This window comes from Drosophila hydei, unplaced genomic scaffold (genome assembly GCF_003285905.1).
Source record: "Drosophila hydei strain 15085-1641.00,03,60 unplaced genomic scaffold, DhydRS2 tig00000413-arrow-arrow-pilon, whole genome shotgun sequence".
NCBI lineage: Eukaryota > Metazoa > Arthropoda > Insecta > Diptera > Drosophilidae > Drosophila > Drosophila hydei.
This window is the reverse complement of record NW_022045725.1, coordinates 305,931-424,257: the sequence shown is the minus strand read 5'-3', so window position 1 is coordinate 424,257 and position 118,327 is coordinate 305,931. Positions and strand designations below refer to the sequence as shown.

General features: G+C 40.3%; 12 protein-coding genes across 18 annotated transcripts in view; 7 read left to right on the top strand and 5 right to left on the bottom strand.

Annotated features, from left to right (window-relative positions):
- The first annotated feature begins 16,886 nt into the window (after nt 1-16,886).
- On the top strand, nt 16,887-27,789 carry LOC111597223 (uncharacterized protein DDB_G0283357). Of its 2 annotated transcripts, XM_023311809.2 has the most exons (5): nt 16,887-17,184; nt 17,766-19,456; nt 21,018-21,217; nt 24,756-26,981; nt 27,554-27,789. In XM_023311809.2, exons 2-5 carry the CDS (start codon nt 17,891-17,893, stop codon nt 27,705-27,707), a joined length of 4,146 nt encoding a protein of 1,381 aa, XP_023167577.2. In that variant the 5' UTR covers nt 16,887-17,184; nt 17,766-17,890; the 3' UTR covers nt 27,708-27,789. The 2 variants fall into 2 exon arrangements, with proteins under 2 accessions (XP_023167577.2, XP_023167578.2); XM_023311810.2 differs by lacking the exons at nt 24,756-26,981; nt 27,554-27,789 and adding an exon at nt 23,388-23,693 and having other exon boundaries at nt 16,888-17,184.
- A 212-nt stretch (nt 27,790-28,001) lies between these two features.
- LOC111597225 (ras-interacting protein RIP3-like) lies at nt 28,002-29,496 on the top strand. Its single transcript, XM_023311811.2, has one exon. It carries the CDS (start codon nt 28,074-28,076, stop codon nt 28,965-28,967), a length of 894 nt encoding a protein of 297 aa, XP_023167579.2. The 5' UTR covers nt 28,002-28,073; the 3' UTR covers nt 28,968-29,496.
- Nucleotides 29,497-30,840: 1,344 nt separating this feature from the next.
- Nucleotides 30,841-32,406, top strand: LOC111597287 (AT-rich binding protein). Its single transcript, XM_023311903.2, has 2 exons — nt 30,841-31,123; nt 31,262-32,406. The coding sequence occupies exons 1-2, from the start codon at nt 30,944-30,946 to the stop codon at nt 32,297-32,299; spliced, it is 1,218 nt and encodes a 405-aa protein (XP_023167671.2). The 5' UTR covers nt 30,841-30,943; the 3' UTR covers nt 32,300-32,406.
- A 15,348-nt stretch (nt 32,407-47,754) lies between these two features.
- LOC111597276 (sentrin-specific protease 8-like) lies at nt 47,755-48,899 on the bottom strand. The gene has a single exon (XM_023311892.2). The coding sequence runs from the start codon at nt 48,800-48,802 to the stop codon at nt 48,137-48,139; it is 666 nt and encodes a 221-aa protein (XP_023167660.1). The 5' UTR covers nt 48,803-48,899; the 3' UTR covers nt 47,755-48,136.
- Nucleotides 48,900-64,686: 15,787 nt separating this feature from the next.
- LOC111597351 (beta-1,3-galactosyltransferase brn) lies at nt 64,687-66,610 on the bottom strand. Its single transcript, XM_023311997.2, has 2 exons — nt 66,240-66,610; nt 64,687-66,178 (listed from the first exon to the last, which is right to left on the bottom strand). Exons 1-2 carry the CDS (start codon nt 66,517-66,519, stop codon nt 65,271-65,273), a joined length of 1,188 nt encoding a protein of 395 aa, XP_023167765.2. The 5' UTR covers nt 66,520-66,610; the 3' UTR covers nt 64,687-65,270.
- Nucleotides 66,611-67,134: 524 nt separating this feature from the next.
- On the top strand, nt 67,135-69,199 carry LOC111597350. Its single transcript, XM_023311996.2, has 2 exons — nt 67,135-67,422; nt 67,499-69,199. The coding sequence occupies exons 1-2, from the start codon at nt 67,346-67,348 to the stop codon at nt 69,159-69,161; spliced, it is 1,740 nt and encodes a 579-aa protein (XP_023167764.2). The 5' UTR covers nt 67,135-67,345; the 3' UTR covers nt 69,162-69,199.
- A 728-nt stretch (nt 69,200-69,927) lies between these two features.
- LOC111597315 (mitochondrial cardiolipin hydrolase-like) lies at nt 69,928-70,895 on the bottom strand. The gene is made up of 2 exons (XM_023311944.2): nt 70,802-70,895; nt 69,928-70,747 (listed from the first exon to the last, which is right to left on the bottom strand). Coding segments are annotated over exons 1-2 (726 nt in total). The 5' UTR covers nt 70,803-70,895; the 3' UTR covers nt 69,928-70,022.
- A 726-nt stretch (nt 70,896-71,621) lies between these two features.
- Nucleotides 71,622-83,978, top strand: LOC111597357 (histone-lysine N-methyltransferase EHMT2). Of its 5 annotated transcripts, XM_023312010.2 has the most exons (12): nt 71,622-71,837; nt 72,836-74,160; nt 76,191-78,242; nt 78,306-78,541; nt 78,608-78,969; nt 79,037-79,278; nt 79,343-79,533; nt 79,744-79,905; nt 79,964-80,501; nt 80,573-80,946; nt 81,006-81,226; nt 83,904-83,978. In XM_023312010.2, exons 2-11 carry the CDS (start codon nt 72,973-72,975, stop codon nt 81,208-81,210), a joined length of 5,550 nt encoding a protein of 1,849 aa, XP_023167778.2. In that variant the 5' UTR covers nt 71,622-71,837; nt 72,836-72,972; the 3' UTR covers nt 81,211-81,226; nt 83,904-83,978. The 5 variants fall into 5 exon arrangements, with proteins under 5 accessions (XP_023167778.2, XP_023167777.2, XP_023167775.2 ...); XM_023312009.2 differs by lacking the exon at nt 83,904-83,978 and having other exon boundaries at nt 72,839-74,160; nt 81,006-81,473; XM_023312007.2 differs by lacking the exon at nt 83,904-83,978 and having other exon boundaries at nt 81,006-81,473.
- A 39-nt stretch (nt 83,979-84,017) lies between these two features.
- LOC111597359 (cytochrome c oxidase assembly factor 6 homolog) lies at nt 84,018-84,365 on the top strand. The gene has a single exon (XM_023312013.2). The coding sequence runs from the start codon at nt 84,038-84,040 to the stop codon at nt 84,314-84,316; it is 279 nt and encodes a 92-aa protein (XP_023167781.1). The 5' UTR covers nt 84,018-84,037; the 3' UTR covers nt 84,317-84,365.
- A 204-nt stretch (nt 84,366-84,569) lies between these two features.
- On the top strand, nt 84,570-87,840 carry LOC111597358 (molybdenum cofactor synthesis protein cinnamon). Its single transcript, XM_023312012.2, has 9 exons — nt 84,570-84,677; nt 84,819-84,925; nt 84,987-85,777; nt 85,835-86,013; nt 86,072-86,341; nt 86,404-86,562; nt 86,628-86,790; nt 87,477-87,578; nt 87,643-87,840. Exons 2-9 carry the CDS (start codon nt 84,895-84,897, stop codon nt 87,784-87,786), a joined length of 1,839 nt encoding a protein of 612 aa, XP_023167780.2. The 5' UTR covers nt 84,570-84,677; nt 84,819-84,894; the 3' UTR covers nt 87,787-87,840.
- Nucleotides 87,841-88,062: 222 nt separating this feature from the next.
- Nucleotides 88,063-106,877, bottom strand: LOC111597273 (uncharacterized oxidoreductase SSP0419). 2 transcript variants are annotated; one of them, XM_023311887.2, is made up of 4 exons: nt 106,749-106,877; nt 106,261-106,370; nt 88,633-89,405; nt 88,063-88,563 (listed from the first exon to the last, which is right to left on the bottom strand). In XM_023311887.2, the coding sequence occupies exons 3-4, from the start codon at nt 89,393-89,395 to the stop codon at nt 88,352-88,354; spliced, it is 975 nt and encodes a 324-aa protein (XP_023167655.1). In that variant the 5' UTR covers nt 89,396-89,405; nt 106,261-106,370; nt 106,749-106,877; the 3' UTR covers nt 88,063-88,351. The 2 variants fall into 2 exon arrangements, with proteins under 2 accessions (XP_023167655.1, XP_023167656.1); XM_023311888.2 differs by having other exon boundaries at nt 106,763-106,877.
- Nucleotides 106,878-117,645: 10,768 nt separating this feature from the next.
- LOC111597244 (mediator of RNA polymerase II transcription subunit 15) overlaps nt 117,646-118,327 on the bottom strand; it is an 8,762-nt gene continuing 8,080 nt past the window's right edge. The window contains 1 exon segment of the mRNA XM_030224217.1: nt 117,646-118,327. This exon segment is cut by the window's right edge and continues 491 nt beyond it. Within this exon segment, the coding sequence (XP_030080077.1) occupies nt 117,841-118,327 (487 nt within the window). The 3' untranslated portion in view covers nt 117,646-117,840.

The following is a 118,327-nucleotide window of genomic DNA, read 5'->3' as shown; positions in this document are numbered from 1 at the left end:
TATGTTTACCCAGATGTATATTTTACAAACGTTGAAGCAGAAGCGATTAGTTAGGGGGATCTCCATTTGAAATGGGTTTCTTCCCGGAAAGTCACTGTTATAGAATATATGTATGTATATTATAAATATACGATTACAATAAATAGAGGGGAATTTACGTCTTAATGCGTGTTTATAATACACAATTTTCCATAAGAAACAAAATATTTATAAATCGGAGAACCACGAATATGTATATGTACATCACTATACATATATTATAGCCAGTACATATTTTAGCCAGTTCAGCATACACATTCGAATGTACTTCGATATACGATGTATTCAAATTCATGAACCCTGCCCACAGCAGGTTCTCTGTGCATACCTGCATATTTGCTTGATCCATGATCAAGTTTTAAAACTCTGGCAACATAATGCGACATGCTGGACGGAAAACAAAAACAACTCCCATTGATTGCCTTCACAGACAACTTGTCACTGAGCTGGCAAAACAGATTCGTCTCCTTCAATCTTGCGTCTTCGCCCCTTGTTCAATCACGAACTTTGGCAGCCTTCCATTTGTTAGGGTGATCAAATGAACGAAATGTTTCCCGTTAAGCTGAATCCTGGAATCCTTTAATTGTCAATCGGTATCGGTCTGTTTGCACTGTTGTCGTCAGACGTTAAAGATCATCTTTTCAGCTTTATTTTTGAAGTTTAAGTTATTCAGTTCGGCTTCTCTTAGCCGAAGCTCATCAAAATATAATTGGAAAATTAACAGACGACTATAATATAAATATATTATATGAATGGTTCACGCATGAACTAGTGCTTCGCCGATCTATACTTTCTTTGGTCTTTCTCTACGTCATTATTCTGAGATACGATAAAAAATGCCAATAAAATAGAAAAATTTTCTTCATATAATGTTTGAGAATCCCCCAACATTAAGTTTCAGAAAAGAATCAAGCCAATTGATGGAGCCCGACTCGAATTTTTGCAAGACTCACGCACGGCAATTGATTTTTATGTATGTATGTAATTAGATATAGATACATGCATACTTACATATGTAGATACACAAGCATGCATGCATTTGTATGTGTGATTGCTTGTATTCAAGCTTTTTTTGAACGAGTGAACGGATATCACAAAAAAAACCCGTATTCCACTAACACGCTCAAATGCGTATGTGTGTTTGCAAGTACACAAAGGCAAACATTCACACACAAAACAGATACGAAAATTTAATGCAGTTTTCTTGATTTTCTATAAGGAATTCTCCGTTGTTGCTTTCGCAGTTAGCTTCGACGTTGACGTCGACGTCAGCGTCGACCGACAGATAAACAGTGACGGCGACCTTCGCTGCATAGCGTACTTTTGGTGTTTCTCTTCTTCTGCTGTTGCTGCTTTTGTTGTTGCATTTGTTGTTGTTGGTGCCGCTACTTTTCGTTGTTGCTGTTATTGTGTCCCTCAATTTGGTGGCCGCTACGCTGCCCTAGCACAAAATGTATTGGCCATATAAATACATACATACAAGTATATATGTATATATGCATGCATCTGTGTGTTTGTGAGAGTGTGTGTGTGCACGGGTACCTTTTTGTATGTATCTGTTATGTGGCTGTAACAGCTCCCCTCGAGTAACCATGCTCCCGCACTTTAGCGTTCACTAATGCTCTCTTTCTCTTTCTCTCTCTTTTATGAGCTCTCTCTATCTACATATATTTTAGTATATGCAAGCATACATATACATGTATATGCACATATATATTTGTGCTTGTGTGCGTGTAACCAGCTGCGACTTTAAGTTTTTGTTGTTGCTGCTGCGAATTCGCTCCCAGCTGTAAGTGTGTGTGCGTGTGCAAGAGAGTGTGAGAGTTTTGTATGTTTGAGAGATACTTTGACCTTTTTTCCCATCAAGAAGATTTGAAGCTGTTGTTGTTTCTGCTGCTCTGCTGCTGGCGCTGCCATCGCAGCCGCTGAGAGATCATTGCAGATTATACAGGGCATGTAAATTAGTACATAAACGTTTATCTAAGCGCATACTATCTATGTATGTACACATAAATGTATGTGCATATGTATGTATCCGTGTATTTATATTTGTGTGTAAGTAATTTATGAATTTTCGTTCCCTTTTGATTTTTATATTCGTTGAACAGCTCAGCTGCGTCGCTACCCATTTATGACTTCATTTGCCGCTTTGTCTTTTCATTTTCCCAAATTTATTTTTATTTATATGCATATATATATGAATATACGTATGTTTAAATGTATGTGTGTATAAATGTTTTTGCTCTATGTATTCATAAGATAGATTTCTTGCGGATTGCAGCTGCAAAGGTGTGTATGTGGGTGGATGGCTGCGCGGCTGCTTTGGTGTGAAGCACTTGCCAACAAGTGTCGAGGCATACACATTTTTTCAGTGTTCATGGAGTCCGGCCCGCATCCCTTGCCCCTTATCCCTTACCGATGGGCTACAGTTCCGGTTCAACGGACTGTTTGCATATTCTTTTTCCTTCTTTTTTTTTTTTTTTTTTTTTTTTTTTTTTTTTTTTGGCATTTAACCAAAAAAAGTGGCAACGCTTTGACTTGCGCTCGCCTTTCGCTATGTTTATCTTTTCTTATTCTTCTCTTTCTTTTGCGGATTTTCATTGTTGCATTTTTGCCGCTGTTTTTCCTTTCGCACTGCAAAATAAATCATTCATAAATGTTTTTAGATATGTGTACATATGCATGTGTGTCTATAACAGTATCTAGTATGTGCACGTGTGCGTAAAGTTGTCATATATATATATATATATATATATATATATATATAAGTTAACTTATAACACTTAGTTAGCTTATAACACTTAATATAAGGTATTATTCAACACTTATTATCGGGTGCTAGACAAGTTAAGGAACAGCCCTGGCAAGAGCAACTCTACTTACGCCGGTGAGGCTATGATTTGTAAAAATATAGATCAGTCTCGTGTTTTAACTCGTACTGATAGGACATGCTAAAAATTGGTGTCATATAAGTAAAACTAAAAATAGTGAATATAATAAGAAAAACCAATAAAATTAACTGTTTCGATTATTCAAAAAAGAACAATTAAAAGCAGGGTTAAAAAGCGTTCTTCCAGTAAACCGCTTAAATAAATATTCACTCCGTCATTTGCTCGTTAAATGGCTTATTTCATTATCTGAGCCCGAGGCCAGCAATAAGAGGCACAGTCGCCTCTCAACCTAACTTTCAGTCACCACAGGACTGGAAAACATATAATTGGCGCCCAACGTGGGGCCGGACAGAACACTTATCGCATTAGTGCCAGAAAGAAGCTATACGCACAGGTCTCTCCGAGCAGCAACAGCAGCCAGTGCCAGCTGTTGATCCCTTCCAAGCACCGCCATATCCCACACAGCCATCGGCAGCGGCGGCAGCAGCAGCATTCGAGCAGCCTGCACCACCAGCCGTTCAAGAGGAACGCAAGAGCGGTGGTCTCTTCTCACTCACTAGTCTAGTGCCCACTGGCGTGTTACAGAATATTTCGGGTCTAGTGCAATCGGCCACAGGCAGAACCAACGAACCTGCGCCACCCCCACCAGCCAGCTACAATCCAGCTGATTCTGGTGGCTACTTTGACATAAGCACATCCGGCGCTGCCGTACCGCAGCCGCCTGCAAACTTTTTTACGCCTGCAGCTCCGCCTGCTGCTGCTGATTATTTTTCGCCCACTGTAGCACCACCCACTGTAGGTGGTTACATCAATCCTTCCGTAGTTGCTGCAGCTCCGTCTGTTGGTAACTTCTTTACGCCAGCACCAGCTGTTTCTGGGCAATCAACCGGTGTTCAGCCAACGCCAGCCGCGGTACCACCGACATTTACTCAGCCTGGGGCAACTGCTCCGCCAGCGACATACGCTCAGATTCCGACAGTCACCCAAGTAGCCACTGTCCCTCAGCCACTGACAGCTGCTCAAGCACCTGGTTTAATCGAGAGTACTCCAACGTTTGCACCGCCATCAGTGGCTGCAGCAACTCCCCCACCAGCGGCAGTAGCAGCACCACCACCAGCGGCAGGACCTGCACACTCCTCGTACCGCCTGCAGAAGGGTACCAGACTCTACAAGAGTCCACTGACAGCTCAGGAAACTGCAGTGCCCGCAACAGGCTTTGGCCAGCAAACAGCTTTAACAGCCACGCCCTTTGCACCCTTCGCAGCACCTGCTGCTATTTTTAATCCTTTTGGAGCACAGCCTACAGAAGTTGCCCTATTTACAGCGCCAGCTCCGTCAGCTGCACCAGCGCCAAGCCAGGAAGTTCCTCTGTTGCGGCTGCACCACCCCCAACTGGGCCAGCAACATCGCTGTTTACACCACAGGCATCGACGGGCCTCTTTCAGACTCACGAAGCAACTACATCGCTTTTTGCACCAGCACTATCCGATACACTTCAGGAGGTTCCTCTCTTTTCCAGTCCGACTAACGCAACACAAGGACTTACACCAGATACAAGCAACAACCTTTTTAAGTCACCGACTCAGAGGGAAGAGCTAAAGAGCTCTTCAAATCAAAATCAGGAGGTTACACTATTTGCACCACCGTCAACTGCACCTGTTTCGGAAGTTCCATTATTCCCAACATCACAGAGTTTGCCCATATTTTCACAAGGACCAGCAACAGCTCTATTCGCACCACAGTTGGATGCTAAGCCAGAACCACAGCAGGCAAATCTACAAGCGGAATCGTTGAGGAAATCCCCTTGTTCACGGCACCACCACCAACAGTAGAAGCAACAACTAACGAGTTCTTCGCGGCGGCAGAGCCAAGCGACTCTTCATCCATACTAGAACCAAGTCAAGAAATCCCCAAAACACCGCCAACTGCATTAATTCAAGAAGTTTCACAGCCACAGGTTGCTCCAACCGCTGTCCATCTCTGTCGGCACCTTCCACAGCTGCCGGCTCATCCTCATCCTCATCGGCAGCGGCGTCACGTCAACTGCAGCGGCCGGCATTGTCGGCAGTTGCCGCACGGCAACAGCAGCTACTGCTGAACGGCTCGCTGAAGAGCAAGACGAAGACATTTCCTGCGTATCGAGCATCGGTGCGCAGCGAGAGCGACGACAAGGAGTACAGGGCGCCTAGCAAAAAGTCGGCCGGTGTCGCAGTCGCTGGCAGCCAAGATCAGCGGCAAGAACTGTAACAATCTGCTGCACAACGCCGGCAATAAGCTAAGCGTGAGCAGCAACTCCTTCGGCCTATACGCAGCATCTGGCATCATCGCCCAAGAGCCCTGTCTCCAGCAACGGCCATCTGAACAAATACTGCCTGACGGACTTGACGCGCCGCAAGGCCGAATTCAATCGCCAGCTGAGCGCGCCGACAGACTACACACATCACTCGTCCAGTAACGGCTCATAGCATCGCTGGAGTGGTGGGACACAGTCATCACGGCCATCACGGGCACGTGCACGGCCAGTCATCGACGGCGCCAGCCACACTCAAGTCGCTGCAGCTGCACAACTTTGGTGTGCATCATCCGATGCCAAGGCTCACGTCCACGTCGGGCACCAACAGCTTCAACAGACGCCACATACGTAGGCGCAAGAGCAAGCTTAGTAAGCGCCTGCTGAACGGCGATAGCGAAGAATCAGTACGCTGCTCATACTGCTCCGTATTGAATGTGAATGAGAACGACTTGCGGATTTCATTCGAGAACACCTGCACCGACTCGCTGGTCACCGCTGCTAATATGCGACCAAGGAACCGAAATGGTGCACTTTGATGATGTGTCGTTGTACGGCACTCCGAAAGAGGAGCCATATGCTGTGCTTTAATCTGCATTGGCCTCACTCTTTGGTGGATCATCGACGCAAAGAAGTCCGCGAAGCACTTGCGAGGAGTCGTCGCTGGAATTGGGTCGGTCGAGGACGACCTTACACTTGAGGGGGGGGTAGTTAACTTATAACACTTAGTTAGCTTATAACACTTAATATAAGGTATTATTCAACACTTATTATCGGGTGCTAGACAAGTTAAGGAACAGCCCTGGCAAGAGCAACTCTACTTACGCCGGTGAGGCTATGATTTGTAAAAATATAGATCAGTCTCGTGTTTTAACTCGTACTGATAGGACATGCTAAAAATTGGTGTCATATAAGTAAAACTAAAAATAGTGAATATAATAAGAAAAACCAATAAAATTAACTGTTTCGATTATTCAAAAAAGAACAATTAAAAGCAGGGTTAAAAAGCGTTCTTCCAGTAAACCGCTTAAATAAATATTCACTCCGTCATTTGCTCGTTAAATGGCTTATTTCATTATCTGAGCCCGAGGCCAGCAATAAGAGGCACAGTCGCCTCTCAACCTAACTTTCAGTCACCACAGGACTGGAAAACATATAATTTATATATATATATATATATATGTATGTAGAGGTCCACTCTTCATAGCTGCTGATTTATATTTGTATGTATGTATAACTTTGTATGCGCCTGAAGAAGAAGCACAATTCAGTATCTTCATACAACTGTGTGTGTATAGATATGTATGTGTATGTATATAGAAAGATTATATGTATGTATACAAACAAGGTAACTCTCTCTCTACAGACAAATGTACATACATACATACGTATGTATGTGTGGCTGTGTGAAACGCGGCATAAAGAAAAGCGCAAAACGCAGAGTAAGTAGAAAATTCATATGAAAAACCAATTTTCTTTTTATGGCTCGATTTCTATATGCTCAAAGTTTAATACAGCTGTGGGAAAACAAATGGGAAATATACAATACATATATGAACGAATATATGTATGTATATACATATAAATATATATTATAAGCCAATCGAGCTTGCATCAGGCATCAATGACTGGAAGAGCAAGAAAGAGAGAGAGAGAGCGATATATAAGTAAAAGAAGATAAAAGTATATGTTGATATATAGAGAGAAAGTGCGTGAGAAAGAAATAAATAAATAGATACATTTATACATAGATAAAGAAAAGAAATAAAGAAAGAGAGAGACAATGATAGATTGCCAGTTAGAATTGTCAGTTAGATTGTCAGAAAGAAAAAAGATACATGGATATATAAAGTAGAATTGCAGTAAATTGATTACAAAAGAGTGAAAGAGTAAAATAGAAATATATAAATTAATTGACCAAAAGAAAAAGGAAGAGAAAGTAATATAAGGATAAAGAAAGAGAAAAAGCGCGATGGATGGAAAAAAAAGGATAGAATGAGATGTTGGGTAGATTAAAAAAGAGAAAAATGGGAGAAGCCGAAAAATTATTAAAGAGAGAAAGATAATTTGTTACATTGACCAAAACTGGATATATAAACAAATATATAGAGAAACGGAAAAAAGCTTAGGTGACAGAGATAAAGAGAGTGAGTCACCCACAGAGAGAGAGAGAGAGAGAGAGAGAGAGAGAGAGAGAGAGAGAGAGAAAGAGAGAGAGAGTAGCTTGGCAACTACAACTTTCACAGAACACTACAAATTGGAATCGTAATTCGTATCATATTATGAAGGATAATGATTTTAAGCATGTACTGTAAGTAAATAATTATTAAGTATTTTTCAAGTATTGTTTTTTAATATTTGTAGACGTATATATAAATATATATAAATGTATACATAGAAAGAAATACACATATATTTTATGTGTGTCTAGTCTATATGTGGAAAAGGGCTACCTTATGGTAGACCTCAGTTGTTTCGCAATTCAGGTAGCGTAGGAAAACACAGGATCTGTGCGACTCAGGTAAAATGGGACACGTTTAGGAGCTTTATAAGGGTGGCTCAACATAAATCTTCACTAAACAGGTAACGACACTCTGACAGGCAAATAAATAGCAAAATATCTCAAGAGATGAAGTTTAGATTAACGTAATGCTCGCATGCACTCACACCTACCTTAAACTGAATTATAGTTGTAATGTGTTTTCGAAATTCAGATGTACAGTTACATTTTTACCATGTAACAAATATCTCTTATTACATCCATGATATCACTCGCAAAAACTCTTTAAAAAAATTCTTTTGAATTTGATCATTTTAACCTATATTGAACTTAGCGAGATCTAATGTTATTAAATCTGTATCTACATAAATTGTTCAAATAAATATATTAATATATATATATTTCTAAATACTTATATATATTGAGGAACGTATACGATGGAATTTTTACGAAAATAGATCCGAGAATAATAAAAAATAAATAAAAAACAAATTATTAGTCCTCACACTTCCTTCGCTTGTCTTCGTCTCCTTCGCTCTCGCCCACTCCATTCCTACACCTAGTTCCCCTTAGAAAAGGAGAACAAACTGATCCTTCTCTGTATTTCTTTCCCCTTCCTAGCCTTCTCTTTCTCCCTTTGTTCGTTTTCTCTTGCTTTCCTCCTCATCTGCTCTCACGCTCTCCTACTGTTATAGCAATACATAAATCATATCCACCCACACACCTGATCAACCCCGAAGCACTCTACAAAAATAATAGTTTTCACTTTCTGTCTGAACCACCACCATATCATTCAGAAGCCCCACCCCCAAATACTCCTCCTGTCCTGAGGATTTCAAGACTGCTTTAGGTATTTCCTATGTAACCGAAACTTTCAGATAATTTTAAATTATATAAAATTTATTATCACGACTTTATATATATATATATATATATATATATATTTATTTATTTATATTTATATATATGCATTCATCGGATATGCATGGGATAAAAGATCCCAATTTAGATAGCCGAGTGACAATCGAGGTATCTGACTTCATATCAGATACACGTATATATATGTGTGTGTGATTATTTATGTAAATTCATAATTGATTAATCACGACAGACAATAACAACAACTGTCGCATCAGAAATGTGAGTAAATACATCACATATCGTACATAATGAAGAAGAAGAAGGAGAAACATGCAGTTATTTGTTGCATATCAAACATGAAATAGCCTTAAAATAACTAAACACACTAATCTAATACAGACCAATAATATAATTGAAATATCCTTATAATTGTAAACAGTTCCTGGCAGAAACGTAAGCAGACCTGTTATCCTGCTGTTCGATTAATGGTGCTCAAACAGGATGGCAGCCCTATGCAGTCGTCTGATCGCCATCTTCTTTAATTTCAGCAACAACAACACAAGCAAAGCATAAAATATGGCGGCCCACAGGCTAAGCGCGTGTTTTGCTAACAAAACTGTACTTTCCGTATGTTTGTATTGCTTCTTCTTTGCCATCTAACTCTTGCCTTTCATAAGAATGGCCACCCTTTAGCATACCCCTCCCTCTTCTCTCCTCTTCCAACGACAACACAAGCATTTACTCGCTCGCTCGCTCACTTCGTCTTCGCTCTCTTTTTATCCAGAATACTGCTAATTTAAAAACATGAATTGGCAGAAAGCAGAGGAGCCAAAAAGAAACAAAAAAAAAATACCCAAATATGTGAAAACGAACAAAGTTTGCTGTGCTGGGTGCGCCAGCGCCGGCATCGCTGCCAGCGTCAGCTTTTGTGGAATTTTCTGCTGTTGCTAATCTCGGTGCTGCCGGGCAGACACCACTCACACACACTAGCGCACACACACACGCCCACTCGACAGCTCTCACTTTGCTCGCTAGATGGCAGCAATAGTCAGCGATCAAATTTCTGGCCCTGAGCATAGGCCGTACCCAAAAAGTCGCCCACCCCTTTTGGTCAATGACCAGGTACCACAAGTGTCCGGCACTGGCCCACTGTGCGTACATATATGCGTGTTTGATAAGAGCACACACATTTACAATAAACTTATAACTGTGCTTTTGACTCGCAACATGCGGAAACGTCGGCGACGCCGTTGCCGTTGTTTGGCGTTTGCAGCATGGGAAATATTTGCTGCTGGCGCCAGCGATGGCTGCGCAGCACTTGAAAAATTTTCGCCGTCGACGCTTTATGGCATCGTCATGTTGTAAATCTAACCGAACGTCAGAAAGCCACAGCGTCGGTTCTTCAATTCGTTGCTGCAACAGGACGAGAGCGAGAGAGAGAGAATAATTGCCAATGACGACGACGACGACGCCGACGTTAACGCCAAAGCCAACGCCAACGCCATCGCAAACGCCAACACCAACATCAGCCCCGCCATCGTGAACGTCATCGTCAGCATTGCAGACAGCTCGACTGCGGCCAGTGCGGCAATAAAGTTTGCCGGCCAGACAGACATATGCATGCGCTGTTGCTCAAGGTCGCCGCCAGTTGGTTACTTTTCGGTGAATTCAGCAGCAAAGTGCAGCGAAACGTAAGCACTAAAGCGAACATAACGGAGCCTTGAAATACACACAAACATTGAGAATGAACTTACATACATTAATTAGGTGATATTTCATGTTTTGACATTGCGCTTTAAATTGGAGTAGAATTTATATAAAAGCGCCTAAGCTGAAGTACAACTGTATGTTTTTTTTTTGCTTATAGCTGAGCCTGTTCCTATTGACCGCATTACCAATATGGGCGACCAATTTGTGTGTAGAGCAATGCGTATGGTACATACATACATATGTATAATAATGATAACAATAATAATAAACACAAAACATTGATGACGTTGACACCAGCGACGATTTATGACGTTCACTGCAATTGCGCTACGCGCCAACGAGAGCTAGTAAGAAGGAACACAGCAGCGGGAAGAAAACAAAAACTATAACGGGTTGTCAATGCTACTGTTGTTGCTTAAGCAAAAAAAATATAAATAAAAATTAACACAAAATGTAGTCTAAGAAAATGAAATCACAAGCAAATAAGAACACAAAACGCAAACAAAAAGCGCGCAATGAAGCAAAACGAATATAATGAAAGGAAAGCAAGAGCAAAAGAAGAGAAAGAAATTTAACAAAAACGAGTTAAATTTACACCAGCCTCAAACTCACACACAATCGAGGGCAGAGCGGAAAAGTGCGACAGAGAAAGAATTAGAGAGCGAGCGAAAGAGATGAGCAGAACGAAGGCTCATGCAATCGCTCACACGACCCCTCTGCCAGCAATTGCCCGCAGTTGCCAACCACCCACAAGGCCCCGCGCCAGCGCCGCCGTCTTCGTCGCAGTTTCGAATAAAGATATCAATCACCAAAAAGAAAATGAAAAAACCTTGTCCGGCAGAGACCAACGTGGGGCGTGGTGTGTGGGCGGTTTTAGAAGCAGCGATTGCGATAACGCCGCTCACACATATACACCAACACACACACGCATGTTTTTCGATGTGTTGCTCTCTCCCCTCTTTCGCTAGCATTAGCAAGCGAACACAATGGCCGGCCTTGCGCAACGCGCTCGCTTACTCACTCGGCTGTACGCTTCTGGCTGCCGTCTCGCCTCGCCTGCTCTTTAATCTCTAGAGTCACCAGAGCCCAAAGAGTCGCAGGCCCCGTTTCGTTTGCGGCAGGCACAACAAGTTTTTTCAGCAGAGGCAGCGGTTGGTGGCGATGACTAAATACACACACATATCCATAAGCATATACATACACATACACACATTGATGTGCATATGCACATATGCACACGAAAATACCTGCCCACATTCACACATAGTATATAAAACATCTTACTGATATACCCTAATCCCAAATAAAGCAGCAATTACAACAAAATAGTAAGAAATTCATTTAAAAAATGTATATACATATATACATATGTATGTATATAAGTATGTACGTAGATACGTCATGTAACAGTAATACCACAACTTTACACAAGTCGCTTATCTTTTACGCTCTCTATATTGCTCTCCCTGTCTTTCAACAAGCATGTTTGCTCCCCCTTCCGCTCATCCCCTGCTTTTCGCACGCTACGTCTATATTTCTGTCGTTTTTGTTGTTGTTGTAGTAGTTGTTTTTGCCTTCTTTTTTCTTTTTCGTTAATTCATTATTGAGGCCAATTGAATTTTTGTGTTGCTGTGTGTGTGCGCCTGTATATACATTTATATATGTATGTATGTATATATACACGTAAATATGTATGTGTATGAAAATATGTATGTGTGCCTAGCTAGCAGCGTGCTTGAATGAATGACGAACTGACGGGCCGACGGTCACGACGACCGCTCGCCTCGCTTGCTTTTGCTTGGCTGCCGGCTGACGAGGGCCTGGCAAGAGACTATGCAGCACGTTTAAATATGCGCATCGATGGCAGCCGACGGCAAACGAGTGAGCAACGAACGAGAAACAGAAACAACAGAAAGAGAAAAAAAACATACAGACAGCCACACACCAAATACATACTCGCCCATACATACATAGACACATACACGCATAGCCCAAAATGACGGAGTGTTGCGTGGCAGCAGCAGCGACGCCGGCAGCGACGTCGCTATGCACGTATATACATATATATGCATTTGTGTGTGTGTGTGTGTTTGTGTGTATGTAAGCCAATCTGTGTACAAGTGTGTGCACAAGTAAATTGAATGAAGAAGAAGCAGCAACAGCAGCCGCCGTTCGTGTGGCTACGAAGTTTGATGACGACAACACTTCGCCTATTGCAAAGTCTAACTGTATGCATATACATATGTATACACTCTCACATATACATATACAAAACGACGTTTGTCGCCTGCTTCGACTTCGGCCCCACCCACCAACACATCCACATTCACACACACACGCACACACAAAGGCCGCTAAACGTTTTGCGCGTTGTTCGGGTTTTTTTCTTTATGATTCTTTTTTTCGCGTCTTTTCATCGTCGTCGATTATTGTTGTTGCTTTGGGTCAGAAGTTCGTTGCGCCGGCTTCTTTGACACTCGGCATGCGCTACGTCTAAAACAAAAGAATGAGTGAAAGAGATAGAGAGAGACAGCAACAGTTGCGCTCACCTGTGCGAATCAGAACTATTGTCGTCTGGCAGTAAATTATCTTAATGTTTCGGACAAACATACATGATGCTCATTGGTTTGTTTTAAGTCACGCAAATATTTTATAACAAACATGCCCTACATAAATCTCAGCAGCGCAACAAACGTTGCGATAGCAACAGATACTGCTGCTGCTGCCGGCGGCAAAGTCGTCGTCACAAAATGAAAAGGGCGCAGATAAGATGCAGCTAACGTAGGCATTGACAATATCAATTGTATATCGTTCTGGCATCAGGTGGCAACGCAGTCAGCTGTCGTCAAAGGATGCAGGAATTGGCATTATTGTATGTTGTTTTCTCTTATCATTGCATTCTACCATTTGTTGTTATTGTGCGCGGCCATTAGAAAGCTTCAAAATGGCACAAATCATTGTCATTCCGAAATGCGCAAACAGCACAACGTGGCCAGCTACAACAACAACAACATCTGCAGCCCACGTGCGACCAAATAAGCAATAGCAAATGGTAACTTATTATTTTATATGAGTGCGTGTAGTGAGAACGAGCAGAACAGAAAGAGAGAGAGTGAGATAAAAAAGCTGCGAGAGCGAGCGAATGAAAGTGCATGACGAGCTAGAAACTATATATGTATGTATATACTTATATGCATATGTGTGTGTAAATGTCTATATGTATGTGTGTAGGCGTATAGAAAATGTATTAAGCACGTCTTCCACTGCCCCTTTTCTACTTCTTCTGTTTTAGTTGTTTTATTTGCATAAACTTTAACAAGAAGAAGAACGGCAAAAATGATAAGCAAAGATGTGAATTGTGATAATGAAGCGGAAAGCCAACTTGTTCGAAAAGTTGTAATGCAATTGAGGATTATCAAGGGGAGTGGGACACATAGAGGGATAGGGCGAGGATTTGCTGTTGTTTAGGTATGGTAGCTAGCAAGCTAAACGTTCTCTGATTGTGGGCGAGCGGATATCCGGCCCAATGGCGTCCAACCAGGGCCAAAATGATTGGGGACCACTGTAGCCAATAATTTGGAGCAGCGAACAAACAGATACACACACAAGCATGCATGTATGTGCGTGTGTGTGAAACTACAGTGAAAGCTATAGTGAATGAACTACAGTTCTTTTAACTTGCTAAACAAGATCTTTGCTTCGATTAGAATTTGTTTATATTGAAATGTTAAACTAGTCGTAAATATAACACGTCCATAGGTTTACACAATCGACTAGTTTTTTAGTCAGCCAGCGAATCATCAGTTGTGCCATCAGTCAATTCATTCAGCCAATCTCTACTCAGTCGATTTAGTAGTCAGTCAGTCAGTCAGTTTAGGAATCATTCAGTTAGCCAATCACTCAATCAATCACTTAATATGTCAGTTGATTATGCAGACAGTCAATCTAGCCATCAGTCAGTTGACCAATCAATCAATCAATCAATCAGTTTTCCAGTAAATCAATCAGTCACTAAACGGAGGCAGTCAATCAATCACTCAGTCTGTCAGCCAATTATGCAGTTAATCAGTCTGTCAATAACGCATGATTGCTTGTTCCTGTAGATATCGTATCATAGGACACAGCATACACAAATACGCAGATACACAAATCTGAACAGGACGCGTGGTGTTCCTCCGCGATATTCACCCACTGTCCCACATGCTACGGATTGAAACAAACTCTCGTATACCCACCCCACAACTCCAACTCCAGTCCATGTTAATATCATATCGAGCTATTTGCAATGCACAAAATAGCAACAACTTTGGTTAGCTACCCAATCGCTCACATCGCTTAGCCCATCTCCCATTCCCTTCCCATTTCCATTGCCCAGCCATTCGTTTCAACTGTTTCGTATCAATGGGAAAAGGCGAGCGCAGTCTCTCACTCACACACACAGGCACATGCTTAGCTGTGTTTACATAGCAAAGCGTGCACGAAACGGGGCCTCGCTTTGCTGCCGTTGTTCGGGTTGCCCGACTGAGAAAAAGACAAAAAAAAAAAACGACGCTTATCGATGCCTGTGCGTGCTTATGTATGTGTGCATGCACATGCATACATATATTGCTCTTTATTTGTGTGTATGTACGTCTGGAGTATATATATATATATATATATATATATATATATATATATATATATATATATATATATATATATATATATATATATATGTATATATATATATATATATATATATATATTTTTTTTTTTTTTTTTTTTTTATACATAAATACTATAATTTACGTAAGGGAAAACACCACAAGTAGCCCATTTGGTATTCACAAAATACGGTAAAGGCCCAACACAGCTGACTAATTAGCAAAACGCTGAGAAATCACACACATTTATACATACGCACATGAATCTAATTTTAGACGCAGCTGCGAAACTAAAGCTTTGCTTAAATACATACATAGATACATAGAAGAACAAGCTTTTAGGCTGAGAGAGTGGCTAAGAGCGCATTAGCTGATTTGTTGCCAGGGCTCAGGTAAGTGCGCGGCGGAATTTTTGTTACAAAAATAGTTGCTGTTGTTGTTGGTTTTGGAAAATGCATTCAAAGTGCGACCTTTTAGTGCTGCGCAGCTGACGCCACCGTCGCAGTTTTGTTTTTACCGTACAATGGCCCAGCTAACGCTGCAGCAGCAACAACAAACAGAGAGACACACATATACACGTACGCATTTACGAAGCGCTCTCGTGTCCGCTGTCCGCTATGTCGTCGGCAGCTGCTGTCTTGTCTGCTGCTGCTGGCGCTGCTGCTGCCGAACGAAGCGGGGCCTTTCTTGAGCACACAGAGCTCACGAATAACGAAAACTTCTTGCAGAGCATGAGATGGCCAGCGAGCGTAAAAGAGAGGGATAGATGAGTAGAGCGTGAGCTAATGAGACAAAGAGCGGGAGTGGGAAAGGAACGTGCACAAGCCAGGGCCTGCGAGCAAGCGACTGCATGCTATACATAAGTCGTATGACCAGGCAGAGGTCGAGCCGGGTGGTGGTGGTGGTGGTGGTGTTGCTGTTGCTGCTACTAGCGATGGTAGCGGGGCGGGGTTAGCATGGCGCTGCCAAAAATAGAGACGCCCCCGCACACTATGAGCTGTGCTGCCCCAAAACATACATACACACTTACACCCACACACATATATATAACAAACACTGACGCTCGGTGGCTGTGGCATATTTGACCCACGCTGCAGCCAAGGCACACAACGTAGAGAGTTAAAGCTAGAGCCAAAGCCAGCGTCTGACGCAGCCGTCGACGTCGCCGCCGTCAGCCTAGCTCTATGTGTTTGAATCGTACATGACTTAAGCTTTGCTTGCACCTTGGTCATAGTATGCGTGAATAGGGACTTCATTCGTAAGCGTACAAAATTCAATAATAATAATTATTATTTATTAGTTTATTGTTATTTATTAGTTGATTATGTTTTATTAATTTATAACGGCTTTTTTGTCTTCAACGAAAAGGCTTAAATTTAGTTCTGAGAAAAATCCTCTCTTCAAATGAAATAAAACCATTTATGATATTTGTAAATAAAAAGATAGAAAATATTGCTTGTACCAATGAAATTTTCTAATATATTTATACATATATTATTAATATTTTCCGTGAATTTGGTTAATTGAATTAAAATTGTATATGTTTGGAGCTAATTGTACCACTGTAATTGTAGTAGATGAAGCTAGCTAGCAGTGCCGCTTAGCTAGTCGATAGAAGAAATGCAAGAGGGGGTTGCAAGGTGTGTGGTGGTGAGTAAGGCAGCAGCAATTCGGCAAAATGTTCGTTGCATGTTCGTGCTGCTGCAGCGCCGGCAGTAGCGACAGCTCTATGTATTTTGTATTTCTTTTTGCGCTATTGTACACGTATATGAGTGAGTGTATGTATGTATTCGAATGTATACACACACAAAGCTGCTGCGCTGTTAGCGTCGCCGTCGACGTCGCTGCTATATATACACATACACAGTCAAACGCACACACACAGACACGCGCGCGCACTTACACACACGCACACATTTTTCAGTTGACTTCGTTGAAATAATTTTCGTAACAACGATCACACTCGTTTGTGTATTGCGAAGACGGGAGGACGTCTCGTCGCAGTCCGCAGAGCAGAAAGCAGCGTTTTTTTAGCGTCGTTTGTCGCCGTCGTCGTTATAGGCGTCGCGTCGGCGGTGTATAATCAACAAACAAAACATAAAAATATATATACATATATTTAAAAAGAATATTATATTCATATACATTGTATATAAGTGTAATAAGCGAAACAAATTATTACAAAAAGAGAAGTGATTATGCCGTTGTGTACATTTTTTTCAAGTTCTAATATCAACAATATCCCAAATTGTAAGTGAACAAAAAAATAGTGCAATATATCAATATAAATGTGTGAATGCAACTTAGTTTATATACAAATGTTTGACAGTTGCTTGTAAAAAGAAATTTGCAAAACAGAAAGCAAAAAGAAAAGAAAAAACAGGCAGTAGCAGTTGCTGCCGCCCGCTACACAGCAACACATACTATAAACAACAAAAAGTGCGCGCGAAAGAAACAGCACGATGTACAAACAACAACAACAACAGAAAAAGCAGCAAAAAAGTGGAAAAGCAAAAACAAAATAACATCAACAACATAGCAGCAAGCTGCACGTTTTGTTGTTGTGACTGTATTTGTGAGAAAGAGAGAAAAAGAGAGAGAGTGTATTCATATGCATGTGTGTGTGTGTGTGTGTGTGTGTGGCCAACGGCCGCGCCAGTGTTGCCATATCTGTGTCAGCTGAGCGCTGGCGCATGCCGGGCAAAGACAGCCAAAGAGCAAGAGTGAGAGACTGTGTCAATTTGCTGTCAGTTCGATTTGTTGTTTTTCTTTTTTTTTTTAGTTTTATTTGTGCTTATAAAAAATGTTATTATTTTTTCGCCTAATTGCAGCATTGGAAACATGAATTAAAGCTGCAAATATAAAAGTAAAAAAAAATACAAGAAAAAGAAAGTAAATAAAATATATAAACAGAGAGCGACAGAGAAGAAGAGAGAGAGCAGCAGCAGTAGCAGCCATGTCCAGCAGCGATGATGTGCAGATCACCAGCGTGATCGATGCTAATGGCCAGACGCTGCCTCTGCACGGCAACAGCTTGGGCGGTGCGCTCGGTCCCCCCGTTAAGCAGGAGGACGATGCCGAAATACGCGAATTGGCGGCCAAAATGAAGGAGCAGCAGAAACAACAAGCAGCCCAACAGGCCAGCCGTCAAGCAGCCATGCAGCATGCTAATGGTGGCGGAGTTGGCGGTGGTGGCGCAGCGGCAATGCAACCGCCATTAACCAATGGCAATGGCCAAACAAATATAATGAGCTACCTGTCTCGGCATCAGAAGCTACCTAACGGTACAATGCAAGTGGTGCCCGCATTGGCAGCCAATGGTCGTGCTAATGGTGCCATCATTGATAACAGCAACGATAAGAAATCATCGTCATCGTCATCGGGCGGCGGTCCGTGCGATGAGGAATCGATAAAAGGGCATTTTGGATGGGCGCAATTCGGAAAAGTATCGATACCCTATATATACAGACAATCGGAGAAGTATTGCTCGGTGCGCATGATTGAATTAAAGCTGCTTGGCAAGTATCTCAATTGCCTGCATCCGGACATCTATTCCAGTTGCACATGCGTGCGCAGCTATTATATAACCGATGCCGAAGCACGGCTCTTCATCGAGATTAATCACAAGCATTGCGATGGTGAATTTGGCCGTGACATTTTCACCCAAAAAGATTTGGTCGTCCGTCTCAGTGATGCCTCCAAATTCTATCAATTCCTGGACATATGCTATCGCAAACTGGTGGCTGGCAGCAAAACTCCGTCAGAGAAATGCGGTTTCATACGCATCAACAAGGAATCGGTGGTGCCGTACACCGTCCGCAACAGTCAGCAGGTGGTGCCACTTTTCTACTTCGAAGGTGAAACGGAGAATTTGAAGACCAAAGCGGAACTGCTCAATGGCTGGGATTTGGCATATTTGAAATTTTGCTGCAAAGTCCAGGGCATACGCAATGAGCTATTCTCTAGTGAAAACGTTGCCGTTATTTCACTAACCGACATCAAAAGCTACTTTCCCAATGGCACCGAGTTCGAGGACTATTGGCCCAGCAAGGTGGTCGATTCCAATTTGTTGATCGGCAATCGGGCCAATGTTAATAATTCGGTCAATTGGACCCGTCAGCCATCGGCACCGCCACCAAAAATCTCTGCCAGTGTCAACAGTAGCAGTGCTGTCAATGTACAAAAGTCGCAGCAGCAGCAACAACAGCAGCAGCAACAACAACAGCAGCAACAGCATTCGACAGCCGCCGCCGCCGCAGCGCAGCAGCAGCATTTGATGAAGCAACGCGCTGCTGTCGCCGCCGCCGCCGCTGCCAACGGCGTGGCCAATGGTAGCAACTTCCCATCGGCTGCTGCTGCAGCGGCTGCAGCGGCAGCATTCAATACGCACGCCGCGGCAGCAGCCATGCTGCAAACGCAGGGAAATACTCGCATGCTGACTCAAGCCACGGTCCAAGCTCTAGCCAGCGGTGGCTGGATGAATAGCCAAAACAATGTGCCGCAGCTACATGTCCAAATGTTGGTGAGTAATTTTGAATAGGGATGTCAAAAGATATTGACGCTGTATGCGTGTATGTAGTTGGGGAGCATATTTTATTTTCTTTACGATTTTTTTTGTACATAATTAATTAAATTATATAGAAATTCACAACTGTATCCTTATCACATCCAACGTGTACCATATACCATTGGGGTACACAGAGTATTTTTTTGGTACAATTGTACCACATGTGCGCAGCAAAAACACATCACATCACACTCTGGCATCACTGGCCTATGAGTGTGCTTGTGTACGTGCAGGCAAAAACAGTTCATTAATAAATGATTTAAAGATTAGCGCTTGTTGTTATTATGACAACATTTGTTTTTCTTTTATGCATTTGTTTTGCAGACAAACATATTTACATATATGAATATGTTAGCTTATATATATATATATATATATATATATATATATATCACATAACTATTTGTCAAATGTGTAGTTCATTTATTTGACCGTTAGTATTGACTGCTAAAATATGTCATTCCACTCTGAATATTGCAGAGTATGCAAAAAGTGCGTTTTGCAATGAATAGTAAGACTGCTAGAAAAATCAAAGAAATTAGAGTTCATAGATAAATCATAGATAAAAGTAAATAAAAACTGTTTTTACACTAGCTAAAAAAATAATGAGATAAATATTTATGTATTCCAATATTTCATGATTTATGTGTACATCTAAAATGGGGCATAACAATTTTTCTTCAACGGCAGACAACATATGTTCTAGTTATTCCTTTTTCTCTACCTATGATCAGAAGGAAATTAAAAAACATCAAGTTCAAACGAATCAGTCATGCTAGTGAACTGTTGATCGTTTGAACTGTGTTACCAGTTCACTGAGTTCAGCTGTTTTGCTTGTAGCGCAACCGTTTGGATTGTGATATTTATCAATGAAAGGATTGTGTTTACTCGTGCCAGGCTCTCTAGCTCGATAATTTGAAGGAAAGAACAAAAAAATGAGTCAGCAGCTCTGCCTTGTGTCCTCATGATAGCGTTTGTATGTGTGCATGTGCAAAGGAACAGACAATTAAATAATCAAAGCCTGTCGATCATAAGCATAACTGTAGTATAAAAACAAAAGAACAGCATATTTAGCCACGTCTCTGCAATCAACACATGCACAGATAATGTAAATAATGTAATATGAATGTGTGCATGTATGTGTAGGTATATTTAGCAGTTTTTTTTCTCACAGTTTGGCAATACAGCAGCGGCCCAGCCGCAGCAGCTTAGAAACTGGGTCATTCAGACGTACATACACACATGCATATATATGGGCTTGCATATACTCACACATGCACATTCATACATAGATTTACGTTATGCTCTCGCTGTAGTTAAAGTTGTTTGCCCGAGCAAATATATGCACACGTGTGTGTGTATGTGTGTGGTTGTGTTTTTGTTCTGTGCTTGGCAACCTGTTGAGGTTTATTTTATCTCGTACTCATTCGCTCACATGAGCTTATTACAATAATTTTTTTTTCACCATTCTTATTTCTTTTTTTTTTCTCTCCTGTGTTCTATTTGCAACCTGTAGGCGCAACAATCGCATGCGAATGCAAATCGCGGCGGCTATCGAGAACATATAAACAACATGATACTGGGTGGCAGCAGCCGTCAGCCGTATTCTTATAACAATCCTGCGATTTCGATGTCCTCCGTGAACAGTCACAGTGGCGGCGGTAATGCGCCGCCACCTCTGGTTCGTTCTGCTGCCGGACAGAATGCCAATCACATGTAAGTATTGACATGCAATCGATGAATCGATTGTTATCATTTTGTTGCTATCGATTTGTAACTGCGCCGTTTAAAACTTAAAAAGTTAATTAATTAATAAAATAATAAAAGCCATTTGCAATTACAGTTACAATTAGTTTTTGCTATTTACTTTGATTTTGCTTTTCTTTATATATGAGTGTATATATATATATATATATATATATATATATATATATATATATATATATATATATATATATATATATATATATATATATATATATATATATATATATATATATATATACCCAATATCATATTTATTGATTATCAAAAAAAAAAAAACCAAAACAAATATTTTTTTGCGCAGAAATTGTGTTTTTCAAATTTTGTTGTAATTCGTTTATTATGTGTACATGCATACATTACTTTTTCACTCTAAGTTAAGTTGAACATTTTTCTACCATTAGGGTGCCACACGATATAAGAACAAAAAAAAAAACCAAGATAAAAGCCGCAGAATGTGGTAATTCTTATTTGTTTTTTTTTTTCTAATTTAATTTTGTTCTCTTCTTCTATGCACCAATTGTTTTTTCATCTTAGTTGTAAAATAAAAAAAAACCTAAAACTTGAAGAGAAAACAGATTACCGAAATCGGCGTTTGTGCACGCATTTTATTTAATTTTAATACAAATTTCGACTGTGTTTACCATTTTTGATAAATAAAAAAAGTCTATATCATGTTATGAAATTATGAAAAATAAGCATTAAACGCATATATAACTTATTTGCTACAATTCCGTTTGCCCTTTTACCAACCTCACGTTAAAAAAAAAAAAATAAAAAAAAAAATAAAATAAAAAACAAAAAGTCACGCTACATTATTTTTCGTAATTTATTTCCAACACGCAAAACAAAAACAAAACAAAAATTAATTGTAATTATTGTATACAAAAAAAATCTTTTCCATGTTTTTCTTATTGTTGTTGTAGTAAAAAGAAAGAGAAAAGAAAAAAGTAAAAATATATATAAACGCTTTCTCATTGCATTCGATATTTTGTCACCGAGGAATAAGTATATATATATATAATATGTATATTATATAATATGTATATTTCACTAAGGGCGTCACTGCATATTATGTTTTTCAAAATATATATCCGAAACTGAAACAAATTAAAAACATATTTTGTCTACTTTCTCACAAGCTCTTTTGCATTACTAACACAGCTATAAAAAAATGAATTTGTTCAATATGGCATGCATTAGGGTGTCCATCTGTTTAAATACAGTTTTTTTTTTGCTACACAGTTATATAAAATGTAATAAGGGTAAACGTAATTAACACAGGACACGAAGCAGCCACGCACACACACTCACACCGACACATACACGCACACATACACACACACATATATATATATTTATATATACACATATTCATTTTGTAGTTTTTATATGTAGTTTCTTCACTTTTTTGTAGTTTGCATGCCTTGAACTTTAACGCTTTTTACGACAATTTTCTTAATTTTGATGCTTGCTCTAAAAAAAAAATTAATGGTGTCTACTTAGATATTTTCACTTTCTTTAACTTTAATGAGTTTAATGTGTTCGATGAAACGCTAATAGAAGAACTACAACATATTTTGAAAAACATGAATCCGCATTTAAAGCAATAAACAATATTTTTTGTTCTATAAAGAAACAATGTTTATTTTGATTATATATACACTATATATATATATGTTTGTTTATTATGAAATATTGTTATTGCTAATCTCTTATCGATATACAAATCATTTCATATATATATATATATATTTATATCTATATACATATATATCTATATGTATATTTTTATATGCAACTATACGTATATACATGCATACATTTGATCTTATGGCTGTGTGTACTGACTACCCCTAACTAATTTTGTCGCACTCGAATATGATATCGAAAAGAACAAAAATCGTAACTCGAACGTGAATCGAATTTACCACCAAACATAAAATTAAAATTAAAATAAAAATAAAATTAAAATAACTAAAAGCGACAACAACAACAACAAAAACAAAATCAAAATCAAAACCGACAGAAAATCGAATCACAACAAAAGAAAAAGCAACAACAAAAAACAAATACCGAAAACAAATGAAAATGGAATTTTAACAAAAAATTCTGGTGACAGGTATCCCACTACCCCCTATGGCAGAGAAACCAACAACAATCCACAAAGAACTCAACTACAACCTCAAACCCGGCCACAAGATATCAATCGAATTAACAAGAGCCGCAATCTAAACCAACTGCACAGAGTCAGATATCTAAACTATCCCCATACACAATGAAGAGCAGTAAGAGAAAGGGAGACAGAGAGCGAGAGAGCGAGGTAGAGAGACAGGGAGAGTGACAAAGACAGGGAACTGAGATATCAAGATAACATTATATATAATGCGTGTACAAGTTGATATAAATTTGGCAGACAAAATTCTCGCAGGCAAAATGTATTTATATATTCATATATTTTTTAAAATTATACATATATATACATATATATATATATATATATATATATATATATATATATATATATATATATGTATATATATCTATATATATATATATATATATATATATATATATATATATATATATATATATATATATATATATATATATATATATATATATATATATATATATATATATATAACATAGAGACTTGAAGCCATCAAAGGCCACATTAATGTACTTTAAGAAACTTTGATATGCCAAAAATCAATGAAGAAAAAATAAGATAAAAAAAAGCTGTGAAGCTGCAACTTGCAAGTTGCAAATAAATTAAAGAAATTTCACTGCACACACACACACACACATACAATCATTGAACATGTTAATTTCGATGTGTACAGAATACACATACACATACACATACACATACACATACACATACACATACACACGCACACATATATACACACACATATATACACACACACATATATACACACACACATATATACACACACATACACATATACACACACACACATACACATGCATACATACACGTTTAACGTTCAGGGATACTTAGTAAAAAATAAATAAATTAAAACCAAATACAAAAGCATACTGTTCATATAAGTGTTATATTTATAGTGTTTTGATCGAATTCGTTGAAACAAGTTGAATCTTAATTAAGTAGGGCAACGCTTGGCTGATAATATTGGCTGCAACAGCAAGAAGATGAGCACGCAACGTTGCAAATAATCGATAAAGACTTAGCGATAAATGCATTTGTTTTTTTTTTTTAAATAAAACAAAAAACAGCTGTGAGTGTGTGCGTGTGTTTGTTAACATTAAAGTATTGTTAGGCGCGTATCAACAAAATTTGAAAAATGCTTGAAAAACAATCAAAATGAGAAGAAAAGAAAGAAAAACAAATACAATTATATATATATAGAAAAATTAAAAAAAAAAAAACTAAATAAATAAAAAACTGGAAATTTTGCAGCCAAGCTAAATGCGACTCATGTATTGTATATAATGTTTCTAGGTCAAATGTCGAGCAATCACTGGTGCAACAACAACAACAACAACAGACACAACAACAGCAACAACGACAACAACAACAACAACACCATAGCACATTTAACCATGCACAACAACAACAACAACAACAACACTCCCCAAACACGCACAGTTCACGTGGCCATCATGGCCATGTCCTTGCCAACAATAATAACAATAACAATAATAATAATAATACGCACAACAACTCCTCCAACAACAACAACAACAACAATAACAACAGCAGCTCCTCAAATGCCGGCAACAGTGCCTCAGCAGCTGCTGCTGCCGCTGCCGCTGCCGCCGTCGCTGCTAACATGCACGTCCTGCTAGGCAGTCCCTTCAATTATAATATGCCGTCAACTCGTGCCGACTATACAAACCTGGCGCTTTGGAACCAACTGACGCCCACACAGCGCTTGATTCTGACGCAGCAAATGAAGGGTGCCAACGCCGGCTCCAGCGGTGGCGGTGGCGGTGGCAGCGGCGGCAGCAGCGGCGGCAACGCGTCACCGAAATTAACGCATGGTTCCACATTAGGTGGCAACTTTCCGGCGTTGCCATCGTTGCCACTGGACACCGATCTGATCACAATGCTCGACTACAATAATCCGAACAAGCAGGCGAACAGCAAGAGCAACAGCAGCAGTGGCAACAGCGGCAGCAGAGCAGGTGGTGCATCGAGTGGCACCTTTACTAAGCCCACTGTGCCGCCATTAATATCGGACGAGCATCATCAACAACAGCAGCTACAGCAGCAGCAGCAGCAGCAGCAGCAGCAGCAGCAGCCAGCACCACCAACTGGCAGAAAGCAGCGTGCAGGTGGTGCTGGTGGTGTCACTACAATACCCTTGAACTCCACTCAAGCATTGGAGGATTTCGAGAAGAAGTTTAATATGACGGACGAGATGCGAGCCGTAATACACAAGGTGATAGCCAATCCAGATCTCTCCACCTCCATACAGACCAATGCGAACAACAACAACAACAACAATAGCAATAATAATAACAATAATAATAATAATTCACATCCGCTCAACGCGTACATTTCGCCACCCATGTCCCCGGCGATTGGTGGTGCAAATGTGACCACCTTATCGCTGGCATCGAATCCAAACGTGACCATCACACCGCAGTTGCCGGGGCATTTTCTGCACTCGCCGTCCAGCTCGTGCTCCAGTTCGAGTGCGTCCACGACGGCTGCCTCGCCGCTGGGCAACAACAACCACAACAACAACAACAACAACAACAACGGCAGCAATGGTGGCGGCGGCGGCAATAGTTGTGTAAATGGTGGTGCGGGTGGGGCACGGCAAAAGAGTGTGATATGCTCAACAAAATCAAATGCATTGCCGTTGGCCATATTGTCGCTGGCGGGGAGTGGCGGTAACGTCGGTAGTGGGGGTGGCAGTGGGAGTGCCAGTGGTGGGGGTGGTGCGCGTCACAAACAACAACAGCAACAACAATCGATTAGCGGTTACGGTCGTCAGTCACACAGTCATCAGCCATTTAGTATCAGTGGTGTTGCTGGTGGTGGCAATTGCCATTTGGATATTGGCATTGCCAGCACCACAATCACGCCCAGCACAACGCCCACTGATGTTATCGATTTGTCTTCATCCCGAAGGTCGCTAGCTGCCTCAACATTCCATCAGCAACAACAGCAGGCAGCCGCAGCCGTGCAGCAGCAGCAACAGCAACAGCAGCAACAACAGCAGCAGCAACAGCAACAGGCTGTCGCGGCACAGCACCAGCGCATGTCCGCCGCATTGGCTCACCATGCCCAGCATCTGCAGCAGAATGGCGGACATAGTGGCAGTGGCAGCGTGGGCGGCGGTGGCGGCGGTTCATCTTCCTCGAATGGCGGCAGTTCGTCTGGCGGCAATAACAGCGCCAACAGCGCTTCGATGCATCTGCAAAGGCATGCGGCACTGGCGGCCGCTGCATGCTCCAGTGCGTCCGGCGATGGGGCACATCGGTTGTCTGTCATACCGGAGATATCCACCAGCAACATGAACCCAACGCCGTACAAGGTGCGCAAGGTGTGCGTCGACAAGCATCTGGTGCCCTGCATCAACATGAAGGCCTACAATGAATCCGAGCAGCTGATGACCCTCACCGAATTCCAGAAGAACTTCTTTCCCACTGTCGCACTGGATCATTGCAAGCGGCTAATCGAGGCGCTCGGCGTTGAGCTATACAAGGCGAATCGGTAAGTGGCCCATACACATATAGATATATATTATAGTGGCGAGTAAAGCAAGGCTTTGAAGTATATCTATTAGCGAATAAAGTTGTTGAGAAAGTGAATAGAGATGAATGAACGAATGAGCAACGAGACGAACTAGCGATGAAGTTGACTAATATAGACAAGTTTATCAGGTATTACAGGTAACGAGTTCGAAGTAGCGAGTAGACGAAGTAATCAGTTGAGGCAAGTGGCAACTGAAAATAAGCGATAAATGTTAGGCTAAAACTAACGAGTAGAAGCAGCGAGTAAATAAAATGACTAACTAGTGCAACGAGATAGTTTAGTTGGTGCCACGGTATATACATAAGTATGTATACCTTACGATAGTAGCGATTAGATACGAATAGCTGCTGGAGAGTGAAGTAAGCTAGGGTATATAAGTATACCAGGATATATATGAATGTGTCTGAAAGTAGCGAGTGAACGAACAAAAAGGCTAACGAGAATGATAGCGACTGCAACACGATTACTAATTGCAAAACTAACACTCTCTTCCCTGCCCCCCTCTCTTTCTGTGTGTGTCTTCCACACAGGCGACAGGTGCAAATACTGATGGAGTACGATCGTTCCTACAATGAGAATATGCCGCTGGTACAGGTGCGCGACATCATTAAGTACATGACGCAGTTGACATTCATGACACGCCAATCGGAGCAGCCGCCGTCGAAGCGCACACGCACAAGCTAGGAATTAAGCTGGGGAGCACAACATTTGCCAACATCAACACCAACACCGACAGCAACAACAACAACAGCAGCAACATCATCATCATCAGCAGCAGCAGCAGCAGCAGCAGCCACAGCCACAGACAACAATAACATAATGACAACAAAAACAACAGCTACAGACAAACAACATAAGACAACACCCGCATCTCATCACATGGCTCATTTGGCACCGCCACCAGCACCACAACAACAACAACAGCAACATCAACATCAACATCAATTTCAACTTCAACATCAACATCAGCTTCAGCATCAGCATCAACAACAAAAACAACAACAGCAACACTATCAACCAACAGCAACACACAGCAGCAACACATACGAAATGTTGTACTCCCACAACCAACAACCGCACCGCCCGCACCCGCCGCCAATTGAGCTGCGCGCAACACAAGCAACAGCAGCAGCAGCAGCAGCAGCAGCTGCTGCAGCAACAACACGCCAGCAACAGGAGCAACAGCGCCAGCTAAAGAAGCGACAACACGCTAGAAGCGGTAATAGCACCACCGGCAACAGCACCACTGCCAGCAGCAGTAGCAGCTGCAGCAGCAGCAAAAGCAATCGTACCGCTGCTCAACAAATGGCCGAGGCGGAGCATGCTTATTTGTCCACGCTCTATGGCAAGGCAGCAGCTAACATGCTAAGTCCGCCGCTGAGCGGTGCTCCTATTGCTGCACAGCAGGAGGCGCGCCGTAGCAGCGCCTTTGACTGGAGTTTGGGTACTCATCAGCAGGATGCAGCAGCAACCCGTCACCAGCAACAGTTGCAGCAGCAACAACAACAACAGCAGTTGCAGCAGCAGCAGTTGCAACAGCAGCAGCAACAACAACAGCGAGCACGTCGCGGTGCACCACTAGAGGCGGCCAACACGCGTGTGGCGGCTGTGGCAGCAGCCGCCGCGGAGCGTCAGCAACGGCAGGCGATCATGCATCGCCGGCATAGCATTTGCGCCGCTGGCATTGCCAGCCTGTCGCCTGCTTCGTCCACGCACTCGTCGTCGACGGCGGCGTCACCGACAGCAGCTGCTGCCGCATTGGCAGCAGCCTCCTATTACGGCGCCTTCTCGGCGCCCTACCATCATATGAATGCAGCGGCAGCGGCAGCAGCAGCGGCAGCGCATCATCATGCGCACGGACAGCCATCGCCAACGATTTATCCGCCAACGCCGCCGCCGTCGGCGCCCTGGGTGCATCCCTGGTATGCGGGCGACGCCTTCTGAAAGGACACGCGCGAACGCACGCACTCACGCACGCATGCACGCAAATGATACAATGTAAATTTATAGTCTATACCTAAGTTTATTTATTAATTTGTTTCAATATAACAATAATATTTTTTTTATTTTTTTTCCTAGCTTGTAAGTAGGTTAACTAATTTTCTTGGCATAATATGTCGCAAAAAGTAAAAGTAAATTGTTTATCGATAGTTACACGAAGCGAAGTAAATATATCTAAATATATATATATATATAAATATTGATGACAGCGCCAACACTAAACCCAAACCAAACTATTGTTAATTTTGCTATTTCGTTTGTGTTGAAAAAAAAAAAACAAAAATTTCAAACTGAGAACTCAAAGAACTGATTACATTAAAACCGCCACTTAAACAAAACAAACGAATACAAAATAACTTAAGCATTCTTCAAGGTCAACACACACACACACACACACACACACACACATTGAAAAATTCGCTTCGGTCTTAAATGCGCGCGCTGCCCGCTCGTAATAGCAAAAGAAAAAAAAAAAAACAAAAAACTATATATAATAATAATAAAAAACAATTTACTGAAAAAAACATTTACCGACTGCATAGTTTATAAATTAAATTCATTTTTCATGTGTTTACGCATAAACAAATTATATAAAGTCATTAATATGTAATTCTAAGCAAGAAATTCAATTTCTTGCAAAAACTACTCGTAAACAAAGATAAAAAAAAACAAACAAAACAAAAAGAATATGAAAAATATAATTCAAATTGTACTATAAAGAAATTCATATGCAGTTTGTGTCGAGTTCTCATCGTCACAAACAATGTTAAAATATGTTCCATATAAGCAACAAACAACTACTTATGTACTTTGTAAATTAACAATATCCAAGTCTTAAAATTTATTATAAACCAAACACAAACACACACAGACACAGACACAGACACAGACACAAAGAAACATAAAAAGTATATATGTTAAAAACATACAAAAAATAATATTGCTTATGTTATATATATACATGCTTATATATATATATATATATATTTATATAAGTATATATATAAATATATGTGTATATATATATATATATATATATATATATATATATATATATATATATATATATATATATATATATAATATATATAATATATGTATATGTGTAAGTTATATAAATAATATCCGTTTTATGGATTATTTGGCAAAGAACAAGCTAAACATATTTATTTGTATTAAACATTTTTTATTCTCTTCTATATATATGTATATATATGTATATGTATATATATGTATATGTATATATATATATATATATATATATATATATATATTTATATATATTAGACTATACTAGACATATATTTTTTTGTGCTGTTATTAAATTAGATTTGGGGGGAATATGAATTTTAAGAGATTTCAACTTTCGTTTCAGTTTTATACTACACACACATGCACACACGTATATATATACATATATACATACATACATACATACATACATACATACATACATACATTTATATATTTTTATTGTTAGTTGAAGCCGTCAAAGTATTTATAAAACACTATATATATATTATTTTTTTCTTGTTTATTATTTTTATTTCAAGACCAGCAAAAAATAAAATTTACTAAATGAACTTGCAGAAAAATTAAGCAAAATAAATTTAAAAAAATGAGAAAAGCTAAAAATTATATGAACCATGTTTATTAAATTGAATTGTTTGGCGGGTTTCCTAAATTAGGCTTGGGTGGCAATGCTGTAAAGTACATGTGTTGCAAAACGTGCAATTTAATATCGATATATATATATATATTTATATATATATATGCATATATCGATATATTGCCTCTAAATGCATAGCTTGTTAAATGCAACCCTGTACAGCGGCCAGCCAACAAAACATTCATATAAATAATAATAATAATAAAGCGCAACGCACGGCCCCGAGGCGTCGCCATACAACGTCAACGCAATGGGTTTTCCGCGCATTCTCAGCAAGAACAATAAAATTTATACAAAACTCGGTGAGTTTTGCCTGTCGGGCGATAGCTTCTGGATCGTCTGCCACACATGCCAGGAGGAGCTGCAAACACAGGACGCCTTCTGGAAGCACATCCAAGATGAGCACAATTTTCTGCACGGCCTCGCCAAGGTAAGCGCCAGAGCAAGAAACGAACTGTGATCATAATGCTGACATGCTTCTGCATTGCCTTCTCTTATTTGTTTGCTTTCTTTTGTTATTTTGGCGCCCAAAATGTTTGTTTTCATATGTTTGTGTTTGTGTAAACAGGAGCACGGACGCAGTTCCAGCTATTGTTTGACGGATGTGGAGACGGCTGGAACAAGTGGCACAACAACGTTGCCAACTAGCATGCCCATGCCGCTGGCCTTGTATCACTGCCCCAAGTATAGCGAGGATGAGCAGGAGCAGGAGCAACAGCAGCAGCAGCAGCAGCAACAACAGCAGCAACAGCACCAACAGCACCAACAGCTGCAGCTTCAACAGCAGCAACAACAACAACAACAGCGGGACGCGGCCAAGGATCTGGCTGATCTGCATGCTGTGGCAGTTGCGGCTGCTGGCGAGCACAGCGCACGCAGTAGTAGCAGCAGTGTCGGAGGAGGGAATGGTGGCGGTGGGGGCAGCATCGATATCAAAGTGGAGCCCAGTAGTTTGACTTTGACGTCAGAAATGCAGGTGGCAGCCGTAGCCGCAGCAGCAACAGCAGGGAGCAACGCAAACACCACAATTTATCATTTGTCGCAAGTGGTGCCGGTGCCGGTGGCACCACCGCCGCCGCCGCCATCAACGTCCTGCTTTGTGAATGCGGGCACAGCGACACCAACAACGAGCACAACAATAACAACAACAGCAACGCCACCGCCGCCACCACCGTTATCGCATGCCGCACTGGCCGGCCCAGTGGTTGGCAGTACGAATGTTAATGTTAATGTGAACGCGAATGCTAACGCTGCTGCGGCTGCTGCGGCCGCCGCTGTGGTGCTGCAGCAATCATGCATGCCACTGCTAGCCGGCGGCCAGGAGCTGATGCCGAAGGACTCGAATAGCACAACGGCCAGTGCGAGCAGCGCCGTCTCTTCGGACGATGGAGAACGTTGGTATATCTGCGATTACGACACCTGTGGACTGAAATTCAAGTACAAGTCGCGCATGGAGCTGCATCGGGTGGTGCACAGCAAGGAGCGGCGTTTCAACTGTGATATGTGCAGCGCCTCCTTCAAGCAGTCGTGCAATCTGTCCACGCATCGGAAGAAGAAGCACATGATAAGGGGCATAAAGAGCGAGCTCCTACCTCAACGCTTCTAATGTGCAGAGCTTTACTCTTCCTCCCCGCTGCCCAAGGACCAAGTGCAAAAACGCGCCCTCCCCCAACCACCCGACACATCCCATTCAAACCGAAATCCCATCCATCTAGGCCATATTCTAATATATACTTTTTTTTCCTTATGTTTCGTTCATAAGTTTTGCAATTTTTTTTTGTTTTAGTTTGTTCAGTTTTGAAACGTTATAAATATTCGAAATAAGTTGTATACCTAATGTATACATATATATATATATATATAAATATATATCTATATATCTTAAGTTTTAGTCCCTGGTCCCGCCCTCCCACTTCCTCTCCCACTTAGCGTTAAGCATATGTTTAAGTGAGGTTATGTTAATCTCTATGGGCATAGGAAATTGGTGTACTTAAGCCGATTTTTAGACTGTGCATTAACATATATGTATGTATGTATGTATGTATGTATGTTTTATATGTGTATGTTTACATACCTTATGTTCTTATAGCTGTAAATGCAAATTTTTATGTAGTCGTTAAGCAAAGGACTTTACCGTTAACAATTAAGCGTGTATTTGTAAACAGCCAAAACACAAAAGTGAAATGATAATGAGGATGAATCAAAATGATGAATAATAACAGTTAAACAAACCGTTAGTCAGTTGTTAGCAATTACATAACGTTACAGTTTTTTTATCGAAAATATGTCAAACAATGCGATCAATCCAAGCAAAAAAAACACAACAAAATACATACCTTCTGATTGTTCAGCTAACGGTGCTTGCTCTCTTTTAAATTGGTGCTGCTAAATATCCCATTTTCAGTTTTATAAAACTTATCCATTTTTATTAATTTCCCCTTAAAAGTGCTCTAAAAATACTGGCTGGTTTGTGTCTGAGCTGTTAATTTTCATTTTTATAGAACGGTATTTTTAAGTATTTCCTCTTTTAAGTCCACTCTTATACTGGCGCTGCAAAATGTTTTAGTTTATTTCCCTTGAAAAGTCCTCTTTCTTTTCACTATCATAAAATACAGGCTGGCTTGGGTCTGAGCTGTATGGTTTCAGTCTATGCTGAATGTGCGGCGTGTTTTTAGTACTTGACTTTCAGCTATTTACCAATTCGCCGGATTCGTGTCCTAGCTGCTATAAAATGTAGCACATACATAAACCACAAAATGGCCGCTGCTAGCAAGGTCACGTTTTTATTTTAAATATGAACATTTTCTTCGTAAGTTTTTAATGTATTCCGGTGTCTTTAGTGCTAACTTATTTTCCTAACACAAATTCGTTGAACTAGAAATAGTTATAGTTTAATTGTTCAAAAATCAAATCAAGCCTTAAAGAGATCCTTAAACAGTATGTCTCTTATTGACGTCTAAGTGATCGACAGTAAATGTTATTTTGTAGTATCATTCAATATAAACTTACATATGTGTATGTTACTCATGTGTGTGTTGCATTAAATGTTGCAGCGCAGAAGCTGAATGCTTCAAGACGTGCGTACTGAAGACTCTTCAATTTCAATGAACGAAAGAGCGTGCTGAAGTATAGATATGTGTATGTATGTATTGGTATTGGCATTGCTGGTGCTGTGCGTGTGAATAGCTGAGCGCAAATGTGTTGAAAGCATAGTGAAGAGGAAGAGCGTTACTCCTACACACACACACGCATGAAAAGGAAGGCGTAAATGAAGCGGAAATTGAAATGTGTGCAGCAAACGAATGTACGCACTAGATTTTAGAAAGGTTTTTTGTGTTGATGTCTGCGCTGCGTTATATTGTACATATGTATGCACACACACACTCATCGATATGTGTGCCTCTGTCTCTTTTAAGCAGATACAATCAGGTGTTCATGATACACACGCCCACACACTCATACGGGTGAAACTTGAGTTGCTTGCCCAAAAAAGTATGCTACATTAGTTGCTCATCGCAGTCCAATTAAACGAGTTAGTTGAGTCGTTCAGCTTTTTGTTCAGTTCAAGAATCGTTCGCTTCGTTCATTTGAGTCGCATTATCGGCTCTTCTGCTCATGCAAGTTGTAGTTTGGTTATTTTGTCTTACTATTGATTCATAGTGGCTCCTATGAGACCCTTGTTTGTTGACAAGAAACTGCACAACAATTGCATTTAAAAACAAGCAAAATTCATATGAATAGTAACAACAATAAATTTAACAGAGATATTCTTAAAATATTTATTTTGTTTTCATTTCACTAAATCAACAAACTAAAATTAAAAATTGTTTAATTATATCTGCAATGCTCGCTTTTTATACCATGGTGAAGCGGGCAGTTGGAGAGTTGGTGCCAAAGAGAGCATTAACAGTTAAGCTGTTGCTACTTAAACACATTATCTGCGTCTCTCTCCCTCTTCCTTCGCCTTCTGTCTCACACTTTGCACTTGCACTTGCTCAGTCAAAACTATTATTCAACAAGTGCGAGTGGGAGACGAAGATAATTTGCAATTAGGCTCTTGCTGTATCGAAGTGCTAAAAATTCAAGCCACTGTGAAAAGGCTTATCCACAGTTCCAATTAAAAGCGTAACAATGTGTAGCGTAACAATGTGTGTGTGGGTGCATGCGCTGGATTAAGTTGAAGCCCCTACCAAATCAAATTGAATTTTTGCTTGTTGCAGTTGCGCCGCGTACTTTCCATTTTACTCTCCATAATCAGTGTCAATCAACCAGTTGCATGCGCATGCGGGTATATTCGACTATGAGTACTTAAAATTATATTTTGATCTTGACATAGGGTCATGTAGGGTCAATTCTTGCCACGAACTGGTTCCATTCGATTAAGTAATTTATAGTCTAGCTGCAAATTTGCGACTTTGACGCCTATCGATAAATTTGGTTTTAAATGGTAACTTAAGCGACTTACCCCGCAGTTCCTACAGAGTATCTATGCTCTGACATTGGCTTAAAGTCACATGTGATTTTATCTGTCAACTTTTACATTGTTTTCAGTTGCTATTTAGCGCAGTTGCTATGCAATTTCAGTTGCAGCTGCAGCTGCTGTTGCCGTTGCCGTTGCCGTTGCCGGTGCCGTGGCTCTTTCTCGGCTAACAGCGCGCTGAGTGATGAAACTCGTAACTGTTTGTGATAACTTTGGCGTCTAATTAGAGCGCTCATTTTCCAGGAATGGGCAATATTCTGGAAACAAAGATGTTGACATGGCTCCTCTAGCGTTTGCCATGGTTGCTAGGTGCATGTCCTTGAATTCCAATGTATATAATGAATGAGAGCTGAACAACAACAACAATAACAACGACAGCAGCAAACAACTTTTCATGCAAAACGAGAAAAGCGTGCAATTTATGTGCAGCGCTGAGCTGGGAATTCGAAGCTAACCTAACTTAATTTGAACCTAACCTCAATGTGCATTATTTATCACCAGCTGCAGTGGCACACAGCACAGCACGGACGTGTGTCCAGTATATATGCATGCAACAGTTGCAACAATGCAGCTCGTCCATAAACCAGCAAATGCACAATTAATTACGTTGTCGAAACTCGAGCTGAGCTGCATGGATACGCCTGCATGAGTAATACCCCTGGGTCGTCAAGCAGTACTACTGACGCACCGCTTCACATTCAATTAGCTCCAACTCTGGTCAACAAGCTGGCAAACTGACAAACTGACGAACGGGTGAACTGAGTAATGTGTTCGCATATCCAATTGGAAAAATTGAACACTCTTTGCAGTTAATTGAATCATTCGGCCCGACGTCGGCTGAAGTCCGCCATTTTGTAAATCTGAAACACCAAAAGACCGTTAGCAGCCGTAAAATCTATTTCGAATTGCAATTTGGCGCTGACAATCAGTTTTGGGAAATTTACTCCGCCTACTCTCGCACTGCGCTCTCTCGCCTTCCAGTGTTGGAAATGTAGTGTAGGCAATGCTAACACACGGCATATGCATTCGCTGGCTCAACAAGCTGCTAAGCCTAAAGAAGTCATTCACCACCTGATATATAGGTATAGATTATAATGGTTATATATATGCTTGTTTAGGGCAACGACACGATGTAGCTCCCAACCAATGAGCTGTGCATATGCTTACGTGTGCGTGTGTATATGTTTGATATATATGGTATCTGTTAGTCGGTCACTTCCAACTAAAGAACTTTTACTTGTTCAAAAATGATATTAAAAACTTATATTAATTAAACTTATTTTTAAAATTTAATTTTTATTTTTAAATTTATTAGTTCTATATGCTTTGCATGCTGAAAGGCAGCGCATTGTGTAGTCGGTGCAGACCATTGGCTCAACTTCCAAAGCATTTCCAGTGGTTGCTCTTCAGCTTGGGGAAATTTGCTCTTATTTTGCCACTGTTTAGTTCGAGCAGTCGAATATGTTGCCCTCTTGCTCACACACACAGACGCAGACACAGACACAGTGAGAGTGTTGGATAGACTTGGTTCTTAGGCACGCTTAAAAACAGTTACATGTGGGATAACGTAAAGGATAATGCAAAGGATTTAAGCTACTTGCCGTCAATGTCAGTCGCTGAGACGCGTGGTCTCTCTCTCTCGTTATGTATGTGTGTGTGCGAGGTTAAGTAGCATGCAGGTAAATGTGGCCGCGATGTTGCGATTGAGCCTTGGGCGTGGGGCATCTCTGGATTATGTGACTTAGCCAAATGCCGTCTCAAGGGCATAGCAACGAAACACATAGCCTACTTATGAGCGCGCTCTGCTCACGCAGTAGACCATGGACGTGGAGGGAGGGGTGCTGGTATTTGGCAGCTATGATTGGTTATGGCAGGCCGTTCAATTGAGCCCCATTGAAACGTTGGACATAACAATGGATGCGAAGCTGAAGCAACACGATTTCTCGACAATGGACTCGAGCATGACTCATCCAGAACGAACAATATAGCTTAACCTGTGCAGAGGTGGGGGCTGCCGTGGGTGTATTTCATGTGAAACAAAAGTTTTTTTGATGTGTTCGTTTTGTTTTTAAAGAAATTGGGCAAAGTTTTATGGAATTTGTTTTCGGATGCAGCTTGCTTATTTCATTTTCTGTTTTCAAATTTTCCGCGAGGAAGATGAAGAAAGTGTTTTATGGCTTTACATTTATGTTTTTGGAGCATTAGAAACGCGGCTCGCCGACGGAAAACAATAATATTTGGACTTAGCTCAGGTCGCAGGCTCGAAAACTTAAGCCGTAGACGTAAAGCGGAAGAAATATGTTATATAAAATATATATTTTTATGCATATTTCCGGGAATGTTGCTTCAGCATTGAATCTGCCTTTTTATGGGCTTCTTGCCCGCGTTGTTAACTTTTGAAATTGTTTTTGGCAATGCATTAAAAAAGTTTCACAGCATCCATATGCCAGATGTGTGTGTGGTGAGGCACAGCCAACTTAATGAACTAATTAGTTGGCTAAGATCGCAGTTTTATAGCGTTTAGACTTCGTGTCCAGTCGCGTGCGGCAGGCGGCAGGTGCTGAGGCGCAGCCAACTTAATGCTGTAATCAAATGCTTAACAAACTTTGTCTTGGGTCAATTAGAAATTGTCTGCACTTAGAAGTGCTCAAGCGCAGCCAACTAAATGCCACCAATTAAATATCTAGTTTCCTTCCCTTTCTACTCAAACTGAATACCAAGAATGTATTCTGTTTTTTTTTTGCACTTAGAAAATACAAGAAATTGAGTGAATGTTGAGAAAATTGAGAGATTTGAGAAAGTAATTGAGATAAGTACGAATGGGACAATGGGTTGACCAAATATGACAGACTGTTATACATTAGGTGACCAAATATGACAAGCTGTTATATAATAGGGTGACCAAACATGTCAAACTCTTATACAATAGGATTACTAAATATGACAGACTGTTATATAATGGGTTGACCAACTATGACAGACTGTTATACATTAGGTGACCGAATAAGACAAGCTGTTATACTATAGGATTACTAAATATGACAGACTGTTATATAATGGGTTGACCAACTATGACAGACTGTTATACATTAGGTGACCGAATAAGACAAGCTGTTATACTATAGGATTACTAAATATGACAGACTGTTATATAATGGGTTGACCAACTATGACAGACTGTTATACATTAGGTGACCGAATAAGACAAGCTGTTATACTATAGGATTACTAAATATGACAGACTGTTATATAATGGGTTGACCAACTATGACAGACTGTTATACATTAGGTGACCAAATATGACAAGCTGTTATATAATAGGGTGACCAAACATGTCAAACTCTTATACAATAGGATTACTAAATATGACAGACTGTTATATAATGGGTTGACCAACTATGACAGACTGTTATACATTAGGTGACCGAATAAGACAAGCTGTTATACTATAGGATTACTAAATATGACAGACTGTTATATAATGGGTTGACCAACTATGACAGACTGTTATACATTAGGTGACCAAATAAGACAAGCTGTTATATAATAGGGTGATCAAACATGTCAAACTGTTATACAATAGGGTAATCAAATATGACAGACTGTTATACAATAGGGTGACCAAATATGACAAACTGTTATACTATAGGATTACTAAACATGTCAAACTGTTATACAATAGGGTAACCAAATATGACAGACTGTTATACAATAGGGTGACCAAATATGACAAACTGTTATACAAAAGAGTGACCAAATATGACAAACTTTTATGCCATATACTGCCCAAATATGACAGACTGTTATACAGTAAGGTGACCAAATAGATTATAGATTATAGATATGCAAGACTGTTATACCGAATGTGGACAGCTTTAATTTTGGGAATTATTTGAGGCACAGCCAACCTAGTGCGCATATTAAATGCTTTGGCGTTGCCAGACCGCGTTCAAGTAACAAAACTCACTTAATAAAAATGAATGAAATGAATTTCTGCGATGAAAAAGATGTAACAACAATTCAATTCAAGTGTATATATGTCTGAGTGTATGTGGGTGTGTGTATGTGTGGGTGTATGGGTGTGTGTGTGTGCTGTTTGGCTTTTGTGTGTGCCATTTTTGTCCATTTGTGCGCTTTGTTCTCTAATGCAGAGCAGCGCAGAGCTCTCAGCGCCCCTTTGTCTCTTTGTTTATGTGTTTGACGGAGGCATTTTTATTTTATTACATATTTTTCTTTTAATGTAATTTATTTGATTTGCTTTCGCCTGGCTTTTTATCTACTGACCTCTCCTTGCCCTCCACACACACATTCTCCCTGTCTCTCTCTCCCACTCCTCTAGTACTTCTCTGTTGGGCCGGAACATTCATTTGATTTTGTTATTTGGCACTTAGCTCTGGCCTTTGCCAACTATGTATACCCTGCCCTTGGTTGGGCATCAACGTCATTTACAACTTGACCAACTTTGGCTGTTAATCACATTGCAAATGTTCCGCGCGCAAATCTTCGATTGAAGCGAACTTTTCGACACCGAGAACATTCGGCATACGGTTTACTGCTCTACCTAGATTAATCATTATTAATTGAGGTGTAGCCAGGAAATGGTTGGTCATTTGTAGCTTAACATCGCTTCTCGCTCCATTGCTCTTTTTTTTAGTTCATTGTTCAACTTCTCTTTTTACTCTTATGTTTTCTTCTTCTCTCTCTCTCTCTCTCATTCACTTTTTCTCTCCATCCCATCTTCTCTTTTGCTATGTTCTTTACTCTTTTGGTTTCGTCTCTCCTCTCTCATCTTAGCATCTCTTTTATTGGAGTCGTTTTCTTCACTCTCGCTCCTCTTTGCTTTCCTGAAATGTTCGCTTCTTGCTTAGCTTCTCACTTCATATGTTGCTTTCTCCGATTTTGTTGTCCCTCTTTTGCTTCTCTCTTAGTATGTTGCCTTTTTAACTTCTCACTTTTGATTCGTTTACCTTTTGCTGTTGCTTCTTGCTCAGCTTCTCGCTTCATATGTGAAGTTGCTTAACTTATCACTTCCTGTGTTTTCTTATCCTTCAGCTTCATCTTCTTCTGACTGACTTTGCATCTCTCTCTCTCTCTCTCTCTTTTTCTTTCTCTCTTTCCGCAATGCATTTTTTGCTGTTAACCTTTGATATATTTTCTCTTCCCCCTCTTAGCCCGCTGTCTCTTATAGCGAATGGCAACTGTAGCAACTGTTCGCTTCTTTTTCTCGCATTCACAGCGCAAAGCTGCATAGAAAATAATAAAAGGCAGAGCCGAATGGAGCATGGCGAATGGGCAGTCAGCCAGGAGTCAGCTCTGTCCTATATCGTTCACATATATATATATGTATATATGTGGATTTATATCGTATATCTATATATATACAGTTTGTACTCGTATATTTGCATGAGTTTATTGTTTTGGCTCTGCATTTCAGTTGCAGCTTAGGCCAGGAGGGGATTATGCAAAGTGTTTCGCAATGGACACGCATTAGGTCCAAGCGGTGGGCGTGGCGGGGCGTGGGCGGAAGTCATAGTCGCAGACCTGTCGGCATATGAAGGAAATATCGTTTATTATAGTTAAATGTCTGCAGCACGTCAGCTTGATGGCTGACTCAGTGAACGGCAGGGCCTGAAGCGGCGTTGATAGCTTCCGCATTAGAGGCGCCGCTTGCCAGTCCCACTCCCACACCCACGCCCACTCCCACTCCCACTCCTACTCCCACATTCAATTCGAGGCGAGAGCTAGCGAGCAGCGTGTGCAAATGTCGTTTCATGGTTTCCATTTGGCTGCACACACGAGGCGCTGCAGGAGGCGGAGTAGGAGGACTCGGAGTGCGAGTGGGAAGCTGCTTGACTGATTTGCTCAGTGAATACTTGTGGAAGGCTCACAGGATACTCAGCGACTCACGACGCAAACACAAAAGGATAACGCAAGCGCCAAATTATAAACTTTAATTGACTTCCCAACTGCCTGGGCACAAATTTAAACAACAAAATCCTCACAGCTATTGTTGTTGTTGTTGCTGTTGTTGTTGTATTGAGAACTCATGTTCCTGCGTACTCAATTTGATGCTGCAACAGCTTGGCTAACAACGAAAACGGAATAGCAAATGGGGCCACATTTTCAAATCGTCCGAAACTCGCCTAACGAAATATTTGTCTGCTTCGGCTTAAAGGCTTAAGCGACAAAGGGCGTGGCATGCGCACGGACGTGGGGCACATGCAACTGTTGCAATAGAAACGTCAACAATCACAAACAATAGCCAAAAGCACATCCATTCATTTTTCCATTGTCCTGCAAGGACAACCAACCACCAACTGGATATAAATATGTGCATATGATGCTTATTTACCTTTATATATGCATATATATATATATGTGTATATATATATATATATCTATATATATATATATATATATGTACAGTGAAACCTGAACATGAGTTGCCATCTATATCTATATTTCTATCTATATCTGTATCTGTATCTCTATCACTATCTCTATCTGTATCTCTATCTCTATCTGTATCTATATCTATATCTATATCTATATCTCTATCTATATCTATATCTATATCTATATCTATATCTATATCTATATCTCTATCTACATCTCTATCTATATCTGTGTCTCAAGCTATTTCCAAGAACGAAATAGTGCTTGGACGCACTTTAAAAACAGTTTTCACTGTATACAGTAAATACACAATAAATAAATGTTTGTGTGTGCGTATTGTGGAAAGGTTTAGGTGGAATTTGTCGGGACTTGACAGGCTATGATGAACGTCTTTGGCTGGGCCCCAAGCCGAAGCCCAACGCCAGCCCCTAGCCCCGCCCCTAGCCACGTTTCCGTTGGCGATTCGTGTCGAAATTCATGCATGAGCTCCCAATATCAATTGTCCCAAAGCTCTTCTGCTCTTCTCGCTCGTTTGTGCGTCCGCTGTTCTATCTACACCACGGGCCACGCTCCTCTCTCCGCCCTCCAGCCATCGCCTTGGGTTTTGGTTCCGCCCCTTTTAGCAGTCGCTTGGTTATTGTTGCCGGCGTTCCTGTTCGAGCATTAAATTGCTTTATTATGCTTGACGTTATTATGCCCGCTGTGCAATTTGCTGCTGGTCGGGGCTCTATACCTAGCCACCTACCTACCACAGTCACCCGCAGCGGGCCCCTCTACGCAATTCTCATGTACGCTCCGTGCGTTCTTTTCCCCAGCCAGCTGCGTCTTACATTCCATTCGCTTGCTTTATTTCTTTCTTTCTTTTTCAGTTTGCTTTTGAGGCAGGGCAAGAAAGTTTCAAATTAAAATGGCTTTGCACATTTAATAGAATGTTCTCAATTACGTGAACGGCGAACGGCGAACGGCGAGCGGTAAACGGCGAGTGACTTAACAGATTCTTAAAGGCAATTCGAATTATTATAATGACGCTATCATAGTTTACAAAGTGAGCTGTCCACTGACCTTGTCCAATGCTGGGCTGATCGGAACAGATGTCAGAGATCTGTTCAAAAACTTTTACAATTAATTAAGCTCAAGTTAAGTTGGTGCTAACGACCTTCATGCCAAAGAGCTTCGAGGCACATCCTGAAGATGGATCACAGCTGACAGCCTCTATTTTTTGAAGCTTTAAAATACAGTTTAGATAGTTTTTAGCTCGTTATCTGGCGCTTAGCCTGAAAGTCGTATCAAATTGAATTGCTATATTCAAGTAGACAAAGGCTGAGTAGGGTATAGGTCTAATAATATAATAATAATATAAGAGCTCACACGAATAGATGTGCATTAAATGTGAGCAAATGAAGACGAAATTAAAAAGTAATAAAAAATGTTGCCTACTTCAGGGCGCAGGCAGATGTCAACCGAATCGCTAGCTAATTAGAGATGCATTGCGAAATGCGTGAATGCGTAAATCATTCAATATGCAGCACACGCAGACAGCGGCCGTGCCACGCCCCCTAAGACAAGTGACGCCAATCCCCTGCCAATTGATTGGGAATTGAGATTGGGCCAATGTTGAAATGCGAGAATAATGCTCAATATATCTTTCGATTTGCACTCGCAATGCATTAGCTTTGCTCTCAGCTGTGTGTGTGTGTGGTGTGTGTGTGTGTGTCGATGCTGTCGCCTGCTGTGCTAGCTGCTTGCCCCCAGTTGGCTTAGCGTCCGGGCCATCACTCGTCCTGCCTCTTGCATGCTTATGCCGTAGTAAACAACATAAATTTTTGTTAAAGTCAACAGGACGAACATTCACTGCATATCCTTCTTGCTGGCTATGCACAACAACTACTTGAATCATCTGGGAATACACACACACACACACACACACATACATATATATACTTATATATATATATAGTATAATATACATAGTATATAATTATATACATACAAAGTTGACTCGTTTGTTGGCTATGCACAGCCTGAGCTCAGTTATTTTTTTGTATCCACTCGAAATTCTTTAAGCTGAAAACTTGATTCTGCTTTAATGGGCATTTGTATAGCACGATTCGAGTGGCTTGAGTCAAGTTTCATTTAATTGCGTAGTATAAGAGGGTTTCTATTCGCGAGCTCTGCATTTGGTAATGGTATTCATATCGATTAATCGATCTTCCACTCTCCAAATGAACGTTTTGTTGCACACAGACTGAAAATAGTTCACTTTATAGCATGCAATCGTTATCGATTTATCGATATTTAACTAATCATAATTCCGTCTTCTGATCTATTTCCAGACCTAGGCATTACACTATATAGCACTATAATCATAGACCCCCGCTCACATTTAGTATATATGGAATATATTTCAGTTTGGGGTATCTCCCAAACGAGCAGTCTCAAAGAGGCTCCCAGTCCACTGACCATTAACATAAGTTAAAATGATTATTGCTATAAGCTAAGAGCTCTTATCCAGCGGAGAGAAAGAAATGCATCTGTTCATACGAGCAGTGCCTGTGTCGTAGCTCCGACGGATTCCTCATTTAAGCACATCTGTTGCGCTGCGCTTGAGTCATTGCCTTGTACAGAAGCGCTTCTGGCTACACTGAGAGAATTACTTGGTTATAAATATATATATTTATTTTTATTGATAAATAAATTTAAGCAATCGGAATAGCTTGTTAAGAATACGAAATGTTTATAAATATGTATCGATGACATGTGTGTGTTATCGATTGCTATCGATGCTGTTTTGGTTCAGTTTGTTCGGGCGTTTCTCGCAGTGTACTTAACGTGGCGCTTTAGCTGACAGACATCCTTAGTCCACCCGACGCAACATGGGCACAGAAGCCAGAAGCCCGCATCCGTCTGCTATCAGCTTTGCCAGCCGTGCACACTTTGAAGGAGAGAGAGCGACTTGAGGCAGGAAGGGAGCGAGGTAGTAGCCGACAGAGCCTCGATGTCATTTTAAAGTCAAGTGAGATACCACACTTGGCACACACACAGTCTCAGAGACAGGGACAGAGGTGAAAGTCAGGTGGTTTGCCTAACCAAATTGATTGATTTGCTCCATGTCTGGTGGATGGCACGCAATGTGGAGCAGGACGCGTTGGGTTTTAGTCTAACTTAAGCAAATGCCATAAATATTTCACACGCAGGGCAGGGTGTGAAACATAAAATTGTGATTTGGCAGAAGACAAGAGGTTTGGGGTTAAGGTTAGAGAGAACTTAGCCTGGATGCTGGCTGGGCGTGCTTGGCTGACTTGGCTTTTTGTTGGCTCATGGCTCATTAGCCCGCAAGCCAGGCCACTGAGAAATGTCCCCGACCAACTGGGACAACCAACTGTGCTTACAGCGAGCAGAGATGCACGCACACACACACACACACACATACATATATATACTTGCTTTAAATTGACAAACCGATTAAATTGGTTGCTGCAAACGGGAGTCGAACCTGTTGCCTCAAATCGCAACGAACCCAACTTAATGACTGGCTGAGCTGACGATGCAAGTTCGATAATTGAATGGCTCAAAAGAACGTTTCGTTCATGAACTGTTGAGCAGCTCAATAGAACGAACAATTCATATCGTTCACTGATCACTCAATCGGTTTACAAGTTCGTTTCAATAAGACGTTCAATTGAACCGACTCACCGCATTGTCGTTGACATCCCAGCCAGTCTAAGTAACCGGCAGCAGGTAACGAGTACTCGCTGTCAGTAACGAGTTATCGGCTAACGCGTGAGTGCTTGTGTTTGTGTTAGTGTTTGTATTTGTGTTTCTGCTTGTTTACCCTGGAGTGTCCTTCAAATACGCTTACACACACACACACACAAGTTTAATCTGTGGCACGCTTTGAGTAGCCATTTGCTTTCCAGTCAGCTCGTCCATGAAGTGCAAAATAAATACAATAAAAATCGTTAACGACCAACAAAAAAAAGACGAAAAACGAAAATGGTGAGCGAGTGGGACGGGGGAGGGGCACTGCGGTTGTAGGGGTTAAGGGATGGGGTTAAGGCAACTGCCACACAAGCCAAAACAATAAAACAATAGCTGCCGAGTCCATGCAACACCCGCACAATTGTGTGGCAAATGATGCATGAGGTAAATAAACGAAGCCCCAAACGAAGCACAAGAGGATAGCCACCAGCTGAAGAGTATACGACTAAGTGCTACCCGGTAGTTGACTTTCTTTGAATTCTTGAAAACTTTACGAGACTTTCTTTCACAGATAAAGGCTCAGCTGTACTCTAGAGCTCATCTTAGACCTGTTCTATATTCAAGTTTCTTAAAACACACATCGATATATCGATATATCGTTAAGCATAGCAATAAATATATCAAGTATACGACATGTAAGCCTTTAAAGTTAGTTATTTAGATAGACATCGTCGTCTATTCTGCTAGCATCGCTACCAATTGCCAGTCACGAACATGTTCAGTTCACCAATATGCCCATTTGCAAGTCAATAGCTGTAGGGTATAGACATCAACTTAAAGCAAAATCGAATGAAATTCCAAATAGAATTCCTCCAAGCCACAACTCGAATATGTACAGGCTAGAAAAGGCTTCGCCGTATTTGTAACTAAAAATCAAATTTTATTTTCCAAATAATTTCCATTTCCGTTTATGTTTATGCCATGAAGCACTAAGCTAAACCAACTTTAATACCCACAGATGACAAAAACTGATTACAATCCAAGTGTTGTTCAACCCTCTAAGTGTGCGTGTGTGTGTGTGTGGATAGCCGAACCGAAGCAGCTGTGAATCTGATTACACCTAAAGTGCTAGGGCAAGAAAAACAAACAACAACTAAAAGTGCTCAGGTCGGGAGTGGCCGACTAGAAGATACCCAAAGGGTATGCACCCTGCTTAACTATGGGTTATTATAATAGTTTAATAATATATAGCTACAAATTGCATATCTGTCGTAGATCAGATAGCTATATCGATATTTATCGATGAGTATATCGATAAATAGCTAAAATGCTTTTCTCACTAGTTCATTTAGATATCGCTAAAAGTTCAATAATATATAGCTACAAATGTATGTCGTAGATCAGATTGATCTATCGATACTTATCGATAAATATGAATTATTGGGATAGAACAAGCTTAACTACTTTCCTCTCTTGTTTCTTTAGACTTAATCGATATATATCGATAATAGTCCAATAATATATAGTTCATAATTTCAAATCTGTCATAGATCAGATATATATAAATCGATAAAAAATAACTATCGAAAAAAAAAACGAGCTAAGCTTCTTTAGACTTGATCGATATACATCGATAGATATCCACGCCACGCCTTCTGCTGCCTGTGACAAACACTTACCCAAAATGATGATTACCCCAAAATTCAATGAGTTGAGGGTATGACCAAGGAAAGAAAAAAATAAAATGAAATAAAATAAAAATTGTTGAGTTGGGGAAAAGGAACGAAATTCGATCACGTAAATTGAGTTTACGCTTTGAGTCGCTTCTGAAGCAAGCAAAGAAAAACATTTGCGGCAGCACGTAGCTCGCTGAAAGCGTATTTGCAGTGCATGCGGTATTTGTTTAAATAGCGAATACTGAAAAAAAAAAATGAAAAAGTCGCATAGGAGCAGAAAAAAGCTGAATCAATTGAGGTTAGGTCATGCTTGCTGCTTGCTGCTTGCTGCTTGAACTTTGGCAACAAGTTGGATTGTCTTAGCCATTTCTCCACTTCAAGTGTGCAGCTGTTGACCCCGAAACGAACGTCCTTAAACGTGCTGGCAATATATCCCATGTCGAGTTACAGATCATCAGCAAAAAAAGCTATACAAATTGAGGTTAGGTACGGCGCGATGCTAGAGTGAGGCTGAAGCAGAGATTTGTATGCGGCCAACAGCTGTGCTATAGGTGCAAAATGAAAGTCTGGCAAAGATCATCAGCAAAAAACCCTTTCAAATTGAGGTTAGGTCAGACTTGATGCTTGCTTCCTATACAATTAATGCGCTTGAATTAGGCAAGCTATTGGAGACGAGCTAAGGGCGCCTAGCAATAGACGCAATGGGTCTTACCATTAACCAAAATGAAGCCTATACATAACAGTGAATTCGGCCAATCCTTGAGCTGTACTGATAAGGCAACGACAATGTTTTCATTTGATATCCATATATTTAATGTTGTCTGCTTGAGATCATGTATTGTATTTCTTGTATTATACAGCAAAACTAAAAACAGTTAGTTGTTCAGTGTGTGTGTGGGCGTGTGGGCGTGTCAGTGTGTGTCAAGAAGTAAACAAAACGCATTTTCCAAAACAGTCAAAGAGAGCGAGCCAAAGAGTTAGAGAGAGAGAGTGAGCGAGCGAGCGAGCCAGAGCGAGAGAGAGCTAAAAAGCACATGAGTCCAGTGTTGTAAAATGCAGTGTGTAATGCAGTCTGAGTGTTATCGAAACGTAAAAGTTGGAAAAATGCGTTTCGGTTTAAAGTTCTTGTTGCAGGCTGTGTTGTTGTAGTCGTCGTTGTTGTCGTTGTTGTTGTCGTTGTTGTTGTTGTTGCTTAAATATGCTGGCCCAGCGAGGCGACCAGCTTGATCAGTTGATTGCGCTTGGCCTTGATGACATCCTGATGCAAGGGCTGGACTCCATCGACGCTGTCATAGCGATTCACATAGTCAGTGAGCTGATCGGCCATGCAAATGACGTGGATGCCGCAGTCGTAGTCGTTGCTCTGTTGCAGGCAGCGCATGCCACGGAAGCGTGCATGCTGCATGTCCAGCACGTCTTTGATATTGTTGACCAGCTCCAGGGAGCAGTTCGTATTGCCGCCGCCATACGAATCGAAATGAAAGAAGCTCTTGTCCGGCCTGGAGGCCACAACCAGCGACCAGTGGGCGCCGCCCCGATCACGCGAATGACTGTCATTGACCGCTATGAAGATGAACGGCTTGCGCAGCACCTGATGCTGCGAGACCAGCAGTCCGTGCAGCTCCTTGTCGTCCATATAGAGCATGCACTGCGACATCTCCGGGGTGACAAAGAGAAAGTCCATATTCGATTTGTATTTGATTTCCTCCAAATAGGCGAAATAGAAATTCAATATTGCATCGTTCAGCCAGTGCGGTCCGTGCAGCAGCTGCACATCGCTCATGCGCAGCGCGTTCTTGCTGAGCGATGCCAAAATGGGATCGGCACGAGATGCCTTCGGCTTCTTACTGTGCACCATGTTGGTGCTGCTGCTGCTGTTGCTCGAGCTAGCTGGGCAAATGTTTGCATTGCTGTTAATGTTGTTGCTGTTGCTGCTGTTGTTGCTGTTGCTGTTGCTGTTGCTGTTATTGTTGCTGCTGTTGCTGTTAATGTTGCTGCCGTTGCTATTGCTGTTGCTGTTACCTCCATTACTGTTACCATTGCTATTGATATTGTGCTGATCGCCATTGCAATTGCTATCATGATTGTTGCCATTGCCATTGCCGTTGCCGCTGAGATGGCCATGGCCATGGCTATGGCCATTGCCATTGCCATTGCCATTGCCATTGATGCCGTTGCTGTTGCAGCTGTGGCTAATGCTATTGCTGGTGATCTCGCCGCCATGGCCATCGCCCATGGCGTGCTCGTCCAGCTCACTGATCAGATTCTTGTTGTCATTGTTCGCCTCGTCGAGGGCAGCTGTTGCTGCTGTTGCAGCCGCTTGCACGCGACGCTCGGCGCGTTTCTTTTGGCGCACGTTGCGCGGCATCTTCTAATCAGTCTAAGTTGCCTTTAGCTCCTTTAGTCGTCCGCTCGTCAGGCGTGGCAAACTCAGCAAAACCTGGAAAATTAGCACAGAGAAGACAGAACTGATCACAAGCAACTGAGGGACATCCGAATTCGTTCCGCTTTTACCTCACTTCGTACTTACGCAAAAACCAATTTAATGTGAATTTTAAATCCAAATTCAAACAAATAGTTTGAATTTCGTCCCTTTCGCTTCTGACAACTATTGCAGCAACTGTGTGGATTGCTCAAACAGTTTTGACTGCCAGGCTCTAGGGCAAATGTAGGCGGCAGCACAGCCAGTGTTGCCAGATCACTCAAAAAAGCTCGTTCGCTTTTCTCGGCTAATCGTTAATCGTTAATCGTTACGTCCATATATCGATTGACTTATCAATTTTTAAATGCATCTGCCTCTGAGAGAGTGTGGGAAAGTGAGTGAGAGGGAGAGAGAGTGAGAGTGAGAAGGAGAAGGAGAGACGGGGAAACTTCGTTTAACCCATTAATTTTCTGATTTTGGTGTATTCTCTTCTCTATTTCAAGTTCATTTCCATTTCAAATGCATTAACTGAAGGTAAGCGAAAGAGAGAGAGAGAGAGAGAGAATGCCAAAATTCCTGCTTTCGAGCTATTCGAATTTCGATTACATATCGATTGTTTCTCTGTTAAAGGGAAGGCAGAGAGCTGAGGCTCTCGCTATCAGCTTTGCAGCTAAGCAAGTTCTCATTTCGATAACTTTCCGTTTACCTAGAAGCAAGTGCAGCTAAGCTTCAGTTAATCGCGTTGCTTAGCTAACGATAAATTTGAATGTTTTTCAAAAATATCGCTTGATAAAGCAGTGAAACTTTTGACAAATGAAATGTGTCTGAGAGAAGGAAGGGTGTGCGTGTGCGTGGGTGTGGGTGTGGGTGAGTGTGTGCATGTGCTCTTCGTGCTCGACTGTGCTTGACATTTGCCCAAGCTGCCGTAACAAATCCAGTTAATTAATTTAAATGTAATTTTATCTGCCTCCTTTTGGTGCATGCTCCAAATACATAAATCCATTAAAGTGTTGCGAGAGTACAATAGAGACGCATATAGTCGATATATATATCTGTTTGACATTTTTGCCAATTGAAGCCTATTTCATGGAATGCTCAGATTGATTTTTGACAAATTCATTGACATCTGTGAAGCATAGGGAATCAGAAAACCCTCTGGGTCACCTGTCTGGCAATTGGCCAATTGGAATTCAGTAAATCTCGTCACTCATCAACGGCTTCGAGAGGAATTTGTGTTCAGGTGGGGCAAATATAATTGCTTCTAAATATTTCTCTTGTATTTAGATACAGATACAGGGTATCTGGCAGTCAGGCACTCTCGGCTAGAGCACTGCTACTTGTCTTTGTTTTTTCTCATTGTTTTAACTCATTTCTGGGAGCTTTCATTTTTGTTGCTGCGCGCGCGGTCAGGATTTATTTAAAGGGATTTGTCGTCCTCGTCGTTGTCCTCCGTAATTTCATTTGCTTGCCAGCTGCGACGTGGGCATATGCCACACCCCCTCACCCACTCCCCAGGCAGCGCGGGTCCTGCTTGCCAATAGCTGTGAAAAATAACATTAACGCGACATTCAGGCAAAAAAAGAAGCGAAAAAGGAAGGCAGCACATAATACTCATGAAGAGGCCAGCGTGTGCGTGACTCATTTGCATATAGGCACACACACACACACACACACACACACACACGCGCGCGCACATGCATATATGTGGCATATATATCTGAGTCTACGCGATATGGACTTATCCATGTGACCGAAAATCTTCTTATCCCATTTGGTATTGTCGTTTCGAGGCTGTTTATGGCCTGCGGCCTGGCCTGTTCGTCAGCTCATTTAAATTAACAGTGAGCGACGGTGGGGCGGCCGGGTGTGGCAGAATGTGGACGGACATGCCGCACAGGCGACGCCATTTCCTCTGTATTTTTTGTGCGTTTTGTTGCTTTTTGTCGGCTGTTTAAAACTTTAATAAATCGATTTGTGGCGTCCAAAATTGAATTTGCTTCAATGACTTTGCTCGCTCAACACTTTCGGATACCCTGTAAATAGTTATACGCAAACAAAGGGCCGACACAGTTGAACTTTGTCAACTTTTACCTAACTATAGTCGATTCAGGGCCTTGCCATGCCACACTGTCACAGCAGACAGGCTATGCAAGCACCAATACTTTAAGCTCGCATGCGTTGCGCAACACTGGCAAAAGCCTGAAGCTCCATTCAAGTTTAATATGCACGCAGAGCAGAGCTGGCAACGGGTTAAAGCGTCAAAGCATCACATCTCTGGATGCTGCTGTGTTGGGTAGCTTGGGGATTACACTAACTTAGCCCAACCAAAACACGCGAGCAGCTCTTAAATCTGAAATAGCAAACTCTACTTAAAATGCAATTATAACATTACGAGCGAGAGAGAGAGAGAGAGAGTGAGGGAGGGAGGGAGAGAGAGCTAGAGGGTGCGAGAGGGCAGCGTGCGGATTAGGGATAATATGCAGTCAGACAAATGGAAATTCTGAAAAGCACAACGCGCTCTGGCCAAGCCATAGAGAAAGAGTGAGATAGGAGCTGAGAGAGAGCGAGAGGGAGCGAGCAGCTTACCTGAAGTGGGAGTGTGGTCTGAGCAGAGAGCACAGAGCAGCATAGCTTACTAAAATTGAATAGCCAAAAATCAAACTAAAGAATGTTTCGAATACTTTTGATCTATCTCAATCTCTATGTCTCTCAATCTAGCTCAATATCTCTTCAACTCTATTTCTCTCTCTTTCTCTCTCTCAATCTTCCTTAATCTCTGTCAATCTTTCTCTCTCTCTCTCTGTCTCTCTCTCTTTCTTTATCTAACTCAATTTTTCTCAATCTCTCTTAAACTCTCTCAGTCTCTCTTTCCCACCCTTTCTCTCCGCCTCTCCCCCTCTCTCCACCCTTTCTCTCTCTTGCTTAATACACTTTTTATTTCTTTATGTTGTAATATAGCACATATAAATTTTAACAACAAATTGAAACGATTTGAATAATTGCGAAACAACTCGACTTACAGAAATTCATCATTTTTTGTCGCAATATGAATTCCATGGAGTCACTTTTTGTTGGCCTTTTCTTTTTAAGCAGCTTACAAAGAAATTTGCAATATGTTCTCATGATATTGTTCATCCAATTGGAAGCTGGCCAAGGGGCGGGGAGGGTGCTGCCTGGGGTCGGAGCTACCATAAAACCAAATGGAAACAAAATCATGCGAAAAATCATAGCAAGCAAAAGAACATTCAGTGGCAAAGATATTGAATTCAATTATGCTTATGGCCACAGCTAGTCCGAGAGTGAGTCGGAGAGTTGCAGTCGGACGCAACCGACTGCATGATACCCGTGCACGTGTTGAAATATCGAAAATCGATAATTATCGATTCTGAAAGCTAAAGCTGTGAATGATATTGCTTACACTTGTATTCAACTTGTAGGTAAGAGAGTTAAGGGGCTTTAAAGGATTGACAGTAAAAGGACCTCAATAATTCATCTAGAGACGAGGCATAGATAGTCCAATATACTCACTCTACGCGCATAAAAATGTCTTGTGAATCAGAACTGCACAAAGCTCTCTTTGTTTCTATCTCTTTGAATACATATATCTATATATGAATATATATTCTGACTATGTTCGAATTGTCAAAAATATTATAAAGGATTCAAATTAAAGCACGCCCCAAAGCTATAAAAATGCGTTGCGAACAAGTCAGCGTGCAAATGCAAGGAGCACTTGACTAGCAGATACCCTGTAGCTATGTAACAGAAGAAAATAAGAAGAGAAATGCCCAGCTCTATTTACCATTCGAATAGCTTCAAGTCCTCCTGCTATAAGAGTTAAGGGGTAAATATAACTTAGCGTTTTATGGTTCTATATAACACAGCTTCAGGAGCAGATTTCTGTGCTGGGATTATTACCAGTTACAGGGTATATAGACACGCATAATTACATTTATATAGGTAGTAAAAATACCTACAACAAAAGCTCTTAGCTCAAGCGCCATAACAAGAACAACGACAACTGTTGTTGGCATTTTATTAACTCAAGCGATATGATTTTATATATATATATATATATTTTTATATATAAAATATGCATAAAAAATACAACAACAAGGCTGCACTCGCTGCAGTAAATGAAAAAGACAAGTGCCCCAACGGAGAATGCCCGACTGGGAGATACCCTGAGTGGCGCCTGACGAGCATTCCAGCCAATAACTGTATCTGTATCTCAGAACCGACTGCAATTGCGCGTCTATTTATACAACTCCAATAAGAGCTCCAATAAGAATAGAACTCCAATTGCCAGGTGCCTATGGCAGCTAAGCAAAGGGGTTCTCTGTTCCTTTGTGCAAAACTCAATCTGATTCTGCTGATTATTCCCAGAGCTACTCGTACGCTGATCTCTCCCTCTGCCTGTTACATGCACATAAAAAAGTCGTAATGCCCCAAATTCCCATTTGCAATGTTTAGGCCAAGGAAATGCCTAAGAAAAGGAAGAGTAAGCGCGGGTGAGCGAGAGGGAGGGATCAGAGACAGCGGCTTGCATGTAAATGTTGTGGTTACGGCCCAACCAGATAAGATTCTAATGAAATTTACACACACACACACACACACGCGCACACATTTAATCTGAGTGGCTTGAGTTGGCTTGGAGTGTGGGCCGTGTATGCCCGAGGGGGTCGAAGGATATTGAGGCTACATTGCAAACCTTAAACTTGAGCTTATAATTGGCATATAAAATGACTGCATGCAGCCAGACAAAGGATATTCACAAAGAGAGAGAGAGAAGGAGACAGAGAGAGAGTGACAGAGACAACTTAAAAATATACACTGAAACAAAAGCGCAATACTTCACTTGTTTATATTTGTGCATAATTCTTTTTATTTAGTTGCACTTGAATATAAACAAATTTGAATTTGATACAATTTGTATAGGCTGCACTATATTTTACAGGGTATCAGTGCAGTTGCTTTGCTTGATGTTAATAACGTTCGCTTTGAGGGGTTTCAGCTCTTTTTATTTTAAACGTCTTCCATCCAACCAAACAAGGAAGTTGCTGCTGTTGTTGTTGTTGTTGTTGTTGTTGTTGTAAGTGTTCTTGTTTGGGTGCTAATTAAATGCGCAGCCAAGCCACCCTTTTGCTTGAGCACAAAAGCAAGAAAAAACGTCGCCAAACACGTAATTGAAATAAAAGAGCATGGCAACTGCTGATGCCCTGGGGATATTGTATAATAAACACACACACACACACAGAAGCGCACGCACCTGAAGCGCTGCTGTTACTTTATATAAGCTATACCCTGCAGCTATTGCCGATACAGGTATATACTCTCAGAGACACCAATGACTACCATTTCTTGTTCTGGTTAAACAATATGACTATTTGCTTTATTTCGGGCATATGAGCGCACCTAACTGTGCACTGGCTGACAGTGCAGGGTATGTGTTAGTCGAGCACTCGACTGCGCGTCTGTTAAATGCCCCCAAAAAAGCGGTAATTACATAAGTGGGCCGCCTGAGCCTAACTGTCAGTAATCTCAGTCGCAAAGCTGTCGCCGCACACACACACACACACACACACACACTCCTCTCTCACACACACACAGTCATACATATGTGTAAGTGGCTCTTTCATGCATGTTTCCGTTCGCTTTTGACATTGTAATGTCATCATTTCGTAGCACATCTTGAGCTTTAATTCTGGTGATTTCTCTTTATAGGTTTTGCATCGTCTTGAAGCGAGTTTGGCATATATATAGGCTCTGAAACGAAATGGTATTGAAACATGGTTTTCTTTATTTTCGAATTTTTGTATCCTGCTTGAAGCGAGTTTGCCATTTACGTTTAAGCTAAATTATAGGAAACGAAGTGGAATTGGAACATGAAGTTTTGTTTGCTTTTAAATCAGTTTTTTTGCATTTTTGTATTTGAAAGGACTTTAGTATAAGCAGCATAACTTCCATTTAAGGTTGTTGAAACGAAATGGAAATGAAACATTTCTTTCTTGTTTTATATACCTAGTTTCAAGTGAGTTTGTCAATTGGATTATATGAATACGATTTTGATTTAAGCTATAAACAATATGAAACCAAATGGAATTGAAACATTGTTTTTGGTTTGCTTTTATTTCTTTTTGTGGTATAATTGAAATGTGGTTTTTCATATGATAGTATATATAACTTAAATTTTAAATAAATCATTTGAAACGAATTGGAATTGAAACATGGCCTTTTATTTCAAAATCGAATTTGAAGCATTTTAATCATATACTTAAAGCTTGAGACAAGATGGAATCGAAACACAAATTAGTGCAGCTGAAACTGACTGGAATCGGCACATTTATCGATAACCTTGCACAGCAAGCAGTACCGTTAGTTGGCAGCCATAAGCTGAAATACTGCCAACAGTTTGCAACAAATGCGGCTGCTGCTGCTACTGCTGTGAGTGCTCTTGCAGCCATTCATGTGCAGCTTCCATAATTTCAATGTCGACGGCAGCGGGGCTTATGCGGGAAACAAGCCACTTTATTATTATTATTATTATTATTGCCATTATTATTATTATTACGCTTAGCCGGCATATGGGATTTGCACTTCCTGCACGCTGCCTCTTGCAATTTGCTTGCCTCGAAGGGGATTTAATACTTGGCTAGCTTCGTATGTGAGTTTGCGACTTTAGGATGGCAAACAAATTGCGAAAATACAATACAGCAATGCTGAAAACTTATCCCGTGCGAGCACATCCTGGCCGGGCACCTAGCCACCCACCCACTGGCTGGCAGGCAGCAGGCAGAAGGCAGCTCATGAGCAGCTGTCGAATATGTTTTGCAGCTGGCAAGTGCCTCGCCCCACCTCCAACTCCACCTTCTGCCGTCGCTTTTGTGCTTGAAGCATAATTCGACTTTTGATACCCCGTCTGAGAAGGATGCAATGAGCCATCCTCCCAGCCATGCCGCAGCTGAGATAAACGTGCGAAAGCCGAAAATTTGATGAAATTGAAAAATGGCAAACCATAATTTATTCCCGCCTCTGTAAGCCTTCCGCCCTGTGATACAGTTTTTTATGCAAAAATACATAGAGAGCAAATGGATGTAATGATATTGATAATAATAAAGCTACTGATAATGCTGTCCTTTGTTTTTGCTTGCCTCCTTCTGCCTCTGATTGCTGTGTAGTGAGGTAGTCCGGTGGAAGCAATCGCTGCATGGAGCTAAATTTTCTATTCTTGCTGAGGGATCCTTTCACACTTTAGCTCGGCCTTAGACGCAGGGCAGGCATTGATACTGCAAGGCCACCGATGGGCCGTCTATAGCTAACTCCATCCCTATTGATGATGATAATCATAATGAGAATGACAACGATAATAGTATCTACAAGTATGCACAACAGTTGAAGCATTTATGCTCGCCGAAGTTTCCCTCATTATCAGGCTCCAGCCGCGTCTTGATGCCACCCACTACCGGCAGGTACCACCCATCGACACAACTGGAGCAAGTTTGGCAATCGATAAGAGGAGCAATTAAACATGTTTTATGGCAGCCCGAACAAGGGCATTCAGCTTAACCTTAACCTTAACCTTAACCTTAACTTTAGCCCTAACCTTAACATGAACTTTAGCCTTACCATTCACTTTAGCTAGAACTTCCAAGTTAGGCTCGATTCGGTTAATCAGCTGTGAAATGTTTACGCCTTATGCCGCCACATGAATATGAATTTCAGCACTTGCTCTCGTGGCCTCAGCGGCAAGCATTAGAGCCGAACATAAATTTCAATTTTTAAGCCATTATTCACGAGCCCTATCTGTGGCCTGTGCTCAGCGCGCCGTTCATCCTGTGTACACTGCAAAAAAGCGGGCAGCAAGTCAAGTGCAAACACTCAAAGTGCGCAAATTAATGTATTCAATTAAAGTTGAGGATTGCAACTGCAGAAATTACGCAATGCAAACTATCCCAAGTCAAGTTTACCAAGCGGACACAAAGTTAGTCAACTTAACTGTTGACAGAAGTGACAAATAGCTGAGGCTAGACTTGGAGGCGATAGAGACAAGTAGAGAGAGGGAGAGAAAGAGGGAGCGGGAGATGTGAGTGATGGAGACGCAGAGAGAGGGGGCAGGAGCGGGGAGTAGAAGGCGAGATAGGCAGAGAGAGTTAGACAGAGAGAACGAGTTAGACAGGTAGAGAGGAAAGAGAGAAAGAGAGAGAGAGTTAGGCAGAGAGAGAGAGAGAGAGAGAGAGAGGAAGAGACAGCGAAAGAGAGAGAGAAAGAGTGAAAGAGAGAGAGAGAAAGAGTGAGGGAAAAAAAGACAGATAAAGAAAGAGGCAGACAAAGAGAACAAGAAAGAGAAAGAAAAAAGGGTAAGGGACATCTAAAATATATATATTATAGATACTATATATATATATACTATAGATTGCATATTATTATTACGTTTTATTTTTATTATTAATATTATTATATTAGTATTATGATATTAAATTTATTTACTGTATATATATTCAATATTATATATAGCTCTAATGGGAGTTATCGAAAAAGTATTTTGTTAATGAAGAAATGAAAAATTGAAAAACTTTCTCACACACGAAGTTTATATTAAAGTCTCCCGTCGAGTATTGCACTCGATTCTCTTTCAGCTTTGTGTCAAAGTAATGTAGGGGAAAAGGATATGACAATGTTCATATAAAGTGCACACACATATGGAGAGTGAGAGGGAGTGAGTGAGAGAGAGAGCGAGACAGAGATGGGGGCAGCTGCTTTTGATGACAAGCAAGAGTTATGAAGGACGAGCAGCTTTGCTGTTTGAGTGTGCCGTTAAAAGGGATATATCTGTATATATATATATATATATATACGCATATTCATATAAATTCAACGCATATTCATGAATTTTCAATGAACTAGAATATTGATTGATTGGCATCAATAACAGTGCACCGAGCTATGGCTATGCAAGGCAATTTATCTAATACTGCCGTCATATATAGAGCATGTGCCTCTCGCTGTGGGTCACTGTCAAATGCTCTTGTCAAAGGTCCAAAAAAACCCATCGCCAAAAAAGGAAATTCAACTAAATATCCGATTTGTGGCATTTGCCAAATTGTCTTTTTTGTTTATTTTTTGCAAAAGCCAGAAGTCGGGACCTTTGCCCTTTCAGCCAACATTGAAACACTCTATATGTGTGTGCGAGTGTGTGTGTGTGTGTGTGTGTTTGCCTTCACATATGACTAACGGTCAACAAAACCATGGAACAAAAAGATTAGATGAGAGCTGAAGCGTGGCCAGGTTTCAAATTCCTTTGAATTTTTCACAGCACAAAATGTCAACAGAAAATGCAAACAATTCCATAAACACGACAAATATATATACATATATATGCACATATATATAGATATATATCTATGTGGCTAGTTCGCTGCTAAATAATTTAAAAAGTTTGCATTGGTTTATTCAGCTTTACTTCATTATTCATTACTTAATTCCTAAAATATTCGTTTACAAAGTTTTCTTTTCTCTTCTTTCTGCAATGTTTTTTTTTTGTTTTGCTTTTAATTTAGTAAAAATGTTTTTGTATTCCATTAAATGTGAATGGGGATTGCGAAACAGAATGAGATTGAGAATGAGAACGAGAAGAGCAACAAGTTTACACAAAATCAAATCAAAAGCGGGCCAAAGGCGGCTCGACCAAAGGGTATTTTGGCTACGTCATTAAATATGTAACGCAACCAAGAAAAATAAAAAAAATTATAAGCATACAAAGGATATATATATGATATAACTGTATATGATATGGGATACATGTATGTGTGTAAATATTAAATTTTAAATATTAAATATTAAATATTAAATGCGAAGTGTTAAATGTTAAATATTAAATATTAAATATTAAATATTAAATATTCAATGTTAATTGTTAAATGTGAAGTGTTAAGTGATTTGTGCTAAGCGTGAACTCCCTCTTTCGCTCTCCTATACACTCAGTGACACACACCTTCGTTTCCTCTCATGCACACACACACACACATGCTTAAATTACACTTTGAATAAGCCAAAGGAGATTTCAATCAGGATTTGAATTATGCGTGTGTGTATGTGGCACGATTATCTGTAGGCTGCTGGAATCATAAATCAAATGTGTGCCAGCGCATTAGAAATTATACTAATTAATAATACATATTGCTAATTAAATGCCATTCATGAGAATGCCCTGGGCGAAGTCCCATTTTTGTTGCATACTTTTCTGGGCACGTCCCAATGTGGGTGTATATTTATCTAGCTGTGGTGGGTCTATATACATAAATGTACACAGATATATATATATATATATGTGTGTGTGTGTGTGTGTGAGTGACTGACTCCCTAATCGCTGGCCATCGAGGCCGCATTCTAATGGTCAGGCAAACAGGCTGGCAGCAGCAGCAGCAACAGCATTGAGTTTTTATGGCCTCAAAGAATTTCCAATTGCGGCGCAGTTAAAACTGTCAGCTGTTGTTCAGGGTGATTTGTGATCTCAGCGGGCCTTCGTATAGCATGAGGCATGAGGCATATTGGAATTTAAGGACTTTAAATGCTATTAACATAAACGTTTTATATCAATAGCTCACTATGTTTATGGTGTTCGATGGCTTTAAGTGTGATTAACATGAATTTCGTTGACAAATGTTCGTTAAATTAGTTGTATTCGGAAATATGAAATCTCAGTTTATCGTCAGCATAAGCTTCACATAACAGAGGTGTGGTTATAAGCTGGCTATAGGCTTCAACTTTTCAAGTACTTCATTTTATTAACATGAGCTTTGCAGCATGTTTTCAGCTATGGGAACCCAACGTAAGCTATATTAATAATATTAACCGAATGTTATCAATTTGAGTTCCCATGAAAATGTTGTCGGTTGTCGCAGCTATTTCGAAAGTGCTCACAAATATGATTCATATTTTCAATGATTCCAAAATAATTGTCTGATATTCGTATTATCAACAGCAGACTCCATGCATGAAACGGTACAGACTCTATTCGATTGAAGGCTTTATAGGTATGATGGAACTGATTAGATGCAAACATCCATTTCGATAGCTTAAATAGGCGCTGTTATCGATCTGTCTATTTGCCTTCTCTTTTCTTGCGGTATTTACAGCGGATGGTTGCTGCAGTTCAAAGACACACGAAAGTCATGCAAAGTCAAATAAAATTTGGCACGCAACAAACATTTTGATAAATTTATATACACGCAAACACATACACACACACAGCCAGTTGTATATGTGTATATATGTATGCATGGAAACCCGTTGGCATTGCAACAGGAGTCTGAGCTGTGTTTGCCTTCACATGTGATTCGCACGACTTGAAGCCGCCTTTGACTTTGACTTTGACTCGAGAGTGGTTTTTATTTTATTTTATTTTATTTCGTTTCATTTCGTTTCGCTTCGTCTTCTTTTTTGTTTGTTTGCCAAGCTGAAAATGTATTTGAGTTTTTGCTTTCGTCACTCGTTGTCTCTCTGCTTGTCTGTTTGTGTTAAGTCTGCATTAAAATTTCATTTGCCAACGCATCTCTCACATCGACTTTAATACACGTCCTTTGTCGACAGTCGCATAATTCATAACGGAACTCGCTTTAACAGCTGCGGCCCGACAACGCAGCATCATGAATCGCGTTAATCGATTGTCGGCGGCAACTGTGAATGCCATCGAAGCGCAAGGGGGCGGAAAGGGAAGTGGACTTTCAGCTAACAGCTAACAGGCTGGCAATTGCTATAAATCCATTCCATATATGTATATGTATGTGCATATAGATTACATATTGTTGTTGTAAGCTATTCGCATTGAATGTAGTACGCACATATATATATATATATATATATATATATATATATGTACATATGTAGACTAGATTTATTAACATACATTCATGCAAAGGCTTATGCATGTGTGTGTGTGTGTATGTACAAGCAGTTGATATTCCAGCTAGCAAATGTTCAATCTTCGATAGCTTTGGAAGAGAATCTTCTAGTCAGCACCATACACATACAATCATGAACATATGTATATTCTTAGATCTTGGTCAGATTGCCAACGAAATTGTTTATGGGAATGCAGACGCGTGTGAAAGCTTCTAACTGCACGAATGGCAATATGAAAAGCTCGTAAGCGTTGGCACATACATACATACATAAGTATCTATATATATGCATATACAATGTAAGAATAGGTGTATGTGTGTCTACAGCTATATATGTATGTATAGTTATGTAGTGCCTCATATGGCACTCATTGTAGCAGAGCCTTATAGCAGCTGACAGCGCGCTTTTTGCGTGCGCTCAAAATGAATTACGAGATGCTAAACAACTGTAGCAACAGCAGTCGCAGCAGCAGCAGCGGCAGCAGAGACCATGGAGATAGCAGCAGACGAAAGACCAAGAACAACAACTGACATCCACTTCAGGTAAGAGGGGACAACACCAATGTTGGCCTGTTGCACGTCGGTTGCCGCAATACAATTTTAAATGTGAAATGCTATTTGCACGAACTGCCCTCTCCACTAACACTCTCATACAATAGCCACGATCTCACCTCCCGTTCTTCATCTCACTCTCCGACTCGCTTTAGTCCTCTTTATGTGCCTTATATTGTTTTAACTTTCATGTTTTTATGCTACTGCTTATACTCTGTTCACATGGCGCAGACGGCCATATTGTCAAGAATTTATAGAACATTTTTAAATTAACGAAATTGTATATTATGTTTTTCTAGTCATGGTTTGACAGCGATTGACATTTATACAGTCTTAGAATCTTCTGGTCAATTCTTGAGAAGCAACTTTTATCTGTAGTTATTTTGCATTGCATGTTGTACAGAGCATTGCGCCGTCAACTACATTTAATTGACTTCTTGTTTTTACAGTTTTTTTATGTTGTTTTGTTTCTTGTCTAATTTTCATGCAATTTGCCTGCAATTTGCGTCCCTTCCGCCTACATGCGAATTATTCACAATTTCATTTCGCCGCGCAAAAGCGAAGCGAATTGAAGAAAGCGAGAGTAACTGTATGTATGTGTGAGGGAGAGTGATGGAGAGAGAGAGAGAGGAGGAGGAGGAGTAACAGGGAAGCTTCAATAGGAAACGCCACCAGCAGCGACAAATAAATTAAATAAAAATTTGCGTGGCTCGCTTTTTGTGCCTTTTGGCAAAAAGGAAATGAATGATTTATGGGCAAAGGGACAGCAGCGGACCTTAAGGCGGAGCGGAGTGTTGTTTGCAGTAATTGGGGACTGGGGGATGACTGGGGCTTGCTTGGTTGTTGAGTGCACCCCATACAAGTTTGTAGCGTGTTCACTGTACTGCACGTTTTTTTTGTGCGTCTAATCCTTTTTGCACTAATTTATTTACTTTGCCAGCCTTTTCACTTAAGCGCATAAATCAAATAAGCAAATAAAAATAAATTTGAACTTTTCTCTTTCTTCTACGTCGCTCTTTGCTGCTCATTTTTTCTGTACTGTGATACCCTGTATATTGTGGTAATGAGTATGCCGGCGCTCATCGAACACGTCAGCTGTAAAAAGTAGGCTCTCGAAATTTGATATGAAAGTTGAGATACATATCTTGGTGTCAAAACAAAAAAATTAATTCTTCAATTAAAATCCAGGGCATCTCTTAGTCGAGATACAGTTAAAGGTTGCTATGTTTTTTGTTTGCTTTTTTTGTCCACGAACTGGCTTTAAAATTAATTAAACTAAAAACTTGAGCAAAAATGCGAAGAAATTCATTTAAGTCGAAGGCTGCCAACTTTTTGCCTGGCAACGAATTGGTAATGAAGTCACCCAAAACTTGGCGACCAGACCCTGCTGAGTGAGCCGGGGTGGTTGGTGGGTTGGTTGGATGTTTGGTGGCTCTTTTGCATGTGTTAAAAAACGTGAAAAGTCTTGCGGAAAGTCAGCGAATCGGAAAATTCTTCTAGCTGGCCAGCAACACTTCCCAATTTTACCTTCACTCCAGCGAGCACCTACCACCCACCTCGCTTGCATACAGCCGAAATTTGCATTTAAGGCAAGGCCTAAGCCAGCGGCTATCTCGGCTGAAGGCCGCCCCCTCAACTAGTCTTAAATATTGAGCCCATCTATATTGTGCAGCATCCATCGATTACGCAACTACACAAAAGCCAATGCGAACCACAGCCCAAGTCCAGGTAACTAAAACATAACATTAACTGATGGACGTGCAAGTACCCTGTAAAACAAACAATATGCCTGTATGAAATACATTTAACTCGAATTATTTAAATATGGTTTGGGCTATCGCGGTGCCTCTGACTTAGGCAAACCTAACTATCTTTTAATTATTGCAATACAAGTAATACAATTTGCAGATACTGCCATAGTCCTATATGTCCACAATCGACAACCAAGCACTGGGTAGGCCAATGGCAAATGTGTCACATAAATTCTGTTCAAAGCTCACTGAGGCGGACCACAAAGGAGATAGTTAAGCAGGGAAGGGAAAAGTTTCTAATGGTGAGTGATATAATGTATTATATGAATGTCAAATGCACATATATATGTGTATATATACGCGTGTGTGTGTGTGTCCGCATATATATATACGTAGACAATTGTGAAGCTAGCTGATTATCATGATGCGAGTTTCAATATCAATTTCCTTTCCGCACTTCCAGTTAGACATGTGAAATCCTTTTCAGACATTTCACAAATGTTTCGCCACAATCAAACCCCATCTCTAGCTCTATCTCTATCTGTGTCGCTATTTCTGTCTCACTCTATTTGGCTCTGTCTGAGTGTGTGTCTAAAATTGTTTTCTGTCAGCTGAAGGGCTCGCCGGTCAAGTTTCGACTTTGATGTGGCCTTAGAGCGAACAGCTAACAACAACATTTGCATAATTCCCTTGCCAATCTTCACAAAGTGCTGATTAGTTTCCCATATACAAAAACGCCCTGTCGTACCCCTGCCTCTGGCCCGGAAACTGTGGCATGTGCCGCTTCTAACGTGTCAGCCACAAAATTAGATTCCAAATACAATTTGTTGACATCAACTTTGACCAGCATTCAGAATTTAATTTCATACCACTTTCGCATAATCCATAAATCCAGTTCACAGTGGTATAAGCCCTACAGCCATAATTAAGTCGAGCATTAGAAGCTTTCATGCTTTTGGAGTTGTTAGTCTTGTCTCATTTTTTTTCAAAATCAAATCTGCTTCATTCTATTTAAAATTTCATTTGTGCTGTGTATCCTTTACATATATCAATATAAACCTATGTACATATATATTCTACAGAGAGATAGAGGGAGAGAGAAAGAGAGATGCATTAGCATATGAGAGAGAAATGTTATTCAATTATTCTCTATTGTCTTATATTTCTCTTACTTTCACTTGCCTACTGAGTCTCTCTTATATATTTTCTCTTTCTTACTTTGTCTCTCTCGTATTTACTTTCTCCCACTCACTCTTTCTCGAAAACCCACTGCCTCTATCCCACTTTACATTACCTCTCTCTGTCTCTGTCGCTTGTCTCTCTCTTTTATGACGCTCTCTCTCATATATATATATACATTTATATCAATTACTTTCAACTATACAACACCATTGCAGTCTGTAGGAGCTTATTAAAAGACATCAAGCGTATAAGATGTGTATTTATATATATAATGTAATTGGTATTATAATCAATATTGCAATAGGTTAGTTTAGTTAAATAAAAGTAATAAGTTAGTGTGTACGCTGTGTGGAGTACTCTTCAATCTTAAGTCTAAACATATATACGATAGCTTGCACATGGAATGAACTAAATCTAAAAATGCCTAAGCTTAAATGAACGAGAAGATTCGGCAGCAATTAAAGTCAGTCCGCCGGCTAGTGGTGAATCCTCAGGCAGATGGATCACACGACTGGTGGGTCATCTTAACCTGAGGGGTTGCACGTGGGCGACTCCATGCTCGGGCGCTGGCGATTTGACGGTGGCTAGGCATGTCTGTTTGAGAGATTTACCTGGCGGTCTTTTGATGCACTCGTCGAAGTAACACTTCTCGACGTTGTGCAAGAATTCGACAAGAAGCTTGGCATCAGCCCCATTGGGGCCAGCAAAGTACTCGCACTCATAGCCATGGAGCTTGAGGTCGCGTACACAGCAATCGAGGAACTCGGCATTCGCGGAATACCAATTATTGTGGCGGCTTAGGGGAATGCCCAGGCGTGTACGCACAATGCCCGTCAGCCAGGTGTCGTCAATCCAGAAGAATGGCACACGCATTGCCTCCGCCACAAGCCTGGCAGCGGTGGCCACATTTGTGATGTACATCCAGCCAGACAGGTAGGCTGGATACAGAGCGTGGGGATACTCCTGACGTGTCACATACCATTTGTTCGCCTGCAGGCGAATAGGAGGCTTGGCGTCCAGCACATAGCCTGCTAACAGGGCGCTGCTGGTGGCTAGCGCCGGCTGGCTGAGCTCCAGAGTTTCGAGATAGCGTCGCAAATGAAATATATCGTAGATGATGTCGTCGTCCAGCTTGATAATGAACTTCGTACGATGCTGGCACTCGCCGGCTGCCCAGCGAAGACCCATCACATGCTTGTAGCTGAGATTGCGATATGCCTCAACAAAGTTGCCCTGCAGCAAATCACCAAAGCGAGCCTGCTCGTCCATGAGCTGCGCCTGTGTCACGAAATGTTCGCGCGCCGGCAGAGCAGCCAGTAGAAAGACACGCTGCAAGCCCATCTCAGCCAGCTTGCTCTGTGAGATTGCCTGTCGGTGGGCAGCGCGCAATGCATCGTGGCCCGCATACGAGGTGATAATGAGCACGGCTGCAATTGATGACAGCAATTAGCAATTATTATGGGCGTGGTTTTGGATGCCACTACTCACCCAGCAGCTCACGCTCCGCATGTCGACACACATTGCTGGCCAGCAAATAATCAAAGTTGGAGAGATTCAGCAAAGGACCAGGTCCAACTCCTGGCAGATGTTCCAACAGCGTCGTTTGATCGCTGTCACTGTCCTCCACGCTGTTAGGCGGCAGATGGACAAGGAACTCATCGCTTTGGCCCTTGCTGCGCAACGGACTTGTTATGTAGCTGATGCATAAGATGATGATTACAATTAGCGATATGGCAATTGGTAGCAGTCGACGGCCGCGCATGCGCATCTTCAAACATTCTATAATCGTGAAGCTGTGTTGGTTGTGTGTGTTCGAGTGTATGGGTGTGTGTGCGTGTGTGTCTGTGTGCTCGAGTGTGAGTTCAGCCAAAACAAAAACTGATAATAAATATGAAAACAAATGCAAAAATTATTTAAACACACCACACGCACCACCACCAACACAAATAACAATTGGTTGTATATAACTATCGAAAAGTATACATCGATAGGTTTTCAGTGTACAACAATATTCTTGCCGAAGATGGTAACGCGGCGCGAATGCTAGCTAAGAATTTGTTAGCAACTCGTGACGTCATGTTTGAACTGTGTCAATACCATAGTATAATGTCATACTTAATTTATTTATAATAAACAACAATATTAATAAATAATTTGTATGAAGTAGGGTCTCTTGCAGCGTCTTTTATTAGAGCAATATTTAGTGGCTGACCGTACTTTGTTCCTTTGAATATAGTAACACAGTATTGTTGCGCTATTGTCTATTATTGCCTTCTCATACATATTTTGCTACAAATCATGTTCTTTGCTGATATCGAAATATGAATTTAAATTACATTGGTGCCTGAGAGTCGTCTATCGCAGTGCAGCCCTGGCAATCCGATTGTTGTGTGTAACTTGCGATATATAATTGTGCACACTAATAGAACATAATCGGTTCGACTGCGCGCAATTTAAACTTAAAATATATTAATTATTTACCAAAAACTAAGAAAAAAAAAAAACGCTTATATTACAAACACAAATATATAGGTGTATGTATTAAAATTTGCTTTGCAATTTAATCGAATTGTCTGCGCATTGTGACCGCAAATATGGAGCGCACCGCTTATGATGTACAACGGGACTTTGCGATGAGCAGCGGCATACGTTCAGAAATAATTTGGGACTCGTAGGTTTAGATATAAACATATTCTATAATGGATTGTAGACTATTTGAAGAAACTTGTTAATTTGATTGCCCACAGGTTGGCGCCTGAGCAAGCAGACGTATTCCAACAGAAGCTGAACAATCTGATCCATGATGAAGGTCAAACACCCAAGGAGCTGGCTAGGCAACGCAAGCAGCTCTTTGATAATGTGTGGAAGCAGCGAATCTACACAAATCGCACTTTGCTATCAGCTATTATCTATGTGCTGGTCACCAAAGAATCGGATCCCGCCTTGGCATTGCAATCCACTAACTTCAGCTGCCATCCAGTCATTCGGACGCGCAAGTGCGTGCAAGCGGATGGCAGTAACAGTGACGGCTGTTGCATGATCTTCATCGATGAAGCCGGACGTGTCTACGCAAATTGGCAGAAATTTGTACACAATAATGGGCTGCCCAAGGGCACCATGATTGCACCAAAGCAAGGTATCTACACGTTCAGCGCGGACGACGAAAACGAAACGGTTCAATTAATGATTCAATCAACACCTGCTTCCTGGCTAAAGCAGAAGGTTTTGAATGTCAGCGATAAGCTATTCACAATTGGAGGCATCATTGGCACAGTGCCCATTGCAGCTTCAATGGCATGTCCTGTTGCTGCTCCCATAATTATGGCAGCCACTGTTGTTGGTTATTCATCGGCTGCGTATAGCACAGTGCGTTCGGCCACACGTCTCATTGATCGCCGCTGGCATGGCCAGACCACATCTTTGGCCGACAGTGAAGCGCGTAGCAGTTGGCTGGGCGTGGCTGGAGGCGTTGCTGGAATGGGGGCAACAGGCGCAACCAAAGCAGCTAGTATCATACACAAAAATACGGCCACCACTGCCCGACTGGCTGTTAAGGGCATTAATATATCATCCGTTGTCATCTCCGGCACGGGTGTTCTCAATGGCGTCTATGATCTCTATTTAAAGATTAGCGATAAGCAGAAACTCAATAGCAAAGATATTATGCAACTAGCCTCTAGCCTGTTAATCTTTACGCACTCCATAAACAATATGCGAATCATCTCCAAGGGCACTGATGGATATAGCTTGCGACGTGCCCTTAGCACGCAAAGTCGCAAAGTATTTGATCGCATTTCCCAGGAATCAATTAAACTGCACAACGGTCAAACCGGTGGCAAGTTCGACATTGTTCGCATCATCAATGATATACCCTACAAGGAGGCTTTACTTAGCCTCCACCAAATCCATTCGCATTTATCGAATGGCTCCACAGTGATCGGCGCTATGGCTGCTGCTGATGTCCTGCCACAATTTGTTCGCTTAAATGCGGGCGGTCAGTTTCGTGTGGATATAGATCAGCTGACCAGGCAGCTGGGTGGCAAGTTTGTTCAACACATTGGCAATCTTGGCAGCTTCAGCGATGTTCTCAGCGGTCTCTTGCGTTACTTCAGCGATCAGGCCTCCCAACTATTGTTGCAGCTCACTCGCAACTTTATCGAGGAACATGTGGATAGCATCGATCGCAGCTTGAATACGTTTGTTTCCACCGAGCTGGTGCTCTACCGCATGCTGAACCACTGCATAAAAAACTACGAGAGCTGCGCCGTCGAATTTCTCGAGCGCCGCCGTTTCGAGATTGTTGATATGATTGCCAAATACTTTCAATCGCTGTTGCCACAGCCTCAACAAAATTGCAGACGGCACAAGTGTCCCGTATGCCACGGCGTCTACTACATGTGCTCCCTATAGATTGGGCTATTTTATTATATATATACTTAGTATACTTACTTAGTAAGTGCTTTGTAATGTGATTACTCAAGTATTCGGCTAAATGTGTGATTTTTGTCCTCTTGTCGACTTTGAAAAAGTTTTATGTGTGGATTATCGTTAATCATTAAATGAAAAATATAAGGTTTTAGTCATAAAACAAGATGCTTACGTTATTTATGTGCAATATTAGGAATCAGTACAGCTTAAAGACCATACAATTTGTATTAAATTCGAATTGATCTGGCGAAGCTTTAGCACGGACAGCTGAAGTTTAAACCGGAGAATATTTTTTTATATTTCTATCAAATCGATATCAAACTTGCATTATTTAAGTATATCTAGTATATTTTTCGAGCTAGTTTCCAAATTTGACTTATAAATAATCCTAAATTATAAACACGCCATAATTTAAAGGTTAAAGAGAGAGATAAACAGTTACTTTATGGCACAGAGGTCATATTTTCATTTACCTTAAAGCCTTCATCAATGTCATCTACATGGTTCAATGAACACCAGGAGATGTATTTGTGTGTCTGGGTCTATATACATATATTAGGTAGATATGTTTGCAACAATTCAGGGTATAACCAATCGGACATACCCGAGCAAAGCTTTAGGTTTATGCTTGGATTTACGTGGATAATTAGAACCAACAAAATATATAATATCCATTTAATTTTACAAACGACTTTTTAGATCAAATATTTATTATATAACTATATAGAAAAAATTATATTTTTTCCTTCTTTCCTTTTGCACTTTTCAAATATCAATTACGTTTTATATAATATATACATATAAATTGACACTAACTGTCTCTGTCGCACTGTCTTTGTTCAGCTACTTTGCGCTACTTTTATCGGCAAACGCTTTCCACATGCGATCGAATTCTGATTGAAATTCTGTGGCCATTTGTGCATGGGATGTGATGTGGACATTTTCCCAGTTAGCGCCAATGCCGCCATCCGTCCAGTTGAGGGAGCCATTGATTAGGACGCTGTAGGTGGTCTCAGGTCCGTATTTGCGTTTCTTCTGTCTCCAAATGTGATCGACACGCGCTTGCCCATCGATCACACAGAACTTGTGATGCATAAAATAAGACGAATTCTGGGTGCGCAGCTGAGCGCCCCAGCGTATGAGATTGGCGAGCTGAGAGTTTACTTTAGTGTCCCAGTGTCGACTGACAATGAGACGTATAACCACTTTCCGGCCCAAGGCCATCTTCAAAGCGCACGCCAGCTCAATCGAGCTAAAAGAATACATGGCCAGATCAATGCTATATTTGGCTTTGCTCAGATGCTCGATAATACGCTCGATGTTTCGCTGCGAGCAATGCACATTTTGGCAATGGTACATGCGTCCCTCCTTGCTGTACTTTCGATGCTCCAGGATACAATCAAAGCCCAGCTCATTGAACATGAGCACTTCGTGCACCTGCGCCTTTCGCCATTGGATCCACTTGCACATTGAGTTGTAGATGGACCACAGCACCTCAGAGGTGGCAATTGCGCCGGTGGCAATGATGAAGAATGACCAACCGGGATGGCTCCGCAACAGTCGAAACACTAGAAAGAGATGGATAATTTATTTTAAGTTTTCCGGCACATTTTTTCACTTACTTTTGGATACGAATATCTTTTACGCGCTCAACTCTCATGTAATGTAAGTTTGCATATCTGTAAACGTGAGTTTGAGCTGGTTCATCAAGAATGAACTGACTCTTTGTTTCGTTTTTTTGTTAGCAGTTATAATAAAATGTTAAATGTTATTTCTAAGACATAGTGCATACATGAGCATAACAATAATTATGTACATAACTAAAATTATAATTATTCATAAATCTATTAAATGTTACTTTTATTTCATATTCCATAATTCTATTATTATCGTTAGCTATCACATTCACATCGTATTTTAAGAAATATTTACAGCCACTGGTTCCGAAAATAGAATATGCTTTTTACGGGCATGTAAGCAAAAATTAGGAACTGTTAAAAATATACTGTCTTTTAGTGTGAACGCAATAGAGCACTATGTAAAATACTGAAGACCGTATGGAGCCAACAGCTGTAGCAAAGCGCGCTCAACAAATTTGTTACGAATAATCCTAACAATAAAAAATTATTGACAGCTCAAAGCCATGCACAATATAACAATGAAAATATTAATATTTTTCCTGTGTATGCAGATCAAAATTGGTCTTAAATCAATTCAGTCGAGTAAGCGTTGGCATGCTTAATAGTTCACAGTTGTGCTTCAAATTGAGAAATCAAAAAGAATCGATGCATTGGTTATCAAACTTTTAATTTGAAGGGTATCTGTGACCATCTAATATGCGGCCACCTTTTCAAAACCAAAATACCAAATAGAAATACCAAAAAACGTAATACCAGAAACATGTAAATGTGCATAATTATCAACAGCCAAACAACAGCAGCAGTGAGAGCGTGCGAGACTACGACGAAGACGGTTCGCCGAGAGTTACGCACAGGGTATGTGCTGGCGGCGAATAACTGCGGACGGACCTAAAACAAAGTGTGCGTGCGTGCGTGTGTGTGTGTTTCTCTTTATTTTCTTTTGTAACAACAAATATTAGTTAAATCATAATTACATATATTGTACAAATCGAAACTGCAGAAATGTGCATCATTTTGTGTAAGTGTAAATTCATTTCACATCGTGTTTGGGTGTGAAAATGACGAATTTAAATAACAGCTACCAGAAAGCAATAAGTACACAATTTCCATCTAGCTTTTGGGAGGAAGCATTAAAAAAATTCAACTGAAAAATCAAAATCAACAATTATAAGTAATTACAAATACCAATGCAACTATGTATAACTGCTATAGTAGCAGCAGCAGCACCAGCAGCAGCAGCACTAGTAGTAGCAGAGCAGCGACAGAGCAGCCACCACGGTCGTTTAGCAGCCAGCACCAAGAAGACGACGAAGAGCAAGACGAAAAGTAAAACAACAATAAAGCTGGCCATATTCATACAAAAAAAAAATTGAAAAAAAAAAACAGCATGTTGTGAGCTAATCAGAATCGGTTGAAGGCAGGCAGAGGCAGAGGTTTTTTTTAACGATTTCATCTTTATTGTGGCTAAAGAATTAATTAATTATAATTACGTGGAAATTGGAAATTGCAATTGAAATTATATGCTATATATTTATAAAATAATGCAAAGCTGAAGCGACGCTTTCGTAGTCGCAGTCGCTGCCGACGTCGTCTCGTGGTGTCAACGTCAACTCCAACCGCGCCGCTACTTCGTGCGTTTGCATGTATATGTGTGCAAGCGTTTTGTGTCGGTGTGCGTGTCATAAAAAAGGCGCCTCCTGTCGGCAGACAAGTGGGTTGCCTACAATATTGTTTTTGTTATTGCTCTGCACTGTTTCTTAGCGCCTGCTGCTTGCTTGTGTTTGTCGTCGCTGCCATTAACTCTGCCGCTGCGCTGGCTCTGTCTCTTCATTTCGTTTTCACTATGAAAATGCAGAGTTAAATAAATCGCTGCGAGTCGAAATCTTATCGTCATTAGCTTAGCTCTCCCCCTAGCTGTCCCCCCTTCGTTCCGTTCCATTATGGTATCGATGCCGTGTGTCGTGGTGAATACCAAAGTATTGATTCCATATTTTTTATGCACACGCTTATTCGCAGTAGCAGCGCAGCAGCAGCACAGCAGAACTCAAAGCGTAGCTTAAATTAACTGTAAATCAAAATAAAAAATCAAAGTCAAACAACACAAAATTTGAAAGAGCTGAAGCAAAAACCAATATCAAAATATAAAAAAGACGATGACGGACGTTGCGGAGCTGTTGAACAGCATGTCGAGCACCTTTAACAGCGACTGCGCCACTACCACCGCCGAGGGCGGTACGCTGCTCAACCTGGACCTGGCCGAGGATAAAACCCTAAAGTGGCGCAATTTGGCAAACAATCAGTTTGCCTGCAAGGATAAGGACAAAAAGCAAAGCAACAAAAGCGACGAAACGCACGAGAAGCAACAGGAGGCAGCGCAGCAGCAGCAGCCGACAAAATTGCTCGATGCGGCCGTCAAATGCGAGACGGAAACTGCGGACGGCGCCCAGCACCAGCCTCAAGGCCAGAGCCAAAGCCAAAGTCAAGCCAGCGACGCTGACGCTCACGTCGACGACAACAGTGACAGCGGCGTCGCCAGCTCAGAAGTAACAGAAAAAATTACGTCGGCAGAGGCAGACGAGACGCAATCAGAAGCAGCCGAAGCGACGCCGCCAGCTAACGAAACGCCAGCAGTGGTGGCCGCAGCAGCAGCAACCGACAATGAATACGCTAATAATGTTGATGTTGACGATGCCGTTGCCGAGCACACAGCCGAAGCAGCTAAAGGCAAAGACAATAGTGAAGATGAAGCACCGGCAGTCAAATTGGAGCAGGAAGCGTGCAAAAGCGCAGCAGAAAACAGAACAACAACTATAACAGCAGCTGCGGCTGAGTTGGCAACGCCGTCTGCGCAAATTTTCACAGCAGCTGAAGCAGTAACAACAATAACAACAGTAGCAGCCGCATCTGGTGATGGCATTAAGACTGAGACTGAAACGGAAACCGCAAATGCAACAGCCAAAGAAGAAGAAGACGAGCTTTTGGAGGAACAACAACAACAGCCGCTGCCGCAATCGCTGCAGGAGCCAATATTGACTGAGCAACGCGAAGTAAGCTCAGACACAGCAGCAGCTGTAACAGCAGAAGCAATAACCGAGGTCACATCGGCTACAGTCGCAGCATCTTCGGCAACGGTAACGGCATCCCCAGCGCCTGTCGCTCCACTTGTTGTCAGCTCTGCTGCCAACAGCAGCAGCGACATTGTTGACGCCGCTGCTGACGCAACAGATTCGAATGCGGCAGCTGCTGCTGCTGCTGCTGGCAGCGTCGACATTGCTCTGCCAATAGCAACAATAACAACAACAGCAACAACATCGCTAGCACAAGTTAATGCTGATAAAAACGTAAGTGTATTCGTTTTTATGCGCGTGTGCTTTTGCTTGCATATGCGTATGTGACTGTGTGTGGGCGAGGGTGAATATATATATATATATATATATGTGTCTGTGTGCTAGTGTAAGTCTCGAATTCTTTTTATTTTTGTAGTTTGATTCACTTTCTGTTTTACTCTGCACCAATGGCCACCAATTAAACAGAATTGGGCAGTGCTATCAACTCGTTTTTTAAGCAATAGACGGGGGAAGCGAGGCAGAGTGTGGGGTTGGGCGTAACAGAAAAAATAGTGGCATTTTGCTGGTTTGTATATTATGCTAGTGGTAGTTATTGATGCTCGAAAGAACAGTTATGTGTATATGTATGAATGTATATATATATATTTATATGTATGTATTTAGTCCTGCATTAATTTACATTCTACAAACATCTTTGCACAGACAAACAAGCTGGAAAAAAATCAATAAAAAAATGATAAATTCTAGTTAATTTAATCAGATTCCTAGTGAGGGATAATTACATATGTTTTGTTTATATATATTTAATATGCTAAGTCTTACAGCTTACAGTTGGGTAAATGCTGTGCACCAATATGCAATGTCTGATGAATAATGGATGTCTATAGATTATTTATATGAGAAAATTAATGTATTAATATTTTTATATAAATAAGTATAAAAGGTCACAGTCAAATACAACTATTACCATATAAAATATATATTTAAAAATTATTTGGATACATCTCATTATCATATCCAACAACTAAGCGTGTTATGAAATTACAAATATGATGTAGACAGGACTAGATTGATTATAGATTTGAGCATTCAAATATTATAAGTAAATGAGAAAAATAGGAAGAAAAAGAATATTTTAACTTCAAGATAATAAAAACTGTATATATAAATATATACATATATATTTGTAATGTATTAAATTAATATTATTTCGATAATATGAAAGTGTCGAATTATCGACTCTGTGCAATTTATCAATATTTCGATGAGCTAAATATATTTATATCTTAAGTTGAACAAACCCCAAGAAATATACATATATATATATACCGATTTACCTGTATGTAAAACCCAAAAATTTCAGGTGTTGAAACTACGCTTAAATGTGGTATTTGAATATGTTTTTTTTATAGAAGTCGTTTGCCTGGCTTTTAAACTCGTTTTTTACAGCGATGCCCAATCAAAAGACATTTTCAAGCAGCTTTTTTCTTCGAACATGGCCTATGACAATAAATTTCATTTAAGATTTCAATATGCGATACAGCCACAAACATATATATATATATGTAGGTATATCATAAGAATAACAGAAAGAAATAGAGAATGAATTTTCAGCCTCAGTTTTCCTGTATAAAGACAAAAAACAATAATCAATCAATCAAGAAGTTAACAAGTCCAAAAAAGTTTAACTCTTCAATCTTACTTATGTATTGCTTAACGCAGCTTAACGAGTGCTCACTGTAATTTATATCAAGAAATTTGAATACTTTTGTTTTTGCTTTGATGAGCAAGCATCTGAGATAGCAAGGGTGCGGCTAGGTGGATGTAGGGGAGGCATTGTACATGCCCTGGGGGTTGTATATGCCCCAACCTCAGCCCAAGCGCCAACTCCCCTTCTCTACCAATTGTTGGCAGTGTTTTGCAAGAACCGTTGCCAACAGCAACCGAACGCGACTAGCCGAATGGAAGGAAAGAGCCTGCCTAGAATCCTACGCGAATTAGGACTTAAAATATCTATATATGTATATATATAGAGGGAGAGATGGATAAGAGGGAGCGAGAGCGCTTTATATATACATAAATATATAGAAATATTGTCAAAACAATCAACATATATTTTGAATGAACTGAATGAAACGCAAGGAAAGTTGGAAACCTTTGATTGCTTAAATAACTTCATATGTGAACCCTCTCTCTCTCTCACTTTGTGTGTGTGTGTGTGTGTTTAAGAGCAATTAACACCTGTTGTCTTTTTTGCATTTGTTACTTGATCTAATGTCTTCTCTACTGTTCCTTGTCCACAGGAACAAAATGTTGCGGTCAGCATACGTCGCTTGCGTCGTACGCCGCGGCCCACGGATACGCCCACAACGACGCCAACGCCCTTGGCAGCTGAGGAGCACGAATTGGAGCTGGAGCAAGAGCATGAGCAGGAGCAGGAACATGAACAAGAAGAAACGTCCAGTGATGTGAAAAAAGAGCCAGAAAAATTGTGCAACCTTAACGATGGCGAAGCCACAAATACTGCGCCACCGCCAGCACCAAAACGTGGACGTGGACGTGCCAAAAAGATAAAGCCCGAGGCGGAGATGCCATTGGAGGAGGCTCCATTGCCAGAGGAGTCCGCTGCAGTAGAGCGTAAGGTGGGACGCAAGCGCAAGCTGCACGAGGAGGATCCGCTAATGCCGGATTTGCCAGTGGTGAGCATCAAGACCGAGCAGCAGGATGAGGAGGCAGCGGCGCCTAGTGGCGATGGCAAAAGAATGCGACGCAGCGTGCGTCTGGGCAATCGTGTGGATCAGGCGCAAGCCTGGTCAGAAGACATCAAAGTCGAACCACTGTCGGCCAGTGAGCTGCCAATGCACCACTCAACAGCAGCTGCTGGAGGAGGAGCAGCAGCAGCTGTTGACCAGCTGCAAATAGCCGTTGTGTTGGATGAAAAGACGCCGCCCAAGAAGCGTGGGCGCAAAGCTAAAATACCTGCGCCGCCAAATCGAATCGATGCGAGCAGCCAGGGCATGTCACAAGCTGCACCCGGCGTCAGCAGCAGCAGCAGTGGTAGCGGCAGCGGAAGTGGAAGTGGCAATATCCTTGCCATGAGCATCAGCGCTGCGTCGCTGGCACTCTCCAATGGCAACAAGCGCGCTGCGATTTCGCAGTCTGCGGCCACGTCTTCGGGTAGCGCGGAGCAGCAGCAGCTGCCCAAGCGTTCGAAGCGACGCATCAAGCCCACCACAAAGATATTGGAGAACGAGGAGCTGCGCTGCGAGTTCGAGACGAAGCACATCGAACGGTTGACCCATTGGGAGGCGACAACGACGGCGGCAGCTGAGGCAGATGGCGGCGGGGGGCTACAATTCGAGACGCCGCTGCAAGCGTACAGCTCCAATTCGTCAACATCAAGGCAGAAGAGTGAGAAATCGGATGGCGGCAGCGGAGTGGAGCAGCATCCAGTGGGCACGAATGCGATTAAGAAACGTCTCTTCTCCAAGGCTCAACGTGACATTGACAATTCGGATGCGGCGCTGCGAGCGAAAAGCCGTGTGCGTCCCAGCCCCGACCTGGACCAATTTCTGAGCGATATCAAAGCCGCCAAGCTGAATGCGAATCGTTCGCCCGAAGAGCGCAAATTGAACAAGAAACAGCAGCGCAAGTTGGCCAAACAAAAGGAGAAGCATCTCAAGCACTTGGGTCTGCGTCGCAATAACAGCGAAGAGGCTAGCGACAACGATAGCTCCAACACGGACAACGAGGAGTTCGTGCCCACCATACGCGTCCAAGTAGGCAAGCCCAGTGTAACGTTGCGCCTGCGCAATGCCACTAAGGAAGCTAATCCTGCTGTAACTGGAGCCAAGCAAGCGCTGCAGCCGCCGCCAACGCCCGCTGTGCCGTCAAAGCTAACGCGTCGCATGGGCGTGCGTGGCAACAATGCCACAGCAACAGCAGCAGCAACAGGAGCGGGTGCAGCAGCAACAACCACACTGGAGCATGGTCAGCTGCATACGCTGAACAGCACAATTTTGGCATCTAACGATGCCAGCGATGCCATAGCCAGTACATCAGCAGCAGCAGCAGCTGCTGCTGCTTCTGGCTCTTCGGCGGCTGGTGTAAAATTCATTTGCTTGTGCCAGCGCAGCTCGCAGTACTATGCACGGAATGCGCCGGATGCATCCTTTTGTTGTGCCATCGACAACATTGACGAGCAGAAGATTGGCTGCTGCAATGAGCTAGCCGCCGAGGTGCACAATCTGCTGCGTCCCAGCCAGCGTGTAGGCTATATGATACTCTGCGATGAGCACAAGAAGCGCTTGCAAGCGCACAATTGTTGCGCCGGCTGTGGAATCTTTTGCACCCAGGTAAGCCAGTTAGCAGAAGCTCAGGCAATCAGTTAAGCAACCAATCCTTAATTATCATTGCAGGGCAAATTTGTGCTATGTAAGCAGCAGCACTTCTTTCATCCAGATTGCGCGCAACGCTTCATACTCAACAGCCCCTACGATGCACAGCAGCAAGCCACAAATCCGGGCAACTTTATTAGCCCACTGCTCGTGTTGAAGTGTCCACATTGCGGACTAGATACGCCCGAGCGTACCTCCACGGTGACCATGAAATGCCAAACATTGCCCGTCTTTCTGCCCGCACAGAAGACTAAAATGTAAGTTGCCCACAATTCCAGATGCATATCAAAATCAACTTAACTTTCTTTTAACACTATTCGTAGTAAACCCGCCAAGTTGACCACCTCATCACATTTACCTCAGTTCACCAGTGCAGCTGGAGCTGGGTCAAAGCTAGCGACAGGAGCTGGCGGCAGCTCTGCTAAGCCAGCAACTGGGGGAGCACGTGGCAAAGCGGCCAGTGCCAAATCGAATGGTACACGAGGCAAGACAAATGGAGGAAATGCCTCTGGCCAGGCATTGAATGTGATCAGCTTCGAGCAACTCATACCCGAGTCTGTGATGAACGTGGTGCTGCGCGATCGGATTGTTTCGTCCAGTGGACGTGTTACCACCGAATTCAATACCCGGGACATGTACTATGCTGTGCAGAACGATGACCTAGAGCGTGTTGCCGAGATATTGGGTAGATCATACAATATATCACATTCTCTATTTACGTTTTAATCGGTCCAATCTATCTTGTTCAACAGCTGCCGATTACAATGTGCTGACACGAATGCGTGAATTTCTTAATGGTACCTGCCTGCACCTGGTCGCCCATTCGGGCACTTTGCAAATGGCCTATCTGCTGTTGTGTAAGGGCGCCAGCTCCCAGGGCTTCGTTAACATAGTCGACAGTGAATTGCGCACGGCTTTGATGTGCGCTGTGATGAATGACAAATGCGATATGCTTAATCTGTTCCTGCAATGCGGCGCCGATGTGGCTATCAAGGTGTGTCTTATCTCAACTAACTGTGTAGGACTTTCGTATAGCTGTATAAGCTTGTCTTCTGCAGGGTCCCGATGGCATGACCAGTCTGCACATTGCCGCAAAGCTGGGTAACCTGGAAGCTGCCCAACTAATTGTGGATGCGTATCGCGGCTCCCGTAATATTACCAACTTTCTGTGCTTCATCAATGCCCAAGATGAGGGTGGCTGGACAGCCATGGTCTGGGCAGCTGAGTTGGGGCACAAGGATATCGTTAGGTGCGAGCGACTTCATTTTTAATCACAGATATTGATGCGCACTTGACAATTATACATAATTTCAATCATCAACATACTACCTTAACTTGACAGTGGCAAAGAAACAGTCGTTACTTTTTGGTTAAATTGTTTCGCCAAATAACTATCATCATCGATCATTGCTTACGTTTTCCTCCAGTGTAAATTTGTTTTTCATTTCCTTTTCTACAGTCTGCTGCTTAATCATGGCGCCGATCCCAATATATGCGACAATGACAACAACACGGTGCTGCACTGGTCCACGCTGCACAATGATGGATTGGAGACTATAACGGTGCTGCTGCAGGCGGGAGCCGATTGCAATGTGCAGAATGTGGAAGGCGATACGCCACTGTATGTAGAATAAAAAAAATTCTGTTCATTTAATATAATCTTCGTATCGTTCTCATAGGCACATTGCGTGTCGTCACTCGGTGACTCGGATGTGCATCGTTTTGATAGCGAACGGAGCCGATCTGATGATCAAGAATAAGGCGGAACAGTTGCCCTTTGATTGCATACCGAACGAAGATTCCGTTTGTGGCCGCACCGTTGGCTTCAACATGCAGATGCGCAGTTTTCGACCGCTAGGATTACGCACTCGGGTCGTCTGTGCGGATGCTTCGAATGGACGCGAAATTCGACCCATACAGGCGGTGCGCAACGAATTGACTATGTCGGAGCATGAGGACGAGGCCGATGCTCTAATGTGGCCAGACTTTAAATACATTGTCAATTGCATTATACTGCAGAATTCGGTGCAAATCGATCGACGCGTCTCACAGATGCGCATCTGCTCGTGCTTGGATAGCTGCAGCAGCGATCAGTGCCAATGCAATGGAGCATCCTCACAGAACTGGTATACGGCGGAGAGTCGCTTAAATTGCGACTTCAACTACGAGGATCCGGCGGTGATATTTGAATGCAATGATGTCTGCGGCTGTAATCAGGTAAAGTAGATGCCAAAGTTGCCAAAATGTAAATATTTTACTTGACCTGTTTTGCATTTTTCCTTTTCCAGTTATCCTGCAAGAATCGTGTCGTACAAAATGGCACTAGGATTCCGCTTCAGATTGTTGAGTGTGAGGAGCCGACAAAGGGTTGGGGCGTTCGTGCCTTGGCCAATGTGCCCAAGGGCACTTTTGTGGCCAGCTATACGGGCGAGCTACTTACAGCCCATGAGGCAGATCGACGGACCGATGACAGCTATTACTTTGATCTGGACAACGGACATTGCATCGATGCCAACTACTACGGAAATATAAGTCGTTTCTTCAACCATTCGTGTGAGCCAAATATATTGCCTGTACGCGTTTTCTATGAACATCAGGATTATCGTTTTCCGAAAATTGCATTCTTCGCTTGTCGCGACATCGATGCAGGCGAGGAGATATGGTTGGTGTGCACAACAAATGAACTTTTCGATTATTATTGAGTTTCTGTTGCATTTGCAGCTTTGATTATGGCGAGAAATTCTGGCGTGCTGAACAGCGCAGCAGTCAGCGTGGCGGTGCCGGCTGTAAGTGTCTCACGGCCTCCTGCAAATATGCACAACACACACCCTCCAGTTCGAATGCATCGCCAATAGCTGGCGAGGAGACAACAGGTGGACTGCAACAGCAACAGCAACAGCAGCATGTCAAGGAGCCACTGCTGTAGTTCAGAACAACTGTAGGTAGTATAACAGCGGTAACTAAATGATTCCAATACCAAATCCACTCGAGTACACGCACACACATCCACCCGGACACACACACAACATGGATAGAGAAGGAGATAGAGACAGACAAGGACAGAGACGGAGACGGAGACAGTGACTCTTGGCCTAGCCAAGTTGCCAAGCATCACACAAAAAAGAGCGCCATACACATACGATATTTATATATATATTTATATATATATATATATGTCTAGAAAATCAAAATCAGTTCCAATAGCAACAACAACAAGAAGAGAAAAGAAAGTATGGCAGCAACTTTAGAAGTTTGTGTTGAATTCTTATTTTTATTTTGATTTTGTTGCTGTTGGTCCTCGACTGCCAAAAGTTTCAAGGTTTTTTTCTTTAGTTATCATTTATATATGCTCTATATATATATACGTATATATATATATCAATTACTTTGTTTTTATTGTGCATTTGTTTTTATGAGATAATTATGTATTTACATTTTATGTTTATTTTTAGTTTTTGGTCAAATTTTAAGCTGTATGTCACGTTGTGCAATACAGTATGTTTAAGCAAAGATATATACATGTATACAGATACATATATATCTATATATATTAATAAATATATACATATACCCTTACGTATCTAGATTATATTATATAAATATTATATACATTTATGCGATCAAGAAAAATGAAATGCTGAGAATTTGTAACTAGTCAAGGCAAGCAATTTATGCATATATAATTAATTATATGTATTTTAAATATTGGATATACATATAGTTTGGCATTATTCAACAAGTTTCAAGGCAGACCATTGGCAACAACAAATTTACAATAGCGACAACAACAACACACACACTTCATTGTGAATTTAACAATAAATATCTTTTTTTTATGCATGTCTAGCAAAATTGCTTTAGCCACAATACATAAAAAAAAATTTTAAAAATAATTATAAGTAATTCATAACAAAATCGTAATCGAAATTGTAATGTGTGTTTGTACTGACTACGGTACTGATAGTAGACAAACATGTTTTATGTACACAATGCTCACATACATATTCATACACACACACACACACACATATATATATATATGCAAAACACAGAGTCTATTGTAAATGTATTTGCGGTCGCCTATTGACAACTTTGCCGTGTTTTGTTCATAGTCTTAACAGCAAAGCAGTGCTGTTACTGTTAACTGTGTTAGCAGTAACTGTAATTGGCCAAATTAAGCTTTGCGCTCGTTAGCCACAAGTGCCTGGAAAAGCTTTCAAAGATACCCAACTAGACCCCAACTTTATAGTAGTGCAGGGGCTACTATGGCTAGACATGGTACTACAGGAATAGAACACAATATAATAATAATAATAATTATAATAAAAAAAAGAACATTGACTGCAATGCATTTTTAGATGTGAATACTTACTTCATTTCAGTTCCAATCATATCCTTGCGTCTAACGAATCACATCAACAGCTAGTAATAAATTTATAATATTTGAATATTACAAATTCATATGCTAAATACATGTATACATGCATATATATGTATATACATACATATATATATATACCTATATCTATGTGGGGTCTGTGTATCTAGTGTTTATATGTTTGTATGTATGTACACTAGAAATATGAATAATATATATAAGCTATCACTGCTGAAATGTAATACCACACATACACACACACACACACACACATATATATATATATATATATATATATATATATATATATATATATATATATATATACATACATACATACACACATACACATACATACACACACACAGCCACATACCCACACACAGACACATACACACACACACAGACACACACACACACACACAAGCTTAGTTATACGATCTACATACTATATATATACTAATATATATTTTTTATTGCTGTAACATGAATGTTAGCGAGAGAACACAACCATTTTCATCGCATTGAGATTTGCAGTGTTCCTAGGGTTCACTTCAATTGTGTCTATGCACACAATAAAAAAACATAATAATAATATTATATATGTATACATATATAGTCGTAGGTGTTTTAGAGTCCACAAAACGGGGCATTTATTGCGCTCTCACTTGCACTTGGACAGCATTTTCTATACGTAATTTGTAAAACATTTAAGCGACATTTACATATAGTATATGTATAACGGTTTCGATGCACACCATTTAGAATTTAAGTAGTCACCACTCATTATTATTATTGTTATCCGTCTGCGATTATTTGTTTTGTTTTGTTTTGTTTACTTTTAGTTTTCTTTTTGGTTTTTTTTTTTTTTTAAGAAATACTTTAATTTGTATACATATACAATTTGTTTAAGTAGTTCACCTTAAAAATTAGTTGAAATTTAATACCAATAATGTTAAATATAAGTCATTGAGATATTAAATCAAATAAATTGTAATACGACCGAAATAGTTGTCTTACTATCCCTGCTTTTAACGGACATTGATTTAAATTGTGGCGCCAATATATCCAGTGCAACACTATTGAATTCTTCAGTTACTTTTTTTTGCAATCAGCTGTTCTTGGTTAGTGAAAGTCTGGGCACACTGTTTTGGCAGTTGTATGTTTTGTAATTTTGAGGTTGGTTTTAATAAATTTGTTGAACAATAAATAACATTAAACATAATTTGAATTGTTAATAGGCATATTGACTGGCGAACGAGGGTGTGAAGAGACCGTGCTTATTGGTCCCTACAACTGACAGGAGAAAAGTAAAGACCGACGGGCGGCACTGGAGTCAAAGTCAACTACAAAAATATTTTAGCCACTGCCAAAGATGAGTTTCCCCGACAAAGCGCAGCGTGCCAAGTGCTGGGCTATGCGTGACGAATACTGGAAGTGTCTGGACGAGAATGCTCCCAAGCACAGCTCAACAAGCGGCGAAAAAGTGCCAAGTGCCTGCCAGAAAATGCGTAAAGCATTCGAGCAAGGCTGTCCCGGCCAGTGGGTGAAACACTTTGACCGTAAGCGCACATATGAACAGTTTAAGGAGAAAATGGCTGCGGGCTACGATCCGCTATTGGAAGAACGCACCAAGGAAATTCCGACCAAATAAAAATGGCCATTGCCCAGTGAAGATATGTGACGTTCAGTTGATTGTTACACTAAATATTCTTTTTTTTATTGTATTGTTATATTGTAGTGTAAATAAAACATAAGCATTAGCATTATGTCAGCTGTACATTATATATACACGTGCATATGTACATGTGTATAATAAATATGTTAAATGAATTCAAGCCGCGATTCTCAACCGGCGATCAATTCGTGTGCCGTGTGTACACACTCACTTTTTACTATACAAAAAAAGTACTAAAAATGTACAAACGCCTCGAAGCGGTCATAGCAATCGAAAAGTTCTTTTGACGGACTTCAAAACGCTTTACTAAACAATTTAGTTGCAAGCAATAAATTTTGTAAGACTAAGATCTCTAATAAAAGATATATTTGTTAATTATATAGATCTAAATAAGTATTTCGCTTAACAAATGCAATTTGCATTTCAAACGGCAAACTAACTGTATACATACTCGTCTTTTTTTATGTATTTGATCCAGTGCTAAACGGTATATTAAACAATTTAATTGAAAGCAACAAGCGCTGCATACCTATTCACATTATATAAATGTAGCCATGGAGTCGATAACGTTCGGAATTTTGACAAGTAAGCCATATTCAAATAGCCGGTTAGCACCATTTCCAATTCGATTACTATGCGATTACAGTTAGTGACACCTGTTACCATGAGCCGGTAAAGGATCGCAGTGGGCCACGTTTGAAGGCACTTATTGCCGAATCCTTTGACAATTCGCAGGTGGTATCGGCCGTGTTGCCCGACGAGCGTGATCTAATACAGCGGGAACTGCGCAAATGGATCGATCGCGACGATGTGAGCATCATAATTACAACTGGTGGCACGGGCTTTGCGCCGCGTGATGTGACGCCAGAGGCAACGAAACCACTGCTCGACAAGGACTGCAATCAATTGACCTTGGCTATTGCCTTGACTTCGCTGAAAAAGACCAAATTTGCAGCCTTATCGCGCGGCGTTTGTGGCATTGCCGGTAATACGCTCGTACTGAACTTTCCAGGCAGCGAGAAGGCCGTGGCCGAATGTTTCGAGGCAGTCCGCGAACTGCTACCACACGCTCTCCATCTAATTGGCAACAATGTGGCACTAGTGCAGCGGACGCATGCTGAGGTTCAGGGCACCTTTCAAAACACACCCGCATTACCGCAGCTATTGAAACGCGATCACGTCTGTCCGCACAAGACGGGCGCTGGCGACGATATCGATCGCAATTCACCGTTTCCCATGCTGCCGGTCCATCAGGCACTTGATACTATACTAGATGTGGTACAGCGCAACAATGTGCGCAAACAGCAGATGGACCTGTTGCTCTCACCGGTCAATATACCCCCCTTTCGGGCCTCTATTAAAGACGGCTATGCAATGAAGTCGTCTGGGTTTTCGGGCACGAAACGTGTCGTGGATTGCATTGCAGCCGGCGACAAGGTCAAGTCAATTAATATTAATCACTTCATGTTATTAACTACTTAAATTTTACTGCAGGTCAATGTACATCCCTTGCAGGAGGACGAATGCTTCAAGATCAATACGGGCGCGCCGATACCGACGCATGCGGACTGTGTCGTTCAGGTGGAAGACACTAGACTGTTGCAGCGCGACAAATATGGCGAAGAGAGTCTTGTTGATATACTGGTCGAACCAAAATCCGGTCTGGATATACGGTAAGATATGCATTGATGCTATTTGTTGGCTAAAATAATTCTATTCTATTTCTTGTAGTCCTGTTGGCTACGATTTGCTCAAGGGCGACAAGGTGTTTCCAGCTGCGGACTACTCGCCGGTTGTCTACAAATCCTTGCTGGCCTCCGTTGGTGTTGAGCAGCAGCAATACAAGCCCAAAGTGGCCATTGTCTCAACCGGCAGCGAGCTGCTGCCACCCCAGGAGCCGCCAGTGGCTGGCAAAATCTATGATTCGAATACAACAATGCTGAAGGAGCTGTTGCTCTACTTTGGCTTTGATTGCAGGCACCAGTTTGTGCTGGGCGACGAGTGGGTGCTCATAGCTATATAGACCATATAGATCAACACACTAATTAAACCACTTTACACAGCTTGGCCACCATTAAAAGCTGCCTGTCTAATTTGTTTGACACTGTAGACTTTGTCATCTGCAGTGGCGGCGTTTCAATGGGCGACAAGGACTACATCAAGCCGGTGCTGGAGGATCTACAATTTAAATTGCATTTCGGACGCGTCAACATGAAGCCCGGGTAGGTCCAATACACATTCATCCTGAAGACTTGGCTGATAAACTAACTGAAACTTGAATTTGCAGTAAGCCGATGACCTTTGCCAGCAGGTCGAATAAATACTTTTTTGGCCTGCCCGGCAATCCAGTGTCCGCCTTTGTTACATTCCATCTGTTCGCTTTACCCGCCATCCGCTGGGCTGATGGCTGGGAACGTGTCAAATGCTCCCTGCCCATAATCAATGTATCAGTAAGTGGAAAACCAGTCTCTTCAACACATTGTGAAATTCCTCAAACTATCTGCTCTTCACTTTGTTCACATATGTATTTACTTGTCTTCATTGCGAAGTTGATTAGTTAATGCCCCTCAACTATGACAGATGATTGGAATCGATCAATCAATTCGTATATATATATATATTATTCCGTTTATGCCTTTGATATAGCTGTGAGTATTGCATTGATACGACGCGCCAGCGTAATCTCTTTAGACCCTCTGCCAAAATGCGATAAGAGCCACTTGAAAAGACACTTTAAATATTTCAGCATTCAGTTTAGTTTTTTTTTATGTTATCGTTTTAAAAGCATAAACAAATATACATGTTTGCGACAAAGTAAGCCAAAATGTAGATTAAGTGCGAATGCTATGATGTTGCCACAGATAAACGTTGTAGATAAACTGGCATACACAAGATATGAAAGCAAATCATACTCGAAATACTTTACCTATGTCAGCCCTCTTTGCAGACTTCAAAATCGATCAGTATCGATCAGCTGCTATTTAATGTACAGATTCTTCTCTAATTAAATTTATTTATTGTCTGTTATCAGCTTAGCTTTATTGTAATTGATCAATTCACTTTTTTCCTTTATTTTTCATCTATAAACAAATTCCATGGCAACTGCTTGACATCACTTTCATCAACTCTTTTACAGCTACTCAATGAAGCCATCGAACTGGATAGTCGTCCTGAATATGTGCGCGCCTCGGTGACCAGCATCAATGGCCAGCTGCATGCCAGCGTCAATGGCAATCAGGTAACAGTGGATCACTATAAAGCACCACTAAATCTATCCAAACTAATTGACAAAACCATTTCAGATCAGCAGCCGATTGCAGAGCATTGTCGGCGCCGATGTGCTCATCCATTTGCCCGGACGCACAGCTGCCAAAACGCAGGCATGTGCTGGAGAGATCTACAGTGCCTCGGTGCTGCGCTACGATTTCATTTCCAGATACGAATAGAAGCAGTCGACGGCCATCGACAAAGAAAACTCAAATATATAATTACAAATTTTACACACATATGTATATATATATATATAAATGTATGTATATATATTTTGATATGTTTTTCTTGTTGCATATATATATACATACATATGTATATATATATATATATATATAAATCATGAAACTATAAATTCACAAAATGTGCACATATTGTCAATTTATATATATATATATATATATATATATATATGTATATATATATGTATATATTTATATAAAAAAGGGCACAAAAAATATTAAATATATAAACATTAAAAAAATGTTAAAACAGTTGGGCGTATATAGATTATAGATAACTGAATACAATGTTAAACGATTTTGTGTGTGTTTGTGTATAGCTGTGTGTGTGTGTGTGAGTGTGTCTGTGTGTGTGTTTTATACGTATGTACAGAAAAAGTATTGTATAAGTATATAAGCTGCGATCCATGCCCAGGTTGACATTTAGCTCCATCAACTACTCTCTCTCTCTCTCTCTCTCTCTCTCTTTTATATATCCTCCCTCTGTCTGCTCCTCTATCTAAACGGACTGCGTGGCGGCCTCACTGCTGGCTCGATGTAGACGCAGCGAGGAGCGGCATGGCAACGTGAATTGATACTTGTTATGGGAGAGCAGCGCGTAACGCTGCTGCGGCACAAAGTCCCAAAGCGCCCGCTCGATCATCTGCAACGCGCTGGAGCTGAGCACATCGGCCGTATACTGCGTGGGTGCGCCCGGGCACTGGGACATGGCTGGCAGATGAGAAACCAAATGGAGCATTAGATTACTAGTTAAAGATAAGCGCATGGGATTATACTTACTCTGCGCCACGGGCGCCTTGTAGAGCGACTCGGCGGTCATACCACAGGTGTCCAGGGCAACGATGCTGACGCCATAGGGCTGCAGCTCCTTGCGCAGCTCCTCGGCACACTTTTCGACGGCGACGCGTGATGCATTGAAGGCGACAAGGCCGTCGCCGCCCATGCTGGCGCCGGCACTGCTGCCACCCAGATAGAGTAGTCGGCCGCGTGTCGGCCGCAGCAGGCCAACAAAGGCCTTGGCCACGCGCAGCGTGCCCAGTATGTTCGTCTTGAGCATCTGCTCCCATTGCTGCACGTCCTGGGACTCGACGCGTCCGCGATACACGCTGCCGCTGGTATTGATGACGGCCGCAATGCCGCGCTCGTTCGCATTCAGATGGGCGCCCATAGCAATGGTGGCCTCTCTCAGCACATCCTCCCTGGTGACGTCCAGGCGCATGGGTATGATCGTGCCGCTGATGGGCTCCTCGCTATACTCGCGTATCTTCATCCAGCCGCAGAGCAATTTGGCGGGCAGCGAATCGCGCGCCTCCTTCATGCCGGCAAAGACGCGACAGCCCTTGTTCGCCAGATACGTGCACAGCTGCAGGCCCAGCGCCGTATCGGCGCTCGTCACCAGCACCACGCGGCTGGCTGGCAGCTCGCCATTGCCCACCTGGCTCTCCTCGCGCACCTTGCATATCAAATAGATCAACAGCGCGCCGGCTATCGAGAAGAGCGCCAGCAGCTGGAAGGCCAATACCAACATGGTCATTGGCTCCATTATGACATTGCTGCAAGTGCAAAAGAAACGGCATGCATTAGACTAAGTGGCTCTGTCTCGCTCGCTCTCCATGTCTCTACTGGGGCAGTTGGGGATAGTCAGCTGATCTCTAGATCCCCTTATTGTATAACTCTAACTCTTCTGGGTTATGGCTGCAGTCGAGCCAAGTGCGTTGCCCTCAATTGTGCTCAAGTCGAGCATATATAACAGCCCATCATATCATGTCATATCGTATCATATGATAATATTATATGACATGATATCATAAGCCACGGATACATCTAAAAATAAACTCAAATTGCAGCCAAGCGGCGGCAGCTCAGTTGCTAACTGACTGACTTTACAAGATGTATATCAGCAGATATTTATCTATATATATATATATCTATATATATATAGATATATAGTTGGCGCAGTTTCACTTTAATTATACGTTGAGCTATGTGCAACGCCAACCAGCAACGACTCCAAACGCATCGAGTTACATCTGAAATAAACGACTTTTTCTTCTACTTTTTACAATTTCTATTTTATATTTATACCCTGTACGCATTGCACATGGGGTATGCTGGCAGCTGTAGACAGCAAATATATGTGCTTCTTCCTCCTAGCTTAAAGCAGAAAAACCGATAAGTATCGATGTTGTTGGCCTAGTCTTAGCCTTCGCAGAGTAGCGCTTAGTCCGGCTTTGTTTTCACTCTGTCTATATATATTCACATATATCCTAATCTGCTTTTATCGCACTTTTATGCAGCTCTTGGCTTTTGCTTCACATTTGATTCGCTTAATTATTGCGCGTTTTTCTTCCAATTTCTTACAATTTACGACGCTGCCTCGTCGACATGGTCATAGACTTGGCTGCCTACCCCCTGCCACCCACAACTGCAGCTACGCTTACTTCACTCTGCCCCATCCCCATGCCCTTCCTTCGCTCGAACTGCGGCTCAGCAAACGTCTTCACTTGAAAACTAAAAGTTACAGACCATATAGGGGCTAGGCAGGCGTGTGTGTGTGTGTGCGTGTGTGGCTATAGACGCCATATGGACGCCAGCACCCAGTTGGTCTGCGCACGTAGTTAGCGATGCGTGTCCAGCCCCAAAGCCCAAAAAGTTTCGTGCATTTAGCAATAAATGTTGTCTACGTGCTTCTCTCCCTCCCTCCCTCCCTCTCTCTCTCTCTCTCTCTCTCCCTCCCTCTCTCCCTCTGTCTTTCTTTGCATTTCACTTCACGCGTCTCAAAAACGTTGTCCGCTGCATAGCTCATTTATCCAGTTCAAAGTAAAAGTTGTAGTCGCCCTTTCGAAACCTTCGCTCCAGGGCTTCAAAGCAAGCCCTAGACAATTCTACACTAAGCAGATCTTCAGCGCTCTCTCTCTGTCTACCTCCCGCTCACACTCTCGATCTAGCTTTGCGGCATTCAGCTGCCACTTGCCACTTGCCACTTGCCACTTTCTTCTTCCTCTTCTTGCGCTGCATTTTAACTGAATCTCAAATGCAACGCATCGCAGCTTTTGACTCTGATTTCGTTGACATGCGGAAATGGGTTTTGCCATATTTGTTTTTGCCACACTGTGCGTGAAACTGGCACTGGCACTGGCCGCACAGTGGCACTGAGCAAACATCCGCCTACGTTTGCCGTTACGCAATTAAAATACAATAATATGCACATACATATAAGGCCTGCCCAGACACGCCCCCACCACCAGCACCACCACTACCACTCGCCCCTCCCCCACCTCATAATGCAGCCAAAAATAAAGACAAGGCAAAGAAGACAACAACGACGCACTCTCTTCCGCATGAAAACGAACGACGAGTCTTAAGGCATTCATATAGATGGAAAGCTATATATATCCATTCCTTATTCCATATTCCATATTCCATCTTTACTTTAGAAATATCTATATGCATACACATATATCCTTTAGATATATGTCATTCATTTTCCACGTGTTTAGGTGGAATTCAGTGAGCTTTTGCAGCCATCTCTTGGCTTTTTAAATGTGGAATGACTTGGAATTTGGAACATTCATTTTACTCCCTAAAAACAAACGTGAAGCTTTCTTTATGTTTTGGTTTTAGATATTACACATATAATATGTGGAATGGTTTGGAATTTGGAACACTCAATTTGCTCTCTAAAAACAGAAATTTGAGGCTATTTATATATATATATATTTTTAATATATTTAGTGTATGGAACGTTTTGGAATATGGAATATTCAATACGCTCTTTAGAGAGGGAAGCGTTAAGCTTTCTTTATATTTTCTTAATAAATATATATAATATATGAAACGGATTGGAATGTGAAACACTGACTTCGCTCTCCAAAAACAAATTTGTTGTTACAAATTATTTATGTACAAATATATGTCTGGGATATGGAATTTGGAACACTCACTTCATTTAAAAAAAAAACAGAAGTTTTCTGCTTCATTTATGTCTAATTTTTAATAATAAATATATATATTATTTATATAGTTTGGAACGTTTGGGAATATGAAACTGGTTTAGCCAAGGCTTCCGCCTTGTCGTTTCGCTTGTATATCAATTGAAGCTAGCTGCCGCTCAACTGGTCAACTCAATGCTCAATGCAACTGCCATCAGGTGCCGACCCAGTTCTGAGTTGTGGCCAATTGCAATGGCAGCTTTTGGCCAAGTGGTCGTTGCATAAGCCAGATTGCATCAGGCAGGTTGCTTGTACGTTGGCTGTTGGCCCGATGGCTGGCCATGTTGCTTGTCAGTTATGTCAACTGGAATTGGTTCTAGTTGATTCAAGCTGTCAGCTCCGCATGTTGCTAATTAAGCTGCCGCTGCAGTGGCTAATTCACAATGGTTGCTTGTTAATTGTGAATGCATTGAAATTATTCAATTATGTGAAATTGTTTGTCCATTGAACTTGCTGACTAAACTCAACTACGGTCAGTCAATCAGTCAGTCACTCAGTCTCTCTGTCCGCCTGTCTGTCTGCCAAGCTGTTATAATTAAAAATATATATAAGTATATAGATATAGTTGGCTCGCACAGATCTCGCCATGCATGAGGCTTGTCAATTATGGCCAGCAATTCGTATGCTGAGATATGCGAGCCCAGCTTTGAGATAGCTCAAATTAAACGTGACATTCAGCGGCGGTAAAGCCTTCATTCACATTGCATAATGATAACTGGGCATAGTTTAGCTTCCAGTTAAATTTAGCTGTACGGCAACACTGGCAGCTAAGCTCATGTTAAATTCATTAAGTTCAATTAAGCCAATTGCTATCATTCTTGGCATCTAGTCATGTTTAGCTAACACTTGACAAGCGCTTGTTCGCTTAAGTAAGCGTGCTATTCAGCCATTCAGCCATTCAGCCATTCAGCCATTCAGCTATGCAGCAATTAAGCAACTGTTATCTTTCACATTCTACAATTATGCGCATTAAATGACTTTATATGCTTGACCGAATCATTTAAAAGCTAATCGAGTCCAACAGGCACATCGCGTTGGCTTGACCGGCTGTTAAAGCTTTACAAGCCACTTTAACATGCAGTTTTGCCTCTTAAGTGCCTGTTAATTGTCCAAGTCATTTAGCATTTTTATTGCTCAATTGTTATATTTAACAGCTAGCTACACTTTTACAAGCTACTTTAACATGCAGTTATTTCGTTTATATTTATTGTTCAACTCATTCTGAATGCCCGCAGAACTTAACACTTGCTTATTCAGTGGCTGTTCATTGTCTGGCGAAGAAAGAGAAGAAGCCTTTTCATATTTTATGATACGCGTATTTCGTGTATAATCAAAGACATATATTCACATAATCTGAGCTGTTTGAACAATTGCTAAGCGCTCTTTTCCACTTCTTCATCTTCTTCTTCTTCATTTAATTTTTATGTAAATCTGAACAAAAATCAAAGCTTATTGTTGGTCGAACAGTTGGGGTCATTGTGTTCGACTCCCTGTGGATAATGGGCTCTAGAAAAACAGACACAGAGACAGAGGCAGAGAGAGAGACATAGAGAGAGAGGGGGAGAGGGAGAAAGGGAGAAAGGGAACGAAAGGCAACGAAATGATATAGTTACAGATACAGATGCAGATAAAGCTTAAAATACGGATACAGATACAGATAAAGCTAAAGCTAAAAATACAGATACAGATGCAGATAAAGCTAAAGATACGGATACAGATGCAGATAAAGCTTAAAATACGGATACAGATACAGATAAAGCTAAAGCTAAAAATACGGATGCAAATGCAGATAAAGCTAAAGATACAGCTACAGCTACAGCTACAGCTACAGATGCAGAATTGCAATGTTACACCTCGAGCTTCTCTGTCCATTAGTAAAGCCTTGCCTAGAATATATAGCTAGAGCTAGAGATATAGAAACCAAAATTTAGTGAGTGTGAGTCAAAAGCGCGTTGGGACTTGACTCTGTGCTTTGGCAGTTCAAGTTTAGCTTTTAATCACTTTGAAGCTAATTTCATCTGACGACGGCTCATAAAAATGAGATACAACTGTGAGTGAGTTGAGTCAAGGGGGCTTCGGTTAATGTACCACATGAGGCATACACATAGACGTAGAGCTGTCAATGATGATCTCGCATAAGTAGAACAAATATATATACAGGCAAAAGATACATCAGCTTGGTAAATATATCATACACTCATAGCTACATTCTAGCTATTGTAATTAATAGATATTCGAATTATAATCAAACATAGTATTATCTCAATTATCTACAGCCCTAAGCATAGATTGTTAAATATCTAGATACAGTTGCTTGCAGTTAGTTGAGCAATAGATACAAATGTATCTGCAGATATTTCCTTCAGCTGTCCTCTAGATCTTTGAGCTGCACTCATATAACTTCATAGTTGATCTCAATCAAACACTCTTTGCCTCTCTCTCTTATTCTCTTCTTCTCTTTCTCGCTCTTTCTCTCTTTCCCCTCTCTCTTTCGCTATTCATTTGATTTATATTCAATCATTGATCTACAGCTTTTTTGATAAATGACTTTATGTTATGAGCAAATCTCTCTCATTCTCTCTCTCTCTCTCTCCCTCTCTCGCTTTTGGCATACTTGTAAGTTTTGTATCTTGAATTGGTTTTGTTGCTTTTGCGTCGTGTCCTAATCGTGCATTAGTCACAAAGTCTGCCAAAGCCGTGTTTTGTTTTATTTTGTTTTGCTTTGTTGTTTTTTATTTTTATGGCTTCATGGCAGCCATGTTGTGCAGGGTGTGTTACACACACACACACACACACACACAGTGAGACAGGTGTGTGTCTGTGCATACCTATAAAATATGTTAATTGCGACATTTGCTGATTTGTTGTGGCTATTTCAGCAGCAGCACAATTGTTGCTATTGTTGCTGCTGCTGCTGCTGCTGCTGCTGTTGTTGTTTTAACATTCAAGCCAAATATGTCAGCCTTGTCTCGCATCCATAACCATCCACAATCCATATCCACACATTCATATGCCCAACATTCAAATCCCATGCCTGTGAGCGTTGTCTTATTAATCACAATATTGCGCATACGCAGCGTATTGCAGCTTTCGCAGAGGCGTTTTATTTTTAGATCAGACAGATCGATGCTGCGCCGCTGATGATGACTTAAAGTCTCATTAGACGCTAACAACTATGCATAGCCTATACCCTGTAATTTGTTCAGCTGGGTATATACAATCGCAAGGAATGCAGTTGTTGGCTCTGCTCAGCTGGAATGTGACTCCTTCCCAACTCAAAGTTAATAGGTGCCTGGCTTTGTGTCTTATATAAGCGCTGTCAGTTCACAGCGCGTAAATCTAATCAATTCAACGAAACCCAAATTGAAAACGAATTTCCACATTTTGTTTTTTTGCCGCTTTAATAACTTTTTTTAGACATGCATTGAAATTCCACTGAATAATGGGCCAAATAGCGAAAATTGTTCGTTAAATGAGCAAAAAGAAAAAAGTTAATAAAAAAAAACAACAAAGAAAATTGAAGGAAAACATTGCAGAAATAAAAACAAAAGCAAAACTTGTGGAAAGTGAAAAAGCAACACTCGACGAACCAGAGCGAATTGCAATTGCAATTGCAATTTTTCCTCTGTTTCTACTTCTCTTTTCACGAAGTTGGCTAATTGCTTTAATTAAAGAATCGATGCAAACAAACAAACCAAAAAATATGAGTGAAATATATGAAACTCGAGTAGCCCAATTAATTTGCACCTCAAGTCTTGAGCAGCGAAACCAGAAAACAGAAGTAAAAACTAAGGCATTGAGCTATGGGTGCACGGCTAACAGATACCCTGTAGAGAGTGAGAGAGACAGAGAGGAGGAGAGAGTGGGATTGAAAGCTGCAGGTGATTGAAAGATAGAGAGAGACATCGAGAGGCAGAGAGAGAGGGAGAGAGATGCCTAGAACCAGGCGCTCGCTCAATCAATCAAAAATGAATATTATTTGCTAATTACTCGAGAGGGCTTAAACAGTTGAATGAAACATCAAACAGTCAAACAGTAGATCAAGTCATATTGATAAATACACACGATCGCTCATACCCATTCGATTGATCGTGCTACAGGGTATGCCAAACAGGTGCCAATGAGCCGCATTCAAGTGAAGCTCCCGACCAGTTGGCGTCAAAAATCAGCTTTTTACAAAACATATATGTAAATATATATAAAGATATATATATACAATTATATACACTTACGTATCTGTACACAGATATACGTATATATGTATTTGGAGGTGTGTATAAGTAGTACAAGTATCTTTCGTAGTCGCATAACTCAGCGTATCTGTTTTTTTTTTTGTTTATTTTGTGTTTTGTTTTTGAGTTTCGGGCTCGTTTGGCGATTTCTTTCTGTTTAACACATTTTGGACACGCATTGCCAGCAGCGACTGTGCGAGAGTGCTAATTCGGCGCAAGCTGTCTTGCCTCCCCTCCTGCGTGGCCAGGCGCCTGCCACAGCACCCAACGCCCCTGGAACGCCTTCAAATCAATTGATGTGACCCAAATATTGACTATCGCCTCCAACAGATGTTTCCAGATACAGAAACTCGAAGCCAAAGTGAAAATATGCTAAGTTCGTGTAATATTTTGGCAATCCACTCTCTCTCTCTCTCTCTTTGTCTCTCTCTGTCCCACTTGTTTCTCCCTCTCTCTCTGTCTCTCTTTCTCGCACTGTTCCTGCCTCGCTCATTGCGTAGGTGGCTTCATGTTATGCATTTCAATATAGCTTCCAGTTTAAGCATTTGTTTCTCTTTCATCTATTTCTGCTTCTATCTAGGCTTCAAATGGTCGCGTCGTCTCAGGGGTTTCGGTTCCTACGATCCCCCAATAAAAAAAACATATATATAATATACATATACATAAATCATTTCATAATTATACTGATGCTAATGCTAATGCTAATGCTAATGCTAATGCTAATGCTAATGCTAATGCTAATGCTAATGCTAATGCTAATGCTAATGCTAATGCTAATGCTAATGCTAATGCTAATGCTAATGCTAATGCTAATGCTAATGCTAATGCTAATGCTATGCTAATGCTAATGCTAATGCTAATGCTAATGCTAATGCTAATGCTAATGCTAATGCTAATGCTAATGCTAATGCTAATGCTAATGCTAATGCTAATGCTAATGCTAATGCTAATGCTAATGCTAATGCTAATAGTAATACTAATATCAATACTAATACCAATGCTAATACTAATACTAATAATAATAATAATAATAATAATAATAATAATAATAATAATAATAATAATACTAATACTAATATTAATACTAATACTAATATCACTACTAATACTAATATTAATACTAATACTAATGCAACAGCAATGCTCATTTCAGGCTGCTAATAATGACCATGATCATGATAATGATGCTAATGACATTGCTAATGGGAATGATGCTGCTGCAGCTGCAGCTGATGATGACGACGCTGCTTGCTGCCCATAGCAAACTGATGACCAATATTATCATTGTCATGATCATCGTTATGATCATAATCATGATCATGAACATGGGCAATAAACACTCAGCAATTTTCACCAAGTTCGCTGAACTCTTCGATTCGTTTACTCACGGCAACAACAACAAAGTTGTCTGCGCTGTCTTCGCATTCATACGAAATAAAACGAAATGTTTATTGTAATAATGCCACCCACCCACAATTCATAGGTTTCTGCTATATATATGTATATAGTACATAAACATCAAAGGCAATTTTCAGCATTAACCGAGTAAATTACAAATTTTCAAGTTCATGTCGAGCGAACGGCTCGCTTTAGACAGCTGAAAGCATATGAAAAGACTTTTCTTTTAGTCACTCTCAGACTGAGAACTTAATGCAGTGACTGGCACACTCTAAAGCAAGCATAATTCGATCTGAAGTTGTCACAGATCTTGGAAAGTTCTTCAATAGTTTGAATTGCTTTGAAGTTTTTCCAATCGATCAACAAAACCAAAATTTAGATTAGAATTCTTCAACTAGATATAGAGCCTATATATACTCGCTTACATTCTGTCGCTGTAGAGTATTTGTGTCTTGTCAGCGTGTCTGAAGATTAGATCATTCGCGAGCTGAGCTAAGCGCGGGCGTTGACGATGACAGCACAACGGGGCGTATGACAAATGTGAAAAGATTCAAGACTCGAGCTGACAGCTGTCAGCTGAGTGTCTAGAAACTGTGAAGCAACGAGTCGCGAGTCGCCGTCTGACATTGGCTTAATCAAATCGTCACATAGATCTATGTGGAGCAACTGCTAGGAATGTCAAGCTCAACCTAACGGTTAGACATTCTCAGCTCTTCAAGGAACATTCGTATAGATGCCAAGCTGAGAGGCATACAGGAGCGATCTTCTATAACCTTTGCAGCTGCATCTTTATAGATCTTCATTGTCAGTATATGCAAAGCAAGTTGTGCTGAATTCTTATTGGATCAGCTTGAACTTCATAGAGGCAAGCAGACAGATCGGCTTAATGTGGATAATGCATAGATAAAACTTTATATATATATGCAGATGCATAGAGCTCTAAGTGTCTGTATTACTATACATAATCAGTTCAACTATATCTGCTATATAGAAAGAGGAATTTTTGTAATTGTTATGTTGAGTCAATTATGATATATATATATACTAGAAGAGTTTTATAGCTACATATATATATCAAGTAACATATATATATCAAGTCTAATATGAATCTGCTGCTTCCATCGTTGCTCTGTTTAGTTTCCAGTTTCTCAGTTAATGCGATTTGGTATTTATATTTGATAATTTAATCAACTTAGGCTTAACAATTATGATGGACTACATATATATATATATATAGTTATATAGTTATATAGTTATAGCCATGCAATTGTTGGCATAAATCGCATGTCGCGCATACGTCACAGTGCATCGCATCGCATCGCATTATAATAATCGCATATGGAATTTGATGAGGATGAGGTAATACGCCCCTTCGTCTGGCTCTCGTCTAGCCCCCATAGATCTGAAGTTTTCACACGCTTTTCGAAGTTGTTGTTTATTTGTCTCTCTTTCTTTTTCGTAGTTTTTATAAGCCATTCAAGTGGATATTTGATTTAGGGCCGCGTTTTATTGGCCAACTTGGCTGCTGACTGATTTTTGATGAACCTTTTTATTATTATTATATTATTATTATTTTGTTGTCTTTGCACATTTTATCTGTCGTTTAACTTAACTGTTGTAAATTTGTCGTTTTCTTCGGTTTTCATGGGTCGCTTTATCGCCTATTACCGGATAGATTACCGCATTTCGTACGCCTCTCGGCGCTTTCTCATGTTAATGAAGCTCTTCTCATTATGCAAACTATCGAACAACTCTCCGTGGACCACACACACACACAGATACACACACACATAAGTTGCTTTTATAGCCTTCGAGTTAAGAATGCGGTTTCTGCCGCTAGGTGTCGCTTATTACTGTTCTATCATTAGGGATTGATAAGTGGAAATATGAATGAAGCTATATGAGCAAATATATATATTGCATATGTATATGTGTATTATATATATGTCTATATATGTATATCTTTCCGATATATATGTATATAGTTTTGTATTACTAAATGCTACGATTTGTTTCATAATAACTCTAGTAACTTAAGCTATCGATAACTTTGGCCATTTTCGAGAAAATCGATTTCGATTGGTATCAAACTTATGTCGGTCGAGTTGAGTTCCCCTGCGGCCTCTTCCCATATTTGTAACATTCTCAGCCCAATTCACTTGCAACATATTTCGATTGCTCAATTGTAAAATTCTGCACTTCATTTCGAAATTGGTCTTCAAATTGAATTGTGTACCAATTATAATTGCTATTTCGATTGTTTTTCATTTTCCATTTTCAGTTTTATTATTCTCGGCTTTATTTTTTTTCTACTCTCTGCAATTGCAGTTGAAAACTTAACGCTCGATTCAGCGTTAAAATTGCTTTGTGCCACTTTCAAGTTGCATTTGGTTTTTCTTCTCCTTCTTCTTCTTCTTCTTCTTGTTTTTGTTTACTTCTTCTACTTCTACGAGCTATTGTTTTTGTGTACTCTGAGTCTGTGGACAAAGTGCTAACTGGGTAGATGAGCTTTGCTCAAATTGTTTTGGCAAAAAACTCAGAAAACTTTTCGAAAAAACATCAGTTTTCGAACTCGAAATTAATGGAAAATTCTGAAAGAAATAGAGGTTTTCCAACTGGCATAGATAACACTTAAATTATGTTTGATTTTCGTAAAAGAGACACTTTCGAACTCGAAATATCAGATTTTCGAACTGGCAAATTTTCGAAATTAAGATCACATCGAACTGCAAGTATACATCTATCATATATCTTGTATGACAGATAATATGATATATATATATATATATATATATATATATGGCAAGTGCAGGGTATCTAACAGTCGATAACAACCGCTTGTCTACTGTTTCTATTTCTATTTGTAAGACGTCAATTGCTTTAAACAATCAGCTCACAACGAGCTGCCAAATTGCATTCAGACAGGTGCGCAGCTCGAGTGCTTTGTAGGGCTTTGCTACGAGAAGTGGCTCGATAAGGCCCGATTTGTTTGCTGGATGTATACATAAATATATATATATTTATATATATATATATAAGTGCATGTGTGCACATAGAAGAGAAGTTCTAAAAAATGTCACGTTTGCCTAGTGAGCATAAAAATTCAAATGGATTAGCATTACGACTCGATAGCATTTTATCGAAATGACAAAGCCTCTCAATAGAGCATATTTCAAAGCGTTGATAGCGAGAGAGTACTTAAAGGCTATAGACAATATAGAACAATTTACGAATAGTTCAGTTGGACAACATTTAGCATCTAGCGACGACGACGACTAGTAACCGAATGCTCTCATAGACTGAGATACTTCAGCTCTAGGCTGCTACCGACTCTAGGCCCAGACATGTCTATACCATCCGCTGTATGCCCAGCACTCTGAGTGCAGCTGAGCTAACATAGTTTAAGGAACTGCCATTGAAGTTGGCCAAAACAGACGTCAGACGTCTCCCTCTTTCACTCCAACTGCCTTCCACAGTGGCGCATGCGTGCCAAAAACACATTAAAATTGATATATATACATATATATATATATATATATATATATATATATATAGATATAGATATAAATAAGTAGATATATATGTAGTTATACGAATAAAAAACACTTTCAAAAAGCATTGCAAATTAGTTTTAACAATCAACATTTTTGTTTTTGTTTTTAAATTGCATTTTATTTTAAGTTTCTTCTTCTTCTTCTTCGTTTTTTTAGTAGCTGCCAAAGCCGAAGCCTGTCAGGAATTTTAATCGAGTTTTGATCGTTTTTTATACCCTTGCGTTTAGGTACACAGCGTGCAAGTGTGTCACGACTGTTAGAGGTCTTTGGCATACGTAAGTAGACTAAAGGGGAAGAGTTAGATATATATCTATAGGGTGAGAGACAGAGGAAGCTGTAGAGCGCAAGAGAAAGAGTAAAAGGCGAGAAGGCTAGAGAGGGAGAGAAAGAGCAAGAGATAGAAAAGATAGAGAGAAAGATATGATGCAATAGGAGGCGTATAGGAAGAAGAGAAAGAGAGAGGCAGGGAGAGAGGAGAGGTAGAGCTAGTTGGATACATATAGATAATCAAATAGATAGATATATACTTATCAAAGTACATAGATATATAGCAACAGAATGGATTGAGGGGTAGAAATATAGAAAGATGAAAAGACAAAAAAATCCATATAGATAGATCAAGTTAATAGACGGATGCAAAACATATATGTTTATGTATATGGTTAGCGAGATGGCTGGCTAGATATAGAAACGGCTATAGATTTATAGATGCTAGCATATATAGGCAGATAGTTGTACTCTGTAGATATATATGGACATATAGCAAGGAGCATAGTAATTTATTTATAGAGTTTCTTCTTAGAATCTACCAAATCTATTATCTAAACTTCAGATAGTTTTTCAAGTATAAATTTTATTTCTGCATTGCTTGGAGAATGTTGAGAAATCAAAGCTAACAAATTGAAACGATATCTGAGAGACAACTTGATTTTTAATCTATATTATATATAGCATTTTGTTTAGAAACCATTGAAGGGTATTTAAGCTTCTGCAATGCCAGCTTTAATCACTCGCATGTGTTTTTAATTATTATTATTTTTATTTTTTTTTAATTTTTAATTTTTTGCTTTCGGTTTTCGATTTCCATTTCAGTGCGAATGGACAAAAATCAATTTTGCTTTTTATTTGTTTTTGAGTTTCTTTTATGGATTGCGACTGTAGTATTTATAAATAACTTGGCGAATTCGATGCCAAATCCAATTCCGAATCCGAATCCGATTCCGGGCGACTGCAGCTGGGGGCAGCCACTCGAGCGTCCTATTTGGAATAGTCGTCGTCTGTGTTGTTGTTGTCGCTTTCCGCCAATTATGGACACAGAGTCGTCGTCAATTTGAAATTTCACTTTTTTCAAATATTTTTTCTTATATTTGTTTTGTACTCGTTTGAACTCTCGACAGAGAGACACAAAAGCGTCGGACTTGGCCGCTTGGCATTTGGAGCGCAAGTGCAGCTGAGGGCTGGCAACGGAGCAAGTGCATGGGAATGGGAATGGGAATGGGAATGGAATGGGCATGGGTATGGGTATGGGATGATTTGCAATAAACTGGCTAATAGCCAGATTTGCAGCAGCAGCATGAACAGCGAGCAGCTTCAACAAGTTAGCCAGCCAAGCAGACACAAGTTATAATTAAAGCTTCGCTTTCACCTCTTTCAATTGTCGAATACTTAGGAGCACTTAGTGCTGACTTACCAGCTACAACAACAACAACAACAGCAGCAGCAGCTGCAGCAGCAGCAGCGCTAGCGTCTTAAGGATTTGTTATGTGTGTTGCTCAACACTGACGGATCTACGACGACAGTAGGTCAGCGCAGAAAGTGTTCTGAGTTGCCCAGTTTTGACTTGATACGGGTTTTTTAGTGTGTTAGCCAACACTGTTTTAGCTGTATAAACAGCTGTAGCTCAAGTTCGCTCGAATTGACATAAAATTGTGCGCCCTTTGGCTTAAGCAGTTTAACTATATGTTGTCCTAAACCAACACTGTTTTCCAATACAGCTTATTAAATACAAGTTTTCTTTCTAGCATTGGCGTTGAACAGCACTGTCAGTTCAATTGCTTCGAATTGACCAACACTGCTACGCAAATTCGGTTGCCTTACGTTAACCAACACGTGCTTAAGCTGTTTTACAACACTAAAAGTTGAGCTTCAAGCATTTTGGCAAATTTTGAACTATTACAAAAACTTAGCTTGATTTCTAATAAGTTTCTTAATTGATTTCGGTGTTAATCAACACTGGTGATTAAGTTGTCAAGTTGTTTTACAACACTAATAAGCAAGCTCTCAACAATGTAAGTTGATTGACTCGCAAACATATTTCAACTCGCTTCTTATAGAAATTGGCCTTTAGCGTTAGCCAACACTAGTTAGCAAGCTAATAAGTACTTTACAACACTAACAATTTGGCTTTTAATTCAAGACTCGTTACTCCATTGGACGAACAACTCTTATTGGGCTGGCCTTGTCTCTCATTTTGGGCCCACCTCCGGGTGGTCTCGACTAAGTGGCCTGAACCCGCTCGCCCCACGCCTTTACAGCTGCCCAATTACAGTTTTGTTGCTGGTATTTTTATGGCCAAAAACCTGTCGATACGCCAGAATGAAGCCAGAGACACGCGTGTAGATTTGCGCTATGCACAGACAGAGAAACAGATTGAGATACAGCTGAGGCAAGCCCATAGACTTACATATATATATCCACATATGTATGTGTATGCAGATGGATATTTTAGGTATTTTGTGTGTGTGTGTGTGTGTGTGTGTGTGTGTGTGTCTGCTTGTCTTTCAGCTGCCATAGTCAAGATTGTCTATTTGTTAAGCTATCTCGCATGTTTGAGCAATGACCTCAACTGTTTGTTTATTGTTTTTTTTCTTCTCTTTTATTTTTTTTGTCGTCGTCTCGTTCGTGCGTGGAATTTCTTTAGAGATCTTAACTTGCGGCTTGTCTTGTAAGTGTCAAAAAACGCAAGAGAGAAAAACAAAACAGAAAAAAGATGTGTGCAACAACTCGATGCTCGATTCGCCTAAGATCAAAGTTCAACTTGCAACTTGCTGCACATCAACATGTTTCCATTTCAATTTCAATTTCAATTTCAATTCAGTTTCGCATTCAATTACCATCGAGTGCTAGGCTAAGTACGTTCAATAGAGCATCCATCGAATGTTGGTCAAGTGTTTCTATCTCTCTCCTTCTCGCTCTCGCGCTGACCTTTTAAAAACTCATTTGGACACATGCCTGCTATACCCTGTAAGCATTCTGATGGGGTCTTTCATTGCGGGTTCGATTACAAAATTAGCTAAGCTACGTTTTAAGTTGAAATTTAATAACTTTTGTCATTGATCGAAGCTTAAATTGAAATTCACTAACAAGTTTAAATTTTATTGAAGTGTATTGCAAATGAATTCGAAATTGAATTGAAATTGAATTCAAAATTGAATTCGAAATTGAAACCGAAATTGAAACCGAAATTAAAACCGAAATTGAACTGAAATTGAATAGAAAATAAATTGAAAATTCGAAATTGAATTGAAATTGAATTCAAAATTGAATTCGAAATTGAAACCGAAATTGAAACCGAAATTGAAACCGAAATTGAAACCGAAATTGAAACCGAAATTAAAACCGAAATTGAACTGAAATTGAATAGAAAATAAATTCCAAATTCGAAATTGAATTGAAATTGAATTCAAAATTGAAACCGAAATTAAACTGAAATTGAATAGAAAAAAAAATTAAAAATTGAATTGAAATTTAAATCAAAATTCAATTGAAAATGAATTCGAAATCGAATAGAAATTGAGTTCGAAATTGAAACCGAAATTGAACAGAAATTGAATAGAAAATAAATTCGAAATTGAATAGAAATTGAATTCGAAATTGAAACCGAAATTGAACTGAAATTGAATAGAAAATAAATTCAAAATTCGAAATTGAAACCGAAATTGAACTGAAATTGAATAGAAAAAAAATTAAAAATTGAATTGAAATTTAAAACAAAATTCAATTGAAAATGAATTCGAAATTGAATTGAATTCGAATGGAAAATCTGATATACAAATAAAATATGCACATATCCAAAAATTTAAAAACTATATATACTATATACTATACTATATTATATTATTTCGATTCAAAATAGAACTAAACTTCAAAACAAATTAGATTTGTTCAGATCATAAGATCGTATTAAAACTTTAAGTTTGCATTTCTTCTATTATCAAGTTTGCTTGGCATTAGCGATGATAATTTCCATACAACCAACAACAATAAGATTTCAAGGCAATTCCTGTAAATTTGAAGAGTTGTAATCGCCAAAAGTTGCTTCATGGATACTTCCAAAAGCAGACACACATATAGAGCCTTACGCACCGCCACCCATTCCAGCAAACGGCGAGAAGCGTAAGAATAGAAAGTTTTGCTTTGAGCGCACTGTCAGGGTATCTTCTAGCTGGGCACTACCAAGTGGAGCTGTTTCTCTCTTGTCTTTTAATTTGTGTATTGTAAATGCTATAATATTAGTCTGCGTGTTGTTGACCAAGCTTTTTAAAACAAGAATTGACAAGAAGAATGTGTTTTGCTTTTGTTTTTGTTTTGGTTTTTGTTTCTTGTTTTTATTTATGTTTTTTTCTTTTTTTTTTAACACAAATTCATTTGCATGCGCATACAACAGGTATTTCTGTTGTTGTTGTTGCTGTTAAAGTTAAGATTGATGATTTTAAGCGATTCGGCACGAGCGAGACGCACGGCTTTTTTTCTGAGGCCGCTTTTCTGGCATTCCACATTCAACTTCCCCCATCCCGCCCTCCTCTCCCCCGCCCTGAGCCCCTCTGAAGTTGACATTAAATAGCTGATGCGATTCTTTTGCATATGAATGCCTACAGCTTGGCTTAGAAAATGTAGACGATTCCCCTCTTGGGCTTCGATGTGAATCTTGCAGACATTATCTCATTTGGTTATCTCATCTTGACTGAACAAAACACAAAAATTAATAAATAAAGCTGATTCGGCACACATTTTGAAATGCAGTTATGCGCTAATGAACTGTTGTCGCTACGATTAATTATCGACTTATCGATAAGTTTTGCTTGAGTGCGCAATGCGTCTATCGAATCGGGTTTGAAAGTCAGCAGCACTTTGACATTGAATCGAACTCTAAGGGGAGCAAGAAGAGCAGCAGGAGAAGGGTGTGGGGGTCAACTTATATGTATGGACTCTATATGTATGCATATATCTTACCCTTGATTAGGTTCGCGTGCCGCAAATGAAGATCAAATTCGATTCCTTGATATTTGTTTTTGGTCTCGCTCCGTTTAGCAGCAATTAATATATATGTATAAGAAACAACTCTATAATATAGGCAAAAGAAATAAGCGAATAACGAATTTTATGGCTGAGCAAGACGAAACTATGAACAACAATAAAAAAAAATAAAAACAACACACACACAGACACAAAAAATAAATATGCAAATCTTCAATAAATTTAAATTGATGGTCAGCAAATGAAAAAAAAGGAAATCAAAGCGAATTTCTTGCTTTGCATTAGAGAAAAAAAAAACAAACAAAATTAAATAAATAACAACAAAAACCACATTAAAACGGTCTTTGAGTATATTCGTTTTGTGGAATGCGCCCGCCTTCGGTTTCGGCTCTGGCAACGACTTGCATCGGTTTCTGTTTCAATTTCAATTTCAGTTTCGGTTTGTGGCGGCGGCTGCTCTTTACCAAATTTCACGCACAGTTTCGCACAGCGACACAGACTCGTTTCTCGAATTCGAACTCGAATTCGAATATCGTTGCTCGGGCTCAGGCAGCTCTGTCAAACGCTTTAAGATATCGACTTGGCGCGTTCAGCTCGTACCGAAGACTGTCTGGCTGTTTAAGCCGCTGCCCAAGCCAGAGCTCAGTTGCTACTTCGTAAGCACATCCGAGCGCTGCCGAGCTACAGCCGCTGCTTCGTGTTTACTGGCGGCTGCTCAATTTACTTTGTTGTTGTTTTTTTTTGCTGCCCGTTCGCCATTTCGTTAAAGGCGACAAAATGTCAAATCAATGCGATATGTGATCCTCGCAGCTAGCGCCTCTATACCCTGGATAGAATTGTGAACTGGGCTGAATTGAATCCTGTGCGTATATATGTAAGAGGCAAAGCTACGCCCTAAGGTATACAATATTCATTTGATCTACATGAGGCAGATGTTAAGTTGAAATTCGAACGTAGTAAATTAATTATTTACAAATTAGAATCTATTTGGATGGACACAAATTTTATAAATTAGTTATGGTACACAGTTTAAGAGGTATCCTTTAGTCGAGCATGCTTATTTGAAGCCATTTTGTCTTGTATATTTTTGTTTGCAGCAGCAACAATAGCAACAACAGCTACAACTGGTTTTACAGTTTAGTTTAGCAGTACGTATTGCCTGCCTGCCTGCCTTTCCTGCCAATGTTCCAGTTTCGTTCGTAGCCAAATTATTTGCCAATTGGATTTCGCGTTGTCTTGTGACCGAACTCGAATTTTTATTTTGTTTTGCTTGTTTTTTTTTTTTGTTTGATCTGAGTAAATTTCTTTATCATGGCTCGTCTTATCTCGCCAAGTCTTCATTAACAGTTCATGAAGAATGTTTAACAGATGGTTTCTGCTCTTCACCGAGCTTCCGTAAATCCATTAATGGATGTTGAAGGTTTCGTAAACGAAACGAAATTATAGAAAGCTCCAGAAAGCTAAAGTTAAAAAGAAAGCAAGTTGTCCTTGATGAGAACTCTCCTTAGAGAGGTGTCGAAATAGTTCGTCTTGGAATTTCCAACTGGAATTGTCGTTGATCTGGCTAGCTGGAAGCTTGTGTGCTGTGCTTGTGCCATATCTGAAACGTTTTGCTCCAATTGCAATATGGCCAGTGTCACGCCCATTTAAGCGGATTGCATCGGCCGCAAGAGGCCATTTGTTAGCCAATGTGGGCCACAGAATACAGAACCTGGCACTTGGAATGCACCCGTTGATGACGGAGCAACTTAAGTGTTGCCACTAACGCAGCTAGGCCGGAACGAGCCCATGCCAAGACAGAGATACACAGAAGGAGAGCGAGAGAGAGAGAGAGAGAGAGAAAGATAGGTGCAGCGAAAACACTTGGCCGCTTGTCATCCGCATATTTGTGACCACAGCTTGGCTGCACTTCAATGAGCCCCAAGCCCGATGAAGAAGAAACCACCATGGAGCAGGCTGCCCGACTTCAACATACCCTGTGCTCAAGATAAAGCAGCTGTGCAGAGTTTTCTTAATAACAATCTCAAATTCGTATATATAATTCTTGGCTGTCTCCTCTTTGATATTAAAAATTCAATACTAAAAATCGATAAATATCGATAAATACACCTGCACCGCAACACGGCTGTCAGCACTATAGGGTATGCGAAAAATGAACAGAAAAATAAAAACAGCAAACACAAAACTTTCTGCTGCAGCCATTAAAATTGGCCTGGCCTGGCCAAGACGGAGTCAGCAGCAATGCAAGCTAGAGCCCAAAAACCTGTTATCGATTTGAGGAAAATCTCATATAAATGCAGCTGTATATATATATTTTCCCTGTGTGTGTGTGAGCTGGAAATTCGAAAAACTTTCAATAATGCCCGTGCCAAGCGATTGGGAAACGTGAGAAGCGGCTCCAATTGCTTTTGCTATTGGCTTTGATCATCATCAGCAGCAACAGCGGCGACAGCAACAGCAACAGCAACAACGACAATTGCAAACAAGTTTTTCCAGTGCGAATGTCAATCTGTTGACTGGATGCCAGGATCGCAGATGCACAGCAAAAGATACAAAGATACAAATATGCAAAAGATACAAACGATGCCAAAGATACGCGACTTCATTTGCAGCTTGACTGACTGAGCCAGTGCCAGGGCAACAAGCGAGCAACAACCTTTGTCATAATTCACGTCAAAGAAACGTCACAAGAATGCAAATAAACACTAAAAGAAGAAGAAGAAGAAGAAGTAGAAGTAGAAGTGGAACGGGTATAAATGACTGCGAGTTGCTCTGTTTGACAGCTCTCAGACTGTAGATAAAGAAAGAAGGATAAGTATAAGTATAAGTATAAGTATGAGTATAAGTATAAGTATAAGTATAAGTATAAGTATAAGTATAAGTATAAGTATAAGTATAAGTATAAGTATAAGTATAAGTATAAGTATAAGTATAAGTATAAGTATAAGTATAAGTATAAGTATAAGTATAAGTATAAGTATAAGTATAAGTATAAGTCTAAGTATAAGTATAAGTATAAAGTATAAGTATAAGTATATAAGTATAATAAGTATAAGTATAAGTAATGTATAAGTATAAGTATAAGTAAAGGTATAAGTATAAGTATAAGTATAAGTATAAGTATAAGTATAAGTATAAGTATAAGTTATAAGTATAAGTATAAGCTATTAAGTATAAGTATAAGTATAAGTATCAGTATTATAGTATAAGTATAAGTATAAGTATAAGTATAAGTATAAGTATAAGTATAAGTATAAGTATAAGTATAAGTATAAGTATAAGTATAAGTATAAGTTATAAGTATAAGTATATATAAGTATAGTATAAGTATAAGTATAAGTATAAGTATAAGTATAAGTATAAGTATAAGTATAAGTATAAGTATAAGTATAAGTATAAGTATAAGTATAAGTATAAGTTAAGTATTATAGTATAAGTATAAGTATAAGTCTAAGATAAGTATAAGTCTATAAGTATAAGTATAAGTATAAGTATAAGTATAAGTATAAGTATAAGTATACGTATAAGTTAAGGATAAGTATAAGTATAAGTATACGTATAAGTATAAGTATAAGTATAAGTATAAGTATAAGTATAAGTATAAGTATAAGTATAAGTATAAGTATAAGTATAAGTATAAGTATAAGTATAAGTATAAGTATAAGTATAAGTATAAGTATAAGTATAAGTATAAGTATAAGTATAAGTATAAGTATAAGTATAAGTATAAGTATAAGTATAAGTATAAGTATAAGTATAAGTATAAGTATAAGTATAAGTATAAGTATAAGTATAAGTATAAGTATAAGTATAAGTATAAGTATAAGTATAAGTATAAGTATAAGTATAAGTATAAGTATAAGTATAAGTATAAGTATAAGTATAAGTATAAGTATAAGTATAAGTATAAGTATAAGTATAAGTATAAGTATAAGTATAAGTATAAGTATAAGTATAAGTATAAGTATAAGTATAAGTATAAGTATAAGTATAAGTATAAGTATAAGTATAAGTATAAGTATAAGTATAAGTATAAGTATAAGTATAAGTATAAGTATAAGTACTCCAAGGAGTATCTTCTAGTGAGTCAGCCTATTAATTCAGAGAGTTATATGTTAGATAGACATAAATGGGCCATTAAAGCTCTTCAAAGAGCTAACAGGTTCTTTCCAATATAACTCATGATAATTATACAATAATGTCTTATAATGCCTTATAATAGATAATGGATCTAATCATCCTATAATTGCTAAAGATTTCATCAGTTATACAGCACAGACACTTGAGAGCAAATTACGCAAGCATTTTTGCAAACATGATCTCAGTTAATTGTAAACAACAACAACAGCAGCAGTAGCAGGAACAACAGCAAAACAAGTTAAAGGTGTGCGTAGCATCTTCTGCTTGGAATGTAAGCGATTCCAATTGCATATTCTTATTGGCATTCTCATGCGCCCACGCACTATCTATGGATATTTGGATTCCGCTTGCTTAAACAAATACAAATTTATGAAATCTTTTTTCTTTGACATTTTTGGCATTTTGAAACACGTTTACAGGTGTTCGCTGCTGTTGTTGTTGTTGTACCTGCAAGTTTATGTCAGTATATATGAACGTGTAGCCAAACGAGTTTCGAAATGTGCGATCTTTTTTTCAACTAGGTAATATTCATATGTTTAGCTACTGCAGCAGCGGGCATATCCACTCAAACAGCTAATATGTAACGCCTTCAACTGATTACATATTGTGTATATATCTATAATGTATCTCGCGCTCTCTCTTTCTCTTTATTTTGGTGTACCTCACTCTAACTCCAGGGTAACTTTGGGCTGCGTATACATGGGCTTAACTTAGATTCGGTTTTCTATCTCGCTTTTTCTTTTCGCTATAAAACATGTTCCCATTGCCAATTTGAATATGTCGAAACTATAAAAAAAAGCTTCCCCTGCTGCTGTGCGCTTCCCTTTTGCTTTCATTACCCAATTGGAATTGCGTGCTTCATCTGCGCTCATACACACCAATTGGAATATATATTCTTCATCAATTTAATTCTTATTAGAATCTTTTGCAGCGCCTTCTTCCTTCTTTCCCTTGTTCCCACTAGTTGATCATATACCTAACTTTGAGCTTCCCTGTTCCCTTCTGTTCCACTGTACTCATCTCTGATCTGCTATATCACATTGGAATATCTTTCGGTTTTCTACCCAGTCTTTGTTACCATCAATCCCAATTGTAATGCCGTTGCCTACGCCCTTCTATGCTCTCTTCGTTTCTTTCATTGGAAGCTCTTTGCAATCTTTCCTGTTGCCTTTGTTCCAATTACGTCCCCTTTTCCATTTCCATTCCATTCCACATTGCCAAATATTCTTATATCATCCCCAATTGGAATCTCTCCGTGCTCTCCTCCATTCCATTCCGAATCTTTTGTGTCTGCCAATTGCATTAAGTTTTATTCACAATTTTAAAGAGAATATTTTTTCTATACAATAAATTGATGTTAAGCTGCTTCTTGGCTCTCTACCAACTTCCCGAATAGGCATTCGCTTTGGCATAGGCATTGCTGCCGCTGCCGCCGCCTCCTCCATAGCTGTAGCTATTGGCGCTGCTGCTGGCATAGGAGCCGCCTCCACCACCTCCTCCGCCGCCCCAGTGTGGAGAGCCGCCACCGCCACCGCCACCGTGATGTCCGCCACCGCCACCGTAGTGTCCACCTCCGCCGCCGCCGCCACCATGATAGCCACCTCCACCGCCGCCGCCTTGATAGATCGGCTTAACCACGTACACTTCAATTCTGGGCGGTGGCTTATACCCGCCGCCACCACCACCATGATGACCACCGCCACCGCCGCCGCCTGGATAGCCACCGCCGCCGCCGCCGTAGCCGCCGCCGCCGCCGTAGCCACCGCCACCGCCGTAGCCACCGCCACCGCCGTAGCCACCGCCACCGCCAAAGCCGCCACCGCCGCCAAAGCCGCCGCCACCACCACCACCAAAGCCGCCGCCGCCGCCACCACCTCCATGTCCAAAGAGCAGCTTCTTCTTCAGCTGCAACAGCGAGGGCGTGACCAGGGCCAGGCAGCTGCTAACGAGCAGCCACGTCAAGAGCAGCCTCCAGTGTTGCATCGCAGTTAAAAGCAGATCCGGCTTGTGTCTGCGTCTGTTTCTGTGTCTGTTTCTGCTACTGTTCCACTCCAATGTAGATTCCAAGCAACCGCTGCTAGACAACTAAGCGAACTGCTGCTCATCCCCGACCAATTTATAAAGGTTCTCAGCTTGGGCTGCCATTGTTTTTGGCCCGTTTAAAAGTCGTCATCCATAGCGCATTTTTCTCGCCGGATGCACCGCAAGCTGCATCACTTATACAGCAGCAGCAGCAACAACAACAAGCAGCAGTAGCAACTATTTGCTTAGCCATCTCACTCAGCTCATCAGTCGAGGGTAAGCCTAGTTGGCAGCAGCAGCCGCTACTAATTGGCTGTTAAGTGACTGGCAGTCAAATTTAACAGCTGGTTACAAATGCTGACAGCTCGATAGATCAGTCTGTCCATCAGTCAGACTCTGTGTCTAGCAGTCATTAAATCTGTTCATCAATCTATCAATCAATCATCAATCAGTCTCTCATTCAGTCTGTCAATATATCTGTCAATCACTCTATCTGTCAGTCAATTGTATAGTCAATCAGTCTGTCATTCAAGCAATCAATCTATCTCTCTGTCAATCAGTCTTACTCTCAACTAGCTCTCAGGCTGTCAATCAGTCCATCAAGCCAATCAGTCTATGCATGAGTCAGTCAGTTAGTCAATTAGTAAAGAAGGCTATCAATCAGTGCATCAGTCACCCTATTAATCAGTCAATCGTCCTGTGAATCAGTCCGACAAGCACTCCATCAGCCAGCCAGTCAACCCTCAATCCATCTGTCTGTCAATCAGTCTATTATCTATCAATCAGACTATCAGTCTATCTATCTATCAATCAGTCAGTCTATCAATCTATTAATCAGTCTAGCAATCATTCAGTATATCATTCAGTCTACAATCAGTCTGTCTCTCAGTTACTCTATCATTCAATCAATCAATCAATCAATCAATCAGTCATTCATTGAATCCATCAAATAAAGCCAACCAATTCTTAATTGTTCCCAAGCTGAGCAAAGATAATGAACTCATATTCGTAATATCGCTCATACGCCACCGTTAGTTAGTTCAGTTAGTTCAGATCAACTGAGCAGCTCCATGGATGTAGCGCAGTGTGAATATGAACATTGTTCCGCCAAACAAATCTATCATAATCAATTACATGCATTTCGCTAGTTGCTTAGCTGGAAAATCCCTCTTGCTCATCATTCAAAAACAGAGACGACTTTACTAATCCATTCTCCCTCTCCCTCTCCCTTGCCCTTGCCCTCCCTCCCTCTCTCTCTCTCTCTCTCTCTGCTCTATCTCTATTGTTGTTTGGCAGTTACTTAGCCCATATACAATTGTCTTGGATTTTTTACATTTAAACTTTCACTACTTGCTTAGCTGTCATCTTAATGTTAAACTTGCTGTCAAACTTGACAAGCAGTTTCAACTGATTGCCAAATTTTCACATTTGTTGGCCACAACTCTCACTTTAGCTAAGCTGCCTGTTAAATTTGACACTTTGCTGATCTTCATGTCAATTTTAACATTCAGGTAATCAAATGTAAGTAAATTGGAATTAAAAAATGCGAATGTATTCTCTAGTCGTATCCATCCGCTGCGTCAGCTACGGAGATGAGCAACCAATATATTCATCGTCATCATCATCTTCTTCATCATTATCATCATCATCATCTTGAGCGGGAACTCCGCTCAGCTGTAAACCACATTCATTCAAAAATTACAGCCAAAAACTCTCAAATACAATGCGATTGTAAATTGCTCCAGAAATTCCCCTAGGGTCAAGCAAAAACGTTTCCATCGGCTATGCCCGATGGCATAATACTCGCTCACAATTCATAAAAGTTGCTTAACATTTTATTTATTGATTTGGAAAAGTGGACGAGAGACGAAGCAAAAATAATTTATTTATTCATTAATAATTATTTTGTGCCCCCGAAAGTAGTCCCCATCGAATATTATGCAACTCAGCCAAGGTTTGGACCATCCTTCAAAATATCATTTTTCTGGTCTTCAGCTGTTACTTCGCTGTCGTTCTTAGATTAGAGGAGACGCCAAATAGTAAAGCGCCCGCGCACACCAAACTAATATACCCACTTTCAGGCATGTGAACGAGCAGCCATGAGATTTGCAGGCAAAACCCCAGGAAAACAAAGGTTTAGTTATTTCATAAAATATATATAGGCATGTTTAGATACATATATATACATATATATATATATATATATATACATATATATATATATATACATATATATATATATATATACATATGTGTGTGTGTGTGTGAATCTATATATATTTATATATATATATATATATATGTATACATATATATTTATTTTTTATGACATTTTGGAATGATTATAATGTAGTACATCATATTGTATGTGTGTGTGTGTGTGTTGGTGTGTGTGTGGCACAGTCCACGCATTACAACTAGAATAAAGTCTAACTCCATAAACTCGCTGTCTGTGTGTGTGTTTTGATTACATTCATTTGTTTTTTTTTGTTGTTGCATTTGTTACGTTTCTTTTTTTCTTCCATTTATTTTATTTTATTTAATTTTATGTAATTTATTTATAATTTTCATCTTTTCAGATTTTTGGAGAGGAAAGTTTCAGTTGTTTTTTTTTTTTGTTTTTGTTTTGTTTGTTTGTTTTATCGCTACATAGGCACGTCAGTTCTATTTGTTGTTGTTTGCATTTGTTTTTTGTTTTTTTTTTTTTGTTTTTGTGGTTTATTTTTTTTTCATTTCTTTTCGCTTATAACTAATTTTAATAATACATTTCTTTAAATTTTTTTGTTGTTTTTAATTTTTGTATTGCATACAAAAAGAGCTGGAAAAAAATTGATATATATATATATATATATATATATATATATAAGTGTGTGTGTGAATAGAAAACAGAAAATACTAACTATATACACATATCTATAAGTATATATACTATATATCATGTCTATATAGGAGCGTGTGTGTGTGTGTGTTTTTGGGGGGTTTACAATTTCAAATTACAAAAATACTAAACTATCGATAGGCATATCGATAGACACAATCTCGCTCAGTTAAGAGTTCAAACGCTCTCTCTCTCTCTCTCTCTCTCTCTCTCTCTCTCTCGGACACTCTGTCTCTTTCTCTCTGCTCTTCATTCGATAGACCTTAGTCATAAGAAGCCATAAGAAGCTGTAAATACAATCGACTTGACGATTCAAAAATAAACTATATATATTTATGTATTTAAATCGTATGTATATTAATATACCGTAAATAAATAGAATTCTCAGTATTTTGTTGTTTATGTAAGTGTTGTGTCTTCTTCGTTTCATATCTCTTTTGTTTTTGTTTTTCCTTTTGTCTAATTGGCTAATTAAATATTGTTCGCTTGTCTTAAGTGTGTGTGGGGGAAGGAGGGAGGGCGGGGACTCATAATATCTAAATGTTTTAACAATTTCATCTATTGCACTCTAAATAAAAGATATATAAAATAAAATAAGAAAATGCTGCCTTTCTATGCGCTTCACAGCAGAAGCAAATTGCATTTATAACACATTATTGCAAAATATTTTGTTGTTGTTGTTGCTTGTTATTGTTGTAATTGCACTTGTTAATGTTGTTGGTATTTTTTTTTTAATTTTTCTCTTTTTTTTGTTGTTTAACTTTAGTTTGTTGTTCTGGTTATTGTTGTTGTTGTGTTGTCTCTAGTTTCGCTTTCATTTGTTCCATTTATGCATAAATTAACATAATAATAATAATAATAATAATAATAATAATAATAATAATAATAATAATGATAATGATAATGATAATAATAATGATAATAATGATATTTCACTAAAATTAAAATTCAGTACTTTAATAAATTGCAAATTGCAATCTACATGTGTGTGTGTGTGTGTGTGTGTATTGTAATGTCTTGTATATAGCCTTCTAAGCTAATACGAAAAAATATATATAATAATATGTCTATATGTCTATTTATCTATGCTATCTACATCTATATAGATATAGATTTAAATACCAAAAGTTGTAGAAAAAAAATAAATAAATGTTCAGTTAACATTAACCATTCACATTCACATTCACATACATCATTTAGTTGTAGTTTGCTTGACAGTATTTAATAAATACTAGTTTTTTATGATATTTTAGTTTAACTATTAGCGGCGCCAGAGTTTCAAAAGTCCAAAATGTTTCAGCTAACGACTAAACAATTGATTACAAAAAATATGGACATTTAATAAAAAAATTAAAAAAAAAAAATATTTATCTAATATAAAAATAATATATATATAATATGGAAAAAGTAGACCAAATGGTTTTTTATGTTTTGGAATGACCGCTTTGCGTGTGTGTGTAGATGGATGTGTGTGTGTGTGTGTGTTCTCTTACATTCTAGGAATGCATATTATATAGGCGCTATATGCGTTTCACTATCGATCTAATACAAAAAAAAAATATATAGATATACATATATAAGTTCTGCTATACTATACATACATACATATTCATATGTAAATATATATATACATATATATATATATATATATATATATATATATATATACATATAGGTTAGAATACATTTGATGTAGTTGAATGCAGCGCATGATTTGCACATTTAAATACTATATAAAAAATACAAATTGTTGTGGATTTTGTTACTGCTGTGCATGTGTGTGTGTGTGTGTGTGTGTGTGTGTGTGTGTGTGTGTGTGTGTGTGTGTGTGTGTGTGTGTGTGTGTGTGTGTGTGTGTGTGTGTGTGTGTGTGTGTGTGTGTGTGTGTGTGTGTGTGTGTGTGTGTGTGTGTGTGTGTGTGTGTGTGTGTAATACTTAAAAAGTTAGGGAAAGTGCGTTGGGCGGGGCCGGGAGGCATTTGTCGTCTGTCAAAGTTATCGTTATCGATACTGTCACGGTCATCGTCATCGTTATCGTCGTTCATATTGTCAGCATAATTGTTACGTTCATGGTTGGCGTCACAGTAACTAGAAATGTCATTGTTATCGATATCGATATCGATATCGATATCGATATCAATACAACAAAGATTCCAGTCATCAATACTGTCATCAACATCGCAATCGGTAGCTGCAACTATTATTGTTATCGCTTTGAAAATGTTTTGTTTGTGATCATCTGATATCGTTATCGATATCGCGATCAAAAATTGGTCATTAGTTATGGTTATTGTATTGTCAATTAATCGGTATCGCATACCACTTTTGTCGTCTGTATGTCTTTGTCAGCGTTATCGTTATCGATAACAAAATTTTGAAAAAATAGATATATATAATATATTCGGTTTGTTGTCCAACGGGCTTGCTAACATTTTAAATTTCACTGTTATCGTAATCGTTATCGCCCTCGTCGTCACATTTATCGACTATCGTCTGTCGACTATCGATGACCGGCATCTAGCGCGTAAAGGCACTGAGAAAATGTGGTCCACCCATATCGAACTGCTGCTGCTCAAAGACATCATCGACCATGCCCCCAACACCCGCCACATTCACCCCATTGGGCAGACCAAAGTTTGCCCCATTGGCCGCCAGAGTGGCTGCAGCTGCCGCCACAGTGGCCGCCTTCAGTTGACTAATCGCCAGCATTGGCGGCTTATCGCCGGGCTTCCAGCGCCGATGAATGCCCATCGACTTGAGTTTCTGACAGACAGACGACGGCGATATATTGATGCCCTTCTCGGCTAGACGAGCGGACACCTTCCAGTATTGTATATTGCTATCCTCCTTGATCAGTTCGAGTATCTCACGTGTGATCTCCTTGTCGCGCAGCTCCCGCTCGGCGGCCTTCAAGCGGCGACGCGTATGCAACAGCTTGCCGCCATTCAAGGTAGCCGATTGCTGTTGCTGCTGCTGCTGCTGCTGTTGGTAATGTGATGTTTCC

Excerpts from the sequence above, each read along its gene's own strand:
- LOC111597358 (XM_023312012.2), top strand. The coding sequence starts at position 84,895 with ATGGAGTCGATAACGTTCGGAATTTTGACAA. Across the intron at positions 85,778-85,834 it reads GCATTGCAGCCGGCGACAAG|GTCAATGTACATCCCTTGCA; the intron begins GTCAAGTCAATT and ends ATTTTACTGCAG. Across the intron at positions 86,563-86,627 it reads CGCGTCAACATGAAGCCCGG|TAAGCCGATGACCTTTGCCA; the intron begins GTAGGTCCAATA and ends TTGAATTTGCAG.
- LOC111597273 (XM_023311887.2), bottom strand. The coding sequence starts at position 89,395 with ATGGAGCCAATGACCATGTTGGTATTGGCCTTCCAGCTGCTGGCGCTC. Across the intron at positions 88,564-88,632 it reads CAAGGCGCCCGTGGCGCAGA|CCATGTCCCAGTGCCCGGGC; the intron begins GTAAGTATAATC and ends CTCATCTGCCAG.
- LOC111597350 (XM_023311996.2), top strand. The coding sequence starts at position 67,346 with ATGGAGCGCACCGCTTATGATGTACAACGGGACTTTGCGATGAGCAGC. Across the intron at positions 67,423-67,498 it reads TCAGAAATAATTTGGGACTC|GTTGGCGCCTGAGCAAGCAG; the intron begins GTAGGTTTAGAT and ends GATTGCCCACAG.
- LOC111597357 (XM_023312010.2), top strand. The coding sequence starts at position 72,973 with ATGACGGACGTTGCGGAGCTGTTGAACAGCATGTCGAGCACCTTTAAC. Across the intron at positions 74,161-76,190 it reads AAGTTAATGCTGATAAAAAC|GAACAAAATGTTGCGGTCAG; the intron begins GTAAGTGTATTC and ends CCTTGTCCACAG. Across the intron at positions 78,970-79,036 it reads GCGTGTTGCCGAGATATTGG|CTGCCGATTACAATGTGCTG; the intron begins GTAGATCATACA and ends CTTGTTCAACAG.
- LOC111597287 (XM_023311903.2), top strand. The coding sequence starts at position 30,944 with ATGGGTTTTCCGCGCATTCTCAGCAAGAACAATAAAATTTATACAAAA. Across the intron at positions 31,124-31,261 it reads TTCTGCACGGCCTCGCCAAG|GAGCACGGACGCAGTTCCAG; the intron begins GTAAGCGCCAGA and ends TTGTGTAAACAG.
- LOC111597359 (XM_023312013.2), top strand. The coding sequence starts at position 84,038 with ATGAGTTTCCCCGACAAAGCGCAGCGTGCCAAGTGCTGGGCTATGCGT.
- LOC111597223 (XM_023311809.2), top strand. The coding sequence starts at position 17,891 with ATGTCCAGCAGCGATGATGTGCAGATCACCAGCGTGATCGATGCTAAT. Across the intron at positions 19,457-21,017 it reads AGCTACATGTCCAAATGTTG|GCGCAACAATCGCATGCGAA; the intron begins GTGAGTAATTTT and ends TGCAACCTGTAG. Across the intron at positions 26,982-27,553 it reads GAGCTATACAAGGCGAATCG|GCGACAGGTGCAAATACTGA; the intron begins GTAAGTGGCCCA and ends TCTTCCACACAG.
- LOC111597225 (XM_023311811.2), top strand. The coding sequence starts at position 28,074 with ATGTTGTACTCCCACAACCAACAACCGCACCGCCCGCACCCGCCGCCA.
- LOC111597276 (XM_023311892.2), bottom strand. The coding sequence starts at position 48,802 with ATGGTGCACAGTAAGAAGCCGAAGGCATCTCGTGCCGATCCCATTTTG.
- LOC111597351 (XM_023311997.2), bottom strand. The coding sequence starts at position 66,519 with ATGCGCATGCGCGGCCGTCGACTGCTACCAATTGCCATATCGCTAATT. Across the intron at positions 66,179-66,239 it reads TGCGGAGCGTGAGCTGCTGG|CCGTGCTCATTATCACCTCG; the intron begins GTGAGTAGTGGC and ends CATCAATTGCAG.